Below are 144,179 nucleotides of genomic sequence, written 5' to 3'. Positions count from 1 at the left end.
TTGATTTAAGTTTAACTATTCATAGGTTAGGTTAATTTTAATTATGCAATTTTCGATCATGATTAGTTTTTTTAAAAATAATATCGATAACATTTTTATTTTGTGGGTAGAAAATATTGAAGATTTAATACAAGGCTCTTAACATATTGCAGTTGAAAAATAAAATAAATTCATAGTCACAATTTTTTTTTATAAGCATTCAAATTTTGAATTTTGACAAAAAACCTAATAACCACAAAAATTCACAAATTGTTTTAAGCTAGAAATTCATAAAATTTTTTTTTTTAAATCTAAGATTTGAAAATTTAATACATGATTCCTTACAAATTTGTCAATCTTTATCACAAAAAAAAATGTCCACCGGAAATTCAAATTAAATTTTTATTAGCATTTGAATTTCAAATATTGACAAAAATTCGTCAAAACCATGAATATTTGCGAATTATTTTGTAGTTCAAAATTCATAATATTGTTTGTATTTATATCTAAGGTTATAAAATTTAACACCAAGTTTCCCATAAGTTTTGCTTCAAATAGCTATAGAGAAAATTTGAAGCGTCATTATAGGAAAAATGATTTGAGCGTTAGAGTTTTAAATTTTTATGAAATCGCGTAATGATAACGATTTATCCTCAAACCAGGTATATGTATATCTATGATAATATAAGTTATTTTGAATTATGATAACTACATGCAATGTTTTTGGAAAAATTGATTAACCATGCCTTATGCAAAATGCGTCCTAATTGAAAAATAAAATATTTGTTTCAAAATAGAATATATATGACAATATTTAAATATAATATATCCTAGACTGACAAATCATCTTCGTTCAGAATCGTTTTTCGTATACAATGATACCTATCATTGCATTCAAATTTAATCCCATCCATTACAGTAACCTACTGTACATCATAGCGACATCCACGACTTTTTTTATTTTACTTTATAAAAAAAGAAATACAAAATTTATCAATGACAATAATCCATTTTGGTCGCCTATGTAAAATAAATATTTACAAATTTAGTTTAATAATTCAAATGAGTATATTGTATATATATATTTCAAGTATAAATCGTTCGGACAAGGTAAATCGCATACTACATTAGCAAATAATAATTTAGCATTATGTTATATTAATATAATATATAATTATATAAATGCAATATAGTATACTCAATAGTAGCAGATTCTGGTGATCCAATATTAGTTATATTTATTATTGTTTCATCAATATAATTGATAGGAACACCATTAGGAAATTCACTAAACAAAAAAAAAATGTATTTCATGAGTTTTTTAATAATACTACAAAAGATAATAACTTGTTATTTATAAATTAGTTTAATCAAGTATAAATGAATAAATGATTATAATTTTAAAATATGAAATAAGTAATCAACATTGGTATAGATACTTACGGAATGTTGATCTCATTCGCAATATTGTTGTTTTTAGCTCTTAAACATTTCATGTGTAAACGGTTTTGAAGTTTACTAATTGGTTTCTTTGCAACCAGTTGTTTAACATACATTTTTTTTAAATTATTTGAATTAAAATAATAAAAAAATAAAAAAATAATATCCAAACACAAAACGCCAAATAAAATAAAACAAAATAACGTAGGTAGTAGGTACTAACTACTAAGGTCTAAAGTAGTAACTAGTAAATACTATTTAAATATAATTTTCTTGTCTTATAGCTTATAGGTCTGAATTCATTTATACTCGTAAGACAAATGAAGCTAGAAATTTATAAGACTAGTCTCTACGAGACTACGATAATCAATCGATCGATAATCGAATGTAATTCGGTTTAATAATTCTAAATTAAGCCTTTTTAATGAGAATAATATACAAATATGTTATTTATAACTACGCCACTGTATAGAGTATACATAATAAAATTATTTGTAAAAGAAATAATCATAATATAATATTATAAATTATCTCTTGATTTAAATATATTATATCATTATAATCTATAAACTTTATTAGACTATAATAACGAGTTATTCGTTCCTACGAACCATACATTGTTGATGGAATTATTATAATTAGCCCGCCCGCCCGCCGTACAAAATTAAACTTATTTTGTCGTCTTTCCGAAAACATAGATAACATTGTGCATGAACATCGGACACAATTATTATGCAGTAGTTCGCGCGCAAACAATACATTCAGCTGCCTGCCTTGCAATAGTGGTGGTGGAGTGAAGAGTCTACTACTCTAGTAGTACCCGTAACTGTCGTTCACATACTAGAGCAGCACTTATTTACGCTGTATACGTGGTGTACATTTTTCAATTTCAAAAAACATGTTTATCGCCAAACTGTATTTCTCTTTACCTATTTATTGTAGACTTAAAATTAACGTATCATTAAAAAGAGGAGAACTTTATCTATTATCTCTCGTCGGTATTTTTCAATAACTTTAATACAACGTCCACAATTGATGATAAAGTTTTTGACTTTTTTTGTTTTTTAACGGCCAATTTTCAGGATAAAAAATTGAGATAAAGAAAAAATCCGACGAGAGATAATAGATAAAGTTCTCCTCTTTTTAATGACATTTTAATTTTAAGTCTACAACAAATAGGTGAAGAGAAAAATAGTTTGGCGAAGAGCATGTTTTAGTAACAATTTTCGGGTGTATAGCATCCTCTTAAGGGGATCGTCATTTATACACGGTGCGTTAAATTTAATATGTAAAGACGTATTAACGTCCGTACAGTCTTTAGATATTTTAAAGTCTACTTCTAAATTATTGTAAATTGTAGATTCAATTTTTAAAACTATATCGTAATGATTTATGAACATGAATTTTAGTGGTACGTTATGGGTTGTGCAAAAAAATCTAAACGCGGTAACAATAAAACAATTATATAAATAAATATTGTCTAATTCTACTTCTAAATTATAAATATCTAATTTTTTTTTTTTTTCGAAAAAATTATTATAATACGTCTCTTGAACGTATTGTACAAAAAAAACTACTTATATCTACACCATCAGAATTTACATTTAAATGATTATAAATAAAATCTGAATGTAAATTGTTATAACTACTACTTAAAACTTTAATGTTTTTTTTAAATTTTAGCAACGAATTATTACTAATTAAATCTACTTTACCACTTACCATATATATTTCCTCTTCACTGGGTTTGTACTTCTCCAATTAAGCTAAATATAATACACTATCCCAATACCTGTGTCCGGATAGCGTGTAGTCATCCTTGGAAATTGGTGATTTTTTGAGCATGTTGTCTTTAAAATATTTATGAGTTGAATCCGGCATTGGGATGTATAGATCTTCAAAATACCCTCTCATGCATCGCTCGACCTCTCCGGATCCGATACTCACCATCTCTCTAATTATATCCGATGATGTATTTTTATACCTATATTTTAAACCGTCATTCAACACTGTCGATGTGTTGTACAAATGATAATTTTTACACAATAGATCTTTACGTTGTTTGCATTTTTGCATAAATACGAAAAATTACACTTCGGTATACGTATTCTAAATATTTTAAAAAACAATGTCATGAAAAAAGAATAACCTACGTATATTGGTTCATTGCAAAAGACGTTGTACATTTTTAAATTTAAAGTTAATAATTTAAAATAAATTCTATCTGATAAAATATCAGAGTTTATAGATCGTTATTGTCGTTCGCTGGTGTTGTAATATACAACTGAATCGTTTTAAACACGCATTACTTGTAAATCGTGATATGCTCTAAATTTCTATCTATTTTATATCATTTTACCTTTTAACGGGCAACGGCTCCCCACCTCGGGAACACGGACTATTGTCAGTGTGTGTGCACAAGACACGAGACCATCATTCGAACTTTATTTATTTTTTTACACATACACAAATTAATACCGCTCTGCGAGGCTGGTTTCCGGTGATACACTTATTAATTCTTTTATTTGTATAATACTAACATATATTGTGACATTATCTGCATTATCGTCGTCAAATAAAGTAATAAATAATATTTATAAAATTCAATTTTTCCCGGGATGTAGAAACGCAGTGTCTTTTATTACTAATAGTATATAATATTCTAATATACGTATATATAATGAATATTATCGGTTGATAAATTATAAGAAAATATTTGTTAGATTACTGAAGTTTTATTCAATTTGTTGTAGTCGAATGTATACATATTTATAAAAATAATAATAAAGCAAAGCCCCGCGCCACAAATAGGCATCTGCATTGAACGTGTTAATTAGTCATTGGAAGTATAAATTTTGCGCTATTGTTACCTACATAGCGACGCGCGTTGCTTGCAATGTGCACTGCACTCGCACGTCTTTACAATCCCCAATACTCCTACGTCCGGTACAAAAAACATTGAGATTTGGGTATCTATTCGATTAAGAGTTGTTAACTTGGTGACAGTGGCGGTTTTGGGGGTGCTATTTTCAGGAAAATAAAAAAATAGGTATATAGGTATTTAGTAAGTAAGTCAACTCGGTTAATTAATTTATGATATTTTGCCATCCTTCTTTATCAATAACTGTACGCTTATAAGTATTAAATAATTGATTTTTTTTGTCACTGCCAAATCTAAATTAGGCCATCGAGCCGATGCGCTTAAGGGGATCGTCTTTTATACACGGTGCATTAAATTTAATATGTAAAGACGTATTAACGTCTGTGCAGTCTTTAGATATTTTAAAGTCTACTTCTAAATTATTGTAAATTGTAGATTCAATTTTTAAAACTATATCGTAATTTTTTTTATTAATTCAAATAAAATACAGTTTTACATTAATTGTACATTTGAATTATCTAGGCTTATGGCGAAGATAGAGAGTTATAAATTGATACATATTATGCTTAAAAACTAAAAAGGAAAAACTAAAACACTATTATTGCGTAATTATACAATACAAAAAGAGATAAATAAAATATAATACAATAAGGTTAACCTAAGTTACATTTAAAGATACATGTAGCCAATCATTAATTAATTTTTTAGCGTTATAATATTTGTAATTAATATTAACATTCTTCTTTATAGAGAAATGCGTAGAATTGTAATATATATGACCAAAATAATCAACAAATTTTTGACCAACTGATTTTTTACAAAGTGATGTTTTATCATCAAAAGATCGAAAACCTCTTTTGTTACTAATTTCATTTTTCTCTACCCATTGATCTATGTGTTTAACCACCCACATAATTGCCATTTTTTTGAAAACAAAGTCAACTGGCAATACATTGAACCCTTTAAAATTGAGACCAGTTGAACCAACATAGTTTGTTTGTTTTGTAAGCATACACGCACTATCTGTCGTTGATGAAACAGTAAAGGTTATAATAGAGTGTTATCCGAGAGCCCTCCCCAGATTAACAGTTCATACTGAAATATTGCTTGATATAGACTCAATAAAAAATGACTAAAAATGTGGGAAAATGACTTCAAAAAAAATGTCAAAAAAAAGAGGTACATGATAACGTACACGCGTGATCAAATAAATCCATCATTTATTTTATGCGACATGACGACAAATCGTTCAGATTACTACATCGCCATTAAGAAACATTTATGTATCGATAGACCAGTTCCATCTCAAATAGTGTTGTTAAGACAAATTAATAATAACAATATGTCAGTATGTACTAAAATTGCCATACAAATTAATTGTAAGCTGGGTGGAGCACAATGGCGTGTTATTATCCCTGAAAAGAATATGATGATAGACGATAGTTGGATTTGACGTCTGCCAAGACAACCAAAATCAAAATAAATCTTATGGTGCATTAATAGCCACAATGAATGACAGCCACACTTCTTACCAGTGGCACCGAAGTCCTAAAAATCTAGTAGGGCGAAAAATATTTCAAGAGGCCCAACATCTTAATATCGAAAAAAATGGCATACCGTTGAGAGGAAAATGGTTAATATGAAGCGGCCCTATCTTAAATTTTCAAAATATGTCAGGCCATGGCCCGACCTTAATATAGGGTTCGGCGCCACTGCTTCTTATTTTAGCTGTGTGCAATCACATGAGAAGGAACAGAAAATTTAGAGCGTATTTTAAGTTATCGAAAGTAAATGAACGACGATTATCTGTTAATACATATTTATAATAGGAAATAAACTTCTCTTTACGTCTACTGAAGTGATTGGGGAAAATCTGAAATGTAACAAATCATCAGTAAAAATGAATAAAAAAAGTCGTGTATGTCGCTCTGCTGTGCAGTAGGTTACAAGTGGGTTACTGTAATGGATGGAATTAAATTTGAATCCAATGATATTATATCATTGTATACAAAAAACGATTCTGAGCAAAGACGGTTTATCTGTCTAGGATATATTATAGATTATTAAAAATTTTCAAATCTTAGATTTAAAAAGAAAAATTTTTATGAATTTCTATCTAAGATAATTTGAACATTGCCGTAATTTTTACGTATTTAGTCAAAATTTGAACTTTAAATGCTTATAAAAAAATCGTGCCCACGAATTTTTAATATTTTTTAACTTCTATTGTTACAATGTGTTAGAAGCCTTGTATTAAATTTTCAAGCTTTTCTACCGAACAAATAAATTTTTATCGATATTTATAGAAAAAAAAACTAAAAAAGTTGAAAATTTTATCAAATATATAAAACGCCTATATAAACATTCAGTAAAAATTTCAAGTATCTGCGGTAATTTGTTTTAGAGTTACACCAAAATAAGGAAATCGCTAAAAGTGAAAATCCAATGTTGTAAAAATTTAAATTTGAAATGCTCATAAAAATTTAATTTGAATTTCCGGTGGAATTTTTATTTGTGATAAAGATTGAAAAACTTGTAACGAATCTTGTATTAAATTTTTAAATCTTAGATTTAAAAAGAAAATTTTTTATGAATTTCTAGCTTAAAATAATTTGTGAATTTTCGTGATTTTTACGTATTTTGTCAAAATTCAAACTTTGAATGCTTATAAAAAAGAATTGTGAATATGAATTTCTTTTATTTTTCAACTGCTATTGTAACAATTTGTTAAGAGCCTTGTATTAAATTTTCAAGCTTTTCTGTCAAACAAATAAATTTTTATCGATATTAATTAAAAAAAAACTAATAATGATCGAAAATTTGAAATGCCTATGAAAATTGCATGGTGGATAGAATATACTTATATAAACATTAGGTGAAAATTTCATGTATCTATGGTCATTTGTTTTAAAGTTACATCAAAAACCAAAATCGATTTTGTCGAAAAAATGAGTGTGCGTAAAATTTCTCGGTTTTCCCTTAATTTTTAGTTTGTTTTTCTCAATTATTTAGAAAAGTATTAAGAATTTTTTACTTTTGACCCCCCAAAGTACCAACTAGATTCACTTTCTGATCGAACGAGGAACTGAAGTCGAAAATCGAAGCATTTTTACTGTCCCAAAACGTGATGACAGACACAAAAAAAAACACACATCATGGTGAAATCAATACATTCATCGCTCCGCTCAGAATTTAAAAATTTGGGAAAATGACTTAAAAATGTCAAAAGATGACATAAAAAGTAATAAACACCAAAAAAATGCAAAATAAAAATTAGTTATTCAGATTCACGTGCTTATAAAACAGATTTGTAGCCAGGAGAGCATCGTCTAAAAAGTTCCAAAAAAAAATGCAAAATGCATCAACTTCCGAGCCCTAATAATAATTAATCTGAAGAGTAATAAATAATAATGTATTATTGAATTTAATAAATCGCCTAGGCTCTAAGGATTTTATAATAAAATAATAAATATAAAAAAAAATCATGATGATTATTTTGAAATTTTGAATGTATTATTCATTAGGTTTTTAAATGTTAAAATTATTTAGCAAGTTTTACAATATTGTGCATGAAAATATCATTTAAACGGGAATTTATGTTTCAAACATATAGTTTAATCTGGTGCTAGTAATGATATTTCGGAGGTACATGATAACGTACACGCGTGATGACTTTGTCGTCTTTATTGCTCCAGTCATCAACAATTATTATAATATATAATAATATAATATAATTATAATATAATGATTCTCCGTTTGATAATTTTTTATATTTTTATTCAATTTACCATGTTTAGACAGAGAATACGGTGCGGGTGATTTAGCAGCCATGTTCCGTGGTATATATGGCGGCGGTACTGCAGGTTCAGACTGTAAATCCGATTGCGCGTTTGACAGTTGTGATAGTGTATCGGACATCGGTGATTTCGCAGAAAAAGACATGGGTTTATTGGGTATAAACCCAAATCGGGAGTTTTCTTCCACATTAAAACCATTAACTGAAAAAATAGGTTTAGTTATAAAAATTAAACACATAATCACTGTGTGTGTGCGTGCATGCATGTGTGTTTGCGATTGGTATAGAATTCGTTTCTAATAGTGCGTGCGTGTGTGTGTGTGTGTGTGTGTGTGTGTGTGTGTGTGTGTACATATTAGATTCTGATAACCTTGCAATTTTTTTCTATTGTTTATATTCGTTGCTAAATAAGTTATAAATTTATTTCAAACGAGTACCAATTAATATATAAACATTTTAAGTGTGATTTTTTTGCAATTGTAGACCTTAGTATTAAATAATTGTTTTTTTTTGTCACTGCCAAATCTAAATAATTTATTCTCTGCATGACCGGCTCGATGCGCTTAAGGGGATCGTCTTTTATACACGGTGCATTAAATTTAATATGTAAAGACATATTAACGTCTGTGCAGTCTTTAGATATTTTAAAGTCTACTTCTAAATTATTGTAAATTGTAGATTCAATTTTTAAAACTATATCGTAATGATTTATGAACATGAATTTTAGTGGTACGTTATGGGTTGTGAAAAAAAATCTAAACGCGGTAACAATAAAACAATTATATAAATAGATATTGTCTAATTCTACTTCTAAATTATAAATATCTAATTTTTTTTTTTTTTCGAAAAAATTATTATAATACGTCTCTTGAACGTATTGTACAAAAAAAAACTACTTATATCTACACCATCAGAATTTACATTTAAATGATTATAAATAAAATCTGAATGTAAATTGTTATAACTACTACTTAAAACTTTAATGTTTTTTTTAAATTTTAGCAACGAATTATTACTAATTAAATCTACTTTACCACTTACCATATATATTTCCTCTTCACTGGGTTTGTAATTGGTGATTTTTTGAGCATGTTGTCTTTAAAATATTGATGAGTTGAATCCGGCATTGGGATGTATAGATCTTCAAAATACCCTCTCATGCATCGCTCGACCTCTCCGGATCCGATACTCACCATCTCACCGTCATTCAACACTGTCGATGTGTTGTACAAATGATAATTTTTACACAATAGATCTTTACGTTGTTTGCATTTTTGTCATAAATACGAAAAATTACACCTCGGTATACGTATTCTAAATATTTTAATAAACAATATCATGAAAAAAACAATAACCTATGTATATATATATATATATGTTCATTGCAAAAGATGTTGTACATTTTTAAATTTAAAGTTAATAATTCAAAATAAATTTAATCTGATAAAATATCAGAGTTTATAAATCGTTATTGTTGTTCGCTGGTGTTGTAATATACAACTGAATCATTTTAAACACGCATTACTTGTATTTGGTGGTATACCTATTACCTACTCTAAATTTCTATCCATTGTATAAAATTTTACCTTTTAACGGGCAACGGTTCCCTACCTCGGGATTACGGACTATTGTCAGCGTAATATAATACCGCTCTGCGAGGCTGGATTCCGGTGATACACTTATTACTCATTTTATTTGTATAATACTGTATAATACTATATTATTTATAAAATTCAATTTTTCCCGGGATGTAGAAACGGAGTGTCTTTTATTACTAATAGTATAATATTCTAATATACGTATATATAATGAATATTATCGGTTAATAAATTATAAGAAAATATTTGTTAGATTACGGAAGTTTTATTCAATGTGTTGTAGTCGAATGTATACATATTTATAAAAATAATAATAAAGCAGAGCGCCACACCGGTGTCCGATGTTGACGCGTAGTCGATCGAGCATAAATTCGTTGCGGCGACGCGGTATCGGAACCACAAATAGGCATCGGCATTGAACGTGTTAATTAGTTATTGCAAGTATAAATTTTGTGCTATTGCTATCTACATAGCGACGCGTGTTGCTTGCCGTGTGCACTGCACTCACACGTCTTTACAATCCCCAATACTCCTACGTCCGGTACGTAAGAAAAAAAACATTGAGATTTGGTATCTATTCGATTAAGAGTTGTTAATTTGGTGATATTGTCGTTAGGTCATTCGACCGTCTGGATGTTAATTTAGAAAAAACTCGGCGGATAGTAACCTAACTGCTATTACAATTATTACAAGATACTAAAATAATTAAAAACGGTCTCCGTTTTCGTACACGGCGATAATACAAACATAAAAACATAAATACATAGTAATAATAGAAAATCACTACGTTATATTTATTTATTTTGATGGTATTAATAATAAACCCAACAACGGCGACAACTATGGGCATTAGCTGTATAGATTTCTGGTTTCCAAAGATGTAATGGAGGTACATTCATTTTACTGAAAATAATCAGTTACCTATCGATACTGCTGCGGGTAGTTTATTAACTTGGGGCATTTTATAATAAATTAAAATGAAATATAACACAATACGAATATAGAATATACTAGATTTGCCGTTATCATACGTATCATGTATACGCTCCAATACACCAATAACAACTTGTTATTTATATTAAATTCTAAAACACGATAAAATATTTAAAAAAAAAATAAAACTGATTATTATAATATTATAAATTGGATTTTAAAAAATAAGCTAGTTATTTTGTTTTACGTGACTGGCCAATGGATACATACATAATAATATACGTCATATTATAGTATAATATTATAACCCTTTAACGGGCAATAGTTTCCCAGAGTTAAGACATCGTATATTGAATGTAAAAAAAAAAACATAAATGACATTGAAATAAACGCGTCCGTCGGACAAACAGTAGGATTGTGACCACCACTACTCTCGTCCGAAGATTAAGATATTATTTTTTTTTACAAAATTATTATTAGGATATAAAGTTTGATAGTCCACGGGCCACCAGGGCGATGTTGCGGGTGGCGTTGACGTCGCGATTCCAAGTGATTCCACATTTCGGGCATTTCCACATTATTAAAATAAATTAAACATAATATACCTAAAGTGGCGGTCCGGGGATTGCATTTGAAAAAAATTTTGTTTCACGTTATTTATAATCCAAAAAGTTATACGAATTTTGAGTTTATCGTTATTCGAAATTTAAACGTCATTCAACTTTTGTATTTATCGTTATTCGCAATTAAAACGTAGTTATACAATTTTTGCGTTTATCGTTATTCATTTAAAACGTTATAAAAGTTTAGCGTTTATCTTTATTTAAAATTTAAAAGCATTTAAATACCTGTTTTAAATGTACACGGGCCGTAATTTAAAAGTATACGATATATAACCATTTTTTTGGGGGCATGATTTCCCTATTCTGGGTGTTCGATCTATACTCAACAGTCAACACTAAATCAAATTTAAAATTCATACGTGAAATGTAAGTATCTACATGCAAATCGTCACCGTGCGACCACAAAACTATGAAATGGTAATTTTCTCGGGCTCATTGTAACACACATTCAACTGTATAATATAGGCTATAGCTAATTGAAGCTAATTGATACCTAATAGCTTGTACTATTTTCTATATAGCTTAAAATCTAAAAATGAAGTTTTAAATTAATTAAAAGTAAATAAAAAGTATTATAATAAAAATATTTTGTCAAATTGAAGAGTAAAGATTTTTTTACAAACTTGTTTTTAGTTAAAAAAAAAGTAAAAATAACAAAACAAAATGATATTAACGGCGGCAGTTATCAAATCGTAAAATATGGGAAAAACCCATAATGCCTATTATAATATTACAAAGAAAATATAAATAAACGGACATAATAATACAGAGTTTTTGCAACCATACGCTAAATATTACGGTACAAAAAAAAAACGTTCCGTTAAACGAGAAATAGCATAGTAATTAAAACTATAGTTTTTACATTACCGTGAATGTCGTACCTACCCATACAAATACGGTATGTCGATGTTCACATTTGTATATTAATACATTTATATTTTTATTCAATATGAATAATATTATAAATCGTAACTGATAAGCTACAATAGACGTGTTATAAATAAACATCAATAAATTATTTTGTTGGTTGTTAATAAACGGTCACAATAATTATTTATCTATGAGTTCCCGTTAGTAATATAATAGTAATAGTGATAGAGACCGTTACACTCTATAATGTTCTAATATGAATTTCGTCTTTTATAAACAATTTAGTATCTATATAATATTGAATTGTAATAAAAAAAATGCATTTTTTAAATAAAATATTATGAAATGGTGTATACCTATTATATTTTTTTTCAATACAAATCATAGCGACGTCGACAATAGTCCGTGTTCCCGAGGTGGGAAACTATTGCCCGTTAAAGGGTTTTTTAAACCTTATATTTATCTAATAAAATAAAAGTAATAGGTATATGTATATAATATATATTATCATGTATTTTTTTTTAGTAGTAATGTATAGTAATAGTTATTAAAATAGAGTAAATTATATCAACCCACTGCGCATAAGGTTTTCATTACAAAATATAGGTAATTCTACTTTGAATTGGTTAACTATATATTTTTATTTTAGTTATTTATGAGAAAAAATTAATTTATAATTATTTTCAATAAGAATTAATAAGTGGTTTGGCCAGTTCGGACCTATTCAAAGTAAATTTGTTGACTAAGTATTTAAGAAAAAAAATTACCTATACTATACTATATTATATTCAATATATTCATTATAATATGAAGGGTTTTATCATAGAACATAACAACCATGTTCTATGGTTTTGTTCAGTAACTGTCAAGTCCAATACATTTATTGTTTGTAATCACTAGGGCTAGGATTTTGTAGCATTTGCATTTTCTTTCGTAGTACTCCAGGACATGGCTAATCAAAAACAAAATTTGATTCCTTCATCACAGAGTTCAAATATGCAATTTTGTTTTTGCTTTTTCTTGTGATATTCGTAAATAAATGCTTTATTGGTACTTTTTTGTCAGTTTATTAGCTTTTTAATTGGTTTTTGTTAATTATATGCATATTTTAACATTTACGTACATAATATTTATCTAAATTATTATTTTTTCATTTATTTTAATTGTATAATTATATATATTTTGTGAATTCGTAGTGAAATATTATCGCCTTATCGGAAAATATTTCTGAAAATAGATTCTTAGATTTTGTGATTACTGATTACCGAGTGGGGAGTAGTGGTTACATAAAACGACGTCTGTAATATCGTCGTAATATTATGTCTGGACTTCAGACGCAATGAGAACGATATTTATTGACTTGTTTAATATTATTTAGCATTTCCTAATTATAGGAATTTTTATGGTGGTTTATATCCGAGTGCTAGCGTACGGAGTATTGTCGTGACTCGCGGAACCACGATATCAGTGATCGACAATACGTTAAGCCGACAATCATAACTAAACTAATCAGCTTAACTTAAAAATGTTTAAGTCTTTTTTAGTTGCATTTTCCTGGTTAAATGCTTTTTTTTGTGGCATTATTGGCAATTTTTTAATTCCTTTATTGCAGGTTTTTAGTGCTTCATTTTCCTAGCCCTAGTAATCACTAATCATCAATCATCATTAGCCAATATACAGAATGATGTGCTCAATTATGCCACTGTTTGTCCGGCGGACGCGTTTATTTCAATGTAATTTATGTTTTTGACACACTATCAGTTACTAACTGTATATTGTAAACGGTTTCGTTGACCGGATAATATCATTTAAATTAGTTAAATAGATCGCTTAAACATCCCTTTTAAATTAAATAAGAATCACTTGAAACGCATATATAAGTTAGCGTTATGCCCCGGAGATAAAGAATTGGTTAAATGCCGACCACCGGGCGCGCGGATTGGGACAGTGATAATACATTTCGTCTAACCGACCACCCGTAATGGCGTAGCGTCGCTCGTGCAACAGTGGACGCGCGCCCGTGAACTACCGCAATCGGCGCGCGTATCGGTTCCCCCCACCCGAACACTAATACCCCCGCCACAATCGCACAATCGAAAAATATTTAAAAATCGCATCACGTCCGTCGGACCTACTATTCCTGATAGTATTCGGTGCGCCCGACGAGATCACCTCTTTGGTTCGTCCACCGAAAACCGACCGTTAACGAGTTATTGGGTTTGGAAAAAATCGCGATCCAAAAACTCCGGTTTCGAAACCCCGTGCAACGTCGACGTCCGGGCTGCCCGCATGCGACCTACCCCGGCTCGACGGACCACCGTGGACGGTCGACTGGAAAATAATACGTGTTCATCGTAAACGACGTTAGGACGCGCGTAACAGTGCTACGTAATTTTTTTTCACCCGACCACCCGACATGAACAAATCTTCTCCCGTCCCACCGACCGCGGTCTACCCGGGCCACCCGAGCGCATTTCAGTCAAACTCTAACGTTACCCTTGTTGGCGCCTGGTGCTATTACATATACAAATTATATCTTAAATGTAGACTATAGGTTTGTATTTCAGAATTTATTGTGGACATGTGTCAAATAAATTTTACCGGAACCCTCACAGAGTTATATTTTTTCTTTGTACTATACAAGGATCATTACGAAATATAATATATAGGTACCTGCTGTTAGAAACTGCGGCTATTGTGTATATTATGTTATATTTTTATGGACGGACTCGGTTATCGTGAAGTGGAGATTCAAACGGTCGAACCTTTTTACAATAGGTAATGTAACAGACACCGCCGGCGTGATAGTTTTGAAATCATTGTCTGTAATCGGTTTTACCAGGAAAAAAAATATAGATGCTCTATAATCGTGCCTCCGACTGCGGCGGCGGTCGGGATATACACCGATTCAGCCATCGTAACTCATTATTAGGCTTAGGGACTTATAGCATTTGCATACTTTGTTTAATTATTGTTAAATATAGCAGAGTTCGAAATAAATTTATTTCTCGGTACCACGATATCAGATCTAAAATTTGAATGTGCATATTTTTGCATATTTGATAAATTTTGCAGGAAAGTGCTTATTTTAACATTTTTTATGCTTATTTTGCATATTTTGGCAATTTTTTAAATTTCAAATTGAAAACTATAGATATTTAACATGTTGACTAGTAGCTATACGAAAATGAATTGTTCTGTAGTGCGAAATTTAAAACGAGCAAAAGTAACTGTTGAAAAGGAGGCATTTATTAGCAATCAAATTTTGCAATATTCACGTGGTGAAATCAGTAGAATATCATATTATATACAGGATGTTTCAAAAAAATTTTTACCAAAAGATCTATAAATACTATTACGATAATCTATAAGTATTTTATAAACAATTTTTGCTACAAAATTAAAACATTAAATAATTTAACAACATTTTAATAATAACGATTGCTCTTTTACAAGACACAAATATTTTTAACCCCACCTACCAACTTTTTGGTAGCTTGTCCTAAGTCCTGAAAAAATGGTGAAGGGAAATATTTGTGTCCGCAACTCACTACCTGATTTGAGAAATGTGTTTGAGAAAAAAAACTCTGTACGCAACTAGTACTACGATAACGAAACTCGTGTCCGCCAATTGTTATGTTACAATATTGACCTTAATAATTTCGTCCGCAACTAGTATGTGTCCATTATTATTATATCCGTATATTTACCGTTATTCTTGGTAGCAGAGGTCCTCATCGGGTCATCATTTGTTTGTCTCTGGCGGCACGCCAGCACACGAAATTTATAACATCAGCTGCGCCACATTGTCACCACTACGTATGGCGAGTACCTTCGTGGCCAAACAAAGGCTATCTTCGTGCGACAACTTGACCGTTATTTATTTTATTGCACTGCTTACACCTTTTCGTAAATCTTACGGTACATATTGTTATAGGTATAGAATTTTGGTAATATAATAATATGCCGATTAAAAATTTATTATAAATTAATTTTTCTCAAAAATAACTAAAATAAAAAAATATAGTTAATCAATTCAAAGTAGAATTACCTATACTTTGTAATGAAAACGTTATGCGCAGTGGATTGATATAATTTACACTCTATTTTAATAACTATTACAATACATCACTACTAAAAAAAATATAATGTATAATAATGTATTAATATTATAACATTATGACGTGTACTAAAGCGACTATTATAAATAATACGTGTAATAGTTGTTACCTATTTATATTAAATTTCTACGCTAAATATTTTGATTCAAATAAAAAATACATAGGTATATTATACGTAATTGAATTATTATAATATATAATATATTATAATTATTATTAATTCTAATTATAAAACTGATTATTATAATATTATAAATTGGATTTAAAAAAAATAAGCTAGTTATTTTGTTTTATGTTTACATAAATACATAATAATATACGTCATATTGTAGTATAATATTTTACCAGTGTGGCGGCTATCGTATTGTGCGTGTGTTGCTTGAGCAACACATTCAAAATTTGGTTTGTTTGGTAGGTGGGTGGGTGGTTGGATGGATGTACTTGGGTAATTATTTATAATACTATGAAGTATGAATTATAAAATATAAATACAACGAAACAATACTAAATACAAGTTCTGAAGAAAACGCTGAAAACGTTTCCTGTAGAATGATGTTTATATTAATCAATCAACTGGTAAACTATAATAAAAATTATACCTACATACATGGCTATAATATGTCAGGATTAATATTTATATATTGGTATATTTATAGATTATGATCCGCAAGATTACAAGAATACTATGACACGACAACTCGAGCGCACGACGTTTTCAACGTCTGACCCTCATATTCTTATTTCTTATTCTATGGTCCGACTAATTAAAAATACAATAATCGAAATCATTATTATGTGTGTTATAATTAGATCCCGGAATTATATTATTTTGCATAGGTATCTTTTTTGAGTATATGCAGTCAGATGGGGAGGGGGGGGGTCCGAAATCATTACGAATCATGAACCGGGTGTAATAATGGCAAAAGTTTTTTTGCATATTTGAGAATATTTCAAGATAAAAGAATATTTCGTATAATAAAGAATATTAGAGAATATATCGATTAATTTGTATATATGTTCGATATTTTTGGTTGCAGTGACGTAAATAATATAAATTATATTATGTCCGATAATAGTGATAATAATATACCCTACGTAATAATGTGCTGCAATCCACTGTAGTATATAATAATATGATAACTGATTTTCTATATGCTCCGGTGACTTCAGTTGATCTCGAACGTTCTTTTAGTACATAGTACATATAAAAACATTTTAACTGACCGTCGCACAACTATATGACACCATAGTACACGGAACATAAATTATAAATTACAAGACACAAAAACTTGGTTCCACATTATAATGTAAGTTACTCCCAGCGCTTAGAATCTCGTAGCCTCGGCAGGGTTTTTAAGTGGACCCCTGTAGGTTTCTACCATGTCTTGTGAGAGGGTCAGCGGCAGTAACTCTTTCAAAACAACAATAACCAATTGTATCTTTTTCCAGACAGCGATGGCGACTACGACAGCGATTCGAACCAGCGACAGTGTGAGTCGCAACCAACGCATTAAACGCCAAGGCCACCCCCCCCATCACACCGCCACTGTTGTACAAGAACACCACGCAGTTTCTTACCAATGTTCTTTATGATGAAAAAATTGATTAATTCCAAATTTAAGAACAATAGTAAAATCGCGTAATCCTCCTACACTGGTAGCCGTCATGCAGTTGGCTAAAAAGGAAGAAACCGAACTCGCATCCGATTATTACGCGTATATCAGTATTACGGGAATAATAACGCAAATAGACATAACGAAACAAACCAAATGAAAATGATAATGGTGGAAATACTAATAGTTTTAGTAACAATAGTTTTTTTTGAAACAATTAATAACAGATACGGACATAATAATACAGAGTTTTTGTAACCATACGCTAAATATTACGGTACAAAAAAAAACGTTCCGTTAAACGAGAAATAGCATAGTAATTAAAACTATTGCCCGTTAAAGGGTTTTAAACCTTTTATTTTAAGTTTTGCTTTTTGCATTAAGGTTGATACTATAATAATATATTAAGATGTATTTGTTGTTATATAAATCTCAGCACTTCAAGACAGACATTTTTAAAATCAGCGTCCCAACGTTGTGTAGAAAAAGCCTTTGTTGGGCAGAAAAGTTGAATACTGGAGTTTAAAAATATAAATAAAATCTTTTTTTACTAAAAAAAAGACATTTATTTTTAGAAAATTAATTATTTACCAGTCATTTTTTGCTCTAAATATCCTTCTGATCGCTTCGAGACCAACTTTTTATCGTTCAGCTGCAATAGCTGACCATATTTGTTTCTGAAAAATATAAAAAATATGAACATTCAACGCCCAATCATCTGTATGTGCTACGTTACCGATTGCCGAAGTGTTAAGAATACGTGCGTGAAGTTGGCCCCCCCACTTTGTCGTATCGACCTCGAACCTTCGCCAATATTTTGGAACTAATTTGGAACTAATTGGAACCTTGTTTTCGAAATTTGGAACCTCAAATTTTAACCAGCACAGAATTTTTTCGGTTGGGGGGGCCAACTTCACGCGGCCCCCCCACTTTGTCGTATCGACCTCGAACCTTCGCCAATATTTTGGAACTAATTTGGAACTAATTGGAACCTTGTTTTCGAAATTTGGAACCTCAAATTTTAACCAGCACAGAATTTTTTCGGTTGGGGGGGGCCAACTTCACGCGGCCCCCCCACTTTGTCGTATCGACCTCAAACCTTCGCCAATATTTTGGAACTAATTGGAACCTTGTTTTCGAAATTTGGAACCTCAAATTTTAACCAGCACAGAATTTTTTCGGTTGGGGGGGGCCAACTTCACGCGGCCCCTCCACTTTGTCGTATCGACCTCAAACCTGCGCCAATATTTTGGAAATAATTTGGAACTAATTGGAACCTTGTTTTCGAAATTTGGAACCTAAAATTTTTACCAGCAAACAATTTTTTCGATGGGGGGGGCAACTTCACCCCTAACCTAACCTACCCCCCCCCCACTCTGTCGTATCGACCTTGATCCTTCGCTAATATTTTGGAACTTATTCGGAATTAATCAATAATTTGGAAATAATTTGAAACCTAATTGAAAACTAGTTTTCAAAATTTTTTTATGTCATATTTTTCACAGAATTGAAGACTATGAATAATGCGTGTAATAATACGTATTATAACAAGGTATTATTTAAAAAATGTTAAATAATATACCTCATATAATAGATATTTTACCTGCCTACCCACTCACTTATCCTTATGGTGTAATTCCAAATAAAATACCGACATTAATAGAAGAAATGAATGTAACAAATGTTGCTAATAAAAATGAAAACTTACATTTGATCACTTATAGTAATAAAGTGTTATATTTTAATTATTTTGAGTGTTCAATGGTGTACCTACGTGCGTCGGAAGCAATCGGCGTATACCTATACAAAATACAACCTCTTACTTCAACGTTTGCGTATAAAAACTACATTATAATATTATATTGTGTATATGATCGTATGTAATACAATTGTAATTGATTAGGTAGGTATACTGTAGGATTTTGATAAACAAAAAATTATACATATGGTTAATTTATATATAATAAAAAGAATAAAAATCGTGAATACAATTAAGTATAATATTCAATGTTCAATAACTACTAAATAATGTTACATTACTAAAAAAAACTATCCACATTGAATTGAAAATTCATGGGCACTATAAGTTACCTAATATTTTTTTTAGATTGACGATAGTTGATAATGTGATGTTAAATATTTCTACGATCGGGCGAAATTGGCCGATAGAAGCTGCGTGAAGTTTGCTTCTATAATTTTAAGATTTAGATTTTTCGATAAAGTGTACGTAGTTTTTTTGATGATGGTTATACACACTTATAAATATTTTACATATGCCTACTGCGTAATATTATACAATATATTATTATACCTTACTTAACGTAACCTAACTGTATTATTTGCAGCATCATTTCAGTTACTCTTCGCTTAATTTCTCAATAAATATATACAGTAATAGAATATTTTATTTTCTATATATATTTAAATGTCAGAGAAAATTTAACACATTTTAAAATATTTCATTTATAAAGAAATTAAAAAAAAAATAAATTATCAAAAGATATGCATTTTTTTATTATGTTTATTAAACAGTTAGTTAAACCCTACAAAGTGGGGGGGGGGCACGTGAAGCTGCCCCCCCCATCGAAAAAATTGTTTGCTGGTAAAAATTTTAGGTTCCAAATTTCGAAAACAAGGTTCCAATTAGTTCCAAATTAGTTCCAAAATATTGGCGCAGGTTTGAGGTCGATACGACAAAGTGGGGGGGCCGCGTGAAGTTGGCCCCCCCAACCGAAAAAATTCTGTTCTGGTTAAAATTTGAGGTTCCAAATTTCGAAAACAAGGTTCCAATTAGTTCCAAATTAGTTCCAAAATATTGGCGAAGGTTTGAGGTCGATACGACAAAGTGGGGGGGCCGCGTGAAGTTGGCCCCCCAACCGAAAAAATTCTGTGCTGGTTAAAATTTGAGGTTCCAAATTTCGAAAACAAGGTTCCAATTAGTTCCAAATTAGTTCCAAAATATTGGCGAAGGTTCGAGGTCGATACGACAAAGTGGGGGGGCCGCGTGAAGTTGGCCCCCCCAACCGAAAAAATTGTTTGCTGGTTAAAATTTGAGGTTCCAAATTTCGAAAACAAGGTTCCAATTAGTTCCAAATTGGTTCCAAAATATTGGCGAAGGTTCGAGGTCGATACGACAAAGTGGGGGGGCCAACTTCACGCAACTGTTAAGAATAATGAAGGAATATTGTGACAATGACTCGTGGTACTACAGATTTCTAAGATATAGTTAAGTGATATTGCAGAAACATGTAAATTAAAATATTATTACAATAATAGTTAAATAGTATTTTATAGATGCTTGTAGGTATATAATTTAGTATCTACCACGGTTAAACTACATAGTAACTATATTAAACTATATTCCATTTTATGCATAAGCTTTAGACTTATTTTACTTATATTAGACTCAGAATGGTTTATTCTGGTTCATCTAGTACACTAGATGATGTATCAATAACATACCAGTTTATTCACCTCATAATGATTCAGTTCAGCTTAATTTAATTTTTTAGTGTTGAAGTTATCAATAAAATCCATATCTTGTTCATATTATTACTAATTAGTAATAAATCATTAAGTTATTTAACACAAACAAATTTAAGTTTAATTTTAGGTCTATATTATATTTTTTTTTACAGACCAACAATAATTTTAGTTTCTATACTTAAAATCTATTATTATTTAGTTATACATTAAATTTATAATCCCAACCAATCGTTTTCTTTTAAAGTATAACATCACAATAAAATTCTTTAAATTTATTTAAACCTTTTTTTTTAATTATTACAAGTTAAAACCAATACATTTTATTATTATTTTAAAGGTTGTGTTTGTGTTTTAATGCGATTAGTGGCTTATGGTTTGTGCTATCCCTAAGTTTGGGTTAGGAAAAAGCGCCGTACAGCTGCTAATAACATAAGTAGTTGTAGATAGATATGATAGATGTTTAATATCATATTTTAAGTTTGTGGGTAATGTTTTTACACATTCATCAAATGTAATTTTAAATTAAAATAAAGTACATCAACAATAGCAATCATATTAAATATTATAATATTATTATTATATATGTATCACATTTAACTATATGGCTATATATCATATTTTAAGTTTGTGGATAATGTTTTTACACATTCATCAAATGTAATTTTAAATAAAAATAAAGTACATCAACAATAGCAATCATATTAAATATTATTATATTATTATTATACATGTATCACATTTAACTATATGGTTAAACCATTAAAGTATTTAAGTTAAAGTTTATAACATTTATTATGGTTGTTAAAAAAAATAAATAATAATAATAGGTAACCAACTCACCTCCAATATCGTCCTGCAGCTTTCAAACTACAACATCTTCAGAGTCAGTATTGATTTCTTCTAAACCATCATCTTTATCCAATCTGCTATCACTTTCAAACAAAAATGTAATTAAAGTTAATGGGTAAGTTTTTAATAAACACTCTGTGACATAATGGTAATAGTAATAGTTAATAAATATAATAGAATTTTCATTTTGGAGTAACTATTTTTATAATACTATCATGACTTGTTTGTAACGATGCATCATTAAATACATTACCAATAGTAGTAACCTCTACATCATTTTGAACTTTCCACTGTCCAACAGTATTACTGACTACTTGTAAACAGTCTAAAAAAATAGAGTAAAAGTACTAAGTCAAAATACTAAGTCATATTCTTGAAATGATAATTTTTTTTTAATTAATTTGAAAATGTTACATTGAAAATAAATATTATAAATAAAAGAATTATAGTATTTAGTATTTACCAATATTGTCCAATATATCCGTCCCCTTATACAGGATTGAATAATAAATATGGCATACCTGAACAATATTCTCGCATATAAAAATTCACTCTTTGGATATTTAGGTAATTGAATGTTATCAAATATAAAACGTATTTATTTAAAAAAAATGTGATATCAAAACACGTGTACTATATAATAAACAAACAAAACGTTTCAAATCAGTGTATACAGTTTACTTCCATGATAACAATTATTGATAATATTCCGATAATCCGATTTTGCCCCGCAAACGGTAATACTGTAATATGTTCACTGTTACTGTGCGTTTGTATCAGCTGTAGCTGTTCGCGGGTGCAGAGAATAGAGAGGGTTGTTGCAGTATGTTGTACATAATATCATAGATTTAAGGTGCGGGTCGCGGGGTTGCCTGTTGCGCGAGTGTTAGTAGTGTTATCAGTGTAGTTATTGTGCCACACCGCGTACTTCATCTCACTGTAGGCTATGATACTAACATTACTAACGGTGTGCGTAGTTCTAACTGTTTTATATCGTTTTATATTTTTTTACATACTTTCTTCCCGTTTTCTTTTCTTTTCTTTTCACATCTCGAGCATGATAGCTGGTGGTACAGTGTACGGTCACTGTCGCAGCCGTTGTGCTTTTCTAACAATATTCAACGCGCCTTTGTTTACGATATTTTGTTGTGTATCATTATTATTCACCAGTGTTTGTTGGTCTGGTTTTTTTTTGTATATTTGCACCGTATCAGGTCTGTAAGTATCACTGTCATTATATTATAAAATTATTAATTACCATTCCACAATTCAGGGCGCCATCAAGACATACTCACAAAAAAACACGTGACTTTTTTGGTGGTCGTTTCATGAATCATGTGTTGCAGTGAATTATTCGTCTCAACTGGTGGCTCGTTAATCACACGTTTTTGGGATTGCCACATTTCATTATTATCTGATTGTATTTTTTTTTTTATTGTACAAGTGTGTGCGTCCCCAGACAGCAACGTTCTGGGTTCGAAGCCACTAATGGACACCATTTGACAGGTAACAGGCTGACGAGCATTATAAATGTACCTTGATTTAATGAAAAGTTTTGAAATTAGTTAAAATCTTGGTTTAATTTATCATTGGTAACAACAAGTATAATTAATATTGTATAAAATTATAATTGTTTTAATTATATAACATTATTGAACTGCTTTGAAATATTTTATATACATTAGGTATCGAGAACGTTTGAATTCAATATTTTAAAATTTTTTTAGCTACAACGTGCATATTATAATGATTCAATATAATTGATACCTAAATCATTATTTTTTCATTTACAAAAATACTTTTTTTTTCAAGTATTTATAGAACAATTAATTTATACCCACTATTATACATTCAACGTTTTTTTGTTAAATGATTAACAAATAAATTATAATATCAGAATTACATAAGATTATAATTTTATAAAAAATTAAAAAAATTGAATTTTAACATAAGGTTATATTTTTATAACAAATTAAAAATATTTCATAGCTATTATAATTTATAAGTAAGGCTGTGTGTCTAATGATTTTATAGCAGTTACATAATAAAACAAATTACCACTCAATGTATCACTGAAAAAAAAAATGAATTTTTACATAAGATTATAATTTTATAATAAATTAAAAAAAATTGAATTTTAACATAAGGTTATAATTTTGTAACAATTTAAAAATATTGATTATTATAATAATAATATATTCATGATGAAATTATAAATATATAGTAATAATTTAGTTGTTCCTTTGAAATGATATTATAATTAATGTAAAACAATATAAAATATATAATCATAGTATATATATATATCAATATACCTTGATATAATGGAAAGTTTTGAAATTAGTTAAAATCATGGTTTAATTTATCATTGGTAACAACAAGTATAATTAATATTGTATAAAATTATAATTGTTTTAATTATATAACATTATTGAACTGCTTTGAAATATTTTATATACATTAGGTATCGAGGACGTTTGAATTCAATATTTTAATATTTTTTTAGCTACAATGTACATATTATAATGATTCAATATAATTGATACCTACATCATTATTTTTTTCTTTTACAAAAATAATTTTTTTTTCAAGTATTTATAGAACAATTCATTTATACCCACTATTATACGTTCAATGTTTTTTTGTTAAATGATTAACAAATAAATTATAATATCAGAATTACACCATATTCCTCAGATGTATGTCTAATGATTTTATAGCAGTTACATAATAAAACAAATTACCACTCAATGTATCACTGAAAAAAAAATGAATTTTTACATAAGATTATAATTTTATAAAAAATTAAAAAAAATTGAATTTTAACATAAGGTTATAGTTTTGTAACAAACTAGCTGCTGTCGGAAACTCGCTGTCCTGAAACTCGGGGGATAGGTGAGACTCGCTGAAGTGGGCGGTGGAGGCTAGTGACGACAATGTCGTCGTAGTTTTACATATAAAAATTGTTCCTGTTTAAAAACAAAAATTTGAGGAGGTGATAAGGATTTCTGATAATGCTTGGCGAACTCGTTACGAAGGCGGGAATGTTTGAATTTCGAGTGTCTAGATATATTCTCACATCACCTATGGCCTATGCAAATCGGCCATTGAATAATACGGCCTCCCGTCGCATGTCCGATGCTTTTTCGTATGTAAAAAATCGTCATTTTTAAATCAATGTTTCAGTGTCTAGCAAGTTAATCTCCTCAAGTGAATATCGATTAACATATATGCAGCAGCTTGTCAGGTAGGCAATCCACCTGCGGTGGATTGCAGACCCTCTGTTCCGCGGCAATACATGAAATTCGGCTACTTTGGTAGTATAAACCTATTCTGTACACGCATAATATATTATTATAAACATTTTAGAGCACACATGATTGTATTCGCCATGATAAACCCTAAGCAAATTTTATCATACACAGAGAAGTAACGTAAACCATACACACACACACATATATATATATATTATATACCAGCCATTGAATTATACGGCCTCTCGTCGCATGTCCGATGCTTTTTCGTATGTAAAAAATCTTCAATTTGAAATCCATGTTTTGGTGTCTAGCAAGTTAATCTCCCCAAGTGAATATCGATTAACATATGTGCAGCAGCTTATCAGGTAGGCAATCCACCTGCGGTGGATTGCAGACCCTCTGTTCCACGGCAATAAATAAAACTGCGCTACTTTGGTAGTAGATATATATCTATTTTGTTCACGAAAAATATATGAATAACAAAACGCATATAAACGTATTTAATCTGATAAACCAATAGCATTTGATCATATAGACAGTCAATTTTATAAATAACACGCAATTCGCAATAGAAATTCACGATGAATAATAATAAAGTATTAAGTGAATTAAGAAATTAATGAATATCACAAATAAAATGGTGTGCATGCCGTGTAGAAATTCTTATGATTAACAGAGTACCTATGGTTTAGTCACAAATTAGTAATAAGTATTAATACAATGATGATTTATTTTAATGTGTTTCTGTTACATTTGCATTGATGAAATGAGTAATATAAAAGATATTCCTTTTATATATGTGTTTTTCTTCAAGGTGTTCCTATATAGTAAATTTTTTTTATATACCTATATAATCGAACCTACTTATATTACAATTATATACGTCATCATAAGTTCGAACAAATTACTGCTGGTAGTTGTGTAGCCTATAGGTTATTGAATAATACTGAAGACAACATATTGTATGTTTTAAGGAATTGGAATTTATTTAGTGTAACCAATGGCTTATTTTATATTATATACTACTATATACTATTTTGTATACTATACAGTATACACACACATAGCTTAATTAAATGGTTTTTTTTTTCTTGAAAACGGTTTATTATGGAAGACGGATCGTAAATGGTTAGGTACCCATCAATTATCATTTATCGTCGTTGTGGGATATCCAAATACATTTAGGCATATAGCTCTAATTGGTTTTCAGTGATGGTGGAGCAACCTTCACTAAAAAAAGAACTAAGTAATAATATAACAAAAAATAATTAAATAAAATTCGAAAAAAATTCGAAAAAAATGCAAAAGATCTCAGGTGGCTATGTTATTTAAATGAGCCACCGCAATAACTTAGCTAGTCCTACAACTAGCAATTTTATTATTATTAATTAATTAATAAATAATACGATGTACGCGTAGATATAAGATGCGAAGTGATTAACGGTACTAAGCGATATCCAGAGACCACAGTATTTTCAAAAACACTTTTATCGATATCATTGATATCAATAAATAGATCACGCGTAGTTATTAAATATAACAGACTAAAAACACGGACTACCTAGTATTCAAGTATTTATTGTAGGTATAATATGCAACAGTAATTCGAGTGACAAATTATGATCATTAGAACATTGGAAAATTATGAAAAAAAAAAAAAAAAACGAAAAAAACATTAGGACATCGGTAAATTAAAAAAAATACAAAAAAAAGATCAAACAAATTAAATCAAATTATTAATTGTTATCATTAGAACTTCTTCTTTCCTTAAGCGGTCGGAGAAAAATCTGTCAAATTTATTATTCTACGCCGCCGGGATCGAACCCTATACCCTAACATCTAATGCCTAACGCCTAACCTACTGGGACATCCTACCGAGATACTGGATTGTGGAAAAACTTTAGCATTTAAACCGTTTTAATTTAGCGGCGATTAATACTAAAAACGTTTAAACGTGTGAATTATGTGTCAGTTAACCTTATAATATAGTAGGTATGTTTGTTTTTAATCGATGTGTTTATACTATTTCGGTATAGTATATCCATCTATGATTCTGTTCATATTGTACTAAGTTATGTTTCTATTCACTGTTTAGTCATAACATTTAGTTAACCTACCATTATTTTATTGCATATTGTAAGTAACAAAATTAATCAAGAAGTCATGTGAATACACAGCAATTTCTTTTTTGTTAGGTATAAAATAAAATCAAAACATATTGTAATATATACAAAATCATTGTGTATATTTTAAAAATACATATACACGGCTAAATAATTAAGTTCTAGGTAAATTTTAAATAATTTACAATTAGTCGTTACTTCTAAATGTAGTGTAATATCAATATATTATTTTTTATTTATTTTGATAGTCTATGTTTAAATAATTTTATTAAAATCAAACTATTGAAGTCCGTTTAACTAAATTTGCTTATTAATTTATTCTAATTCTAATGATTTTTACACAATTTATCAAAATAAGGGAGTTTAACATAATATGCATGTATGTATACTATTTAATAAAAATAACATTTCATTTTGTCAACAAACTGTTTTGTGACTATACTATTATATTACAATGATGTACATTTGTAGGCTTAGTTAAATAATTAACCTAACCAATATAGATTACCTACTTATAGAATCTACCTTGCCCATAAATAGCATAATTTAATACTGTATCCATTTCAGTACATATAGACTTTCATAACTAACACCGTCAATGAACTAAAGTGTTATTTAGATCTATCACATATTTAATAATTTATTTTGATAGTCTATGTTTGAGTAATTTTATTAAAATCAAACTATTGAAGTTGGTTTAACTAAATTTGCTTATTAATTTATTCTAATTCTAACGATTTTTACACAATTTGTCAAATTAAGGAAGTTTAACATTATATGCATGTACCTGTGTATTATACTATTTAATACAAATAACATTTAATGTTGTCAACGAACTGTTTTGTGACTATACTATTATATTACATTGGTGTACATTTGTGGGCTTGGTTAAATAACTAACCTAACCAATATAGATTACCTACTTATAGAATCTACCTTGCCCAACAATAGCATAATTTAATACCGTATCCATTTCAGTACATATAGACTTTCATAACTAACACCGTCAATGAACTAAAGTGTTATTTAAATCTATCAAATATTTAAAAACAATAGGCTTTTCACAGTAGCTAACTTACCTATAAACAGTAATATTTAATAACACACTGACAATAATAGAGCCGGCGATGAACCAAAGCGTTAATATAATTACCAAAATATGCTTTTTCTGGTAAATTTGGGTAGGTATTTGATTATCACAAATGTATAGACTACTCATAGAACCTAAATTATTTATCAACAATAATATTTAATGTTTTATCCGTCCCATGAATGACATTCATACAGCCGTTAATAAATAAAACTGTCCATATTATTACCAAAAAATATTCTACTACTGGTGTAATTTAGTAACTATTTAATTACCACAAATGAATAAAAACTACATTGCCTATAAGTAATGATATTTAATAATGCACTTTTATAACACCGTCAATGAACTAAATTATTAACATTACCACCAAAATATTCTTTTCATGGTATAACCGAGTAGTTATTTAATCAATTTAAACATAAAAACCCTAAAGAGTTTACATATACACCGATACTACCGTTGTCGATTAACCGTAGTGTACCTACAGTACATTACGTTGTTGTACAATTTGTGTGCTCGATTAAATAATTAACCACCGTCGTAGACTACTCATTACACCTATCGACAGCAATTAATATTAAACACCTTATCCGTAGCATCATATGATTACGTTCTTTGAGTCGTCGACGAACAAAAGTGTAAATAAATATTACATATTATTATATCACATGTAGTCGCACCTTTTATGTGCTGTGTTAAATATTTGGCTACTAACCGAGTAACCGTTTTTGTAATAATTTATAAAAAGTAGGAACACTCAAACACCGTGGACATGAGCTTAAAATAAGGATCTCGAACAGGCAAAAGACAGAATTAAACGTATTTAAAACAATATTTATTGAATCAAACAAAAACAGTATAATATTTATTATTATCAGTACAATAGGTAGGTGCCGCACGTCTACGGGTTCGAAAATAAGTATACTACGCGAAAAAAGAGCAGTCGGCGGTCTTAAAGACGAAAAAGATCGAAAAAAAAAAACGATAAAAACGAAAGTCGGCCGCGTTTTCGATTTTAAAAGAAACGCACTTGAATTAAACGTAAAAAAAGGCGACGGAAAAGGGCGTAAAAGCAGAAAAATCGTGTAAAAAGTCGAAAAAATAAGCGTAAAACGTTTCGAAAAATCTAAAACACGATATCTGTGACTGATGAGTGATACGATAACCGAAAAATCGTGATAGCTCGGCCGCCGCCGCGAGGAAGTAACGCGATTGGCCGGTCTTAAGAAACCCATGGAAGAAAAACGTAATTCTTCCATGGGTTGCTTAGAGCGATATATATAGGGATTCACGTTTTATATTATAAGACTAGCCCTCCGTGCTAGCTGGGGGAGACCCCCAGACCCCCTTGGTCGGTGGAAAGTGGGTACCGATGGCGGACGTAGAGTCGTTGGAATTATTAAAATCATTGCTGTACTCGCCGGTCAATCAATAATCAAAAGTCGTAGCAGGTGATAACGATTTATGATGAGGCGTGGAGGTATCGTTTCGAAAGCGGCAAATTTGAAATCCCAGTTCAACAGTCGATACGGTCCAGTCTTGTGCTGTTATGAATGTCGAAACGAAAAGCGTAAAGCCGAATGCCGTATTTAAATGTCTAGCAAGTCAGTCACGTCAAGTGAATACCGATTTCGGAGACTGTATGGTTAGAATTTTGTACATAGCGCATGTAATGTTGCACTACCATAATGGTAGACGATATGAGTAGGTAAAACGATTGACGTCGCGATATGTGGATTTATAATAAAAGGTTTTTGTGGTAACCCATCGAAGGCGGCACTATTTGAAAACCGTGTTCGAGCGTCTATCAATTCGTATTAGAGAGTCGGTAATCAAAAGTCGACCCACATGAAACGTAAAATATAATATCATATACAATATCTTAATATCATAATTAATCAGCCACACTGTCATTTTTGTCGAGTGCACTAAAACAATACAAATTAAAGGATAAATGTTAAAAATTACCAATAACAATGAAATGAAACCGACGGACTACTTGTGTTGGTAAGAATGAACGTAAAAATGTCCGACGTGCCAATGACATAAAGTGAATTACACACATACCTTCTTCTTCTTCTTCGGTAAACTCGGCCACTATGACCATCCCGACATACATCCTGGCCTCCAGTTTTCTCTATTCGATGCCTGTAATCTCCAATCTTCTCCTCCACCTAATGCTTTCACATCATCCCTAACTCCATCCTCCCATCTCCGACGTGGTCTTCCCAGCGGTCTTTTTCCATTAGGGTTCTCCTCCAGTACCATACGTATGAGTGGGTTTTGACTACGCCAGGCATGCCCAGCCCAAAGCAATCTTTTGTTCTTTATTGTTTCGAGTAAGTGTTCTGGGTTTATGAAAGAGTGTCTCTAATTCATCATTCTTCCTTATTCTCCATTCCCCACTAAGCCTGTCCTTTACTGGTCCAAAGATCTTCCTCAGTATTTTTCTTTCCAGAACTAAGAGTTTTCTTTCATCACTTTTCCTTAATGGCCACGCCTCAGCTCCATAAGTAATAACAGGTCGTATTAATGTGATGTATCATTGTAATTTTAACTCTCTTGAAAGTGATCTTGATCCCAGGAATTTCGCAAGACCATAAAGGCATTTATTTCCTGACTGAATTCTTGTTCCTATTTCTATTTCAATTTCATTTCTCTCTGAAAGTATGGATCCTAGGTACTTAAATTGTCTTGTTCTTTTGAAATTTCGGTTGTTGATGTTAAGAGTTGGATATAATCTTATAGTGTCTCGTCTTCCTACTACCATATATTCCGTTCTGTCCTCATTGATATGGAGTCCAACTTTCAGTGCTGCTTTCTCCAGCCGGTTTAATAAATCTTTTAGTCCGTCTTGTGAATCCTCCATGATCACCAGATCATCTGCATAAGCCAGAAGTCCTATGGAAGTTTCCTGGAATTTAACTCCTTCTTGCGGTGTAATATTCATCTCTCTTACGACTTTCTCTACTACTATATTAAATAAGATTGGTGACATAGCGTCTCCCTGTCTTAATCCCGATTTAACTAAAATTGGGTCTGATTTTGTATTTCCAACCTTAACTTTGACAAATGTATCCAAAATGCTTATCCCAACCAATTTTATAAGCTTGTCCTGGAAATGGAATTCTCTCAATATGTTTATTAAGCTTTCTCTATGGATGCTATCAAAATCTATGAAAAGAACGTGAATTTCTCTATCGAACTCCCAGATTTTTTGAAATATTTGTCTTAAAATAAATATCTGGTCTGTGGTCGATCTTCCCGGTCTGAAGCCACCTTGGTAATTGCCAATAATTTGTTCTGCTTTTCTTTTTATTCTTGTTAATAGGCAATTTGAAAAAATTTTATACGCCACGTTTAAGAGGGCTATCCTACGATAGTTATTGCAGTCTTGTTTACTTCCCTTTTTATGAATTGGACAGATCACCGCTGTCTTCCACTCTTTAGGCATTTTTTCAGTTGTCCAGACTTCGTGAATTACCTTCCATAACCACATTACCATTTCCTCTCCGCCTTCCTTTAAGAGCTCTGATTGAATGTCATCCTCTCCGGGGGATTTGTTATTCTTTAGCATGTTTATCTGTAATTTTATTTCTTCCAAGGTCGGTTCTTCACAATCCTGTGATTCTTGGATTTCCTGATTAAAATTAAAATTAAAGGTTTCATTCGGTTCTTCACAGTTTAGCAAGTTTTCAAAGTAGCTAGCCCATTTCTTTGCCAACTCTTCATTTGTAGTTATCAGGGAGCCATCATCATCCCTTAGAAATCTTTCTTTCTTTTTGTATCCACCTCTGAGATCATTCACTCGCTTATACATATCCCCAGTTCTGTGTGTTTTATAATCGAGTTCTGCTGTTTCTAATATGTTTTGAACGTATTTTCTCTTTTCACATCTCAATATCTTGCTGGCTTCTTTTTGGCGAGTTCTAAATCTTCTCAGTGTTACTCCGTTGTTAGTGTCAATTAACCACTCTTGTCTTGCTAATTTTCTTCTTTGTACAGCTTCTTCACAAATCGTATTGAACCATGGTTTTGTTTTCGATACTTTTTTTCCCAAGACTTTCGATGATACTTCATTTATGCTTTCTTTTACATGTTCCCATGTTTTATCAACATTTAAGTTTCTTTCTATATCTAGTTGTTTACTTTTAATAATATTCTGAAAGCACTCTACATACTCTTTGCATATTTGTTTGTCCTTTAGTTTATTTATATCGGTACGTCCTTTGTTTGTTAGATTACCTTTCTTATACTTCTTAATTTTTACTTTCATCCATATACCAACCAATAGGTGGTCCGAGTCCATATCAGCTCCCCGTAAAGTTCTTATATTCAGGATACTATTTTTAAATCTATTATTTATTAGGACATGGTCAATTTGGTTTTAATGTCTCCCATTCGGCGAGATCCATGTATATTTATGTATGTCTTTTCGTTGGAACATAGTACTTTTGACCACCAAACCCTTTCCTAAAGCGAAGTCGATTAATTTAGTACCATTATCGTTGGTGCTGGAATGTAGGCTGTAGTTTCCAATAGTCGATTTGTAGCACTCTTCCCTTCCTATTTTTGCATTGAAATCACCTAATACTAATTTTATATCACCTTTTGACGTGCTAAACGTATCTTCTAGTGTTGCATAAAACAGCTCTTTTTCTTCTTCATTCTTATCCTCAGTTGGAGCATGCGCGTTGATTAATACCATGTCAAAATTGTCTGTTTTAATTGTTAAAGTTGTAATTCTCGGATTTATATCTCTAAACTCCTTTACTGAATGTATAATTGATTCGTGCACAGCAAAACCGGTTCCCAGTTTATGACCTTTTTCGCATTTTCCGTTAAACATACCTAAACAATACCTACATCATCAAGAGTGTATAGTGTAGGTACATGATAAATACCCACGCATGGAAACGCCATCGACACCGTCAACGTTTATACAGATCACACAAAGTCGAACCAAAAGTGACATTTTAACATTTTAAAAGCAAACAGAAACAGTTGTTTTTAAATATTATTTGTACATGGTACATTATTATTATTATTGCATTACTATTATTTTAACGTCAAAAGTAACATGACATCATAATATTATGGTGGTATAGAGAGTGGAAAATAACTTCTAAAAGGCAGTGATTGAAAAATATATGTGAGGGGCTGAAGGCCTCCCAATTTTTTTAACTCTAATTGCGTCTATGTGCAATACAATTGAAGTACGGTTAGGTTAAAATACAGATATAAGAAGATGAGTTGATTAGTTTGTACATTCATATTTATAAAAGTAAGTGTAGATACTATAAATTATATGGTAAGTCTGAGCCATCTGAGGTGAATATTTGTATCATGTGAGTACTATGTAATTGTATGAAAGAAAGTCCATTATAAACTATATTGTGAAAACGTATAAGTGTTTTGTTCATTTGTTAAAAGTACAATAACTGTAACTCTACCTTTTATTGAGTGCGTGTGTGAACTATGCAATAGAAACATAGTTCAATATCAATACGGTCAAATTATTCAATTGTATTTTGTTTTGAGCAGTAAAACAAAACAGAAGAACTACTTTTTTGACCACTGATAACTTGCTTTATCTTACATATAAAATCAGCAACTTTCACGGCGTATATAGTAATAAACGTTATATAACAAATACAAATACAATACAAATACAAATAGCAATTCATGGTGATACATAATAATAAGTTAACTTAAGCATATACGATGTACAGTTAGTTCTAAAGTATAGGGAGCATTGATAAGAGTATAGCATGTGGAATGATGAAATCCGTAGTACACATCTTACAATTAATAAAGATTTCAGTAGAAAGCCATTTAGCAGAACACAACAGGTGGTTTTAACTGTTTGTAGTTAAAGTACCTATAGATACCAATGTGTTATGAGTAACATTAAAATTGTGTAACACTATTTAATGTAGATGTGTATGTGTATGTCTGCACAATACAATTAAAACATGGTTTTACCTAATTAACATTAATGCAATCCATAGCCAAAACTGCTATAAGATGAGTTATAAAATATTTGTTAATCTACTTGAATGAGCTTATGTGTTAGTAACTGCAGTAAGTGTAGGTACTATACTATATGTATTAACTATTAAGTGAATTTATAAATTACATAGGTATATGATTGTAGCATCTCATGTGAGTAGAGTGTACTTGTAAGAAAGAAAGTCCATAATGTGTTTTGTTCATCTGTTATTGGTATATTTTAAATAAAAGTAACTCTACTTATTGTGTGTGTGTGTGAAATATTTACCTAAACAACATTAAAATACGGAATATTCAATTGTATATTGTTTTGAGCAGTAGAACAAAACAGAAGAATGTTTAATTGGTGTATTCATACATGCATATTTATAATCTTTATATTAATTTATTTATGTTGATTAGGCTGAAACAATAAGTGTTTAATATGCCTGTGAGTTTTGCAGAAACAAAATGTGTTGTTGACTCTACAACAGTAAGTGTAGGAACCCATATGCGTTAAGTGAATAACTATGAACTGTGTGATCAGAGTGAGAAAGGTTTATGTCTTGATTACAGCATTTGGAATGATGAAATCCCTAGTACACATCTTACAAATTGAAGAATTCAATAGAATGCCATTTAGCAAAAATTACTTATTGTAGGCGTGTGTGTGTGTATGTGTGTTTGTATGTACTACACAATTAAAACACTGCAGTTTTATCTAATTAACATAATAAAAAATCAATGACAGCAATAGAACAAAACTGATGTAGGAAGATGAATTCTTATAATTTTTGTTAATCTACTTGTGTCAGTAAGGCTGAAACAAAAATCGTTGAATGTGTTTATGTGTTAGTAAATATTATATATTGCACTCTATAAAAGTAATTGTAGATACTATATACTATATGCATGAAGTGAATTAAATTATATTTATATCAGATACTCGTAGTATCACGATAGTACAGTGAACTTATATGAAAGTAAGTCCATTGTATTTTGTTTTGAGCAATAGAACAATAAACAGAAGAACGATTAATCGTCGTGTTCATACATACATATTTGTAATCTTTATATTGATTTACTTATGTTGGTTAGGCTGAAACAATATGCGCGCGAGTTTTGTAGAAACAAAATGTGTTGTTAACTCTACAACAGTAAGTGTGGCACCCATAGGTATATGAGTTGTGAATAATTATCAACAGTATGATCGGAGTGATGCGTGCCGTGTCAGTGGCGTAATTAGGAATTTGTCTTAGGGGGGGGGGGATAAACATACTTAGATTTTCAAGTACAAAATCTGGGAAAACTATTTCATCAAAAATTCTTAAACTAATATATATGTACACAAAATGTATTAATAAATGTGCTTTAAAATTCTACACAATTTAGTACCTATACAATATTATAATAATTTCTTCAAAATGTAAATTTCGAATATATTAGAATTAAAATTTACTTTTAAATTAAATAATAATTTCCTAAAACCTAACGCCTAACGGGACCTACCTACTATTTGAGTTGTTAAACGTATGAAAACAACTACTCTTAAGCTGTTTTTTTCTCTAACGAATAGTGAATTAAATATTGTTAAACCGATTAATTTTGTATGAATTGTGTAGGTAATAAAACCTATTCGGCATGCGTAAGCCCCGTAATAAACATTCAAAGTCCACCTAAAAACCACGCGAAGCTTTATATTATAATATTGATATATTAAAAAAACAATAAGTGATTACTTTTGAAAAAACGAATAATAGACAACTTGTTAAAATTAAACTTTGAAGGATCATCATTACTTATAAATCAATATTTGTTTGAAGTTATATCTAATGAATTGAAATGTGAGATGATTGTTTTGAAAAATATGATGAAATGAGTTACTAACTATATTTAACCGTCGAAGAAAATATATCTAAAGATAAAGATATACAGTTCCAAATCTTTTTGAAATGATTCAATTGGCTATCACTCTTCAGGTCAATTCCGTCTAACCTCAGATCTATTATTATGTCAAAGGAACGGTTTTCGAAATAAGCAATACTTCATATTGATAGAGATGTTATATTGTTGACAACGAAATTATTTTAAATAGAAAAATAAGAATATAAAATATGTAAAAACTGTATTAAATCTGTTACCTATACTTATAAAAGTTCATTATTGTTTTATTTCTTATTTTTAAGTTTTACTTGCCTTGCAATTAGCAAATTTTTATAGTGTATAAATGGCGGTAAAGAACTTCTAAGAGGCAGTGATTGAAAATATATGTGAGGGGCTGAAGCCTTTGGTGTGTGTGTGTGTGTATTGTATTTGTATCTACATTATGCAATTTAAACACTAAATATATAATACTGTATGCAGAATATTTATATCAGATACTTGTAGTATCATGTGAGTACCTACAGTGTACTTATATGAAAGAAAGTCCATTATAACATACTGTAAAATGTATAAGTGTTTTGTTAGAAGTGAGTTATAACTTATAAATAACTGTAACTCTACTTATTGTCTGTCACACACAGTGTGTGTGTTTGTGTATGACCTATGCAATAGAAATATTCAATTATATTTTGTTTTGAGCAGCAGAATTTTCGCAGTGTATAATAGCAATAAACGTTATATTGTTGTATAACAACATTAAAATATACATTACACATTATTTTTTAAATCTATATAACATAGTGAAATTAATTATCAGTGCCTACTATACTACAATACATTATTAATATGTTAACAGCAATTCATGGTGATATATAATGTTAAGGTTACATAAACAAATTTCAAATATTAAGTTAACTTAAGCATTTACAACGTACAATTAGTTCTATCAACACGGCAAATAAAGTATTGAAATAATCTAACGATATAGGGATCATTTAAAAGAGTACAGCATGTGGAATGATGAAGCCATTTAGCAGAACTCAACATGTATTTATGTATGTATTTAAGAATTTGACACCAAGGGGCAAATAAAATAATAAAATACAATTAGCTGTCCTCTCAGCTGCCTGGGGCAACAGTACCCTGTATCTCCCCCCCTAAATACGGCCTTAGTTATGTATATACAGACAATTAACTGTGTAAGAAAACGTATAAGTATAAATTGATATGGTACCTAGGGAGTTATGAGTAGCTAGGTAACTTTAAAATTGTAACACTGCAGCTTATTGTAGGTGTGTGTGTGTGTGTGTGTGTGTGTTAGTATATACAATACAATTAAAACATAGTTTTACCTAATTAATATTAATACAATCATAGGCAACATAATCAATAAGAGCAGTAGTCAGTTGAACAAAACTGGTATAAGATGAGTTATGAAACTTTAATATTTGTTAATCTACTTGAATGTGCTGAGGTGAGATTTATGAAAGAAAGTCCATTATAACTTACTGTGAAATGTATAAGTGTTCTGTTCATTTGTTAAAGGCACATTTAAAATAAATGTGAGTTATAACTTATAAATAACTGTAACCTTGCTTATTGTGTGTGTGTGAACTATGCAAAAGAAACATACAGTCCCATACAGTTATACCTTAACAACATATTATTGTACATATTATTCAATTGTAATTTATATGAGCTGTAGAACAAAACAGAAGAACGTTCAATTGGTGTGTTCATACATACATATTCATAATCTTTATAATAATTTTTATTTATAAGTGTTTAATATGCCTATGAGTTTTGCAGAAACAAAATTTGTTGTTGACTCTACAACATTAAGTGTAGGCACCCATTACAGAATTTGGAATGATGGAATCCCTAGTACACGTCTCACAAATAAAGAATTCAGTAGAAAGCCATAATCAATAACAGCAGTAGAACAAATTATAATATTATATGATAAGTCTGAGGTGAGATTTATGTTATGCAGAATATTTATATCAGATACTTGTATAGTATCGTGTGAGTATACAGTATACATACTGTGAAATGTATAAGTGTTTTGAATTTTTGATCATCTGTTAAAGGTAAAATAAAAGTGAGTTATAACTTATAAATAACTTTGTGTGTGTGAACTATGCAATAGAAACATAGTTCCACACAGTCCTACCTAAACAACATAAATACGGTCAACATTTTCAATTGTATTTTAAAATACAGAAGAACGGTGTTTATTCATGTTGATTAGGCTGAAACAATAAGTGTTAATATGCCTGTGTGTTTCGCAGTTACAAACGTGTTGTTGACTCTACAACAGTAAGTGTAGGCACCGATAACTATCGACTGCATGATCTACATTTATGTTTTAAACAAAGTTAGTTGGATAGATTGTTTTGACAAAAACATTATTGCAGCAGCATGTTAGTGTAAAACTTACAAATACAGAATTTAAAAGTGTCAATTTGGAATAATTGTTAAGCAGTAAAAATGAAATGAAATTGACATAATTTATTGTTTGTGTGACTTGCATTTGAATAACGAAATACATTTGAAACCACTGCCTAGATGATAATCTTGAATAATAATTTATTAAACTTTATGCAACCGAGTTACCGCGGTAATAAGTCATAATTCTATAAACATTTTCAACCGATTTAATGATATACTTGTATGGTATTATACATAAGACGTGTGTCACCCCGTGATGTAGTAAATGCAAAAATTTAGCCGACGGTACAATAATGATCATTTATGTTTCCATTTCGTCGCGAGACAGAAAGTCGCTGTTTTGTCGGCTTGGTGTAAACCCGGCATAATAACGTACGGTAATGTCGTACACGCAATATATTGTTAGAAGGCGTAGGTACGATATGGATGGCTTTGAAACAGACTCGCGGCCAATTAAATTTTTTTTTTTTAAACGTTTCCAATGAAAAATTCGAAAAAAAAAAAATGCAAAAAAAACCACGACGCACGGATATCATTGCCGCCGCCAAGTCGACGATCACAGATTCGATCTACACACCTACGGATTACTACGCCTAACGCCTAACGGGACCTACCTACTATTCGAGTTGACAATCCATACGAAAACAACTACTGTTAAGCCGTTTTTCGCGGTAACGAAAAGCGAATCAAACGTCGTTTAACCGATAGACTCCGTACGATTCGCGTACGCGATAAAACCTATTCGGCGCGTACGTACAACGCGGCTCTCGTCGATTTAATTAATATATATATTATATATAATATGTCAAAATATAGGCTACGGGGACCTCGGTCTGTACCTAAACGCAACCGCGCGAGCCGCGGACCGAATCGGGGTACTAACCGGCGGCTTCGAAAAGACGTCCGCCGAGCGATCAGCACACGGACGGCGTTTAAAAAGACGAAACCGATAACGGTAAAAAGGGAGAAATAACGGGCGACCAAACGACTCGAGGCGGCCCTCGGACGACGGGACGCGAACGAAAACCGGACGCGCGCGCCTCCGGTATCGGAACGGGGTCGAAGAGGCGTGAAAAAACGTGAAAAAAAGTCGAAAAGGCGAAACGAAAACCGTCATTTCGAAAAATTCGGACGTCCGATAACGGCGGTGGCCCCGTTGATGATAACGGCGGCGGAAACGGCGCGGCGATGCGGCTCGGGCGAAGCGGCTACACTGTAGTCACCCAAGGGACGAAATAATCGACACTTGGACGCGCCACCGTCTTCACGTTTTATAATATAAGACTAGCCCTCCGTGCTAGCTGGGGGAGACCCCCAGACCCCCTTGGTCGGTGAAAAGTGGGTACCGATGGCGGACGTAGAGTCGTTTGAATTATTAAAATCATTGCTGTACTCGCCGGTCAATCAATAATCAAAAGTCGTAGCAGGTGATAACGATTTATGATGAGGCGTGGAGGTATCGTTTCGAAAGCGGCAAATTTGAAATCCCAGTTCAACAGTCGATACGGTCCAGTCTTGTGCTGTTATGAATGTCGAAACGAAAAGCGTAAAGCCGAATGCCGTATTTAAATGTCTAGCAAGTCAGTCACGTCAAGTGAATACCGATTTCGGAGACTGTATGGTTAGAATTTTGTACATAGCGCATGTAATGTTGCACTACCATAATGGTAGACGATATGAGTAGGTAATACGATTGACGTCGCGATATGTGGATTTATAATAAAAGGTTTTTGTGGTAACCCATCGAAGGCGGCACTATTTGAAAACCGTGTTCGAGCGTCTATCAATTCGTATTAGAGAGTCGGTAATCAAAAGTCGACCCACATGAAACGTAAAATATAATATCATATACAATATCTTAATATCATAATTAATCAGCCACACTGTCATTTTTGTCGAGTGCACTAAAACAATACAAATTAAAGGATAAATGTTAAAAATTACCAATAACAATGAAATGAAACCGACGGACTACTTGTGTTGGTAAGAATGAACGTAAAAATGTCCGACGTGCCAATGACATAAAGTGAATTACACACATACCTTCTTCTTCTTCTTCGGTAAACTCGGCCACTATGACCATCCCGACATACATCCTTGCCTCCAGTTTTCTCTATTCGATGCCTGTAATCTCCAATCTTCTCCTCCACCTAATGCTTTCACATCATCCCTAACTCCATCCTCCCATCTCCGACGTGGTCTTCCCAGCGGTCTTTTTCCATTAGGGTTCTCCTCCAGTACCATACGTATGAGTGGGTTTTGACTACGCCAGGCATGCCCAGCCCAAAGCAATCTTTTGTTCTTTATTGTTTCGAGTAAGTGTTCTGGGTTTATGAAAGAGTGTCTCTAGTTCATCATTCTTCCTTATTCTCCATTCCCCACTAAGCCTGTCCTTTACTGGTCCAAAGATCTTCCTCAGTATTTTTCTTTCCAGAACTAAGAGTTTTCTTTCATCACTTTTCCTTTATGGCCACGCCTCAGCTCCATAAGTAATAACAGGTCGTATTAATGTGATGTATAATTGTAATTTTAACTCTCTTGAAAGTGATCTTGATCCCAGTAATTTCGCAAGACCATAAAGGCATTTATTTCCTGACTGAATTCTTGTTCCTATTTCTATTTCGATTTCATTTCTCTCTGAAAGTATGGATCCTAGGTACTTAAATTGTCTTGTTCTTTTGAAATTTCGGTTGTTGATGTTAAGAGTTGGATATAATCTTTTAGTGTCTCGTCTTCCTACTACCATATATTCCGTTCATTCCTCATTGATATGGAGTCCAACTTTCAGTGCTGCTTTCTCCAGCCGGTTTAATAAATCTTTTAGTCCGTCTTGTGAATCCTCCATGATCACCAGATCATCTGCATAAGCCAGAAGTCCTATGGACGATTCCTGGAATTTAACTCCTTCTTGCGGTGTAATATTCATCTCTCTTACGACTTTCTCTACTACAATATTAAATAAGATTGGTGACATAGCGTCTGCCTGTCTTAATCCCGATTTAACTAAAATTGGGCCTGAGTTTGTATTTCCAACCTTAACTTTGACAAATGTATCCAAAAATGCTTATCCCAACCAATTTTATAAGCTTGTCCTGGAAATGGAATTCTCTCAAGATGTTTATTAAGCTTTCTCTATGGATGCTATCATACGCCTTCTTAAAATCTATGAAAAGAACGTGTATTTCTCTATCGAACTCCCAGATATTTTGAAATATTTGTCTTAAAATAAATATCTGGTCTGTGGTCGATCTTCCCGGTCTGAAGCCACCTAGGTAATAATAGAAACCCCGGTCTAATTGCCAATAATTTGTTCTGCTTTTGTTTTTATTCTTGTTAATAGGCAATTCTTGTTTACTTCCCTTTTTATGAATTGGACAGATCACCGCTGTCTTCCACTCTTTAGGCATTTTTTCAGTTGTCCAGACTTCGTGAATTACCTTCCATAACCACATTACCATTTCCTCTCCGCCTTCCTTTAAGAGCTCTGATTGAATGTCATCCTCTCCGGGGGATTTGTTATTCATTAGCATGTTTATCTGTAATTTTATTTCTTCCAAGGTCGGTTCTTCACAATCCTGTGATTCTTGGATTTCCTGATTAAAATTAAAATTAAAGGTTTCATTCGGTTCTTCACAGTTTAGCAAGTTTTCAAAGTAGCTAGCCCATTTCTTTGCCAACTCTTCATTTGTAGTTATCAGGGAGCCATCATCATCCCTTAGAAATCTTTCTTTCTTTTTGTATCCACCTCTGAGATCATTCAGGTCACTCGCTTATACATATCCCTAGTTCTGTGTGTTTTATAATCGAGTTCTGCTGTTTCTAATATGTTTTGAACGTATTTTCTCTTTTCACATCTCAATATCTTGCTGGCTTCTTTTTGGCGAGTTCTAAATCTTCTCAGTGTTACTCCGTTGTTAGTGTCAATTAACCACTCTTGTCTTGCTAATTTTCTTCTTTGTACAGCTTCTTCACAAATCGTATTGAACCATGGTTTTGTTTTCGATACTTTTTTTCCCAAGACTTTCGATGATGCTTCTTTTATGCTTTCTTTTACATGTTCCCATGTTTTATCAACATTTAAGTTTCTTTCTATATCTAGTTGTTTACTTTTAATAATATTCTGAAAGCACTCTACATACTCTTTGCATATTTGTTTGTCCTTTAGTTTATTTATATCGGTACGTCCTTTGTTTGTTAGATTACCTTTCTTATACTTCTTAATTTTTACTTTCATCCATATACCAACCAATAGGTGGTCCGAGTCCATATCAGCTCCCCGTAAAGTTCTTATATTCAGGATACTATTTTTGAATCTATTATTTATTAGGACATGGTCAATTTGGTTTTGATGTCTCCCATTCGGCGAGATCCATGTATATTTATGTATGTCTTTTCGTTGGAACATAGTACTTTTGACCACCAAACCCTTTCCTAAAGCGAAGTCGATTAATTTAGTACCATTATCGTTGGTGCTGGAATGTAGGCTGTAGTTTCCAATAGTCGATTTGTAGCACTCTTCCCTTCCTATTTTTGCATTGAAATCGCCTAGTACTAATTTTATATCACCTTTTGACGTGCTAAACGTATCTTCTAGTGTTGCATAAAACAGCTCTTTTTCTTCTTCATTCTTATCCTCAGTTGGAGCATGCGCGTTGATTAATACCATGTCAAAATTGTCTGTTTTAATTGTTAAAGTTGTAATTCTCGGATTTATATCTCTAAACTCCTTTACTGAATGTATAATTGATTCGTGCACAGCAAAACCGGTTCCCAGTTTATGACCTTTTTCGCATTTTCCGTTAAACATACCTAAACAATACCTACATCATCAAGAGTGTATAGTGTAGGTACATGATAAATACCCACGCATGGAAACGCCATCGACACCGTCAACGTTTATACAGATCACACAAAGTCGAACCAAAAGTGACATTTTAACATTTTAAAAGCAAACAGAAACAGTTGTTTTTAAATATTATTTGTACATGGTACATTATTATTATTATTGCATTACTATTATTTTAACGTCAAAAGTAACATGACATCATAATATTATGGTGGTATAGAGAGTGGAAAATAACTTCTAAAAGGCAGTGATTGAAAAATATATGTGAGGGGCTGAAGGCCTCCCAATTTTTTTAACTCTAATTGCGTCTATGTGCAATACAATTGAAGTACGGTTAGGTTAAAATACAGATATAAGAAGATGAGTTGATTAGTTTGTACATTCATATTTATAAAAGTAAGTGTAGATACTATAAATTATATGGTAAGTCTGAGCCATCTGAGGTGAATATTTGTATCATGTGAGTACTATGTAATTGTATGAAAGAAAGTCCATTATAAACTATATTGTGAAAACGTATAAGTGTTTTGTTCATTTGTTAAAAGTACAATAACTGTAACTCTACCTTTTATTGAGTGCGTGTGTGAACTATGCAATAGAAACATAGTTCAATATCAATACGGTCAAATTATTCAATTGTATTTTGTTTTGAGCAGTAAAACAAAACAGAAGAACTACTTTTTTGACCACTGATAACTTGCTTTATCTTACATATAAAATCAGCAACTTTCACGGCGTATATAGTAATAAACGTTATATAACAAATACAAATACAATACAAATACAAATAGCAATTCATGGTGATACATAATAATAAGTTAACTTAAGCATATACGATGTACAGTTAGTTCTAAAGTATAGGGAGCATTGATAAGAGTATAGCATGTGGAATGATGAAATCCGTAGTACACATCTTACAATTAATAAAGATTTCAGTAGAAAGCCATTTAGCAGAACACAACAGGTGGTTTTAACTGTTTGTAGTTAAAGTACCTATAGATACCAATGTGTTATGAGTAACATTAAAATTGTGTAACACTATTTAATGTAGATGTGTATGTGTATGTCTGCACAATACAATTAAAACATGGTTTTACCTAATTAACATTAATGCAATCCATAGCCAAAACTGCTATAAGATGAGTTATAAAATATTTGTTAATCTACTTGAATGAGCTTATGTGTTAGTAACTGCAGTAAGTGTAGGTACTATACTATATGTATTAACTATTAAGTGAATTTATAAATTACATAGGTATATGATTGTAGCATCTCATGTGAGTAGAGTGTACTTGTAAGAAAGAAAGTCCATAATGTGTTTTGTTCATCTGTTATTGGTATATTTTAAATAAAAGTAACTCTACTTATTGTGTGTGTGTGTGAAATATTTACCTAAACAACATTAAAATACGGAATATTCAATTGTATATTGTTTTGAGCAGTAGAACAAAACAGAAGAATGTTTAATTGGTGTATTCATACATGCATATTTATAATCTTTATATTAATTTATTTATGTTGATTAGGCTGAAACAATAAGTGTTTAATATGCCTGTGAGTTTTGCAGAAACAAAATGTGTTGTTGACTCTACAACAGTAAGTGTAGGAACCCATATGCGTTAAGTGAATAACTATGAACTGTGTGATCAGAGTGAGAAAGGTTTATGTCTTGATTACAGCATTTGGAATGATGAAATCCCTAGTACACATCTTACAAATTGAAGAATTCAATAGAATGCCATTTAGCAAAAATTACTTATTGTAGGCGCGTGTGTGTGTATGTGTGTTTGTATGTACTACACAATTAAAACACTGCAGTTTTATCTAATTAACATAATAAAAAATCAATGACAGCAATAGAACAAAACTGATGTAGGAAGATGAATTCTTATAATTTTTGTTAATCTACTTGTGTCAGTAAGGCTGAAACAAAAATCGTTGAATGTGTTTATGTGTTAGTAAATATTATATATTGCACTCTATAAAAGTAATTGTAGATACTATATACTATATGCATGAAGTGAATTAAATTATATTTATATCAGATACTCGTAGTATCACGATAGTACAGTGAACTTATATGAAAGTAAGTCCATTGTATTTTGTTTTGAGCAATAGAACAATAAACAGAAGAACGATTAATCGTCGTGTTCATACATACATATTTGTAATCTTTATATTGATTTACTTATGTTGGTTAGGCTGAAACAATATGCGCGCGAGTTTTGTAGAAACAAAATGTGTTGTTAACTCTACAACAGTAAATGTGGCACCCATAGGTATATGAGTTGTGAATAATTATCAACAGTATGATCGGAGTGATGCGTGCCGTGTCAGTGGCGTAATTAGGAATTTGTCTTAGGGGGGGGGGGGATAAACATACTTAGATTTTCAAGTACAAAATCTGGGAAAACTATTTCATCAAAAATTCTTAAACTAATATATATGTACACAAAATGTATTAATAAATGTGCTTTAAAATTCTACACAATTTAGTACCTATACAATATTATAATAATTTCTTCAAAATGTAAATTTCGAATATATTAGAATTAAAATTTACTTTTAAATTAAATAATAATTTCCTAAAACCTAACGCCTAACGGGACCTACCTACTATTTGAGTTGTTAAACGTATGAAAACAACTACTCTTAAGCTGTTTTTTTCTCTAACGAATAGTGAATTAAATATTGTTAAACCGATTAATTTTGTATGAATTGTGTAGGTAATAAAACCTATTCGGCATGCGTAAGCCCCGTAATAAACATTCAAAGTCCACCTAAAAACCACGCGAAGCTTTATATTATAATATTGATATATTAAAAAAACAATAAGTGATTACTTTTGAAAAAACGAATAATAGACAACTTGTTAAAATTAAACTTTGAAGGATCATCATTACTTATAAATCAATATTTGTTTGAAGTTATATCTAATGAATTGAAATGTGAGATGATTGTTTTGAAAAATATGATGAAATGAGTTACTAACTATATTTAACCGTCGAAGAAAATATATCTAAAGATAAAGATATACAGTTCCAAATCTTTTTGAAATGATTCAATTGGCTATCACTCTTCAGGTCAATTCCGTCTAACCTCAGATCTATTATTATGTCAAAGGAACGGTTTTCGAAATAAGCAATACTTCATATTGATAGAGATGTTATATTGTTGACAACGAAATTATTTTAAATAGAAAAATAAGAATATAAAATATGTAAAAACTGTATTAAATCTGTTACCTATACTTATAAAAGTTCATTATTGTTTTATTTCTTATTTTTAAGTTTTACTTGCCTTGCAATTAGCAAATTTTTATAGTGTATAAATGGCGGTAAAGAACTTCTAAGAGGCAGTGATTGAAAATATATGTGAGGGGCTGAAGCCTTTGGTGTGTGTGTGTGTATTGTATTTGTATCTACATTATGCAATTTAAACACTAAATATATAATACTGTATGCAGAATATTTATATCAGATACTTGTAGTATCATGTGAGTACCTACAGTGTACTTATATGAAAGAAAGTCCATTATAACATACTGTAAAATGTATAAGTGTTTTGTTATAAGTGAGTTATAACTTATAAATAACTGTAACTCTACGTATTGTCTGTCACACACAGTGTGTGTGTTTGTGTATGACCTATGCAATAGAAATATTCAATTATATTTTGTTTTGAGCAGCAGAATTTTCGCAGTGTATAATAGCAATAAACGTTATATTGTTGTATAACAACATTAAAATATACATTACACATTATTTTTTAAATCTATATAACATAGTGAAATTAATTATCAGTGCCTACTATACTACAATACATTATTAATATGTTAACAGCAATTCATGGTGATATATAATGTTAAGGTTACATAAACAAATTTCAAATATTAAGTTAACTTAAGCATTTACAACGTACAATTAGTTCTATCAACACGGCAAATAAAGTATTGAAATAATCTAACGATATAGGGATCATTTAAAAGAGTACAGCATGTGGAATGATGAAGCCATTTAGCAGAACTCAACATGTATTTATGTATGTATTTAAGAATTTGACACCAAGGGGCAAATAAAATAATAAAATACAATTAGCTGTCCTCTCAGCTGCCTGGGGCAACAGTACCCTGTATCTCCCCCCTAAATACGGCCTTAGTTATGTATATACAGACAATTAACTGTGTAAGAAAACGTATAAGTATAAATTGATATGGTACCTAGGGAGTTATGAGTAGCTAGGTAACTTTAAAATTGTAACACTGCAGCTTATTGTAGGTGTGTGTGTGTGTGTGTGTGTGTGTTAGTATATACAATACAATTAAAACATAGTTTTACCTAATTAATATTAATACAATCATAGGCAACATAATCAATAAGAGCAGTAGTCAGTTGAACAAAACTGGTATAAGATGAGTTATGAAACTTTAATATTTGTTAATCTACTTGAATGTGCTGAGGTGAGATTTATGAAAGAAAGTCCATTATAACTTACTGTGAAATGTATAAGTGTTCTGTTCATTTGTTAAAGGCACATTTAAAATAAATGTGAGTTATAACTTATAAATAACTGTAACCTTGCTTATTGTGTGTGTGTGAACTATGCAAAAGAAACATACAGTTCCATACAGTTATACCTTAACAACATATTATTGTACATATTATTCAATTGTAATTTATATGAGCAGTAGAACAAAACAGAAGAACGTTCAATTGGTGTGTTCATACATACATATTCATAATCTTTATAATAATTTTTATTTATAAGTGTTTAATATGCCTATGAGTTTTGCAGAAACAAAATTTGTTGTTGACTCTACAACATTAAGTGTAGGCACCCATTACAGAATTTGGAATGATGGAATCCCTAGTACACGTCTCACAAATAAAGAATTCAGTAGAAAGCCATAATCAATAACAGCAGTAGAACAAATTATAATATTATATGATAAGTCTGAGGTGAGATTTATGTTATGCAGAATATTTATATCAGATACTTGTATAGTATCGTGTGAGTATACAGTATACATACTGTGAAATGTATAAGTGTTTTGAATTTTTGATCATCTGTTAAAGGTAAAATAAAAGTGAGTTATAACTTATAAATAACTTTGTGTGTGTGAACTATGCAATAGAAACATAGTTCCACACAGTCCTACCTAAACAACATAAATACGGTCAACATTTTCAATTGTATTTTAAAATACAGAAGAACGGTGTTTATTCATGTTGATTAGGCTGAAACAATGAGTGTTAACATGCCTGTGTGTTTCGCAGTTACAAACGTGCTGTTGACTCTACAACAGTAAGTGTAGGCACCGATAACTATCGACTGCATGATCTACATTTATGTTTTAAACGAAGTTAGTTGGATAGATTGTTTTGACAAAAACGTTATTGCAGCAGCATGTTAGTGTAAAACTTACAAATACAGAATTTAAAAGTGTCAATTTGGAATAATTGTTAAGCAGTAAAAATGAAATGAAATTGACATAATTTATTGTTTGTGTGACTTGCATTTGAATAACGAAATACATTTGAAACCACTGCCTAGATGATAATCTTGAATAATAATTTATTAAACTTTATGCAACCGAGTTACCGCGGTAATAAGTCATAATTCTATAAACATTTTCAACCGATTTAATGATATACTTATATGGTATTATACATAAGACGTGTGTCACCCCGTGATGTAGCAAATGCAAAAATTTAGCCGACGGTACAATAATTATCATTTATGTTTCCATTTCGTCGCGAGACAGAAAGTCGCTATTTTGTCGGCTTGGTGTAAACCCGGCATAATAATGTACGGTAATGTCGTACACGCAATATATTGTTAGAAGACGTAGGTACGATATGGATGGCTTTGAAACAGACTCGCGGCCAATTAAATTTTTTTTTTTTAAAACGTTTCCAATGAAAAATTCGAAAAAAAAAAATGCAAAAAAACACCGACCGTGCCGATTATCATTGCCGCCGCCAAATCGACGATCACGGTATCGATCTACACACCTACGGTTACTACGCCTAACGCCTAACGGGACCTACCTACTATTCGAGTTGTTAATCTCCGTGGAAACTACTACTGTTAAGCTGTTTTTTGATATAATAAATAATGAATCGTATTCCATTTAACCCATTGAATACATATGTGAATTCTATAAATCATATATTCTTACCTCTCGTGTATATATATACCGTTGTTTTATATATTATTGCATAATGCACTTATTTTACAATATATGAATACTTACACACACCATTGTTTTCATCAAATCATATACAATATATATATTTATGTATTCCAAATACTATTAAATATTGCATTTTAAAGGTGATCATAGTCATCCAATACGAATACATTGTGTTTTGTTAAAAAATATAAGTCATGTACTACATATTACAATATATATCGTTGTGCATTAAATACTTGCATGTTTATTTGTTTTTTAAAACATAAACAACACATAAGAGCGGCGGAACATTAACGTCGCTTACCAAATGAGTACACTATAAAATCCAGTATATTACAGTAGAGTTTATAATCTACACATCACATATATTTAATTGTTGTGTACCGTGTTTGGGTGAAATCGTATCACAGACAACAGAAAGCACAGCAAACATATATACCCAATTCGAATACATTGTAATGTCTGATGTGTGTTTGATAAAGAATAAAAGTCATGTACTACTTCTTTTACAACCTCTCCGGTGTATATATTACTCCAATTAGATATATTATGCTATTGTTATTGTCATTGTCGTTTCTTACCAAATGAGTACACTATAAAATCCAGTATAGGAATTTAACAATATAAATCTAATAACTTTATACATGTCACAGGAATATACCTAGTAGCATACTAAATGTGAATACATTGCATATGCATTATTATTGTTGTGTATGTATTGCTCTAAGTCCAATGCTTAAAGCTATGTTACATATAATATGGTCACTGGCCAGTCTAAGGCATATATATTGTATTTTATTCGTTACCTATGCACTATGTGTGTGTGTTAAGTCAAACAGAATTGTGAAATTCTATAACAATATACAGCTGTTAAAGTAAGAACAACTTGTTATGTTAAGCTGTGTACTAACCTGGTTATGTACTACACATTACTACAACTCACATGTCTATTTGTTTGTTCAATGTATGATGTATCATATCACAGAGTTGTGCGTACATCAGTTGTTGACGTTTAGAATGTACAATAATTACTGCTGTTACTCATTATGCTTTATTTATTAAAGTTATTCTCCTGACAGTATCACAATTTGTTAAAATTAAGCTTTGAAGGATCATCATTACTTATAAAGCAATCAAGTTATACCTAATGAATTGAAATGTGAGATGACTGTTTTGAAAAATATGATGAAATGAGTAACTATTTAATATAATTAGCAATACTTTATATTGATAACTATTATTTTAAATAGAAAAATATATATATAAGAATATAAAATGTAAAAACTGTATTAAATCTGTTACCTATACTTATAAAAGTTTAAGAACTTCTGAGAGGCAGTGATTGAAAATATATGTGAGGAGCTGAAGCCTATGGTGTGTGTGTGTGTGTGTGTGTGTATTTGTATGTACATTATGGAATTAAAAAACAGTTTTACCTAATTAACACAAATGCAATCATACTTATTGCAACAAAATCAATAACAGCAGTAGAATAATACTAAAATTGTTGAATGTCCTCATGTGTTGGTAACTATACTATATGCATTAAGTGGGTAAGATTTATGTTTTGCTATTCTCCCGATGGCATCACGATTTGTGTCCCCGACCAACCTACGGGCACGGTACACGTTAATTATGTAGTACGCGTGGCAGTACATCCTTCTGTATGTCTATAACGACACACATTATATTGATGTGATTTATTGAATTCAAACAAAATCGTGTACAGGCGTAGGCACGTAAAAGACGGCGGGGAAGGCTGCGAACCGAAAAAAAGCACTCGCGGCCTTTAAAGAGACGAAACGGATCGGGGAAAAACTAAAACGTCTGGAAATCCGGGCGACTGACGACGGGCGGCGACGGTTCTGGCGATCGACGTCTCGGCCCCGGCGGACGGCGCACGGGAGAAGAGCGGACCGCGCGGACGGTAAAAACTCGCGGGGAACGCGATGAGAGCTCGAACGGGGCCGAAAAAAGGTCGAAAACGGTAGTGCGGGGGGCGAAAAGCGAAAATGTCGGCACCCGCCGGCGAGAATCTGAAGAATCGCACTCGAGTTATCAATAACGCGCAAACATCGGAAAAGGCGAAAAGCGATAAGCGAGAATCGCCGTCGAATTTTGTGATTGGTGATTCGCTATGGGACGAAATAATCGACACCGGGACGCGCCACCGTCTTCACGTTTTATAATATAAGATTTAAGATTATATTTACACAAAAATTATAACGAGATATGAATGGTAGATTTTTGGAATAAAAGAAGATAACCAATTCATAATATTATATTACGGCTCCACGTGGAGCCTCACTGATTACTTTCTTCACATTAGCCAATAAAATAATAATATTATGTTCTAAAATCTAAAGGAACCTTTTCGTTACCGACTCGCGGTCCAGTGCGATACAAAAATGTGCCGCACCCGTCGTCGCCCGGTTCAACTCGTGCCGCAGTCAACATGTTAAATATCTATAGTTTTCAATTTTAAATTTAAAAAAATTGCCAAAATATGCAAAATAAGCATAAAAAATGTTAAAATAAGCACTTTCCTGCAAAATTTATCAAATATGCAAAAATATGCACATTCAAATTTTAGATCTGATATCGTGGCACCGAGAAATAAATTTATTTCGCACTCTGCTATATTTAACAATAATTAAACAAAGTATGCAAATGCTATAAGTCCCTAAGCCTACTAATTAGTAATAAATCATTAAGTAATTTAACACAAACAAATTTAAGTTTAATTTTAGGTCTATATTATATTTTTTTTTACGGACCAACAATCATTTTAGTTTCTATATCTATAATCTATTATTATTAAGTTATACAGTAAATTTATAATCCCAACCAATCATTTTTTTAAAGTATAACATCACAATAAAATAAAGGTTTGGTTTAGGAAAAAGTGCCTTACAGCTTCTAATAACATAAGTAGTTGTAGATAGATATGATAGATGTTTAATATCATATTTTAAGTTTGTGGATTATGTTTTTACACATTCATAAAATTTAATTTAAATTAAAAATAAAGTACATCAACAATAGCAATCATATTAAATATTATAATATTATTATTATACATGTATCACATTTAACTATATGGTTAAACCATTAAAGTATTTAAGTTAAAGTTTATAACATTTATTATGGTTGTTAAAAAAATAAATAATAATAATAGGTAAACAACCATAGATAATAAAGATATGGATAGGACATAACGGTCTTATAAGTGGGAATTATGGGGTACAATTGAGGCCAAATAAGTATACCTATGTCGAGTATCGACTATCAATATAAAAGCATTGATAAAAGAGCCTCAATTGCCTCTCCTCCGGGAACGCGGCCTCAAATATATTTAAGATAGGCGTAGCCTATCCATATCTTTATTATCTATATAAACAACTCACCTCCATTATCGTCGCACGCACGCGTCGGACGATTATCACTTATCACACAGCAGTTGTTGTCAACAGCACCGCTGTGTCGCACGATACGAACCGATACCAGATACCCCAACACGAAATCGACAGAACGAAAACCCCTCCAAACGACTATAATTCAAACGCCAATGTCGGCGATAACAACAACCGAACAATAAAAAGTGTGTCTCGAAGCGATTAGAGTTAATTAAAAACATTAATTATTGTATATAATACAGAGTTGAGTAAAAAAAAAAAATTATTAATCAGGAAGTTAATTTAGTGTTAACTAACGTTACGTATACGTACGTATGGATTGCATACTCGTGATTTAGGGATGCCATACGTCCCGTGTTATACGGGAACGTCCCGTAATTCATGACAGTGTCCCGGTGTCCCCGTAACAGATCCAAATATCGTCAAAATGTCCCGTATGTCCCGTAAAAATAGAACACATTATTGTTTAATATTTGTATATAATATTATATTCAAAATGTGTTTTCAAATGTCAAGCCAAAAATATTTTTAACCATTGATTGACTGATAACATATTAACATAAATGTTTCCGGTCTATGCGTTCCTATCACTTACCGTTTCGTAAATAATTTGGAATCTGGTATTCTGGTTCCTAACATCAATACCCAAAGTCAAAATTGTACACGGACCACGATTTAAGATATACAGGTTACTCAACGAAACTAATTTTTTGGTGCGCTTAAAATTAACGATATTGTCATAGCAAGAATAACAGTTAGCGCTTTTGCATTTTAGTGATTTATCCTGGTACTACAAAGAACTTCATTATCAATAATATTGTGGTGATACCGCGAGCTTATCACCACTTGCTCAGCGCACGACGCGCGCCTTTTATATCTTCTGTTTGTATTCGTTATTTATTCTTTTGTTATGTTTCTGTATACGACTTCTTTGTAATTTTATTTATGTTCTTTTCTAAATCGACCTCGACCCCCTCGCGCGTCAACGACGCGACAACGACGCGAACGACGCTGTCGTCCGACCGGCCATCGCTCTCTTCGCCTACGACGCCCGAACGAGCAACACCTCGACAGACCGAGCTCGCAACGAGCAGCTCCGTCTCGACGCCTTTACGACCCGAACGACCACGCGCGTAACGACCGCGAGCCTGTTTCACTCGCAACGTCTCGATCTCGCCATTATTGTGATAACATCCAAGCCGCTAGGGTGCACGATGAGTATTGTGTATTAGTGTATTGTAGTTAGTTGTTGGTGGTCGACCGTATGCGCCGGAGCGGCCGTCAGAGTGTGATAACTGATAAGATTGATGTTAATAAAGTTGTTCTGTTAATTAATTCGTGTTAGTCTGTGCGCCTATATTTAACATTATTTCAGAAGTGGGATTCGGATTGAAGAACGTAGTGCGAGTGTTGTGTCAAAATTCGGAATTGTTAAGTCGATGATCGTTGTTCACGTGCTTATTCGCAAGAAATTCGTTCGCCCAAACCGGTATGTGATATCGATCCTGGTTTAAGGTTACCGATTCTCTATTATGATATTGATTATTTTATACCGATTGGCGATTGCATTAGAAATTCGTTGTAGTGATCGGGATGCCCCCTCCAAATCGAATTATCATAATATGCCGTCATTCCCGCGCATTTTGAATATTAAAAATTACCATGGACATAATATTATTAATTATTATCATGATTGAAAATTAATTGATACTTCGAATCTTCTTTTAATGTTTTTTATTTATTTTTTAATAACTCTTAAAATGAGTACTCATAAAGAATTAGATTCTTTAAAACTCCAATTACTAAAAGATTTTTTGTTGAATAAAAATAAACTTAGTTCTTTTGTTGTACAAGGATTTCCTACGCATAAAAGAACACTTTTCGGTAAGTATTTTTCAAGATATATTTTTGCTTTAGTTTAGTTTAGTTTAGTTTAGTAGAGATAATTTATTTTCATTATTATTAGAAATGATTGACCTATCTAAACGCGTAATTAAAAGTTATTTGGTTATATATATATTTATATTTTAGATACTATAACATCGACTTTAAATGATGTCGACGATGACGATGATGAAATGAACGTGTTTATTAGATTTGAGAGACAAGTTAGAAGTAAAATAAAAGAATTTACCGAATTAACTGTACCCAACATGACAGACAAGGACTTTAAAATTCATTTTCGTTTGACAAGAGAGAGTATTGAGGTCATACTCATAATATAATAATGTCTATTTAATTAATTCATATTTTTATTTTGTAAGTTATACTATAATGTATAGTTTTTTTTTTAGATTTTAATTTTAAATTTGGGTCCTTTATTGTCAAATTCAAAGTTCAAGTGTTCCGTTGAAAAACAAATACTGATGTTTATATGGTACATAGCTAATTGTGAAACACATCGGTTAGTATAAATTAAAACATCTAAAAAGATTAAATTAATGAAAAAAGAATTTAAATTATTTATTTTCAGACAAATAGCAAATCGATTTAATCTATCTGATAGCACCAGTCATGGGGTTATTATAAATTGCTTGGAACAAATGAATGCCCTTAATAGAGTTTTTATACAATGGCCAAGTGGTCAAAGGGCAATAGAAACTGTGGAAAAATTCAATGTGTTGGGCAAACTTCATTTCCAAATGTCATTGGAGCTGTTGATGGCTGTCATATTTCCATATTAGCACCTTGGGAGAAGAGAAGTGTGATGCCAAAATTAGACAGAAATATGTTTTACAACCGTAAACAAGTTCCATCAGTACTACTCCAGGTTTTTATAAATAAAAAAAAAAATGCATTTAAATATCTTTAACATAATATTGCTTTTCTATCCAAATTTTCCAATTCCGCCTATGGATTAAAATAATTTTTATAATGGCATATTTATTTTAGGGAATTGTTAATGCTGATCAAATCTTCATAGATGTTTTTGCTGGTTGGCCTGGCTCGTCACACGATGCTAGAGTATTTCGAAAAAGCAGAATAGGGCAGAATATTTAAGAAAACCATGGCTCTATACTCCCCCCTAATTGCCATATTTTAGGGGATGGAGCATATCCATTAACCGAAAAAGTTATGGTGCCATATAAGGATAACGGTCACCTAACACAAAATCAAAAAAATTTTAATAAGATTTTAAGCAGTTCACGTGTGGTTGTAGAACAAGCTTTTGGAAAACTAATTGGAAGATTTCGAAAACTAAAGTACTTTAGTCAATAAATTATTTGTTCTTTTTCTAGCATATTAAAGCATTTTTACTAATTAATATAGACATATGGATGTATACCAATAAGTCGTACTGTGGTAAGATTATCACTGCTGCATGTTGTCTACACAACATTTGTATGACAACTGGAGATGACTTTGATGCTGAGCCATATGTGTCTGAAACTGAGAGAGTAGGTGATCAACATGAAGATGGGACTAGAAGCGGAGTATTAAAGCGTAATACAATTTGCAATGCATTACTACTACAAGATCACATTTAAATATATGTTTATTATTTTTCTATTTTCACTTGACACTTTTACTAGAAGTTTTAAATAAACAAAATGTTAAATATACATAATATTGTTTTGACTTTATTACACATATATAAATATATAACAAATTTCAATTTCCTTTTGAATACTTATACTTTAATATAAAATAAAATTGTTTTAACAATTTAAATAATAAATAACAAACATAAATTATTGACTTCATTATAAAAAGATCACATAGTTACTTTAATTCACTTAAGCTTTCATAAACTTGGGTATAAAATAAAAAATTAAAACATAATATAACATTTTGTTCAGACTGAAAATATGCATAAATAACAAACAAATCTACTTAATTAAACAGAGGATAGGTTTAATATTTTGAATTATTATTCCTTCAATCAATCTTAAACATTTTTTTGAACATGTCCAACTTTTGAATTTCAATATCATTAGCTGTGTTTAATTTGTCAACAAGTTGCTTTTGAACTTCTAACATTTCATTTTCTCTTGTCTCCAATTTATCAAGTCTAAATGATGTAAATATTTGGTTCAGCAAAATTTTAAATCAAATTAATATTTTATAACTCACCTTTTGTTCAGTTCAATACTTTGTTTACTGATTTGATCTTTTTTCATATTTTCGTATTTTTCAAACCATGATGGTGTCTTGGCTTTAAATGCAGAACAAGAATTATTTGGTTGCAATGTTGGTGATATTGCTGTTTGTGATGGTGTAGGTGTTGTAATATGTGGTGGTGGATTAAGAATGATGTTTGATTTCTTTGTTTTCGATGTAGAAGTAGAACTACAAGGCTCACTGTAAGATGGATGAGATGACTCATTCAGTAATTCTAAAAATATAAATCACAGTATTGAAAACTATACAATCAATACAAAGTTAGACTTAGTATATCCAGAAAAATACAGAACCAGTGACTTATTAAAACATCTTTTATTACTAATTATAAAAAAAGCATTGGGAAAGAAAAGTAAATAGCCACAAATAGTTAAAAATTAGATAATGGAAGTTATTGAAAATAAATTTTCATTAAAGGCTGATGAGTATAAAAATGTTAACAATAAATCTGAATTATCTATATCTTATGCATAACTTTTTTTTTCTAAATAATCAACCAGTTGAGCATTTACTTGGTATTGTAGATTTATCTGATACCTAAGCCCATACAATTGCAAATTAAATGCTGAATTAATAAAACACAGTCTATCCTAGTCATCTTATATTATAAATTTACCTTTTGGAGGAGATATCGACTGTTTTTTTCCTAAAGGTATGATTGCTTCATCCATCAACTTATAATACTGCCATTTAACTGCATTGTTACCTGATTTTTTTGATAAATCATAATATTTTCTATGTTGAGCACTTAGTCTACGCCATTTCTCATCACAAACTTTAGGCGAAAACGAATAGCCCTTTTCAGCCATTTCATTTGAAATTAGCTCCCAGAGTTTGGATTTTTTACCTTTTTTTTTTGCTGATAAAAATTGAGCACTATACGAGACACGCAATGCTATAAGAAACTTGGTGGATTCAACTGACCATGTTCTGTCTATAAAAGCCACAGGTAAAATAATCCATGGAAATAAAAGTCACAGAAAAAAAGCCAAATAAAACTTTTGCATAAAATTAAAGTATTCAAATATTTAATTTTTAATTTTTAACATGGTGTAATAAATGGTGTCAAATGTCCATAATATATCAATTAAAACATTACAATAATGCACATAAATCTTATATGGGTAGGTTATTTACCTTTATCTTCTTCAACGCTAATGTCATTATTTACTTCATTAGAATTAGAAATTTCTTCATACATTTGTTGAATTATCTCTTTCTGTGTTAATTCCTGTTCATCTTCATACAATTCTATAAGTGTAGTATATATTAAGATTAAAATGGTTGGTAAATATCAGTAGACAATAAATAGTAACTACCTATTATTTATACACCAGCTATTATAAATTTCAAATTTACCTTCAATATAACTGTCCATGTTTGTTTCTAACATTTGCCATTAAGCCATCTCTGATGGCTTTGATGTGATGTGATGTCGGAATATTGAATAATTTATAATAATTTATAGTATTAATATATTATTAATAGTTATTTATAACTTAAAATATTTATAATTTTATATTTTCATTATTGAATATTGTTATCAGTGATAAGACGTTTGAATTAGAGGGGAAGGCATCGGCATCGGTATTACTAACCATATCATCGATATGGTTCAGAAAAATTAAACCGTTTTCATAAATAAGTTCCACCGGTTTGAACAACGAATTTCTTAAATTCACACCGGTTTTAATTTTAAGGGGAAATATACACCGGTTTGGATGAACGAATTTCTTGTCGCCGTTCGTTGTACGTCGTATTCGTCGTGTCGTCGCGTTAAGTTAGGTTAGAATTGCAACGGTTGGCACCCGTGTGTACCATTACGGTTACCGTTATCACCAGACGGTATCGTTACGACCGCGGCCGGTGTTGTTATTGTTGTTGTCATTGATAGTGTCGTTGCTCGTCATGGATGATCAAGCGTCGCAAATGCCAAAGGCGCCGACATACAATGAGCTTGTTGCTCTCGTTGAAGAATTACGGAAACGAGTCACTGGAGCGACTGTGACGAGTGACGTGAACGCTAAGATTATCGATATGAGTGTATCTGATGACAGATAATTATCGGAAACGAGCTCGCGTCGACCCGCTTTAGACTTTCGTGTGTTACCGGACCTAGATAAAACCGTCGGTGTGTTTAGTGGTCGGGAAACGACTCATGTTGCAGCCGATTGGCTGACATCGGTCGAGGGCGTCGCGAACCTGAATTGTTGGCCTTTTGCGTATCGGCTCCAGTTCGTGCGCGCGAACGTTCAAGGTGCGGCAAAAGATTGGTTTGTAGGTCGTACGTTCGGAGACTGGCAACATTTCAAAACACAATTCCATGCGACGTTCATTCGTGCCGTGCGCATGTCGGATAGGTGGGAAGCCTTGCGCAGACGGTACCAAGCGAAGGACGAGCATTTAATGGATTATTTCCAGTCGAAAGTAAGACTTTGTCGAGATCCCTCGTTGCCGTACGATGAAGTGCGCGATCATGTTATTCAAGGATTATATTCCCGTGACCTGGCGATGTATGCACTAGGCAAGGTGCATATGGACGAAAATGACCTTTTGGCAGACATTCTGGACTGGGAGAGGATGGATTCACTGCGAAGATCCAGTGCAAAGGCGGAACGCCCGACTAAGGCGAAAGACACGATCAAGTATAATACAGGCCCGCGGAACCAGTCCTCGAGCGATACTCAAAGTGATAAGAAGACATGGAGGCGTGCAGTACCTATCGAACAGAAAACGAATTTTGAGACTTCCGGACAGCAAGATAAAACGAGTGATTACATCGAACGTGGCAGCTGTTTCAACTGCCACAAGGTTGGTCATCTTTCCCGCGATTGCCCTACGAGGCGTAAACCAATGACGTGTTACAACTGTGGTGTCGTTGGGCATATGAGAAACAACTGCCCAAACTTACAACAAGTTAACGCTGTCGTTGAACAAAAAAGTGTCGAAGGGCACCACCCGTATCAAAAGATTGGAGTCGTGAACGGGCACGAATTCATTGTACTGTTGGATACCGGGAGTCATTTTACGTTGCTTAAATCGACAGTCGCAATCAAATGTGGACTGAACGTTCATCCGTCGGCAAAACCGCTATACGGTGTAGGAAGTACCGTGGTACCAGCTCTCGAGACTGTCGGTGAAGCACTAACCGAGATCGTCGTTGATGGTGTCAACGCCGGATCTGTAGTGGCTCTGGTTGTGCCGGATGACGTACAAAGGCCGGACATTATCGTGGGAAGGAATTGGTTGGACTCGCCCGCGGTAGCATACCATAAGGCTGGAGGACAGCTGGTACTCACAGAGGCGAATGTCGTGAACAAACTGTCGGACACTACAGTCATGACGCTTGACAGTGAGTTTGACTGTCTGCATGTGGTCAGTGCAGAGACCGAAGTTGTGCGTGCGACACTAAGTCTGGACGAGTTCAAATATGTGGATGAAGACGCAAAGGCCGATGAAAGGGCGAAGTTGCAAGAGTTAGTGGACGAATATCGGGATTGTTTTGCTGCTGGGTTGGAAGAACTCGGGTGTACTTCGTTGGTCAAGATGGATATTGTAGAAGTGCCTGGGAGCAAGCCAGTAGTATGCAGACCGTACAAGACGACCGCAACCGATAGGGCTGAGATAGACAAGATCGTTAGTGACTGGAAGCGGTGTGGGTTAGTGACAGAGACGAGGTCTCCCTACGCCAGTCCCGTAATTCTTGTGAAACAAGGTACCGGAAAACATAGACTTTGCGTTGATTACAGGCGCTTAAACAAACAAACGCTACGTCAGCACTTTCCGTTACCTGACATGAACGAGCAACTGCAGTCGTTAGGAAAGAGCAAACTATTTGCTCAACTCGATCTAGCAAGTGGCTATCAGTAGTATATATTTGTATGTTCACAGCCAGCTTTTCCACGGTAAAAATTTTTTTTCAAGCGGAAAATTCCCCCTTGGAGCACACTGATTTACCGCGTAACACAATACGGTGATTACACAAGATTGTCCACCTATTTGCCCCTTACACAAAAATATTTACCGTATCAACTATTTTTTCCGTTTTTTTTAATTTTTTCAATCAAATATCGCTAATTTTTATAAAAATTACAGGGAGATTGTTTTTATGTTTTTAATCATGTTGGTTACACTGTTCTAGTTTTTAAAAATTTATATATTAATTTCTACTATTTAGTTGCAAGTTAATAATTTTACATTTAGTTACTGCTGATCCGTCGTGTATTCGAGTTGTGTTTTTTCAAGTTATTATTTAAATTAATTAAAGAAATGAATTTACCAAAACTTACAAGCGATTTTCAATCATTAGTTCATCGTATACGAAATAATTCAGTTCCAACCCATCCAGGATATACTTCAATTTATTCAAGATTAAGATCTTTCGAACATTTTCCTTTAAATTGTTTTCAAAATAAATATGCTCTAGCTGAATGTGGGTTAAAATATACAGGAGTAGAAGATATCGTCGAATGCTTTTGCTGTGGACTTATTCTTCATAATTGGAAACGAGAAGATGACGTTTGGATTGAACATTGCAGATATAATCCAAAGTGTATATATGTATTATTAATGAAGGGAAATCAGTTTGTTCAAAAAGTGTTAAGTAAATATTGTAACAATGAATATATTTGTAATTGTGAAACTAGGTCCTACGACACCGTTTGCTAAATCATGTTCTTTCATTATATTTTGTAATAAATAAAAAAAATATTATAAACAACTTATATGTGTTAGTTTTTAATCTAATATCTCGTGGACGTATAGTTCAGTGGATTAGTGCGTTAAGTTTAATTTAAAATAATGTCATGTTTTCAGGTAAGTAAGTATAGGTATAAATATCCCACCCTCTTTACTATGCACTAATCTACTGAACTGTACGTTCACATTTTTTTTTTTTTTTTTTCTTCATTTATGAAAGATTTAGTATATAATATGTTAACAGAGGAAAAAAACCTCAGTTCAAAGTATATGTTCCATCAGTTACATTATACCAGATTTTCTACATTGGTAGGTATCTGCTACATTATTATAAATATTATTCATCATGGTTCTATCTATAATCGTATCCAAATCAACTTTCGACATTCGTCCTTATAGTAAGAAGAGTGTTACAGTTGGACTATTAATTAATAAACAAATTTCGATTATTGTGTTATTAGAATGTAAATTATCAAAGAAGATAATTACTTTAAACTTAGAACAATGGTTTACACTCATGTCTGAATCTAATTACATTTCAATTACTAATAATTTACACACCAGATGTAAACGAACAAAAATATCTGATAACTTTACATATTCAACTAATGTTAAGCAGAGTTCAATTACTGTACATATCAATGATGGTTATATCACTTTATCACATATAGATTTATGTAGACTTAAACAGCTTCAACATTGTGTAGATCTCTACATTGCAGAAAAACAGAAACGTCTACCAAGTTACCAAGCTACATTTAACACAGCTTACGATCTAATAAAAAACGATGTCCGTGGTCTACCTATCAGTTGCCAGAGAAATGAATTCACAAACCAGTATATACAAAACTATGATTTTAGTTATTACACTCATCTGCAAAACGATGACACATCATTCCTATATGAAATATTACAATACCATTTTAATACAATGTCAGACTTAATACTTCAGGATTTAATAGTATAAAATAAACAAATATTTATATAATATATTGTATTGTTTATTCAATAAAAAACTCATTTTTAAAATAAACATATAATAATTAGCCTATTATTTTACTTTTGATTGTACGACGTCCTGGGTCTTGTAGCATCGTGTCAAATATTGACTGCATGGTCTGATTCAAGCTTACATTCAATGTCTGGTCTTTTGACTTTTCGCTTGTATACAACTTAACACCAGCTTCACTAAACTTCCACCTATAATTATATTTATTTATTTTTTTAAATCATGAAATGAAGTGATAATAAAAATACCTATTGAAAAAGATTAACAATAGTTTAAAAAAAGTAAATTAATTATAAATTATTTACCTATCCTTAACCGGAACATTTTCAATATTTGAAAATTTATAATGTGTTATCACCCAGTAATCTGTTGGCTTCTCCTCAAATGTAGTTTTTATCGTAATTAAACCGTCACCTTGTCGAAAAGTTAGCGAATTGAAAACTTCCTCATCATATTCTTCTGATCTTAAACGATCACCAACATTGTCTCTGTATGATGCATTCTATAAATGAAAAATATAATTTATATATATATATATATATATATATTTTATTTTTAATAAAAAATAATTTAACTAACCATTTTCATCTGCTTCTTATTTGTAGATTTTTTTTCATTCGTCTTCTCAACACCACGTTTTAAAGTGGTTTTTGTTTTAGATGTTGATGCTAACGGTTTAGCTTTAGAGTCAACGAATTCACTGAAATGTTCATTCTATGGATCATAAAAATAATATTTTTTTTTTATTTAAAAAATGTACAAGTGGTTTTATAACCGATATCTAAAAGAAACATTTTTTATTTTTTATGTTTCTTAATAATTATAACCATAACGTTGAGTAGTGTTACGACTGACCTCCAATTTGTTATTTGGTTTTTAAAAAAACTTTACTTACCTCTGATTCTGAAGAAATAATTGATGTTCTATAAGACATTTTTTGAGCTGCGTTGTAGACTGTGTTGAGGACTGAATTGAAATCTTGAGACTGATGAACGTTAATGGTTTTACACTGGCTTTTTATACACAGATATTAGCCACTACCACAATAATTTTATATGTAAAATGCTAATGTTAATAGCAATGACTTGAAAAACCTTTCTACAAACTTGTTTTACATGAACACAAGTGGCATTATATGAATTATTAAAGAAACAGGATCTAAAATAATCACCCGCCTTGAAAATCAGATTTGATATAACAACGTTAATGACCTCAAAAGACTTTTCAACAAACATTTTTAATAATATGAACAATAATAATAGTATAATATATATATATATATATATATATATATATATATATATATATATATAATATTAACATGTTCTTACATGGACAAAAGAGAATGGTATTAAGTAATATAATGTACAATCACCTCAGGATTATGAGAGGTACCTAATACTCAACGTTCAAAGAGAGGGTTAAACTTTAGTATAAAACACCGAATTTTTAAACATAAAATCATCAGTTCACCAGCAGCACTAACAGACTAAGAAGCTATCAGAACAGCAACCATCCTCGACTCTCCAGCAAAACAGTTGCCGACCATCAAAAACGTAAAAACATCTTCAACAGCAATAGCAACCGTCAGCCAGACTCAGAAAACAGTCAACAGTCAGACTTAGAATACTTCAACACTAACTATGTAAGTACCTATTTTATTATTTTATTAAAACTTTTAATCTTTACTCCTATTTTTTTAAAAAAAAAACTAGAAACTGAATAACAATGATTTAAACACATCATCATAATAATAATATAGTTTTATGATAATATTATCTATGTTTATATGATAAAATGTTAACATCATATTTATAAGATAGTAATCACTAGATAGTAATTACATTTTATTACACATCAGCAATCTACTATTAATGAACATAACCTTAAAATATATACCGTCTCTATTACCATAGAACAGTTAGCACTATCACCGCTTAATATTATCACCGAACGCGATATTTATTATTTTATAATATTTGATATCAATAATATAAAAAAATGTTATATTATCATAGTATAATATTCAATATTTACATAAAAATATTACAATTTGAGCTAAGTTTTTATAATTGAAATAAGTAGTATAATATTCTTATTCTAATGAGTATTCAATAAGACTGTCTGCTATTAGATATAAAAAATATGTCCATCTATAACGAATTGTATGTATTCATTTGACATTAGATAGGAGAAAAAATAAATTTAGTATATAACATTAAACACAGTTATAGTAATATATGATATTATGTGTTCCTATATTTTAATCTTCATGATTATGTTTTTATAAAGTTCATTTAATTTAGATAAAAATTAAATTATTTACAATACAGTTAGTTAATATATTTTATTACATTTTTTTCTATATTAAATTGTAGGTATTCATTTAAAATTATTCAAGGGAAAAAAATAAATTTAATATACGACAAATACACAGGTATAAGTAATATAATATATTTGTGTACCTATATTTTTTAAACTTCATGAATATCATAGTATAATATTCAATATTTACATAACAATATCTCAATTTGAGCTAAGTTTTTATAATTGAAATAGGTAGTATAATATTCTAATTCTAATGAGTATTCAATAAGACTGTCTGCTATTAGATATAAAAAATATAGCTATCTATAACGAATTGTATGTATTCATTTGATATTAGACAGGAGAAAAAATAAATTTAGTATACAACAAATACACAGTTATAAGTAATATATAATAATATGTGTACCTGCATTTTAATCTTCATGATTATATCTTTTTATAAAGTTCATTTAATTTAGATAAAAATTAAATTATATACAATACAGTTGCTTAATAATATATTAGATTATTACATTTTTTTCTATATTAAATTGTAGGTATTCATTTAAATTATTCAAGGGAAAAAATAAATTTAGTATATAACAAGTATACAGTTATAAGTAATATAATATATTTGTGTACCTACATTTTTTAACTTCATGATAATATTTTTATAAAGTCCATTTAATTCCTAGATAAAAATTAAATTGTGTACAATACAGTTGGTTAATATATTTTATTACATTTTTTCCATCTATCTTTATTAAATTTTATGTATTCATCTAACATTATTCAAGGGAAAAATAAATAAATTTATTATACAGCAAATACACAGGTATAAGTAATATATGATGTGTGTACCTATATTTTTTAAACTTCATAGTATAATATTCAATATTTACATAAAAATATCTCAATTTGAGTTAACTTTTAATAATTTAAATAGGTAGTATAATATTCTAATTCTAATAAGTATCCAATAAGACTGGCTGCTATTAGATATAAAAAAATATATCTATCTATGACAAATTGTATTTATTCATTTAACATTAGACAGGAGAAAAATAAATTTAGTACACAACAAATACACAGTTATAAGTAATATATAATATGTGTACCTACATTTTTAAACTTCATTTTTTATAAAGTTAATTTAATTCAGATAAAAATTAAATTATATACAATACAGTTGTTTAACATATTTTATAATTAGATTTTTCCGTCTATGTTTCTACGATTTAACATACTGTGTATTAACATTAATGAATTTTGAAATAATGTTTCTACGATTTAACATACTGTGTATTAACATTAATGAATTTGAAATAATATTACAGACAATGGATTCAAAAAACAAAGATGAACTTATGAATAAATATCAATATAATTTACAAACCATGGAATCATTAAGATTAGGGAATATTGAAGATAATAAAAATAATATATTAGAAACGAAAGAAATTAATAAAAAAATTAAAGAAATAAAACATAACATTTATTTAATCAGGATATGTTCATCATCAAATGAATTTGAAATCAATCAATTAAGAGATAAATTGTTTTCTTTAAAAGAAAAAAAAGAGAAATATTTAATAAATATGGTAATAAATATATTGATTATGTTAGAAAAATGGAAATCTGTTATGGAGAAAGATATAGTATGGATATGATGATACGTTCTCAAACATTTCATGACATTTACTTTTCTAAGAAATTATGATTTTAATTTTATGTTTATAGCTATGTTTTTTTGCTTGTAAAAATAAAAACAATTATTATTTAATGATGATGTGTGTTACTATTTTAATATTTTATTACTAGCAGATAGTTTGCAAAAATCTATATTTACAGAAACATGACATCATACATCGAAAAAGAAATTAATGGAGTATTGAGACAACAGGCTGAAAATGAGAAATATGGTGAAAGAGAGGAGAAAAAATTTGAAAAAATGATTTACGATATTAATATTAAAATCAGAAAAGCAAACCTGAAGTCGACTAGGAAAATTTATTTAAAAAAAAAAAGGAAATTAAAGCTGATTATGACGAATCAAATCATATAGGTTATCGATGTCAACAAAGTTGTATATCGCATTTATCATACCTATATGATTTATTAAATAATAATTAAGTTCTTTAATTTCTTTTTTTTAAAACTAGTTGCTTAGGTTTGCTAAATATTGTATGATTTATATTAATAAAGTGATTACAATATTATTATTGTTTATTATATATTTTTTTTAATTTAATTTATTTTCAGCTTAATTATGAAAAGAAAAATGGTGACAAAACGTCAGCGAATGACATATGCTGATGAAGGAATATTTGAAATTGAAAGATTTAAAAAATGTTCAAAAACTTTTATAGTTAAGAATAATTTAAAATTTTTAGACTACACACTTTTTTTAAACTATACTTTAGACAAAATAATTCCAAAGTTAAAGGAATCATGTCTACAAACATCTATAAAATTTAATTTATATGTAGATAGTGTATATGAACGAATTATCACACAAGAAGTACAGGATATAGCATTTAAAACCTCTAATACACTTGCATGTAATTCCTCTGATTTTAATAAATTACTGAATGGGATGTTCAATAAATTATTAAGTGAAGAAGATGATTTTTAGCAAAAGCATCTGGCTGGTCACTTAAAACAATAGATGCATTACAATTGAGAATTAATATAGTAAATCCTCTCGGAGGAGGAACGTATCTAGATCTTCCTGAATATATCAAAGATAAAAGAGCAGTCATAAATGTAAAAAATAATGATGTTAAATGTTTTAAATATTCAATACTATCAAAGTTTGATAATCGTTCAAATAAAACTTATTTAAATAAGTAATATTTTGAAATGTTAGAAAAAAAAGTGACTTAGATTTTAAATGTATAGATTTTCCTACACCAATCAGTCAGATAAAAAAATTTGAACGTATAAATAATGTATCGATTAATATTTATAGTTTAAATGATAAAAAACATATTTTACCTCTATATATTTGTAATACTGAAAGAAAAAAACATTTTGATCTACTTTTGTTTAATAATAATAACACATCACATTATTGTTATATAAAAAATTTTTCAAGATTTATTAGAAGTCAGAAAACTAAAAACTGTTTCAGATTAATTATCTGTAAAAGATGTTTTACTACTTTTAGTGAAAAGCCGTGTAAAAGCAAACTTTGGGGTAAGAAAGGGTTGAGTGAACACCAGCATAATTGTAGAAAGAACCAATTAGGGAGACCAATAATGTTTGAAAAGGGGGATGATGATTTTATTTATTTTAAAAACTATAAAAATACACAGAGAATACCAATTGTTATTTATGCAGATTTTGAATGTATTTTAACTCCTAAAAATAAGTCTAGTGAATTTAATAGATGCGAAAAATCTAAAACTTATGCTACACATTTACATGAAATTATGAGCTATGGGTTTTATGTCAAAGTTAACTATGATGTTATATAAAAAGAACTAGTAAAACAGTTCAAAATTCCGAGAAAGGTGGTAATTTATAGAGGTGAAAATGCTGCAAAAAAATTTATGGAAAATATGATTGTTATTGGAAATAATATTAATAAAATTTATCAAACAAATAAACCGATGAATAAATTAACTAAAGAAGAAGAAAGTAATTTTAAAAATACTAAGTTTTGTGGAAAATGTTCGAGACATTTTAAAAATAATAATTTAATTAAAGTTCGAGATCACTGTCATTTTACTGGTAAATATAGACAATGTCTTTGTCTTCAATGTAATTTTGAAATAATTAACCCCTCATTCGTACCAATTTTCTTCCATAATTTATCGTACGATAGTCATTTCATAATTCGGGAACTTGGTTGTAATGATAAAGATATTCACGTTATTCCTAATTCGTCAGAAAAATATATATCCTTTAGTAAAGAAATCGCACATAGATTTAGTATTAAATTTGTCGATACATTCCGTTTCATGAGCGAATCATTAAGTAAACTTGCATTAAATTTATCAGAAGATAAGTTGAGGTTTAGAGAAACTCTTAAAAATTTTTCCATGAAAGCATTAGATCTAGTCACTCAAAAAGGAATCTTCCCTTATGAATATGTCGATAGTTGGAGTAAATTAGATGATACTTTTTTACCATCAAAGTCTGAATTTTATAACTCTTTGACAGACGAAAAAATAAGCGATAAAGATTATATGCATGCTAAAAATATATGGCGAACATTCGATATAAAGACTTTAGGTGAGTATAGCGATCTTTATTTAAAGACTGACGTTACCATACTGGCTGACGTGTTTGAAAATTTTAGAGACTTATGTTTATCTACTCTCAGATTAGATCCTGCTCATTACATGACTGCTCCTGGATTTGCTTTTGATTGTATGCTTAAGTACACTAAGGTAAAATTGGAAAGGTTAAAGGATTACAACATGCTCCTCTTTTTTGAAAACTCAATCCGGGGGGGCATTTGTCAATCAACTAAAAGATATGTTAAAGCAAATATACCAAATATTGAAGGACTGGACTATAATTCGAATGAACCAATCACATGGATTACATATCTTGACTGTGTAAATTTGTATGGTAAATCTATGTTAACAGAATTGCCTTTCAAAGATTTTGAGTGGGTTAATGATCTCAATATCGATGTCACTAAAATTGCTGATGATTCAGAAGTTGGGTATATATTAGAAGTCGATATCGAGTACCCTAAGTATTTACATAAAAGTCATAATGATTTCCCATTTTTACCCATTAATGAGTGTCCTCCTAATTCTAAAGCTAAGAAATTGCTTAATACATTATCATAAAAAAAAAACTATATAGTACATTATAAAAACTTAAAACAGGCGATTTTAAACGGTATTAAAGTGACAAAAATTCATCGAGCTATTAGCTTTTCACAAAGCAAATGGATGGCATCATACATTGAATTGTGTACAACTATGAGAGTTGAAGCTAAAAACGAGTTTGAAAAAAATTTTTGGAAGTTGTTAATCAATAGCGTTTTCGGTAAATGTATGGAAAATGTTCGCGCAAGAACTTCTATAAAACTTGTTTCATCAGCAAAAAAAGCTAGGAAATTAATGGTTAACACTAATTTTAAAGACAGAACTATATACACTGAGAATCTTATGGCTATTCATCAGCGTAAGGAAATCATTAAATTTGACAAGGCAATTTATGTAGGATTCGCAATTTTAGATGTTTCAAAAACATTTATGTATGACTTTCATTATAATGTAATGAAAAAAAAATATGGTGCTAAAATTAGTTCTTTGTATTCAGATACTGATTCGTTGGTATACGCTATCCAAACAACAAATTTTTTCGATGATTTAAAAATAGTTTACTACCATATTTTGATACATCTAATTATCCTAAAGACCATTATTGTTTCAGTGAGACTCATAAAAATCAACCCGGATATTTTAAGGATGAAATGAAAGGAATAATTCTAAAAGAATTTGTCTCATTAAGACCGAAATTATATGCGTATAAAACTGTACATAGTGTTGAGGAAAAAAAAGCAAAAGGTGTAAAAAAGTATATAATTAAAAATCACATGAAATTTGAAAATTACATGGATATATTAAATGCATTTATAAACCATGTAACTGTTGAGGATAAACAAACTCATAGAAAAATGAATTTTATTCAATCGAATAAACATATTGTCCATTCGAAAACTATGACTAAGCTTGTTCTTAGTGCTAACGATGATAAACGTTATATAATGGATGATGGGATTAATACATTGGCTTATGGCCACTATAAATTAAAAAACTTTATATATCCGCAATCGAAATAAACAAAAAGCGCTATCTATCAGTATTATATAATGTTTTAATTGTTAAACGTTTCATGTGAATAAACAAATTTTTTTTTTAGTGTTATCAAAGAAAAAGGTAAAATATAATAATAAGGTAAAAAATAATATAATATAAAATTTTATTTTAATATATCTGACAACGTTATCCATGAATTATGACTTGAATTAAAACCTAACCACTTGACAAACATTTTATTCCCAACTTTTTTTATAACACGTTCAACAAGAAAGGTGTTTGGAAAATCAGTTAATTTAATTTCTTGTTCATAAAAACCGCCTAAGATGATATTGTTCGATTCATCTTTTAATTGATACGTTACTGGATTTGTATGTAAAATTTTTGAAATTTTACATATTTCTGTCGTCCAATTTGGTGTGTATCCCTTATCAAATATATGTTTATATTTAGATATTCTTACTTTATCATTAATGTTAAATTTTGGTTTGTACAATGTTTTGATATTTGTATGTGTGTTAAGTTTAATTTTGTTTGCATCCATTCGAGCTTCACTTGGTGTACATTTAATTGTTCTATGTTTTGTATTATTATAGTTTTGTATAATTTTTGATATTGTATTATACCAATTCCATGTACCTGTTGCAGTAAAATGTTTATATATTTTATTTTTAAGAGTTTGTATTATACGTTCACAAATTGAACACTTAATGACACTGAATGAACTATAATGTTTAATTTTATATTTTTTCATTAAATCTTGAAATTGATTATTATAAAATTCTGTACCATTATCTGTCTGTAACAATTTTGGATTAGCTTTTTTCAATATATTATACATAGCTTTTGTACATTCCTCCGCTGTTTTATTTTTTAGTGCTTCTACCCATACATACTTGGTAAATGTATCAATTATGATTAAAATGAATTTAAAACCTTTATTTTGTCTAGAATGTGACTGCATGTCTATTAAATCAGCTTGCCAGAGATCATCTTTAAACCGTGTAACTACGCTACGTCTAGGAAATATTTTTCTCGCTGGTCGATGTAGCTCATTAGCTATATTCTCTAAGGTTGTCATTATACTATAATATTCCTCTCACGTAATTCTTCTAAAATAGATATGATTTCATTACTAACGCCAGTATTACCAACTCTTTGTGATGATGTTAAAAGATTTAATCTAGTTACTAATTCATTTGGATCATCATAATAAACTAACTGTGTTTGAGGTATTACATCTTTATATAAACCAGAACCTTTCTTAGCATGTGGTGATGCAGTAAAATTAAACATCTTTTCAACTGGAGGATCTACAGACATAGAACTGTTTGCTGTAGGGTTAAAATCAAATGGTTCATTTGTTATGGTTGTATTATTATGAACATTACTACGTTTAGCACTCGAACTAGATAAATGTTCGTTTAATTCTTTAAAGCTTATCCGAGGAGCTCTAGAGTTATTAATTTTAACTATTTCTTCGTTTATCTGTTTTTCTTCATTTTTCATTCTTTCGTAGAGAGGTTTTACAACGGTCGCCCATTTATGAAACTTTGAGGTTTTTGGTTTCCCATCCGCTTTTAAATGAACTCGAGAAGTTTTCAAAATATCGTAATAAGATTCCATATCTTGTATAGTTGTATTTTTTGGTTCTTTCTCACATAATAAAGACTGTAGTCCTAATGTCCATGGGTAGTATTTATTAAGCAGCTGTAAGTTACCATGGCTAAAAGTTACAGAGTAATCTCCTATTTTGTAAGAATCACTAGTTCTACCATAATGTAAACCATAAGATTTATCATAACGTTGTGATTTAGGACGTTCAAAAAAATTTACAAATGTTGAATTTAATTCATCATCTTCATTTTCACCACTAGTGTATGAGGTTTCTGCATTTTTATAATCAGCTAGTTGTAAGTTACACGATGTATATTTTTCTATTTTTGTACTGAGTGGTTCAGTTATTGGTTTAAATGTTTCACGGAAATAGTTCTGAATCTATAATACCACGTTTCATTTCCATTATTTTTCGTTTAATATATTTTTTTTTTTGATATTATTAATTTTTTCAGCAAAACCTTTTCTTTGTTCATAGTAAATAATAAACTCAATATTACTGTATCGTATGACCACTGGTAAGACTATGTAGATAATAACAATGTTACATTATATATATATATATATTATATATAATTATTTTATTTTAATAAACGTATGAAAACCACATCTATATCTTCCTTCATTCATTTCTCGAGTTTTATCAATAACCATAAACCCATAATCACTTTGATTCCAACATAAATGAGAAATTTTCCGAAATTTTCCGAAATTCTGAGAAATCCATATCTGTCGACGAATGATCATTGAATATATGACGTAAATTCATACCATCTTGTTTCAGAATTATTAAAAAGTTTGAGTTATCTCTTACCAACTGTTTTGGTATTTTAGAATATGTTTGTGCTAAATAAAATACAGAGCTAGCACCTGAATGTCTACAGATGCTAAAGTATTCTCTAATAACAGACTGTGAATCACATATTACATCATCAAAAATTATAATAGAATTTTTCTTGGTTAAGTTTGGTTTTATAACTTTATCTGCGTTTGTAAATATGAACAAATTAGCACCTTGTATATCATCCATTATTTTTTTTAACAAAACATATTTTTCTTGATTAGAGGTTTTAGAGTATAAATAGATATTTTCAAATCTTAACCCATTTTCATGTGTGATTAGATTGTACATTATATTTGTTTTACCCGATCCACTAGGACCAACTAATATAGCACGTATAGTATCAGGTAATAACGAACCATGTCTTGATGGTTTTTTTGATATTTGTACATCTACGTTTATTATTTCTAATTTATCTTTCTGTTCAATTAAATTCATTTTCTTATAAATACTCGAAGATTTTTATTTTATATTCAGTTATTGATGATGCGTTCAACTCGAAAGTGTAAATCGAAAAAGACTGGTAAAGGTATTGTAAACTCTCTTATAAATAGTCTTCCGTTTGAATCCCATGTTCCAGGTTATCAGTTTTGTGGGCCAGGTACGAAATTGAAAAAGAGACTAGATCGCGGTGACAAAGGAATAAACCCATTGGAAGCTGCTTGTCGTGATCACGATATTGTGTATGCAGCGAGTAAAAATTTAGACGATAGACATAAAGCTGATAAAGTGTTAGAAAATCGTGCCTGGGAAAGATTTAAAGCAAAAGACACTCCTAGAAAAGAGAAATTGGTAGCGTACGCGGTAACAAACGCGATGGAAGCTAAAAGAAAAATAGGAATGGGTTATAAAAAGAAACGTGCTACAAAAATAAAAAATCTCATGATAGCAGTAAAGAAAAAAAGAATGTCTAAGAAAAAAAATGGTAGCAAAAGACTGATTTTACCACCGAGACAAACAGGAGGTGTAATTCCCTTAATACCTATATTTGCGGGATTGTCAGCACTTGGTAGCTTAATGTCTGGAGGTGCTAGTGTGTATAATGCAATTCAAAATTCAAAAAGAAAAAAGGGTAGTGGTCTAAATTTAAACAAAAACAAGGTATGGAACCTGACAGACCACTTTCGTCAGAAGATATTATAAAATGTATAACTAAGTTGAAAATCAATCATTTCCGTGGAGTGTTTTCACGTGATAACTTACCTAAAAAACCGTATGTAAATGAATGTGGTATATTAAACTTGGACATATCTTCAGGCGATGGGAGCCATTGGGTAGCGTTTCATAAAAATAAAGATATAGTGATATATTTTGATAGCTTTGGTGATTTACCTCCACCAATTGAATTACAACGTTATTTTAAAAAGTTTAAAATAGTTTATAACTATTCTAACTATCAAGACTTCAATACATTCAACTGTGGGCATTTATGTCTTGAATTTTTACAATGCATGAATCTATTACACTTACTTTAACTGGAAAATCGACTGAATTGACTGCAAATTATTTTCCATCTCTAAACGTTTACGAGGATTCAGAAATAGCTTTGTTATCTTTGCAAACGTTCAATTCATTTCCAAATATTATAAATCCAATTAATAACCGACTGAAAATAGAAGTAATTCCTTCAAAGAAACATAACATAAAATATTGCATTTTTGAATTTAGTTTGAAAGATGGATGCTATGAAATAGAAGATATTAACAATTATATTGCAAAAGAGTTACTCCGAGTTAATAAAGACTATGGAACACAGATAACATGCAGTGTACGTATTGATCCTGTTGATTTTAGAACGTATATAAAATGCAATGGACTACTGAGGTTCGATATTCCATATAGTATAGCACCTGTTTTTGGGTTTAAAAAGATACAATGTGGACCGTTTCATGAAGATCGTCGATCGGATAAAGCGGCCAATTTAAACACGATTAATTCTATAAAAGTATTGTGTAATATAGCACATGGGTCATTCAATAACCAACTTCAAAGTCATTCGATATATGAGTTTTTCCCGATTGGGAGAACAGGAACAAAGGTTGTTCAATCTCCGTCAAACCTTATATATTACAGATTAAACAAAACAGATATTAATTCAATAACTGTTAAGTTAGTTGACCAAACCAATAACCCAATTGACGATTTTAACGAGACATTGACAGTTGTTCTACATATTAAACGCCACGAGCTTCATTATTAAATTTATATCTCAGATATTAGGATGTACGAGTCAGTCACTTTAAGTTTAACCGGGGACAAAACCATATTATCTGCAAATTATTTTCCGCCTATAAACCTTTACGAAGACTCAGAAATTGCTTTGTTATGTTTACAGTCATTTAATTCATTCCCAAATATTAATGAAAATAATAATACATTTTCTATAGAAATAGTTGACGATGAAAACAATAATGATATGATGCCTATGATGTGTCATATTAAATTGGAAGAGGGATGTTATGAAATTGAAGATATTAATCAACGAATTAAGAAGCAAATATATGTCTATAATAGTGAAAACTTAACCAAATTAAGATTCGAAATTTCGGTTGATCCTAATGATTTCAGATCGTATATAAAATGTAATGGGATACTACACTTTGAGATTCCATATAGTATGGCACCTGTATTCGGTTTTGAAAAAAGACAATATAAATCAGAGTATGCAATTCATCGATCGGAAAAAGCAGTAAATTTAAACACAATTAATTCTATAAAAGTATTGTGTAATATAGCTCAAGGATCATTCAGCAACCATCTTCAAAGTCATTCGATTTACGAGTTTTTCCCGAGTGGAAGGACAGGATCTAAAGTAATTCAGTCACCGCTAAATTTAGTATATTACAAATTGAATAAAACAAATATTGATTCGATAACCGTTCAGCTAGTTGATCAAGATCATAATCCGATTGATAATTTTGGTGAGGCATTGACAATCGTGTTACATATTAAACGTTACGGATCTTGATATGGGATTAAAATTCAATATAAATCCGCTACTTCGGATCAGTTCAACTAGTCATAAGACTAAAGTGGTATCGGTAACATAAAATAAAGTAAAAAAATTGACGTTGAAAAATAAAAAAATTTTGCAAGCTCTAGGTTATCAATTAAAACAGAATGCCTGAAAGTGATATTTTAGATATAAGTTCACGGTACGAGACGGATTCTAAAATAACGAAAATTGAATATCATTCATATACACCGTACACAACATCGTTTAATAATAATGATGAAATACGGATATCAGTACAGCAAACAGATGTTTATCCGTATCTACATGAGAGCTTTATTTATTTAGAAGGAATAATATCTGATCCTGATAAAGTGAAACTGTGTAATAATGGTTATTCATACCTCTTTGAACAAATTCGATTAGAAATAAATGGAATAGAAGTAGATAGCACACGTGTTCTTGGAATCACAAGCTCGCTGAAAGGATTCTTATCTTGTACACCAGATAACTATAATTGTTACGAAAATTCTGGCTGGAATTTTAAAAATGGATCACAAATAACAAACGATAAAGGTGAATTCAGTGCTTGCATTCCATTGAAATATTGGTTAGGTCTGTTTGAAGATTATAAAAAAATATTAGTAAATTCAAGATTGGAATTAATATTAACTCGAAGTCATACTGATTTAAATGCGTTAAGCCTTAAAAGTGATGTAGTTGCTGCTTTAGGTAAAGTTGTATTAAATAAAATAGTCTGGAAGGTTCCGCATATTACTGTTGATGATGAAGAAAGGTTAAAGTTATTGAAACTTGTAGAAAAAGAAAAAAGTTTGTTTATTCCTTTTAGATCTTTCGAAACTTTTGAATATCCTGAACTCGGAACTACTAAAAAAGTAGTATGGAACTTGAAAACCGCTTCAAAATTAGAAAAACCACGATTTATTATAATTGGATTACAAAAAGGTCGTAAAAATACAATAACAAAAGATTGTAGTATATTCGACCATTGTAGTCTAACGAACGTTAAAGTATTTCTAAACTCGATTGCATATCCGTATGATAATTTGAATTTAGATTTTTCAAAAAATAATTTTACATTATTATATGATATGTATACATCATTTCAAGAATCGTACTATGAAAAAAGTATACGGAACCCTATATTGAGTCCATCTACTTTTCTATCAAACGCACCCATCATAGTTATTGATACTTCAAAACAGAATGATTCGGCAACAGCCTCAGCAGTGGATGTTCAATTGGAAATTGAAGCATCGGAATCCCTTACAGGTGTAACTGCTTATTGTTTATTAATTCATGATCGTATTGTAGAATATGTACCTTTTACTAGAGAAGTAAGAAAACTTGTGTAATTTTATTTATAATAATAAAAAAAGTATATTAAATAATTTATGTTCTTTACTTGAAATAATTATTTCAGTTTACAACTAATTTTGGTAAAAAAAAAAAAAAAAAAAAAAAAAAAAAAAAATTGGTTTGTACACAGTAAATACTTTAATGTGAGGGGTTACCATAGGTGAACAATATATGTGTTACACGGAAAATCTGAGTTAACATAAAATTTTGTCTAAAAAATATTGAGCTTTTTCACGGTGGAGCATGTAGAAATGCCCCCTTGAACTAATGAAATCTCCCTGTAAAAAAGGTGTTTAGAACATACAAATACATACTACTGGTGTATATTATATTTTTTTCAATTCAAATCATAGCGACGTCGACAATAATTGTCCGTGTTCCCGAGGTGGGAAACTATTGCTCGTTAAATGGTTAAAATATCTTTATCTTTTTCACCCAACCACAGTAGTATAAATTTTCCACAGTAATGACATTTTTTAAATTTCGATAGCACATCCAATAATGCGTATGTATAATTTATACATTTTATACGATACCTTTGAGTACTCGCTAACACTTCAATAGTTGATATATTGTTATTGATAAAAATATTTTTACAAGAATAATCTCTACAGAAATATCTTACTACTTCAGTGTCACTGCCGAGCTCGCGATAAGTTACAGTTTCATAATACCAACAGATGTAATCGTTCTGTTTCATTTAATTTTTTTTCAAAATACAAAGTATGTAATAAATTTCATCATAAGTATAACAGAAAAAATTAGATCGTATTATATCAATTTCATTGAAACATCGAGAGGCATCCAATGCGATGGTAATCGGTATGTTTGTTATCCGTCTAATGATCACACCGTCGACTTCAAATCTATATTTATAGTATTCGGTTGAGGTTATCCAATCCAATTTAGAAGTAAAGAAATACCGAGCTGTTAAATTTTCGACGAGTTGTAAAATACGATTATCGAACTTGATACGGTCGAGGAAATTATAACATCCAACCCACCTAATCGGATTGTACAGACAACCCAAGAGTGACGCTAAAACACAAGAATCAGCAGATTGACTTTGGGTGATATCAGGTGAATGTGTTTCAGATCTATCATCGTCTTCGTTAACTTCCTCAATGTCTGAATCATCTCGACCACTGTTGTTCTCGAGTTCTTCTCGTGCGATAATTGCATCGTTTTCTGAACGAATCGTGTGAATTCTATTTCAACATAAGACACCAAAAATTAATTTAAAAAAAAAACTAAAAATAAAAAAATTGAAATAATTACACATCTTCGCCATGAATCGATATCAATTTCGCAAACGTTAAAATCTCATCTGACGTGTTGGATTTCTTAAAATTCTTTGTACTAATAAATCCATAAAAAGCAAAGTACACAAAAACGGATATACTGTTGGACATGTTAACTATACTGTTGAAACACTTGATATGGAAACACAAAACACATACATACCGAAGTGAAACGCAGAACAGAATGATGCGTAGTACGTAGTGGGTAGTTGTTATATATCCCTTTATCGGGTAATTGTTTCTCACCTCGGGAACACGGACTATTGCTGACTATTGCTGACGGACTATTGCTGTAAAAAAAAACATAAATTACCCACATGAAAATGAAAACGTTAAAAAAACATACCGTCGAACCGGATTTCGAACCCATGTCGAAATTTTTTTACAAAAAAATCCTTGTGACGTAATCCACCCAGCTCTACCTCCCTCGTATTTCTTCGGGTAGACTTCGTATAGGTATAGGTTTTCTAGAAAATAATAATATACCGAAAAACGCGCTATAATATAATGTATTTAGAATAACGATAAAAAATGTTGTACGGTGTGGGTGCTAGCTATTTTTTTTGCTTGAAACCAGTGTTCCGGCAGTTTTATCATTATCACATAGCAAGCATTTGAAGCAGCTGTTGTGGTAATTGTTCAAACGATCTTTTGGTGGTATACATTGTATATTAATCCACCGGCAACAATATGCACAGTGTATCCAACTAGTATTTATGTGTTTATTTTTAAGCTCTCCACAATAAAGACATATATCTGTCATTTTCTTAGAGTTTTGTATTACGTAATTTTTCATCATTAGTCTAAACTTTGTCGGATCAAAATATTTGTAAAATACTCCTTTATTAACTATAGTTTTTATATAATAAAGAATGTATACACCACAATCATATGTGTTTTTTTGCGATGGTACGTCTTTTTCGGTACACGGTATATGGGTCAGTGTTGGAAATTGTACGGTTTCTTTACCATCTTCGGAAATAAATTTACACGTGTTAGACACAACCGAAATTATAATGTTAAAATGATTATTGTTTTTATAGTACGGTTTCATGGTGTCCATTATCATGCAAGTTGATTTTGAATAATCTAAAAATGCAACTATCCAGTGATTCTCGTTGATGTTGATTGGCAATATCAGTAAGCTATATTTATCGACTGTTGTCATAGTTTCATTTGGAATTGTGTAGATTTTATTTTTCGAATTAAAAAAGTTTACAACCAATTCACATGATAACGATTTTATGTTTCTGTCGGTGTTCGCATAGATATCATTATACGTATACATATATCTATGATAAAATTACTCAACCATTTTTTGTGAGACAATGTATCGAAATCTTCAATAAATAAATAGTTTATAAATAAATTAGATCCTATTATAGTATCTCGATCACCGTAATACCTGCTATGTACTGACGTCCCGCTGAGACATCTAAACACGCATATACACGTAGATATGTATAAGTGACCCTGGGGCGTATGAATTCGCCAACCAATTCTATTGTGTAGGACATCAATAGTTATATCGAAGGCCAAACTTCTAGCCTTTCCAAAATATTACTATAGTAATTAGATATACGAAATATTAAATATGAAATCGTAGTATTGACAGGCGTATCTAGAGATATGATTAATGTCGTCGGGTTATGGAGATTACGTATCGCGAATAACCAGGATGTGGCCGACCGATCGCATGGGCGTGGGAAGCTGCGATATTAAAATAATACACGCGTACGCTTTTGCACGACTCGGCCATGGACACATACGTATCTTATCGATAGGAGAGGAAATGCAAAGAGTAGGACTATCTGGACTATATAGGAGAGCCCCGATTAGACCCAATTCAGACGTGAGCCACCAGAGTCAGAACAAGCACCTTCACGCCAGACACCAGTCCAATTTAATTATTCGGACTTAGAATATTTTACAACCAAATCATTTTGTGCAGTAAAAGTGTTTTATTTACATAGTAATCAAATAAATATCTAATAAATTAATCATAAATTAAGTTGTTATACTTATTACACCCAATCCATCTACCTCAACACCAGTCGTTTGTCCTCCTGTATGCTGGGACGCTACAAATTTGGCGCAGTCGGTAGGATTTTCCATCAACGGGAAGCTGAAAATTTTTTGTTTTCAACTTCACGGAGGCAACTCACCCAAGAGTCACGTTTGGAGGACTGATCACCTTCCAGCAACTCCGGGAAAAAGAGAATCTACGTAGCAAGCAGCTAAAGCAGTCAGGACAACAACAAGAGCAACAATGGAAGCAACTCAAGCAGTGACAGTATTGTGAGTTGTAATTTAAGTTTTGGGGTACTTATTTATGTAGGAATTTTAATTATAAGGCTCTGTCACGTCTCCTTTGGATCTGTTAGGACCATCGTATAAAATTTATTGTGAAGGTGTATATATATATATATTATCTACTTAAAGAAATAATATGGTAGGTAATGTATAAAAGTGTAGGAAAATTTTGAGAAATATATATATGTTATCTACTTAAAGAAATAATATGGTAGGTAATGTATAAAAGTGTAGGATAATTTTGAGTATATAAAGGGTATATGTACCGATAAAAGTGTTATAAAGAGAATAAATGAGTATAAAGTGAATTTAAATAAATGTTATATGAGAATAATTTTGTGGTATAAATTAATATGAAATGAATATAAGTGAAAATAAATGAGAATAATTTTGAGATATAAAAGTGAATATAATATAATTGAGAAAATAATAAAGAGTATATATATAATTGGAATTACGCGCGTAATGTCATATAATGCAATGTCATATAATAGATTGAATTGAAATAAAGAGATATTGAGTTAAAAAAATAATTGAGAGTTTATTAAATGGTAGTTAAACCATAGTTTTTGTGATTTTGAGAAATATTGATATAAATGGATAATTGAGTTTTAAAAAGAAGAAATAAATAAGTGAATAAATATTTGAAATAAATGTGCGCACATACATATATAAGTTGAATTAAAAGAGAAATACTAAAGAGTAAAATTGAATAAAGTGTAATTGAGAAAAGATATATAATAGAGTAGCTTAGGGGCCCTAGAATAAGCATTATATTAAATAAATTAGTGAGAAATAAATCGTAGTGAATATTGGAGTATTGGGTAATAAATATTATAGTTACTATTAGTAGGTAATTAATTTAAGAATTTCAAAATAAATATTTTGAACAGTTATAGAATTAATAATAAATAGTGGTTATTAAATAAATAGTGATAGAATAGTTAGCGAAATTAGAATACAATTTAGGTATTTAAATTTTAGGTACATAAAATAAATAATTTTACTAAATGAATAAAATATACATTGATGAATAAAAATTTGGGAGATACGTCAGAGAATCCGACAGGGAATTTAACGGAAATAAATAACGATAGTACTGCGGACATAGGCGTACAGGTAGGAGAGGCAAGCGGTGCTAGCGTAGTAGCTGCCGAAACAAATATAGTAAAAATCGAGGAGTTAATCGATTTGAATAAAACAATTGAATACCCGAGTCCACAATATTCTGACCAAGATAGGTATTTAAGAACAGCTAAGGGAATAGCTTGGGTAGATTTAATTGAAACACCGAGTAGTTTACCTAGAAGAGGAGGAACTCGATCTGATCCGGGGGTAGTACACACGGAATTAGTCGCAGAAAAACGAACCAGAAAAGTTAGTAACGCTACACTAGAAATGGAATTCGATAAAGCTACGTCCCTTATACCGATATGTACGGGCGCGAATAATGTCGCGGAATTTATTAATACGTGTGATATTGTTGTAAAAGCAGTAGATAAGGATAAATTAGACTTGTTAGTTAAAGTAATAAATTCGAAGTTAGCCGGAAATGCTTTAGAAGCATGTAAATACCGCGAGACTAGTACATGGAATAGTATAAAGTCAATTTTAAAGGGAGCTTTTGAACATAAGTCATCTGAGAGGACACTGACTTTAGGGTTACACTTTGCGCGTATGAAAGAAAACGAATGCGTCGCGGAGTACGCGAGTCGAATCGAAGAAATCTATTATAAATTATGTACAATTACAACAGAGAAATTAAATGAAGCCGAAGCCAAAATCTATAAAAGTCAACTTAAAAATCAGGCATTAATAATTTTTGTTAACGGGTTACCGAAACATTTAAATCTTGCACTAAAAGCTAGGGATCCAAAAACTTTAGAGGATGCTATGCAGGTAGCGAAAGACGAAGAAACCGAATATAACGCTAATTTAGATGTAGAAAAATTACGGAAAAACTTGGAAAGACAAGATTTAAACGGGAGAAATGTACTTGAAAATAAGTTTAGGAAACAAGGAAATGATAATAATAGTAACAAACAAAATTTTAATCGCGGAAATAATAGATACAATAATTATAACAACGGGTATAACGATTCTAATAGGCGAACTAATAATAACGTATATAATAATACATTCGATAAAAATTTTAATCGGAACGGATATAATAACGGAAGACAAAACCAGAGCAATTTTAATCAGCGTAATAATAATCAAAACAGGATATCACCAAATAACGCAGGATGTTATATCTGTGGCGGCACAAATCATTTCGCACGAGACTGTAGGCAGGCAGGTCAAAATCTGAGACAAAACATTAATATGAATAGACAACAAATTCCAAATTTCAATCCGCGTAGAAACAACAATAGTAATAATAACGTGGAACCACTGAGTTGCACCTATTGCAATAAAAGAGGACACGAAATTTCGAGTTGTTACACAAAACAGCGAAACGATAGGAATAACGCAAATTCGTCGGGAAACGCTCAGATGCCAACCTCGAGTGGGGTGAGATTGGTACATCAAATAATCGATTCAGAACCCTCACAGAGCGATGCTTACGCATTTCAACAGCTATAATTCAAAATCATATAATGTTACAATCACCTAGTTTTAATACAGAAAACGTTCAATTACTATTAGACACGGGTAGTGATTTAAATTTAATAAAAATAAATAAATTAGCTAACAACACGATAATAAATGAAAATGAGAAAATTTATCTAAAAGGCATAAACGAAAAAATAGTTCCTACAATTGGACGTACAATAATTACATTAATAATAGATAAAAACGAATTTAAAACTGACTTTTTTGTAGTAGATAAACAGTTTCCGGTCGATAAGGACGGAATACTAGGACAGAAATTTCTGATAGAAAATAACGCTATAATCGATATCGCAAATAGTACATTAACAATAAAAGATAAAAATGACTTTAACGAAAATAAAATATGTTTCACATTAAAACCGCGAACGGAAACGGTGGTTTGCATACCGATTGCAGATCCCGATATGGAAAATAAAAATATTTTAATAAATAAACAACAATTATCAGAGGATGTGTATTGCGCAAATATATATAATACGGTTAAAAATGGCAAGATTACAGTTAGTGTATTAAACATATCAGAAGTAGCACAGGAAGTGAAATTAGCGCAGATTAATAAAATATCATATGAATATGACGTGGATACAGATAATCACGAAATAAAAAATATAGTTCATGATAATGCACGCGTAGATAAAATAAAAAGTCTTATTAGGAGTGACCATTTAAATACAGAAGAACGCGAAACGATAATAAAAATTTGTGAGCAATATGCCGACATATTTTATTTAGAGAACGATTATTTAACTATGACAACAGCGGCAGAACACGTAATTAAATTACCTGTTGACCAAGCCCCAGTTCATCGAAAACCATATAGGCTACCGCATGCGCAGTTACCTATAATTGAGGCAGAACTTGCGAAAATGGAAGAAAACGATATCATAGAACGGAGTATGAGTCCGTTTAACGCACCACTCTTATTAGTGAAAAAGAAGGCAGACGCGTCGGGGAAGGAAAAATTTCGAGTAGTTATAGATTTCAGGGCATTAAATAATGTTACCTTAAACGAATTCCACCCTTTACCGAATATCACAGAGATTCTAGACCAACTAGGTCAATGTCAGCTTTTCACTCTACTCGACCTTCGAGCGGGATACCATCAGGTACCTTTAGCAAAAGATTCTAGAGAGCTTACGGCCTTTTCAACAGGTCAAGGTCATTACCATTTCAAGCGATTAGTGATGGGATTGGCGTCAGCACCCAGTACGTTCGCACGTATGATGGCAAACGTTTTATCGGGACTAATTGGAGTAAAGTGTTTAGTTTACTTAGATGACATAATAATATACGCGAAAAACTTAAGTGACCATAACAATAAATTAATTAGCGTATTCGAAAGATTACGTATACATAATCTAAAAATAGAACCAGACAAATGTGAATTTCTAAAACGAGAATGCCTGTTCCTAGGACATATAATTTCGGAACATGGAATTAAACCAGACCCAAAGAAAGTTACTGCAGTTCTAGATTTTCCAATACCAAAGAATGTAAAACAAATAAAAAGTTTTCTAGGACTTAGTGGATATTACCGGAAGTTTATAGAAAATTATAGTTCGATAGCTAGACCGATGACTAGGTTGTTAAAGAAAGATGTAAAGTTCGATTGGGACGATGATTGTCAACAAGCGTTTGATAAATTAAAAACATTACTTTGTTCAGAACCAATTTTGCAATACCCAGATTTTACGAAAGAATTTATACTTACGACCGACGCGAGTGGGAAAGCGCTAGGAGCAATATTATCACAGGGAAAGATAGGGAGCGATCTACCTATATCATACGCGTCTAGGACGTTGAGTCAGTCGGAAGCGAATTATTCAACAACGGAATTAGAATGTTTGGCAATTATATTTGGGGTTAAACATTTCAGACCATATCTCTACGGTAGAAAGTTCACGATTCTTACAGATCATCGACCATTATCTTGGTTGTTTAACTTAAAAGATCCTTTATCTAAATTAGCAAGGTGGAGAATCGAATTGGAACAATATACATATGAAATTAGGTATAAACCAGATGTACAAAACGCGAATGTAGACACGTTAAGTCGAATGTATAATATTAAAGAAATAAAAGATGAAAGTTACGCAAACTTTCTTGAAAAATCGGAAACTATGATAATAACCAATAGAAACGTGAAAGAGGTACACGGTGAACTAATAGAGTCACCAAATGAATACAATATAGTGTCAGAAATAGAAAAGTATTATAATTTTAGGTCAGGAATAAATTACGAACTAAAACAAAGATTCGGAAAGGATAAAACGCTAAAATCGAATAAGGATATCGGGGGCGTTGTAAAATTTAAAACGGACGATAGATATATAATATTTTTGATAACGAAAAGTAAACAAAAGCAATTAGCGACGTATGAAAATATGCATCTGGCATTATTGAATTTAAAATATTTCTGCGAAAAACATTCATTAACTAAGTTAGCTATGAACCAGTTAGGGCGGAAAGACGGTTTAGATTGGGCAAAAGTTCGATCTATGATACGATATGTATTTCGTAACACAAACATCGAGATAATAATCTGTACTAAATTAGAATACAGTAAGGAAGAAAAAATTAGTTATTTTTAAACAATTTCACGATTCTTTACTAGGAGGTCACGCAGGAATACATAGAACATATAAAAAAATTAAACGGCAATTTAACTGGCCAAATTTAAAACAGGAAGTAAAAGATTACATAAAAGGTTGTGCTTCATGTCAGGCGAATAAAACTACTAACAAACATCATAGAAGTCCCATGGTAATCACTACGAAAAGTTCTAAACCATTCGAAAAATTATTTATGGACATTGTAGGACCATTAATAGAAACTGAGTCAGGTTTCAAGTACATACTTACTTTTCAAGACGATTTGACAAAATATTCGTTGGGAGTCCCGTTACATGACCACACGGCGAATACGGTAGCGAAAGAATTTGTTACTAAGTTCGTATGCGTGCATGGAATACCTCAAACGATTTTAACAGATCAGGGCACTGATTTTCTTAGCAAAATCTTTTCCGAAGTATGTAAATTACTAAAGATTAACAAAATAAATACAAGTCCTTATCATCCACAAACCAACGGTAGTTTAGAAAGGTCACATAGAACTTTAGCCGAATATCTAAGACATTACGTAGATAAAGATTTAAATAATTGGGATCAGTTACTGGCTTACGCACTATTCGTATATAACTCGACAGAACACACCGCAACTAATTACCAACCGTATGCGTTGTTGTATGGAAGAGATTTAGATATACCAGTAAAATTAAAATGTAATCCATAACCTAGGTATAATTATGACGATTATGTATTCGATCTAAAACAGAAAATGCAAGATTCGCATAAAATCGCGAGAGAAAGATTAATACAAAAGAAAATAAAATCTAAAAATCATTATGATAAAAAGGTTCACAGTGAGGACTTAAGGATAAAAGATCTAATATTACTTAAAGATAAAACCCAAAAGAATAAATTGAGCGCGTTATGGAAAGGACCATATGAAATTCTAGAAGTACTAGATAGTGAAAACGTGGTAATAGCGCGAGGTAGACAGCGGGTCACCGTGCATAAGAACGATGTAAAGAAATACTATGAGACCATGGTATAAAGTAAATAAAAAAAAAATAGATAATTAAATATTGTATAAAGAAAAAGTAATAGACATAAGTAATAATAGAGTAGTACGCAATTAGCGAAATTAGATATAGATATAAGTAGTAAATAAGTGAAGAAATGGAATAATAATAAAAGAAGATATTTGCATAAATAAATAGGTATAAACCCAAAATAGTAATAAGAAAATGTACTATTATAGATTAATGATCGTAATGGCAGCCCACGGGGACTCAGACATTCCGGACGAGTCAAGTGTGCAAACTAAAATATATTATAAATACACGGCGGGTAACGTAGTTATCAAAAATGTGACGGAAACTCAACATAATGATATATTAATACCTTATATGTATGGACGGAGGTGTAACTTAAACAAGTTGCGAATTAAGTGTACTACGTCAAGTGGCGATGACATGGAAGTAGGAGTAAGAGATACCCAAGAATGATGGTGCTAGAAAGGAAGTGTGTATTGGTTATAATGAGTTTAGATGGTAAAGAGGATATGACCGTTATTGCTAATAACCTTTACTTAATGCACCACATATTGGATTTGGAACCGGTAATGGAAATACAGACTACAGAAGCAACAGAAGTGGCACAAGGGGGAACTGAAGTGAAGAAGAGATCCCTACCTGATAGTTTGAACTCTACCACCGCTACGAATAATATGAATGAAACAGCAAGGACAGAATCAATCATCAATTCGACATTATCAATAGCTGAAGCAACGAGATCAGTTAATGGAACGAGTTTGGTTAAGCAAGACAACGCGACGACCACTACTATGACGACACGAACGGATAATGCCACTAAACTTACGACCGATAATCCACCCACAACTAGAGTAAAGAGGGGGACCACGCAATATACGCCAAGTTTTATGATCAAGGTACCACAAAGAACCACGGACGCTGGGCAGAACAGTCACAAACATACTAAATTTTACGACGCATCTGATGATGAAATAATTAATAATTTGAATACGGAAGACAACGGTATCAATAACACGAATAGTATATTCGAAACTGTGTATACAGAGAAAGAAAAGAGCGATAAAAAGGCAAAAACTAATGGGAATATAAATCTTTTAAACTACATGGTCTACGTTTTAACAGGATCATTGTTAATGACGACTATATTATTAGCACTTTTTATTAAATGTAATTATAGATGTGTACATAAAAGTAGGTACAGATATATGGTACAAACGCTAAGTGAAGGTCAGGAAATGAGACAAACAGAATGCTGAATAAAATATGAAAGTAACACGAAAGATAGTGTTGGGGCCGGAAGCATATAATTGTTAATATGCGCACTCCGGACACCTTTGTTGCTCACCACTAACACCTAGGTCTTAAATATGCGAGGACTAGCTGGGTGTGTAGTGGTGTAATAGCTCGAACAGCAGTGGTCGGGATTGCCGGGCAAATACTGTCGAGCTACGTAGTGCGTGTTATGAATTGTGTGTATTTGTGTATGAATGTGTGTATGTATGTGGGTGTGTACAATAAAACAAGTGATAATAAAATGGTAACACGATTGCTGGTAAATGAGTTGCTGTATAATTCACAATAATAATAATAGTAACACAAGTATATAATAAAATCACAGCAACATCAAGGTACTCGTATAAATAATACTATAATATAATCAAGCCCTTATGGCTAAACAATATAAATATAGGTACAAATACAAATGTGCCGCCCTTATGGCTGACAAATTAAACTATAATATTGTGGCCCTTCTGGCCCAACAGAATAATCTATAATATAAGTACTCGGCCCTTATGGCACGACGCACGAACAACTCAAATAATAATATCAGTACAGCTCTAATAGCTGAAGCTCGTACAAAAGTAATCAATATAAGTATAAAATTACGTACGGCCCTTGTGGCACGACAGAACAATAGTGAATATATATATAGCCCTTATGGACAATAGCTAAATAAATATAATAAAAACAATAATTATAATAATATAAATATGCGGCCCTTTTGGCACGACAGAAAAATAATAAATAGGTGGCCTTCTGGCCTAACAATTGAATAATAATAATAATAGTAAAACTCACAGTTTGTGGAGCGCAGACTGGCCAGCCGCTGTCTAGCTATATAATTTTACATTAAAAAAAAACAAGGAATGATGTTTACACATAAATATAATAAGTTGGCGATTAGCACCGCGAAATTCACAATAATAATATATAGATGGCGATTAGCGCCCACGCACAATAATAATGTTTGACGATTTGCGTCTTACAATAAATATGAAACGTGGCGATTCGCACCCGCACAATTTATAATAAATTTTGGCTATTCGTGCCTTTTACCAAAAAAAGTAAAATCCGCGACGGTGTTTGCTCACGACGACGGACGGAGGAAGACAAAAGTCACGGCGGCCGTGTTAATTATATTATTCTTATTGCAGCCCGTGCGGCGGCGTACGATAACGAGCATAATCTACATATAGGCATTATATAACTCACAATACACAATTAAATAGGTATAAAAATAAAATATTATAATCACAACAGGTGATAGTGTGTGTGTGTTTGTGTCCAGCTATCCTCGCTGTCCGATGTTAATTAATTGAATGCTATTATGTTATACTTATAATTATGTTGCGGCGGCAACAGATAGTATAATATAAGAAATAAACTATAAATTAATCACGTAGCTAAATAAATTAATAAAGGAAGTAGAATTAGCAAATATTGATGGAGATGTACAATAGGTACGCTGTAGGAAGTAATTGATTAAGTAGAAAAAAAAAGTAATAAAGTAAATAAATAAATAAATAATAATGGCGGGAATATAGGAATTAATTAAGTTACTAAATATAAGGCATATGTATACTAACATGTACTAATAAGTATATTATTACGTAGGTTAACACTAGTGACAATGAGTCAAGGACAACTTCCGTATACCATAGAAGAATTTAAAAATCAAACAACAATGTTTTGCGAAAATCGAGGGGTAGTTAGAATCGAAGGGGCTATGTGGGAGTTCGTAACATATGTACCATTAGAAAATTACGATGCTAGGCATGATAAACTATATAATGAAATTATGTCAATGACCAGCCATTGCAAGGATACGCTGATGGAATATGAAATCTGTTCACGGTTTGATAATATATTGAAAACGATGTTCCAAGAAATCTCTATACAACGAGAGCAAATGTATGAATCTATAGGCAGATATGTGTCCGATAGCAAGGGGGAGTCGACTACGAAAGGTCATAGGACTAAGCGAGGTTTAGTAAACCTTATAGGATCGGCTATGAAAACGTTATTCGGAGTGTGCGATGACGACTGTACGAAGGAAACAACCGAACACATAGGTCAGATAGAACATAGTAATGAGCAGGGCTCGGAAGTTGTGGCAAATGCATATTTTTTTTGGTTTGTCCTAGAACACCCAAAGTAAGATACAAATATGTTTCACACTTATCTGATGTCATACACGAAATTTTATTTTGCCATTTTTTGCATATTTATGATTTTTATTGCTATTTTGCCATTTTAAGGTTTTTAGTGCTATTTTTGGTTATATTATCAGATAATTTGGAAAATAACCACATTTAGTTGAAAATAACGATTTTATTTGGTTATATTTTTAAAAATATTCAAATTATTGGAAATAAAGCGAATAATATTTCATGTTTTTACCGTTCTACAATTCATCGACGGTCCGATGTATTAATAGTTCGTGACGTCAGTGTTATTCCCTTATTGTATCATTGCAATAGATTATCAAAACAATTAAATACGATTACAGATATGTCTGTATGGTATATACTTTATCCTTTATAGTTTTAATTTTAGTACTCCCGATTCCGCCGTTGTCGAACCTTGTCGTCGTGAAATAAATCGTTAATCTAGATACGTATTTTAATATCAATTAAAAATGCCTAAAGAAAAAAAAACATTAAATCGCCTTCGTTTTTATGTTGATGAATTCGGTTCCGATATTTTTAAAATTGATTCGAGTATTTTATTTTGTAAAATTTGTGAAACAAAAGTAAATTCTGATAAAAAATATAACGTGTCTCAACATTTAAAAACATTTAATAATCCAGTGTAATTCCCAGGGTAAATATATGAATTAATTTAATTATAAGCACACATAATTAAATAATTTAACATGTTTGTTAACAGTTTTAATTCAACCAGTCCAGCCAGTCTCTGAACCGTCAATGAACATAAACGTTTTATAAAACAGTATAATAAATAATAATTATGTAACAGTATATTCATTTTTTTTTGTAATAAATTTATAATTATAATTTTTTCAAGTTAAATGCATATTTTTTGATTTTTCATGCTATTTATAGCGCATATTTTGGAGTTTTTTAGTGCTTATTAAGGAGCTAAAAATTACCATTTTTAGTGCCACAACTTCCGAGCCCTGGTAATGAGAATATGATCCATATACTTAAAAATCAAACGACAGTAGTAAAATCAGCCATAATAGGTGTAAGTACGGCTGCCGTCGAAATAAATAAATTATATGGGGAATTGGAAGAAAAACAAGGGATGTTATATAAAAAGATTAGCGAATTAGCAAACAATACACACACACTAGAAACTCTGATTCTCACGAATAGAATACACAGTATTTTCACGGCATTACTAACACAATACGCATACGAAACCACCACGATCAGTGCGATTATAAACGCAGCTAGAACGGGGGTACTTCATCCGTCGCTTATAACGCCACGGGAACTTGCAAAACATCTAACTGAAATTAAGTTAGTTTTACCACTCAATTTTAATTTACCAATGGGTACAAAACCGAGCGAGATATATGAACTAAGCAAAATTACTAAAATGGCAGTTTTTTATAGCGGTAATCAAATAGTTTTTCTAATTAGAATACCTTTGATCACGGAAATAGAATTAACATTATACAGGATTTTACCTATACCACACCCGATAGAAACACAATTAAACGGAAATATAGATTATAAACACAGTATCATTCTAAAACCAGAATTCCAATACATCGGTATTACTAGAAATCGTAGGCAATACACCACGTTTACGGAAACGCAATTACTTCAATGTAAGGAAACCGAAGTTTTTACAATTTGTCCAGAATTTCAACCTATTCAACATGAGTCGGAAAACCAACCATGTGAAATAACGTTATTTAAAAATCCGGATACTCTACCAAGCTCATGCGAGGCAGGTATTATCATATTATCTAAAAATATATTTCATAAATTAAAATATGCAAATGCATGGATCTATACAACTAGTGGGGAAACCTTAACAATAACATGCCAAGGAAATAGAGAACCATATATAGTAAAGCTAAAACATCAGGCGTTAATCAAACTAAATCAAGACTGTAGGGCATATGCCGAAGATATCATATTGAATCCAACGAGAGACATTAAATCTAAATACTACGTTAACTTTATACCACGAGTAGGGGAAGGGAAGTTGGTAGCAACGCTTCCTAGGCAAATTAAAAACTTGAATCTACCTAATATAAAGACCAGACATGATTCACATAAATTAGATAACGTAAATGATTTAATACATTCTTTAGACAACGTACAAAGTATGATCGATGACGAAATATTTAGGCAATCGGGACATGTGACCGATAATGAAAATAATAATTACCTGATATATATAATAATAGGATTGATGACCTTTGCGACAATACTATTGTTATTTATATATATAACGTATAAGTGTAGATTAAACACTTGGGAACCGATTAAACCACGATATAATATAACTCCACACCCTATACCAACAAGTCGAAGTACATTTTATGTTGATACACCGATAATTGCGGAAGAAAGACCTAAAAGTCCACTACTGGGGGATACACCGGACAGATTGTCCTTATCTCCACCAAGAATAAAAGATTAAATTACTGTAAGGGAAATGTAAAATAATTAATATTAGAAAGTAATAAAATTAAAAAAAAAAAAATATAAAAATAATAATTAAGTATAATTCGTAAATAAGATATAAGTATAATATAATAAAGTATAGTATAAAATAGGGGGTAAAAATAGATTTAAAACTATACATATTAAAAATAATGACCTATTAACTTAATCAACAGAAAAGAAACACACAAGTTTGTCATCATGGATTTTGAATTTTCGATGATAAATAGGACTGATATGGTTCTGATATCCGGGGCCATATCCAATAGTTTGGACAGATACAAAATAAGGAAATTGGAAGGAAGACCGTTAATACTACCAACCAACACGGAGGTCAGACCTATATTGGACCGAGAGGTTGTGGTAGTAAGAAAAGAAATTAAACGTATTTTTAGATGTAAAGAAGTGTTGAGAGATACTTGCTTAGGACAGTTAGAGTTAAGTTTAAACACAGAATTAAATAATTTAGATAAGGAATATATAGAGGAATATTTAGCACATGGAGATAAAATTAATATAATCGTACTATGGAACGGACATTCGGATGTAAGAGTATTACATAAATTAAAAATAGACCAGGTTCCGGTTCTTAACATTACTTGTTACGACACGAGGTTCGACCAAAATTTCAGTATAAGGTTAGAAAAACTAGCAAATAAAGAGATAGTATTCGAAACCGATATCGGAAAGTTCGACAAAATAGGGAGATTACTGAACCTCCAAGAAACGCATGATGTAGTTTGTAAAAAGACGCATAATATAACACATGCCCATGATCCTCGGACTGATGTACAATTTACAAAATGTATATTTGACCACGTAATAAGAAAAATGGGGTATGATAATTTAATTAAACATTTTAGATAACTATAGGTAGAGAATAGAAAACTATGGATGGACCGCTACGACTTGAGACCTATGCAAAAGAGTCGTAACGGATATGTCCATAGGTTGGAATAGATAAAGAACACCGGAAAAACCGGATAGTACCTATAAACTAAAATATATATATATACACTTAAAACAAATAGAATGTATGGTTAAGGGAATTAAATTAAAGGGATAAGTTAGTTAGAGGAACTTTATTAATATTGTTATAAAAAAAAAAAAAAAAAAAATGAATGAAAAAAAAAATAATGTAAACTATGGTTATGAGAAAATATTATTATTAGTATTATAGGACAATTATGTTAATCAAATAAATAAACAATTAATGGAATATACATGTACTACTAACACAATCTTTATTATTATATAAGTACAAACAAAAAAAAAAAAAAAATATATTATTAATATAACTATTAACCAAAAATATATCATATTATAGCATAATTTTTGATACCCGGCATTGGTGTATTTTTAAAATGATCTATAAATTTTGGTAAACCATTGTGGCTGTAGAGTGTAGACTGATATTCAAGCCAAAAAATGTACATCAAAGGGTTGTAAATACGTTTTATGATTATTTTTAATTACAAAAAATGTATATCAAAAATATAATTATTTATAATTCATTTCGATATCGTTTATTTTCTCTGAAGTTGTTAGATTTCTTCGCAATTCTTCTTTCTTATCATCAGTTCTTCTCTAGTAAAAGGTACATATTCTACAATACGATCATGAATTAATAAACAATAAGCAGTTACACCTGTAAGGGATTCCGATGCTTCAATTTCCAATTGAACATCCACTGCTGAGGCTGTTGCCGAATCATTCTGTTTTGAAGTATCAATAACTATGATGGGTGCGTTTGATAGAAAAGTAGATGGACTCAATATAGGGTTCCGTATACTTTTTTCATAGTACGATTCTTGAAATGATGTATACATATCATATAATAATGTAAAATTATTTTTTGAAAAATCTAAATTCAAATTATCATACGGATATGCAATCGAGTTTAGAAATACTTTAACGTTCGTTAGACTACAATGGTCGAATATACTACAATCTTTTGTTATTGTATTTTTACGACCTTTTTGTAATCCAATTATAATAAATCGTGGTTTTTCTAATTTTGAAGCGGTTTTCAAGTTCCATACTACTTTTTTAGTAGTTCCGAGTTCAGGATATTCAAAAGTTTCGAAAGATCTAAAAGGAATAAACAAACTTTTTTCTTTTTCTACAAGTTTCAATAACTTTAACCTTTCTTCATCATCAACAGTAATATGCGGAACCTTCCAGACTATTTTATTTAATACAACTTTACCTAAAGCAGCAACTACATCACTTTTAAGGCTTAACGCATTTAAATCAGTATGACTTCGAGTTAATATTAATTCCAATCTTGAATTTACTAATATTTTTTTATAATCTTCAAACAGACCTAACCAATATTTCAATGGAATGCAAGCACTGAATTCACCTTTATCGTTTGTTATTTGTGATCCATTTTTAAAATTCCAGCCAGAATTTTCGTAACAATTATAGTTATCTGGTGTACAAGATAAGAATCCTTTCAGCGAGCTTGTGATTCCAAGAACACGTGTGCTATCTACTTCTATTCCATTTATTTCTAATCGAATTTGTTCAAAGAGGTATGAATAACCATTATTACACAGTTTCACTTTATCAGGATCAGATATTATTCCTTCTAAATAAATAAAGCTCTCATGTAGATACGGATAAACATCTGTTTGCTGTACTGATATCCGTATTTCATCATTATTATTAAACGATGTTGTGTACGGTGTATATGAATGATATTCAATTTTCGTTATTTTAGAATCCGTCTCGTACCGTGAACTTATATCTAAAATATCACTTTCAGGCATTCTGTTTTAATTGATAACCTAGAGCTTGCAAAATTTTTTTATTTTTCAACGTCAATTTTTTTACTTTATTTTATGTTACCGATACCACTTTAGTCTTATGACTAGTTGAACTGATCCGAAGTAGCGGATTTATATTGAATTTTAATCCCATATCAAGATCCGTAACGTTTAATATGTAACACGATTGTCAATGCCTCACCAAAATTATCAATCGGATTATGATCTTGATCAACTAGCTGAACGGTTATCGAATCAATATTTGTTTTATTCAATTTGTAATATACTAAATTTAGCGGTGACTGAATTACTTTAGATCCTGTCCTTCCACTCGGGAAAAACTCGTAAATCGAATGACTTTGAAGATGGTTGCTGAATGATCCTTGAGCTATATTACACAATACTTTTATAGAATTAATTGTGTTTAAATTTACTGCTTTTTCCGATCGATGAATTGCATACTCTGATTTATATTGTCTTTTTTCAAAACCGAATACAGGTGCCATACTATATGGAATCTCAAAGTGTAGTATCCCATTACATTTTATATACGATCTGAAATCATTAGGATCAACCGAAATTTCGAATCTTAATTTGGTTAAGTTTTCACTATTATAGACATATATTTGCTTCTTAATTCGTTGATTAATATCTTCAATTTCATAACATCCCTCTTCCAATTTAATATGACACATCATAGGCATCATATCATTATTGTTTTCATCGTCAACTATTTCTATAGAAAATGTATTATTATTTTCATTAATATTTGGGAATGAATTAAATGACTGTAAACATAACAAAGCAATTTCTGAGTCTTCGTAAAGGTTTATAGGCGGAAAATAATTTGCAGATAATATGGTTTTGTCCACGGTTAAACTTAAAGTGACTGACTCGTACATCCTAATATCTGAGATATAAATTTAATAATGAAGCTCGTGGCGTTTAATATGCAGAACAACTGTCAATGTCTCATTAAAGTTATCGATCGGATTATTGTTTTGATCAACTAACTGCAAACTTATTGAATTAATGTCTGTTTTGTTTAATCTGTAATATATCAAATTTGGTGGTGAATGAACTACTTTCGATACAGTTCTTCCACTAGGGAAAAACTCATATATTGAATGACTTTGAAGTTGGTTGTTGAATGACCCATGTGCTATATTACACATTACTTTTATAGAGTTAATTGTGTTTAAATTAGCAGCTTTTCTCGAGCGAAGATCTTCATGTAATGGTCCATAGGTCCTCTTTTCAAATCCAAAAACAGATGCTATACTATTGTTCATAGTGCCTACCCGACTTTCCATTTATAAATATTAAATATTCAGGGATATTTTTTTTATATAGTGTATAATTTGCATTTCATATTAAAAATAACTTGTGTAGTTGTGTGTGAATAGACAAATAATGGACATTAATTCATTACTAAATTATCTAAGGAAATAAACACATTAGTTATCAATAATTTTACTAGAGTATGAACAAATTTCCGTAGTGCAAGTTATTGCAGGATTTGGGTAAGGTCATAACTAATAAAAAATATTAACACTTAACATGTCCACTACCCTAGATAAATTAATAAAAATTAAATGAACATTAAACATACTTTATATGTATTATCTACTCTAGATTGCAACATATTTTTAGGGCTATGGATGTTTTAAAAAATTATTCAATTTTACACTTATTTTTGAAATTATGTTAATTTTTAATTAATATTTTATGATATAAAAATCTTTTAATATTACGTAAAACTGGCACTACCGTATTCAAAAAAAATTTTCAATTTACCAATTTAGGTTAATAAAAACTCCATAGCCCTAATTATAGAAAATAGTAAATCAATAACTTAACTTAACTTAATTATTTAAACATAAAATTAACAATTAATGTGACAATCAACAAATGTTACAAATATAGAAGTAGTTGCGGTCTTGATGCTACGCTGTTTTCTTTTTTCATCTGAATGAAACTGAAAAAAAAACATTAAGTTATTTATAGAAATGATTTATTGTATAAAAAAATTGTTTATTCATACTTATTAAGTTATCAGTTGAGATGTACTATGCTGTGACTAACCACAATAACAAATTGTATTTGTTCATCCAATCTTGTTATAAATATTTGAATTAAAAGTTAGTACTACAAATTGCAATTGAAATTTGAAAGAAAACAAAATTAATTTTCTAAAATATAAGCAAAAATTATGATAAATATCAAATTATTTATTTTATAAAAAAAATTCATACTTACATAATAATTTGTTTAGATTGTTTAAAGATTAAAATATAATATGTAAAGAAATATGGATATTTTATTCTTTTATTCCATATTAATTTATAGTCATCGGATACCAGTAGCAAGCAATGTAAATTTGCATTAATTGCTGGTCAAATTAAACTTTCTAGTCATATAGTTCATTGTATTTTTTGATTAATCATATAAACTCTACTAATTGCCACTGAAATAAAATTAAAATATTTGAACCATGGTTATTATTTGTCAATAATATGTATAAATCATTTAATAAAAAAATAAATAAAATTCTAATATATTAAATTTGGATTGAACTTACCAATAAATTATACAAATAAGGTGTCGGCAAAGTACGAAATCTGATTCCCAAATACCTTATAATATTACTGATTGGAAAGAGGTATATTTTTAATTAAATTCAAATTTGTTAACCAAAATACAACATTAAAACACGATCAAAAAATATAACAGGTATGCATCACGAATTAAGATACGTATTATTATTCGTGGTATGGTATGCATTGGAATAATTGGCTTAACCTTTAAATTTATATTTTAAATAATACACATAACGACATAACATAGTATTTACTTAAAACGTTTTCTTTGGTTAAACAGTCAAAGAATAGTAATTAATTTATAATTAATATTCCATACTTGATAATGGAAAACTAACATTAACGAATAACGATTAACCACATGTTTTCAGAAACGGTTTACCGACATTTATTATCGTCTATCTACTAATACGTGATAAGATCGTATACCAGGAATCAGTAACCAGTGATATATTTTGTAACCATGATGGTAAAGTGTAAAATGTTAAAATGTTATTTTTATACTTTATAGCTGATACAGCTGCGCTTCTGCTGGCTAGTCGTTCACCGACACTTGGCGTTCGGGTGGGAGTGATGATAAGACACCTTTTTTTTTTTTTTTTTTTTTTATTGGTATTGTTTATCTATCTTGTTATTATCGATAATGACCGTTATGGGTATTGTTAAATTGAGATAAAATTTCATTTTGACTTCTGGTTTTTACTGTTGGGTTTGTAAAATTGCCCAGTAGCAGCAAATTGAACGAATATTTAAGCATTAATAAGTCGCAAACTAATTACTCAAATAAAATTCTGTAAACGTTAAAATTATTTTTTTCAGTATGTTTATAGATTTTCGTTATTAAAAATAGGTATTACCATTTGAAAATCTAAAGTTGATAGTGTTTTATCTAATAAGGGAGGTAGTTAAAATTATGAAAATTGTAACACAGTGTAAAATAGTAAAACCTAGAAAGTTTAAAAAAAAAATTATTTTAAAATTCCTAATACTTACCGAGATATTAACTGGTTCATGATAAAAAAATCACCCTGTATAACAAAGCTATTTCCGAATCCTCGTAAACGTTAAGAGGCGGGAAATAATTCGTGGATAATAAAGTTGTGTTTCCAGTCAAGCTTAATGTGACAGATTCATGCATAATAAAAATTCAAGACATAAATGTCCACAGTTGAATGAATTGAAATCTTGATAGTTAGTATAGTTATATACTATTTTAAACTTTTTAAAATAACGTTGTAATTCAATTGGTGGAGGTAAATCGCCAAAACTATCAAAATATATGACTTTATCTTTATTTTTATGAAACGCTACCCAATGGCTCCCATCGCCTGAAGAAATGTCCAAGTTTAATATACCACATTCATTTACATATGGTTTTTTAGGCAAGTTATCACGTGAAAACACTCCACGGAAATGATTGATTTTCAACTTGGTTATACATTTTATAATATCTTCTGACGAAAGTGGTCTGTCAGGTAGCGTATTTAACAGTTTTTTTTACATACCTTGTTTTTGTTTAAATTTAGGCCACTACCTTTTTTTCTTTTTGAATTTTGAATTGCATTATACACACTAACACCTCCAGACATTAAGCTACCAAGTGCCGACAATCCTGCAAATATAGGTATTAAGGGAATTACATCTCCTGTTTGTCTCGGTGGTAAAATCAGTCTTTTACCACTATTATTTTTCTTCGAGGTTCTTTTTTTCTTCACAGCTAGCATACTATTGTTTTTTGTAACACGTTTCCGTTTACCTTTACAACCCATACCTATTTTTCTTTTAGCTTTCATCGCGTTTGTTACCGCGTACGCTACTAATTTCTCTTTTCTAGGAGTGTCTTTTGCTTTAAATCTTTCCCAGGCACGATTTTCTAACACTTTATCAGCTTTATGTCTATCGTCTAAATTTTTACTCGCTGCATACACAATATCGTGATCACGACAAGCAGCGTCCAATGGGTTTATTCCTTTGTCACCGCGATCTAGTCTCTTTTTCAATTTCGTACCTGGACCACAATATTTATAGCCTGGCACATGGGCTTCAACTGGGAGGCTATTTATAAGGAAGTTTACTAATCCTTTACCAGTCTTATCTGATTTACACTTTTGAGTTAAACACATCATCTATGACTGATTATCAATTGAAAAATTCTAGAGTATTTATAAGGAAATAAAAATGGATTTGATTGATCAGAAAGATAAATTAGATGTTATAAATGTAGATCTTCAGATGATAAAAAAACAATCAAGACACGGTTCGTTATTGCCTGATACTATACGTGCTATATTAGTCGATCCCAGCGGATCAGGAAAAACAAATATAATGTATAATCTGATCACCCATGCAAACGGGTTAAGATTTGAAAATATTTATTTATACTCTAAAACTTCTAATCAGGAAAAATATGTTTTATTGAAAAAAATAATAGATGATATACAAGAAGCTAATTTTTTCATATTTACAAGCGCTGATAAGGTTATAAAACCAAACATGACTAAGGAGAATTCTATAATAATTTTCGATGATGTAATATGTGGTCCACAATCTATAATCAGAGAATACTTCAGCATTGGCAGACATTCAGGTGCTAGCTCTGTATTTTTTTTAGCACAAACATATTCTAAAATATCAAAACAGCTAGTAAGAGATAACTCAAACTTTTTAATGATACTGAAGCAAGATGATACAAATTTACGGCATGTATTCAACGATCATTCGTCTGCAGATATGGATTTCTTAGAATTTCGGAAAATTTCTCATTTTTGTTGGAATCGCAGCGACTACGGGTTTTTGGTTATCGATAAAACGCGGGAACTGAATGAAGGAAGATATAGATGCGGTTTTCATACGTTTATTGAAATAAACAAATTTTAAGTACATGTGTACTTAAATAATATATATATATATAAATATAACGTAACACTGTTGTTATCTACATAGTGTTATTAGTAGTCATACGATACAGTTATCTTGTGTTTATTATTCACAATGAACAAAGAAAAAGTTTTGCTGGAAAATTTAATAGCATCAAAAAAGAATATTAAACGAAAAATAATGGAAATGAAACGTGGTGTTATAGATTCTGACAACTATTACCGCGAAGTATTTAAACCAATAATCGAGCCACTGAGTGCACAGACAGAAAAAAATATACAATGTAACTCACAACCAACTGAACTAATAAAAACAGAAACTGTATGCTCTAGTGATGAAGATGATGACGTTGAGTTAGATCCATCATTTACAAATTTTTTAGATAATAAACGTCATGTAATAAAACGTTATGATAAATCTTATGGTTTGCATTATGATCAAGCTAGTGATTCATATAAAATAGGAAAACACTCTGTAGTTTTTAGTCATGGTAACTTACAGTTGCTTGATAGTTACTATCCATGGACTGTAGGACTATGGTCTTTATTATGTGAGAAGGAACCAAAAAAAACAACTGTAGAAGATATAGAAAACTATTACGACATTTTGAAAACTACTGGAGTTCATTTAAAAGCAGATGGGAAACCTAAAACCTCAAAGTTTCAAAAATGGTCAACTGTTGTAAAACCTCTATACGAACGAATGAAATATGAAGAAAAACAGTTAAACGAGCAAATAACTAAACTTAATAAATCTAGAATTCCTCAAATTGACTTAACACCAATTAAGGATCTTTTATCTAGTAAAAATGCTAAAAAAAGTAATAACGATACAACCATAGAAAATAGAAAATTTGATTTTTATCCAGATGCAAACAGTTCTATGGTTACAGCTCCCACAGTTGAAAATATGTTTAGTTTTACTTCAACACCACAGTCAAAGCAAGGTTCTGGTTTATATAAAGATGTAATGCCGCAAACACAATTAGTTTATTATGACGACCCGAATGAACTAGTAACTAGATTAAATCTTATAAAATCATCACAAAGTGTTGGTAATACTGGTGATAATAATGAAATTATATCTATTTTAGAAGAACTACGTGAGAGAGATATTATAGTATAATGACAACATTAGAGGCTATAGCTAATGAGCTACATAGACCAGCTAGAAAAATATATCCTAGACGTAGTGTGGTAACGCGGTTTATTGATGACCTCTGGCAAGCTGATTTAATAGACATGCAACCTCATTCTAGACAAAATAATGGTTTTAAGTATATTTTAGTTGTCATAGATACATATAGTAAGTATGTATGGGTTGAGGCGTTGAAAAATAAAACATCAAAGGAATGTACAAAAGGTATGTTTAATATATTGAAAAAAGCTCATCCAAAATTGTTACAAACAGATAATGGTACAGAATTTTATAATATTAAATTTCAACATTTGATGAAAAAGTATAAAATTAGACATTACAGTTCATACAGTGTTATCAAATGTTCAATTTGTGAATGTGTGATCCAAACTCTGAAAAATAATATACAGGGTGTCCCACGGAGTTCTGACAAATGAAATGAAATAATTGAGACTTTTAGTAAGGCAAGAAATAAGACCTTAGATTATAAAGTAATTGGGATATTGATAATTGTGATTTTTTGAGAAGGCAAGAGGTAAGACCTTATGATATATAGTAATTGAAATAAATAATAGTGATTTTTTTGGAAGGCAAGAGGTAAGACCTTATATGTTGATAATTGAGAATTAATTTGGAATTTTAGAAAGGCGAGAAAATAAGTCCTTAGTTTTATGAATAAATATTGAGAATAATTATGAGATTTTGTTGAAAAAGATATATATAATGTGTGCGCGCACAGTTTATTGAGAATAGATATTGAATATATAGTAAAAAGGAAATTATAGAAAAATGATGAATAAATGATAAATGATATATGATAAATGATAAATGATAAATGGTAAATGAATAATTGAAGTATAGAGAAAATAATTGAGAATAATAAGAAATAAAATTTTGAAGTGAAAGAAAGTAATTTTAGAACCGGTTCGAATTAGATTTAAATAGTATATAATATTAGATATATAATAGTATATAATATTAGATAAATCTAATAGCATAAATATAGTCCACATTAAGTAAAAATAGTATAATAAATAAATTAAAGTAGTCTAGAATAAGTTATAATAGTTTAAATAAATTTGAATTAGAATTATTAATTAAGATTTAATAAAAATAATAATAAATAAGTTTATAAGTAGTTTTGCGATATATTAATTTAATTATTTAATTATAACATAGTGGCGTAATATTTAATAGTAGTAATGATATAATTAATGCGTTAGTGTGAGTGCAGTTTATAGTAAAACTGATATAAAATAAATACGTAATATAAAACAAAAACATCGCGGAACACGATTTTTTTTTAATATAATAAATGACGTGTTATGGAATCGAATAAATAATAAAAGTAATATTAAGTATAGAAATCGAAGTTGAGAATAAAGGTATTTAGAAAATAAAATATATTAAATATATAGTTGAATAAATAAATAAGAATAAATATTAGAAAGTTATTGAGGGAAGAATAAATGTTATTTTTATGAAATAAATAAAATTATTTTTCAAAATTTAAATGAATAAAAAATATATTGATGAATAAAAATTCAGGGGAAATACAAGATATTTTGACAGGAAGCATATTAGTAACATCTGACGACGAAACTAGAGACGTAGGTGTTCAAGTAGACAACAACGAGGGGGCTGTAGTAGTCCAAACAAAGACAAATATCGTTAAAACAGAACAAACATTAATTAATTTAGATATACCAGAAGAGTATAAATATTCACAAGATTGTGATAGGGAAAAATATTTAAGAGCAGTTAAAGATAAAGAATTTTTAAATTTAACTTTTAAGTCTTTAAGTCCAGCAAGTGATAGTGATAATACAATAAAGAAACGAACAGGTTTACGAACTGACAAAGGGGTAGTACACGTACAATTACCAAACATAACTCGAACGAAAAAAATAAAAACAATGGCTGAAATGGATATAGATAAAGCCACAGCTTTGATTCCGGTGTGTACAGGAGCAAAGAATGTATCAGAATTTATTAATACATGTGATATCGCGGTAAAATCGGTAGATAAAAGTAATTTACAATTATTAATAAAAATAATAAACTCGAAATTAGCAGGTAATGCACTAGAGGCAACAAAATATAGGGACACAGAAAAATGGGAGGATATAAAGTCAATTTTAAAGGGAGTATTTGAACATAGAGCATCTGAGAGAACGTTAACAATAGGATTAAATTTCGCGCGTATGAAAGAAAATGAGGACGTAAGCAGTTTCGCAGGACGAGTTGAGGAATTATTTTATAAATTATGTAAGGAAGGTTCGAAAGATATGACAGAAGAGGAAAGCAAAGTATATAAAAAACAACTTAAAAATCAAGCATTAATAATTTTTGTAAACGGTTTACCGAAACATTTAAATTTAGCACTAAAAGCTAGGGATCCAAAAACGTTAGAAACTGCTATGCGATAATTCGCAAAAGATGAGGAAATGGAACATAATGCTAACTTACAAATGGAAAAATTACAAAAAGATTTAGAAAAACAAAATTTAAACGGAAATAGTAATACATCGGGAAATAATTTCAAACAAAATAATAATAGTCAAAATTTTAATCGCGGTAACAATAACTATGGTGGTCAGAATAACGGATATAACAATAATAATAATAATAATTTCAGACGTAGTAACGGTTATAATAATTTTAATCGAAGTTTTAATCGTGGCGGATATAACGGGTATGGACGACAAAATTTTGCTAATAATAATAATCAGTGTTATAATAATCAGAATATGAAACTAATAATAATAATAATAATATTAATAATAATGCATGTTATAATTGTGGAAAGAATGGTCATTTAGCAAGAGATTGTAGATTACCAAGGCAAAACAATGATAGACAGTTCGGTACCAATAATAGGCAACAAAATGCAAATAATAATACGCGTACAATTAATAATAATAATGGACAACTACATTGTAGCTATTGCAATAAAGTGGGGCATGAAATTGTAAACTGTTATACTAAATTACGTAATGAAAGGAATAATTCTAATGTTTCAAAAAACTCGATGGTGCCAACTCAGGGCGTCAGGTTGGTGCAGGAGATAATAGACGCAGAATCGCCATTAAACAATGTTTACATGTAACAACCGTAATATATAATAATCACGTAACAGTAGAATCACCTAATTTTAGTACAAAAACAATTAAGTTATTATTAGACACAGGTAGCGATTTAAATATTGTTAAGATAAATAAATTAATAGGCAAAACGGTAATAGACGAAAATCAGAAAATATATTTAAAAGGGATAAATGAAAAAATAGTACCGACTATAGGAAAAACTAAAATTAAATTAATAATTGATAAAAAAGAATTTATAACAGAATTTCAAGTATTGAATAAGCAATTTCCGGTTGAAGGCGATGGCATTTTAGGACATACATTTTTAGTAGATAATAATGCAGTTATAGATATTGCAAATAATATTTTAACAATAAAAAATAATGATGAAATAAATGATGATAAAATATGTTTTAGTTTAGAACCTAGAACGGAAACAATAGTATCGATTAACATTGCAGATAAAAACATGAATAATAAAAATATTTTAATAAATAAGCAACAGTTATCAGCAGATGTATATTGTGCTAATATATATAATACAGTCAGGGACGGGAAAATTATAATAAGTGTGTTAAATATATCGGAGGCGAGACAGGATATAAAAGTAGGTCAAGTTAATAGAATATCATACGAATACGACATTGACACTGACATTAATGAAATAAATAATATACAAAATAATAATGAACGCGTAAATAAAATAAGGAATTTAATTAGGAACGACCATTTAAATTCGGAAGAACGCGAATCGATAATAAAAATTTGTGAACAATATGCCGACATATTTCATTTAGAAAATGATTATTTAACAATAACAACAGCAGCGGAACACGTAATTAAAATACCTAAAGACACTCCACCTATTCACAAACGACCGTATCGTATCCCTTTTTCACAACAAAAAATAATTCAAGAACAAATAGAACAAATGGAACGGGATGATATTATAGAAAAATCTATGAGTCCTTTTAATGCACCACTATTATTAGTAAAGAAAAAATCTGATGCGTCGGGAAAAGAAAAATTTAGAATAGTTATAGATTTTAGAGCACTCAATAATGTAACTATAAATGAATTTCACCCTTTACCAAATATTACGGAAATATTAGATCAATTAGGACAGTGCCAACTCTTTTCCATAGTAGATTTAAAGAGTGGGTACCACCAAATTTCGTTATCTAAAGATTCTAGGGAACTTACAGCTTTTTCGACAAGTCAAGGACACTATCATTATAAACGTATGAGTATGGGACTTGCGTCCGCACCAAGTACATTTGCTAAGGCTATGACTAATGTGATGGCAGGTTTAATAGGTATAAAATGTCTCGTATATTTAGATGATATAATTATATATGGGAAAAATTTGAATGATCACAATAAAAAATTAATCGATGTATTCGAACGATTACGTATTCATAATTTAAAAATAGAACCAGATAAATGCGAATTTCTTAAAAAGGAATGTTTATTTTTAGGTCATATAATTTCAGAGCATGGAATTAAACCAGATCCAAATAAAATTACTTCAGTTATGAATTTTCCGACACCGAAAAATGTTAAACAAATTAAAAGTTTTTTAGGACTTAGCGGTTACTACCGAAAATTCATAAATAATTATAGTTCTATAGCTAATCCGATGACAAATCTTTTAAAGAAGGACGTAAAATTTAATTGGGATGACAAATGCCAACAAGCTTTTGATAAATTAAAAACAATACTTTGTTCAGAACCAATTTTGCAATACCCAGATTTTACAAAAGAATTCATACTTACAACCGATGCTAGTGGTAAAGCACGAGGGGCAATTTTATCACAAGGCAAAATAGGGAGTGACTTACCAATTTCTTATGCATCACGAACATTAAACAAATCGGAATTAAATTATTCAACGACAGAGCTAGAATGTTTAGCAATAATATTCGGAGTAAAACAATTTAGACCTTATCTATATGGCAGAAAATTTATAATATTTACTGATCATAGACCATTATCATGGTTATTTAATTTAAAAGATCCCTTGTCCAAATTAGCGAGATGGCGTATTGAACTTGAACAATATAATTATGAAATTAGATATAAACCGGGAGTACAAAATTCGAACGTAGACGCATTAAGCAGAATGTATAATATTAACGAAATTAAAGAAGAAAGTTACGCAACATTTTTAGAAAAATTCGAAACAATAATGATAACAAATAAAAACGTAAAAGAAGTACACGGTGAATTATTAGAATCGCCAAGCGAGTATCATATAGTATCAGAGATAGAAAAATATTATAATTTTATATCAGGAATTATTTACGAACTGAAGCAAAAATTTGGAAAAGATAAAATATTAAAAGCAAATAAAGACTTAGGCGATGTCGTAAAGTTTAAACATGAAGATAGGTATATAATATTTTTAATAACAAAAACTAAAGAAAAACAATTGACAACATATGAAAATATGCATTTAGCATTGTTAAATTTAAAATATTTTTGTCAGAAACATAATTTAAGTAAACTAGCTATGAATCAACTAGGACGAAAAGATGGATTAGAATGGGCTAAAGTGAGATCGATGATTCGATATGTATTTCGTAATACAAATATAGAAATAATAATTTGTTCTAAATTAGAATATACTAAAGAAGAAAAATTAATAATTTTTAAACAATTTCATGATTCTAAATTAGGGGGGCACGGTGGAATACACAGAACATTAAAAAAGATAAAAAGACAATTTAATTGGCCAAATTTAAAGGAAGAAGTAAAAGAATATATAAAAAATTGTCCTTCGTGTCAAACGAACAAAAATACAAATAAACACCATAGGAGTCCGATGGTCATTACTACTACAAGTACTAAACCATTTGAAAAAATATTTTTAGATATTGTAGGACCTTTATTAACCACTGAAACAGGAAATACGTATATTTTAACAATGATGGACGATTTATCGAAATATTCGTTAGCAATACCTCTTGAAAATCATACAGCAAATAATGTAGCGAGAGCTTTCGTAGAAGGATTTGTTTGTGTCCACGGTCTTCCAGAGACAATTTTGACAGATCAGGGTACAGATTTTCTTAGTAAAATTTTCGCGGAAGTATGCAAATTATTAAAAATAAATAAAATAAATTCGAGTCCTTACCATCCACAAACAAACGGTAGTTTAGAACGATCACATAGGACACTAGCCGAATATCTAAGACATTACGTAGATAAAGATTTAAAAAACTGGGATAAATTATTACCATACGCATTGTTTGTATATAACACAATGGAACACACGGCGACAAATTATCAGCCATATGCGTTAGTATACGGGAGAGAAATCGATATACCAGTTAAATTAAAGTGTAATCCGGAACCTAGATATAATTATGACGACTATATTTACGATTTAAAATACAAAATGCAATTGTCACACCAAGTTGCTAGGGAAAGATTAATTAATAGGAAAATAAAATCGAAAAAACAATACGATAAAAAAGAGCATAACGAAAATTATAACGTAAAAGATTTAATATTGCTTAAAGATAATACACAAAAAAATAAATTAAGTCCTTTATGGAAGGGACCATATGAAGTTTTAGACGTGTTAGACACGGAAAATATAATTATTTTACGAAACAGAAAACAAGTGACGGTACACAAAAATGATGTAAAGAAATATTACGATAATAATGAGCAAATATAAATATATAAATTTAAGATAAATAGAATTAAGTAAAATTGACATTAAAAAAAAAAAATTATTATTTTAATTGTAGGAATAGGAACAAAAGATTCGTGATAGAATTGGAAAAACGAATTATACTTGGGGAACACGATACCAGTACTGTGGGAAAGAATCAAATACCTAAATGTTTATTAGAACACATAAAAATGGCAAATTTTATGCTAAATGAAGTCTTCTCGGAAGAAGAATTAGAAATAATTATACGAAACATAACGAGATTTATGTATGACATGACACAAAAACACGGACATATAAACAGATATCGTTGCAGGGATTTAATAAGTTACATAGGTCATGTACCAAAACCAGAGGATTTGTTGTATTATTTAGATAAAGTTAACTTGTAAAAAAAAAAAAAAACACTAATTTAGAAATAAGAGTAATTATAAGATATAAATAAGTATAATAAGTTAAATTGATAATATTATAGATTAATGATCATATGGGCAGTCAAAGGACAACAAACAGCGATTGGAGACTATGTGGTGGGAACAACAATTTCGTATAGTTATGAGGACAATGTAAAAATTAAAAATGTATCGGGTGAATTTGACGACGAATTCGAATTACCTTTAGCAAAACCATGTAACATAGCTTTAGTACGAATCAAATGTATAATGATAAGAGATCCACCACTATTTGACATTGAATTAGTAGAAGTACCATTAACATATTATTTACAAAAAGAATGTACAATGTACATAAAAAGTGTAGATGGAACGGAATACGAACCTATAAAAATACCAGTAACATACAATTTCCTAAAATTTAAATTAATAAACAATTACACAGATTATGTAATATCTAAACAAAAACAAACATATACAACGTTAAAACCAGAAAATTATATACTAAAAAATCAAAATGTAACCATAACTACAAATAAAGAGGAAATAAATATAACAACATTAAGTAGCAATAGTACCAACATTGATAAAATATTAACTACAAATAACATATCTAAAATAACAACTATGATGTATAATTCAAGTTTAACGATACCACAAGTAACGGAACAAACTACGTTTAAGAATGATTTAACAACAAATACGGAATTATATGAACTAGGTTATACAGAATCCACCAATAATAATAACGAAAATATAACAGAACAGAAATATATAATACAATTAAAAAATTTAAAAAAGGATGTAAAAAATACAGATAATACCAGAATGGGAAATAGTAAAATATTTAGTTACATAATGTATGTTATTTCAGGTACGTTCCTGATAACAATAATGTTAATAATAATGATACTACATAATAGATATAAATGCGTAGATAGAAACAGGTATAGGTATGCGATGCAACAATTGATGGAAATACCAGAAATTGAAGTAACGGAAATTTAAAAAGAAAAATAATAATAATATTAGAATAAGTGAATGAAATAAATTCCACATGGGATGTTTCTTTAGAATTAGAAATAGAAATGATAGTATTAGACGCAATAGGAATATAAATAACTAGAATATATATAGGAAATTAAAATAGTAAAAATAATTATAAAGTATAATAATCTAAACGTGTAATAGTCATTAAATTAGAGGTAAATAATAGAATAATAAAAAGTAAAAGAAATGAACGAATGTAAGAGACGTGATTAACTGATTGCATATCTGTGTCAACAGAGAAAAGAAAAAGAAGCCGGTGGGTGTTGCGACTATATTCTATTGGAACGAGCAACCACCGACACTAAAAGGAGATGAGACGATAGAGCAATTAGTTATTTACGAAAAAGTGGCAAATTCAGCACTTAAAAGTTTCAATGAGACTAGAGATAGGGCATGGATTTGGCCAAACGATGATAAAATGTTAAATATCAGTATAAGAAATAATACCTGAGTAAAAATAATAATAATAAATTTAGAATTATAAAACCAAAATATAGATTAAGTGAATAATAACTAGAATATAAGCCATTATTTTATGAAACATAATTATTAAATTTAAAATTTAAAATAACTTATATAGAGAAACTTTATTGTAACAGAAAAAGGTAACACAAGTTCGTGATAATGGACTTTGAGTTTTCAATGGTGAATAGGACGAGTATGGTGTTGATATCAGGAGCGATATCAAACAGTTTGGACAAGTGTAAGGTACGCAAACTTGAAGGGAGACCACTCCTCTTGCCACTTCATGACGAAATACGACCAATGAAAAATCATGAACTACTGTTGTCCAAGAAGGAGATAAAAAGAATATTTAAATGCAAAGAAGTACTGCAAAAAGCATGCCTAGAACAACTAGACAAAAGTTTAAGATCAACTCTAAACAACCTAAGTCCGTCATTTATTGAAAATTATATCACAAAAGGAGACACAACTAGTGTAGTAGTATTTTGGAACGGAAATTCGGATTTAAACGTCTTAAAAAGATTAGACATAAACAGATTCCCAGTATTAAACATAACGTGTTATGACACTAAATTCAATGGCACTTTTACAATATTGTTAGAAAATTTAAATACAAAAAAGACAATCTTCGAGTACGAAATAGGTACATTCAAAAAAACAGGAAGACTATTGAATTTAGAGGAAACACACGGGATGGTTTGTAATAAAAAACATAGATTAACGTATGCTCACGATCCGAGAACTGATGTAAAATTGACAAAATGTATTTTTGATTTTATGGTAAGGAAAGTGAAATACGATAATCTAATAAGACATTTAAAAAAAAAAAAAAAAAAAAATATAAATACGTAAGGGTTCAATGTAAAGTAAATACACAAAAGGAAAAAATACTACTACAAAAGTTAATAAATATTAATATAAAGTTTAATTTAGATTAATTTTAAAAAATTAATTTAAATATATATATAAAAAAAAAAAAAAATTTTAATTTTTTTAATAAGTATAAGTAATTTAGTAAAATCATTAAATATAATATTTAAATTTCTGCTATAAAAGAGAATATTAGTACAGTCATTACGAATTATGAGAATTCTAACAGAGATCTTATAATCAGAAGGGATCTGTGTTTGATTCTTGTAATTTTAATTGGGCATATATCTACACGAAGAGTAACAGAGACAGTTGAACAATTAGAAGTCTGATTATGAATTTTAAATATTTGAATAATAATAGTTGTGACTTCTAGTGGTTCACATGTTAAAAATACTATATAAAAATACATAAAATAATTATAATCTGAACTACACGAGAAAGATAAAATCACAACGGTAATTAAAAATCAAAATAATAACAATCGATTCGACCATGATGGTGTTCGTCTTGAAAAACTTTTTTTTACATATAAATTTTTGAGTCGCGCATCAAAGATTGAATGGATGATAATCCACTAAAATAAACAATAGTTTATAAATAAAGTAAATAAACTAAATGACAATAATATATATAATATAGATATAAGAAATTTAATAATGAATTTAATAATGATAATGATAAAGAACTCTTTAAGTAAATAACATAGAAATAATAAAGTGGTGAGGGATGATATTAGACATAAGATATTCATATTATATTAATCAATTAATTATAAAAAAAAAAAAAAATGTATTATTTAATCACTTTATATTCACATAGAAATAAGAAAACATATGGGAATGATATGTTTTAATGTAATTATATGGGATTATGGGAATTAATATTATATAAAAGGGTGAGTAACACTTAATATAAAAACTAACACTAACCAAATATACTAACATATTAAAGGAAATATATATATATTGTAATACTAACTATATATTTTAATGTAATAACTAAATCATAGACTTATTGTAATACGAAAATATATATTTTATTGTACTAATAAAAATACTATTGTAATCAAAAATGACAAACATGAAATGTAATAATATATAATTGTAAATGCTTTATGCATATGTAATATTGAATGTAAAACATAAAATATGAAATTAATGAAAATTGTATTGTAAACAAGTTGTTTGAACTTGTGAAAATATTAATGTAAAATAACTATATTGTGCACAGATTGATTGATTTCTGTCTTTAAAAACATAAATCAATTTTTTAGAGGGGAGGTGCTATGGACTAGCGTCCCGCATTACATAGTTCACGGTCAACTAGGTACCAGCCGCATCAATCTAGGGAAGGGTGCGACGATCCTTGTAAATGTAGGAGAGACAGCATTTCTGGAAATCATTAAAATTAGGGACATACTAAATCATGGGAGCAGACGACTATAAAAATGTCCTCAATAAGGGTGCACAAGACGTAGTTTTATGCATCATTACAAAAGTTCAAAGAACCAAATGTTTAAATGTAATATTATAATATATACTCTTAATGTTAATTATAATATCAATCGCTAAGGTCTGCAGCTGCACGGGATGCACATTTGGCTTGTATGTGGGCGAGTAACATTTCCGTCAGTCTAGATAATTATACCACATCCGTGAGAACAGCGACAAGAACGAGTAGACTATGGGGAGTAGAGGGTAGCACTATATAAGGGACCCCGAAACGGCCTGTATTCAGACGCGACTTGACCAGACTAGCCAGAGCACCTTCACGCCAGTCTGTTGTTTAATTTAATTCATTGGACTTAGAAAATTTCTTAAACACAATATTTTGAACTTAGAAAATATTCGAATCAAACCGAATTTATTCTATCATTCAGAATACTTAACTTACATTCAGCTTTCATGTTATAAATAAATATATGTTTTACCACAATAAATAGACAATTAATCTAATTAAGAAGAATTCTACGTTGTGTAATTAACTCAAGAGTCACCTTCCAACCATCATCCTTGACTACTGATACCTGTAGGCGACGTGATCACTACAGTAACGATAACCGACCAAGCAAAAGATCAAGAACTTAAGAATAATTTATCAGAGGTTGTACAAACAATATTCACACGCTTTATGTCTGATCCAAAGAGGAATATAGTAAGATCTAAATTATCAAAGACATAATAATGTATTTATTAATGACGGTAGAAAAAAATTTGAATATATAATAGGTACTATGCAAAATAAAAATTTTTCAGTTTAAATATACTTGTGTTATGAAACATATTTATACATCACTCACATTATATATCAATTAAATATCTGTTACTATTATATTGTAAAAATAAATTATATATTTATACATAGTATTTTATTTATGTATATAAAAAAAAAAAAAAATGATTGTATATTTATTTTAAAATGTAGTAAAAAGTAGTGTAGGTACATGAGTTAGTATCATGAAACGTAAAATAAAAAATAATAATAATATAAATTACTGGTTAACAGCTGATTGAAAAAAAATTAGACTACTAAGTCTTACAATATCATATCTGATAATGAGTTATAATGATACTGTAATAATTCATACATAAAAGAAATATCGTTAGACTCCATATTACTATAACTTAAGTCATAATTCTGAATATATTGGTTTGTAAATTCATTCCGACGACAAGAAGAAGGTAACCCGTTTACATCTGCCATGATTAGTGAATATGCTGTGTCAAAAGTCTTTTGATGACTTGACAATTTTTTTTGTTTTTCAATAATATATAAATCAATACAGTGTTGCAATTGTTTCAAACGGTGTAAATCGATATGTGATAAAGTAATATAATTTTCATTAGAATGTAATATAATTGAAGACTGTTTCACATTAACAGAATAACTTAAATTGTCAGTTATTCTTACACGTTTACATCGAGTTTGCAGATTATCGATAATTGCATTGTAATTATTTTCACACATTAATGTAAGCCATTGTTCTAGATCAAGGTTTAAAATCTTTTTAGTTATTTTACATTCTAATAATATAACGATTGAAATCTTTTTGTTAACAAGCAATCCAACTGTTACACTTTTTTTGCCATACGGTCGAATTTCGAATACCGACTTTGAAACAACCGGTGAAATCATATTATTGTAGCTAGCGGTCTTTAAATTCTTATCGATTTTTTTTTGTTCTGAGGAATTACGTTTGTTAAAGTAGTGTTCTGATTGTTAGAGTGTTTATATATATATTATATACATCTTAATATACTAGCAAGTGGTATCATATGATTCAATTTCACAATTACATTTAGATCTTCCGCATTTGGTTTTTACATATTCAACAAAGTGATTTCCTTTTGATAATAATACATATATACATTCCGGATTATGTCTCGAGTGTTCAATCCATGGTATATCATCTTTTTTCCAATCGTGTAAGACAAGTCCGCAGGAAAAACATTCTACAACATCTTTTACTCCTCTGAATATGAAACCACAATCAGCCAATAAATATTTATTTTGAGGTATATTTGATGGTAATATATCATACGTTTTTAATCTGGATGTAAATGTAATGTATTCCGGATATGCTGGGAATGATTTGCTTCGTACTAAAGAAACTAATGAAGAAATGTCATTGCTAGTTTTTTGTAAGTTCATGTTTTTAAATGACATTGAAAATCAAAACGTATTACTATAAAAAATATATTCTTAAGAGATACGAAAATAAACATAAAACACAACTTGGTTTAACGATAGTTAATTAGTTACTAAAATGTAAAGAAAATTAATTTTGACACTAAAGAATTACAGCTCAGTATAGCCAACATGTGTAAGTAATAAATTAATTGTAAATTGTTACTGTTAGTAGTCAGATTGTTACTTTTAAAACCACTATCTATTATAATTGGATTACAAAAACATCGTAAAAATTCGTTAACAAAAGATTGTAGTGTAACGTGGTCGGGGAAACGACCAGTTAAATATAAGATATCCAGTGAGAGTCGTAGGACTCTATAGATATAATTACCGTATAGCCAGGGGTAGATATATATAACAGGATCTTAAATATATTTAAATAACTAGGATTCCGTTTCAGTTATCATTAAGTTTTATTATAGATTAAACACTTACAAATAATAATACTCACAAGCTATATAAATTATATTCTATCCAACTATCTGACTGTATCGTAGTTATACGGAGTTCGATGTTTGTTGAGTGTTGAGGTCTAAGGTACACCGTGAACTAACTTACTTCATACATGGTGTGTATTGACCATAGGTCTTACAGTTATGAGTGTGTGTTAATATTATTGTATTGGTCAGCAGTTCATCGTACATAATGTTAAGTGTGTAGACGTGATTTTTACTATAATTTTTCGTCTATCAATTATCACGTAGTATATTTAAGTTTCGACAATTTCTTCAACTGTTATATTGTTATCTTTTTGTATTTTATTCTTATCCACGTGATATACTACATTGACTTTATCCTTGGTTTTGCTATTAGTTTTTTTACCCCTATTTTTTACATATCTAATTATTTTATATGTTATTACCACTATTGTTATTATTATTAATGCTGTAATTCCGGTAGAGTGAATATTTGTTGTTTTTTCTTTAGCATTATCTCTTAAAAGATTTTCTATTTCTCTATTTAAAACTGAAAGTGAATTAGCATGAAGTTTTAAGACATTGAATTTTCTGGGTATTTCAATCGTATCTACGTTATCGTGTGGTACATTTTGTTTCATGATTATCTTATTTAAGTTTTTGGTAAAGTTAGGTTCAATACAAATGACTTTAGACGATATTTAGCGGAATTATCACCAGTTTTTCAAAATTTTTTTTCGACCTTTTATAGTCACCCAAATGTATTTTAAAGACCTGTTTTAGATGTAAAAATAATGTGAACTTAACGGTAAAAATATAAAAAGTATGATTAGTTTAATAGAAATGACTTAAAACGATATTTAGCGGAATTATCACCATTTTTGACCAAATTTTTTTTCTATTTTTTCTATTCACTCAAATGTATTGTTAAGACGTGTTTTAGATGTAAAAACTGTGAACTTAACGTTAAAAATATAAAAAGTATGATTAGTTCAATACAAATGACTTTAGACGATATTTAGCTGAATTATCACCAGTTTTTCAAAATTTTTTTACGACCTTTTATAGTCACCCAAATGTATTTTAAAGACCTGTTTTAGATGTAAAAATAATGTGAACTTAACGGTAAAAATATAAAAAGTATGATTAGTTTAATAGAAATAACTTAAGACGATATTTAGCGGAATTATCACAATTTTTGACCAAATTTTTTTTCTATTTTTTCTATTCACCCAAATGTATTGTTAAGGCGTGTTTTAGATGTAAAATAATGTGAACTTAACGTTAAAAATATAAAAAGTATGATTAATTAATAGAAATGGCTTAAGACGATATTTAGCGGATTCATCATCTGTTTTTCAAAATTTTTTTTCTATTTTTTCTATTCACCCAAATGTAATGTTAAGGCGTGTTTTGGATGTAAAATAATGTGAACTTAACGTTAAAAATATAAAAAGTATGATTAGTTCAATACAAATGACTTTAGACGATATTTAGCGGAATTATCACCATTTTTGACCAAATTTTTTTTCTATTTTTTCTATTCACCCAAATGTATTGTTAAGGCGTGTTTTAGATGTAAAATAATGTGAACTTAACGATAAAAATATAAAAAGTATGATTAGTTTAATAGAAATGGCTTAAGACGATATTTAGCGGAATTATCACCATTTTTGACCAAATTTTTTTTCTATTTTTTCTATTCACCCAAATGTATTGTTAAGACGCGTTTTAGATGTAAAATAATGTGAACTTAACGTTAAAAATATAAACAGTATGATTAGTTCAATACAAATGACTTTAGACGATATTAAGCGGAATTATCACCATTTTTTACCAAATTTTTTCGCAAATTTTTTTTCTATTTTTTCTATTCACCCAAATATATTGTTAAGAAGTGTTTTAGATGTAAAATAATGTGAACTTAACGTTAAAAATATAAAAAGTATGATTAGTTTAATAGAAATGGCTTAAGACGATATTTAGCGGAATTATCACCATTTTATACCAAATTTTCGCAAATTTTTTTTCTATTTTTTCTATTCACTCAAATGTATTGTTAAGACGTGTTTTAGAAGTAAAAACTGTGAACGTAATGTTAAAAATATAAAAAGTATGATTAGTTCAATACAAATGACTTTAGACGATATTTAGCGGAATTATCACCAGTTTTTCAAAATTTTTTTACGAACTTTTATAGTCACCCAAATGTATTTTAAAGACCTGTTTTAGATGTAAAAATAATGTGAACTTAATGGTAAAAATATAAAAAGTATGATTAGTTTAATAGAAATAACTTAAGACGATATTTAGCGGAATTATCACCATTTTTGACCAAATTTTTTTTCTATTTTTTCTATTCACCCTAATGTATTGTTAAGGCGTGTTTTAGATGTAAAATAATGTGAACTTAACGTTAAAAATATAAACAGTATGATTAGTTCAATACAAATGACTTTAGACGATATTAAGCGGAATTATCACCATTTTTTACCAAATTTTTTCGCAAATTTTTTTTCTATTTTTTCTATTCACCCAAATGTAATGTTTAGGCGTGTTATGGATGTAAAATAATGTGAACTTAACTTTAAAAATATAAAAAGTATGATTAGTTCAATACAAATGACTTTAGACGATATTTAGCGGAATTATCACCATTTTTGACCAAATTTTTTTTCTATTTTTTCTATTCACCCAAATGTATTGTTAAGGCGTGTTTTAGATGTAAAATAATGAGAACTTAACGTTAAAAATATAAAAAGTATGATTAGTTCAATACAAATGACTTTAGACGATATTTAGCGGAATTATCACCAGTTTTTCAAAATTTTTTTTCGACCTTTTATAGTCACCCAAATGTATTTTAAAGACCTGTTTTAGATGTAAAAATAATGTGAACTTAACGGTAAAAATATAAAAAGTATGATTAGTTTAATAGAAATAACTTAAGACGATATTTAGCGGAATTATCACAATTTTTGACCAAATTTTTTTTCTATTTTTTCTATTCACCCAAATGTATTGTTAAGGCGTGTTTTAGATGTAAAATAATGTGAACTTAACGTTAAAAATATAAAAAGTATGATTAATTAATAGAAATGGCTTAAGACGATATTTAGCGGATTCATCATCTGTTTTTCAAAATTTTTTTTCTATTTTTTCTATTCACCCAAATGTAATGTTAAGGCGTGTTTTGGATGTAAAATAATGTGAACTTAACGTTAAAAATATAAAAAGTATGATTAGTTCAATACAAATGACTTTAGACGATATTTAGCGGAATTATCACCATTTTTGACCAAATTTTTTTTCTATTTTTTCTATTCACCCAAATGTATTGTTAAGGCGTGTTTTAGATGTAAAATAATGTGAACTTAACGATAAAAATATAAAAAGTATGATTAGTTTAATAGAAATGGCTTAAGACGATATTTAGCGGAATTATCACCATTTTTGACCAAATTTTTTTTCTATTTTTTCTATTCACCCAAATGTATTGTTAAGACGCGTTTTAGATGTAAAATAATGTGAACTTAACGTTAAAAATATAAACAGTATGATTAGTTCAATACAAATGACTTTAGACGAAATTAAGCGGAATTATCACCATTTTTTACCAAATTTTTTCGCAAATTTTTTTTCTATTTTTTCTATTCACCCAAATATATTGTTAAGAAGTGTTTTAGATGTAAAATAATGTGAACTTAACGTTAAAAATATAAAAAGTATGATTAGTTTAATAGAAATGGCTTAAGACGATATTTAGCGGAATTATCACCATTTTATACCAAATTTTCGCAAATTTTTTTTCTATTTTTTCTATTCACTCAAATGTATTGTTAAGACGTGTTTTAGAAGTAAAAACTGTGAACGTAATGTTAAAAATATAAAAAGTATGATTAGTTCAATACAAATGACTTTAGACGATATTTAGCGGAATTATCACCAGTTTTTCAAAATTTTTTTACGAACTTTTATAGTCACCCAAATGTATTTTAAAGACCTGTTTTAGATGTAAAAATAATGTGAACTTAATGGTAAAAATATAAAAAGTATGATTAGTTTAATAGAAATAACTTAAGACGATATTTAGCGGAATTATCACCATTTTTGACCAAATTTTTTTTCTATTCACCCTAATGTATTGTTAAGGCGTGTTTTAGATGTAAAATAATGTGAACTTAACGTTAAAAATATAAACAGTATGATTAGTTCAATACAAATGACTTTAGACGATATTAAGCGGAATTATCACCATTTTTTACCAAATTTTTTCGCAAATTTTTTTTCTATTTTTTCTATTCACCCAAATGTAATGTTTAGGCGTGTTATGGATGTAAAATAATGTGAACTTAACTTTAAAAATATAAAAAGTATGATTAGTTCAATACAAATGATTTTGACGATATTTAGCGGAATTATCACCATTTTTGACCAAATTTTTTTTCTATTTTTTCTATTCACCCAAATGTATTGTTAAGGCGTGTTTTAGATGTAAAATAATGTGAACTTAACGTTAAAAATATAAAAAGTATGATTAGTTCAATACAAATGACTTTAGACGATATTTAGCGGAATTATCACCAGTTTTTCAAAATTTTTTTTCGACCTTTTATAGTCACCCAAATGTATTTTAAAGACCTGTTTTAGATGTAAAAATAATGTGAACTTAACGGTAAAAATATAAAAAGTATGATTAGTTTAATAGAAATGACTTAAAACGATATTTAGCGGAATTATCACCATTTTTGACCAAATTTTTTTTCTATTTTTTCTATTCACTCAAATGTATTGTTAAGACGTGTTTTAGATGTAAAAACTGTGAACTTAACGTTAAAAATATAAAAAGTATGATTAGTTCAATACAAATGACTTTAGACGATATTTAGCTGAATTATCACCAGTTTTTCAAAATTTTTTTACGACCTTTTATAGTCACCCAAATGTATTTTAAAGACCTGTTTTAGATGTAAAAATAATGTGAACTTAACGGTAAAAATATAAAAAGTATGATTAGTTCAATACAAATGACTTTAGACGATATTTAGCGGAATTATCACCATTTTTGACCAAATTTTTTTTCTATTTTTTCTATTCACCCAAATGTATTGTTAAGCCGTGTTTTAGATGTAAAATAATGTGAACTTAACGTTAAAAATATAAAAAGTATGATTAATTAATAGAAATGGCTTAAGACGATATTTAGCGGATACATCACCTGTTTTTCAAAATTTTTTTTCTATTTTTTCTATTCACCCAAATGTAATGTTAAGGCGTGTTTTGGATGTAAAATAATGTGAACTTAACGTTAAAAATATAAAAAGTATGATTAGTTTAATAGAAATGACTTAAGACGATATTTAGCGGAATTATCACCATTTTTTACCAAATATTTTTCTATTTTTTCTATTCACCCAAATGTATTGTTAAGACGTGTTTCAGATGTAAAAAACTGTGAACTTAATGGTAAAAATATAAAAAGTATGATTAGTTAAATAGAAATAACTTAAGACGATATTTAGCGGAATTATCACCATTTTTGACCAAATTTTTTTTCTATTTTTTCTATTCACCCAAATGTATTGTTAAGGCGTGTTTTAGATGTAAAATAATGTGAACTTAACGTTAAAAATATAAAAAGTATGATTAATTAATAGAAATGGCTTAAGACGATATTTAGCGGATTCATCACCATTTTTGACCAAATTTTTTTTCTATTTTTTCTATTCACCCAAATGTATTGTTAAGGCGCGTTTTAGATGTAAAATAATGTGAACTTAACGTTAAAAATATAAAAAGTATGATTAGTTCAATAAAAATGACTTTAGACGATATTTAGCGGAATTATCACCATTTTTGACCAAATTTTTTTTCTATTTTTTCTATTCACCCAAATGTATTGTTAAGGTGCGTTTTAGATGTAAAATAATGTGAACTTAACGTTAAAAATATAAAAAGTATGATTAGTTCAATACAAATGACTTTAGACGATATTAAGCGGAATTATCACCATTTTTTACCAAATTTTCGCAAATTTTTTTTCTATTTTTTCTATTCACTCAAATGTATTGTTAAGACGTGTTTTAGAAGTAAAAACTGTGAACGTAACGTTAAAAATATAAAAAGTATGATTAGTTCAATACAAATGACTTTAGACGATATTTAGCGGAATTATCACCAGTTTTTCAAAATTTTTTTACGAACTTTTATAGTCACCCAAATGTATTTTAAAGACCTGTTTTAGATGTAAAAATAATGTGAACTTAACGGTAAAAATATAAAAAGTATGATTAGTTTAATAGAAATAACTTAAGACGATATTTAGCGGAATTATCACAATTTTTGACCAAATTTTTTTTTAATTTTTTCTATTCACCCAAATGTATTGTTAAGGCGTGTTTTAGATGTAAAATAATGTGAACTTAACGTTAAAAATATAAAAAGTATGATTAATTAATAGAAATGGCTTAAAACGATATTTAGCGGATTCATCACCTGTTTTTACCAAATTTTTTCGCAAATTTTTTTTCTATTTTTTCTATTCACCCAAATATATTGTTAAGAAGTGTTTTAGATGTAAAATAATGTGAATTTAACGTTAAAAATATAAAAAGTATGATTAGTTTAATAGAAATGGCTTAAGACGATATTTAGCGGAATTATCACCATTTTTGACCAAATTTTTTTTCTATTTTTTCTATTCACCCAAATGTATTGTTAAGGCGTGTTTTAGATGTAAAATAATGTGAACTTAACGGTAAAAATATAAAAAGTATGATTAGTTTAATAGAAATGGCTTTAGACGATATTTAGCGGAATTATCACCATTTTATACCAAATTTTCGCAAATTTTTTTTCTATTTTTTCTATTCACTCAAATGTATTGTTAAGACGTGTTTAAGAAGTAAAAACTGTGAACGTAACGTTAAAAATATAAAAAGTATGATTAGTTCAATACAAATGACATTAGACGATATTTAGCGGAATTATCACCAGTTTTTCATAATTTTTTTACGAACTTTTATAGTCACCCAAATGTATTTTAAAGACCTGTTTTAGATGTAAAAATAATGTGAACTTAATGGTAAAAATATAAAAAGTATGATTAGTTTAATAGAAATAACTTAAGACGATATTTAGCGGAATTATCACCATTTTTGACCAAATTTTTTTTCTATTTTTTCTATTCACCCAAATGTATTGTTAAGGCGTGTTTTAGATGTAAAATAATGTGAACTTAACGTTAAAAATATAAAAAGTATGATTAATTAATAGAAATGGCTTAAGACGATATTTAGCGGATTCATCACCATTTTTGACCAAATTTTTTTTCTATTTTTTCTATTCACCCAAATGTATTGTTAAGGCGCGTTTTAGATGTAAAATAATGTGAACTTAATGGTAAAAATATAAAAAGTATGATTAGTTAAATAGAAATAACTTAAGACGATATTTAGCGGAATTATCACCATTTTTGACCAAATTTTTTTTCTATTTTTTCTATTCACCCAAATGTATTGTTAAGGCGTGTTTTAGATGTAAAATAATGTGAACTTAACGTTAAAAATATAAAAAGTATGATTAATTAATAGAAATGGCTTAAGACGATATTTAGCGGATTCATCACCATTTTTGACCAAATTTTTTTTCTATTTTTTCTATTCACCCAAATGTATTGTTAAGGCGCGTTTTAGATGTAAAATAATGTGAACTTAACGTTAAAAATATAAAAAGTATGATTAGTTCAATAAAAATGACTTTAGACGATATTTAGCGGAATTATCACCATTTTTGACCAAATTTTTTTTCTATTTTTTCTATTCACCCAAATGTATTGTTAAGGTGCGTTTTAGATGTAAAATAATGTGAACTTAACGTTAAAAATATAAAAAGTATGATTAGTTGAATAGAAATGGCTTAAGACGATATTTAGCGGAATTATCACAATTTTTGACCAAATTTTTTTTCTATTTTTTCTATTCAACCAAATGTATTGTTAAGGCGCGTTTTAGATGTAAAATAATGTGGACTTAACGTTAAAAATATAAACAGTATGATTAGTTCAATACAAATGACTTTAGACGATATTAAGCGGAATTATCACCATTTTTTACCAAATTTTCGCAAATTTTTTTTCTATTTTTTCTATTCACTCAAATGTATTGTTAAGACGTGTTTTAGAAGTAAAAACTGTGAACGTAACGTTAAAAATATAAAAAGTATGATTAGTTCAATACAAATGACTTTAGACGATATTTAGCGGAATTATCACCAGTTTTTCAAAATTTTTTTACGAACTTTTATAGTCACCCAAATGTATTTTAAAGACCTGTTTTAGATGTAAAAATAATGTGAACTTAACGGTAAAAATATAAAAAGTATGATTAGTTTAATAGAAATAACTTAAGACGATATTTAGCGGAATTATCACAATTTTTGACCAAATTTTTTTTCTATTTTTTCTATTCACCCAAATGTATTGTTAAGGCGTGTTTTAGATGTAAAATAATGTGAACTTAACGTTAAAAATATAATAAGTATGATTAATTAATAGAAATGGCTTAAAACGATATTTAGCGGATTCATCACCTGTTTTTACCAAATTTTTTCGCAAATTTTTTTTCTATTTTTTCTATTCACCCAAATATATTGTTAAGAAGTGTTTTAGATGTAAAATAATGTGAATTTAACGTTAAAAATATAAAAAGTATGATTAGATTAATAGAAATGGCTTAAGACGATATTTAGCGGAATTATCACCATTTTTGACCAAATTTTTTTTCTATTTTTTCTATTCACCCAAATGTATTGTTAAGGCGTGTTTTAGATGTAAAATAATGTGAACTTAACGGTAAAAATATAAAAAGTATGATTAGTTTAATAGAAATGGCTTTAGACGATATTTAGCGGAATTATCACCATTTTATACCAAATTTTCGCAAATTTTTTTTCTATTTTTTCTCTATTCACTCAAATGTATTGTTAAGACGTGTTTAAGAAGTAAAAACTGTGAACGTAACGTTAAAAATATAAAAAGTATGATTAGTTCAATACAAATGACTTTAGACGATATTTAGCGGAATTATCACCAGTTTTTCATAATTTTTTTACGAACTTTTATAGTCACCCAAATGTATTTTAAAGACCTGTTTTAGATGTAAAAATAATGTGAACTTAATGGTAAAAATATAAAAAGTATGATTAGTTTAATAGAAATAACTTAAGACGATATTTAGCGGAATTATCACCATTTTTGACCAAATTTTTTTTCTATTTTTTCTATTCACCCAAATGTATTGTTAAGGCGTGTTTTAGATGTAAAATAATGTGAACTTAACGTTAAAAATATAAAAAGTATGATTAATTAATAGAAATGGCTTAAGACGATATTTAGCGGATTCATCACCATTTTTGACCAAATTTTTTTTCTATTTTTTCTATTCACCCAAATGTATTGTTAAGGCGCGTTTTAGATGTAAAATAATGTGAACTTAACGTTAAAAATATAAAAAGTATGATTAGTTCAATAAAAATGACTTTAGACGATATTTAGCGGAATTATCACCATTTTATACCAAATTTTCGCAAATTTTTTTTCTATTTTTTCTATTCACTCAAATGTATTGTTAAGACGTGTTTTAGAAGTAAAAACTGTGAACGTAACGTTAAAAATATAAAAAGTATGATTAGTTCAATACAAATGACTTTAGACGATATTAAGCGGAATTATCACCATTTTTGACCAAATTTTTTTTCTATTTTTTCTATTCACTCAAATGTATTGTTAAGACGTGTTTTAGAAGTAAAAACTGTGAACGTAACGTTAAAAATATAAAATGTATGATTAGTTCAATACAAATGATTTTAGACGATATTTAGCGGAATTATCACCAGTTTTTCAAAATTTTTTTTCGACCTTTTATAGTCACCCAAATGTATTTTAAAGACCTGTTTTAGATGTAAAAATAATGTGAACTTAACGGTAAAAATATATAAAGTATGATTAGTTTAATAGAAATGACTTAAGACGATATTTAGCGGAATTATCACCATTTTTGACCAAATTTTTTTTCTATTTTTTCTATTCACTCAAATGTATTGTTAAGACGTGTTTTAGATGTAAAAACTGTGAACTTAACGTTAAAAATATAAAAAGTATGATTAGTTCAATACAAATGACTTTAGACGATATTTAGCTGAATTATCACCAGTTTTTCAAAATTTTTTTACGACCTTTTATAGTCACCCAAATGTATTTTAAAGACCTGTTTTAGATGTAAAAATAATGTGAACTTAACGGTAAAAATATAAAAAGTATGATTAGTTTAATAGAAATAACTTAAGACGATATTTAGCGGAATTATCACAATTTTTTACCAAATTTTTTCGCAAATTTTTTTTCTATTTTTTCTATTCACTCAAATGTATTGTTAAGACGTGTTTTAGAAGTAAAAACTGTGAACGTAACGTTAAAAATATAAAATGTATGATTAGTTCAATACAAATGATTTTAGACGATATTTAGCGGAATTATCACCAGTTTTTCAAAATTTTTTTTCGACCTTTTATAGTCACCCAAATGTATTTTAAAGACCTGTTTTAGATGTAAAAATAATGTGAACTTAACGGTAAAAATATATAAAGTATGATTAGTTTAATAGAAATGACTTAAGACGATATTTAGCGGAATTATCACCATTTTTGACCAAATTTTTTTTCTATTTTTTCTATTCACTCAAATGTATTGTTAAGACGTGTTTTAGATGTAAAAACTGTGAACTTAACGTTAAAAATATAAAAAGTATGATTAATTAATAGAAATGGCTTAAGACGATATTTAGCGGATTCATCACCATTTTTGACCAAATTTTTTTTCTATTTTTTCTATTCACCCAAATGTATTGTTAAGGCGCGTTTTAGATGTAAAATAATGTGAACTTAACGTTAAAAATATAAAAAGTATGATTAGTTCAATAAAAATGACTTTAGACGATATTTAGCGGAATTATCACCTTTTTTGACCAAATTTTTTTTCTATTTTTTCTATTCCCCAAATGTATTGTTAAGGCGTGTTTTAGATGTAAAATAATGTGAACTTAACGGTAAAAATATAAAAAGTATGATTAGTTTAATAGAAATGGCTTTAGACGATATTTAGCGGAATTATCACCATTTTATACCAAATTTTCGCAAATTTTTTTTCTATTTTTTCTATTCACTCAAATGTATTGTTAAGACGTGTTTTAGAAGTAAAAACTGTGAACGTAACGTTAAAAATATAAAAAGTATGATTAGTTCAATACAAATGACTTTAGACGATATTAAGCGGAATTATCACCATTTTTGACCAAATTTTTTTTCTATTTTTTCTATTCACTCAAATGTATTGTTAAGACGTGTTTTAGAAGTAAAAACTGTGAACGTAACGTTAAAAATATAAAATGTATGATTAGTTCAATACAAATGATTTTAGACGATATTTAGCGGAATTATCACCAGTTTTTCAAAATTTTTTTTCGACCTTTTATAGTCACCCAAATGTATTTTAAAGACCTGTTTTAGATGTAAAAATAATGTGAACTTAACGGTAAAAATATATAAAGTATGATTAGTTTAATAGAAATGACAAAAGACGATATTTAGCGGAATTATCACCATTTTTGACCAAATTTTTTTTCTATTTTTTCTATTCACTCAAATGTATTGTTAAGACGTGTTTTAGATGTAAAAACTGTGAACTTAACGTTAAAAATATAAAAAGTATGTTTAGTTCAATACAAATGACTTTAGACGATATTTAGCTGAATTATCACCAGTTTTTCAAAATTTTTTTACGACCTTTTATAGTCACCCAAATGTATTTTAAAGACCTGTTTTAGATGTAAAAATAATGTGAACTTAACGGTAAAAATATAAAAAGTATGATTAGTTTAATAGAAATAACTTAAGACGATATTTAGCGGAATTATCACAATTTTTTACCAAATTTTTTCGCAAATTTTTTTTCTATTTTTTCTATTCACTCAAATGTATTGTTAAGACGTGTTTTAGAAGTAAAAACTGTGAACGTAACGTTAAAAATATAAAATGTATGATTAGTTCAATACAAATGATTTTAGACGATATTTAGCGGAATTATCACCAGTTTTTCAAAATTTTTTTTCGACCTTTTATAGTCACCCAAATGTATTTTAAAGACCTGTTTTAGATGTAAAAATAATGTGAACTTAACGTTAAAAATATAAAAAGTATGATTAGTTCAATAAAAATGACTTTAGACGATATTTAGCGGAATTATCACCTTTTTTGACCAAATTTTTTTTCTATTTTTTCTATTCCCCAAATGTATTGTTAAGGCGTGTTTTAGATGTAAAATAATGTGAACTTAACGGTAAAAATATAAAAAGTATGATTAGTTTAATAGAAATGGCTTTAGACGATATTTAGCGGAATTATCACCATTTTATACCAAATTTTCGCAAATTTTTTTTCTATTTTTTCTATTCACTCAAATGTATTGTTAAGACGTGTTTTAGAAGTAAAAACTGTGAACGTAACGTTAAAAATATAAAAAGTATGATTAGTTCAATACAAATGACTTTAGACGATATTAAGCGGAATTATCACCATTTTTGACCAAATTTTTTTTCTATTTTTTCTATTCACTCAAATGTATTGTTAAGACGTGTTTTAGAAGTAAAAACTGTGAACGTAACGTTAAAAATATAAAATGTATGATTAGTTCAATACAAATGATTTTAGACGATATTTAGCGGAATTATCACCAGTTTTTCAAAATTTTTTTTCGACCTTTTATAGTCACCCAAATGTATTTTAAAGACCTGTTTTAGATGTAAAAATAATGTGAACTTAACGGTAAAAATATATAAAGTATGATTAGTTTAATAGAAATGACTTAAGACGATATTTAGCGGAATTATCACCATTTTTGACCAAATTTTTTTTCTATTTTTTCTATTCACTCAAATGTATTGTTAAGACGTGTTTTAGATGTAAAAACTGTGAACTTAACGTTAAAAATATAAAAAGTATGATTAGTTCAATACAAATGACTTTAGACGATATTTAGCTGAATTATCACCAGTTTTTCAAAATTTTTTTACGACCTTTTATAGTCACCCAAATGTATTTTAAAGACCTGTTTTAGATGTAAAAATAATGTGAACTTAACGGTAAAAATATAAAAAGTATGATTAGTTTAATAGAAATAACTTAAGACGATATTTAGCGGAATTATCACAATTTTTGACCAAATTTTTTTTCTATTTTTTCTATTCACCCAAATGTATTGTTAAGGTGTGTTTTAGATGTAAAATAATGTGAACTTAACGGTAAAAATATAAAAAGTATGATTAGTTTAATAGAAATGACTTAAAACGATATTTAGCGGATTCATCACCATTTTTGACCAAATTTTTTTTCTATTTTTTCTATTCACTCAAATGTATTGTTAAGACGTGTTTTAGATGTAAAAACTGTGAACTTAACGTTAAAAATATAAAAAGTATGATTAGTTCAATGCAAATGACTTTAGACGATATTTAGCTGAATTATCACCATTTTTTACCAAATTTTTTTTCTATTTTTTCTATTAACCCAAATGTATTGTTAAGCCGTGTTTTAGATGTAAAATAATGTGAACTTAACGTTAAAAATATAAAAAGTATGATTAATTAATAGAAATGGCTTAAGACGATATTTAGCGGATACATCACCTGTTTTTCAAAATTTTTTTTCTATTTTTTCTATTCACCCAAATGTAATGTTAAGGCGTGTTTTGGATGTAAAATAATGTGAACTTAACGTTAAAAATATAAAAAGTATGATTAGTTTAATAGAAATGACTTAAGACGATATTTAGCGGAATTATCACCATTTTTTACCAAATATTTTTCTATTTTTTCTATTCACCCAAATGTATTGTTAAGACGTGTTTCAGATGTAAAAAACTGTGAACTTAATGGTAAAAATATAAAAAGTATGATTAGTTAAATAGAAATAACTTAAGACGATATTTAGCGGAATTATCACCATTTTTGACCAAATTTTTTTTCTATTTTTTCTATTCACCCAAATGTATTGTTAAGGCGTGTTTTAGATGTAAAATAATGTGAACTTAACGTTAAAAATATAAAAAGTATGATTAATTAATAGAAATGGCTTAAGACGATATTTAGCGGATTCATCACCATTTTTGACCAAATTTTTTTTCTATTTTTTCTATTCACCCAAATGTATTGTTAAGGCGCGTTTTAGATGTAAAATAATGTGAACTTAACGTTAAAAATATAAAAAGTATGATTAGTTCAATAAAAATGACTTTAGACGATATTTAGCGGAATTATCACCATTTTTGACCAAATTTTTTTTCTATTTTTTCTATTCACCCAAATGTATTGTTAAGGCGCGTTTTAGATGTAAAATAATGTGAACTTAACGGTAAAAATATAAAAAGTATGATTAGTTTAATAGAAATGGCTTTAGACGATATTTAGCGGAATTATCACCATTTTATACCAAATTTTCGCAAATTTTTTTTCTATTTTTTCTATTCACTCAAATGTATTGTTAAGACGTGTTTTAGAAGTAAAAACTGTGAACGTAACGTTAAAAATATAAAAAGTATGATTAGTTCAATACAAATGACTTTAGACGATATTTAGCGGAATTATCACCATTTTTTACCAAATTTTTTTTCTATTTTTTCTATTAACCCAAATGTATTGTTAAGCCGTGTTTTAGATGTAAAATAATGTGAACTTAACGTTAAAAATATAAAAAGTATGATTAATTAATAGAAATGGCTTAAGACGATATTTAGCGGATACATCACCTGTTTTTCAAAATTTTTTTTCTATTTTTTCTATTCACCCAAATGTAATGTTAAGGCGTGTTTTGGATGTAAAATAATGTGAACTTAACGTTAAAAATATAAAAAGTATGATTAGTTCAATACAAATGACTTTAGACGATATTTAGCGGAATTATCACCATTTTTTACCAAATTTTTTTTCTATTTTTTCTATTCACCCAAATGTATTGTTAAGACGTGTTTTAGATGTAAAAAACTGTGAACTTAACGTTAAAAATATAAAAAGTTTGATTAGTTTAATAGAAATGACTTAAGACGATATTTAGCGGAATTATCACCATTTTTGACCAAATATTTTTCTATTTTTTCTATTCACCCAAATGTATTGTTAAGACGTGTTTCAGATGTAAAAAACTGTGAACTTAACGTTAAAAATATAAAAAGTATGATTAGTTATATAGAAATGACTTAAGACGATATTTAGTGGAATTATCACCATTTTTGACCAAATTTTTTTTCTATTTTTTCTATTCACCCAAATGTATTGTTAAGGCGTGTTTTAGATGTAAAATAATGTGAACTTAACGTTAAAAATATAAAAAGTTTGATTAGTTTAATAGAAATGACTTAAGACGATATTTAGCGGAATTATCACCATTTTTGACCAAATACTTTTCTATTTTTCTATTCACCCAAATGTATTGTTAAGGCGTGTTTTAGATGTAAAATAATGTGAACTTAACGTTAAAAATATAAAAAGTATGATTAGTTTAATAGAAATGGCTTAAGACGATATTTAGCGGAATTATCACCATTTTTTACCAAATTTTTTCGCAAATTTTTTTTCTATTTTTTCTATTCACTCAAATGTATTGTTAAGACGTGTTTTAGAAGTAAAAACTGTGAACGTAACGTTAAAAATATAAAAAGTATGATTAGTTCAATACAAATGATTTTAGACGATATTTAGCGGAATTATCACCATTTTTGACCAAATTTTTTTTCTATTTTTTCTATTCACCCAAATGTATTTTAAAGACCTGTTTTAGATGTAAAAATATTGTGAACTTAACGTTAAAAATATAAAAAGTATGATTAGTTCAATACAAATGACTTTAGACGATATTTAGCGGAATTATCACCATTTTTTACCAAATTTTTTTTCTATTTTTTCTATTAACCCAAATGTATTGTTAAGCCGTGTTTTAGATGTAAAATAATGTGAACTTAACGTTAAAAATATAAAAAGTATGATTAATTAATAGAAATGGCTTAAGACGATATTTAGCGGATACATCACCTGTTTTTCAAAATTTTTTTTCTATTTTTTCTATTCACCCAAATGTAATGTTAAGGCGTGTTTTGGATGTAAAATAATGTGAACTTAACGTTAAAAATATAAAAAGTATGATTAGTTCAATACAAATGACTTTAGACGATATTTAGCGGAATTATCACCATTTTTTACCAAATTTTTTTTCTATTTTTTCTATTCACCCAAATGTATTGTTAAGACGTGTTTTAGATGTAAAAAACTGTGAACTTAACGTTAAAAATATAAAAAGTTTGATTAGTTTAATAGAAATGACTTAAGACGATATTTAGCGGAATTATCACCATTTTTGACCAAATATTTTTCTATTTTTTCTATTCACCCAAATGTATTGTTAAGACGTGTTTCAGATGTAAAAAACTGTGAACTTAACGTTAAAAATATAAAAAGTATGATTAGTTATATAGAAATGACTTAAGACGATATTTAGTGGAATTATCACCATTTTTGACCAAATTTTTTTTCTATTTTTTCTATTCACCCAAATGTATTGTTAAGGCGTGTTTTAGATGTAAAATAATGTGAACTTAACGTTAAAAATATAAAAAGTTTGATTAGTTTAATAGAAATGACTTAAGACGATATTTAGCGGAATTATCACCATTTTTGACCAAATATTTTTCTATTTTTCTATTCACCCAAATGTATTGTTAAGGCGTGTTTTAGATGTAAAATAATGTGAACTTAACGTTAAAAATATAAAAAGTATGATTAGTTTAATAGAAATGGCTTAAGACGATATTTAGCGGAATTATCACCATTTTTTACCAAATTTTTTTCTATTTTTTCTATTCACCCAAATGTATTGTTAAGGCTTGTTTTAGATGTAAAATAATGTGAACTTAACGTTAAAAATATAAAAAGTTTGATTAGTTTAATAGAAATGACTTAAGACGATATTTAGTGGAATTATCACCATTTTTGACCTAATTTTTTTTCTATTTTTTCTATTTACCCAAATGTATTGTTAAGGCGTGTTTTAGATGTAAAATAATGTGAACTTAACATTAAAAATATAAAAAGTTTGATTAGTTTAATAGAAATGACTTAAGACGATATTTAGCGGAATTATCACCATTTTTGACCAAATACTTTTCTATTTTTTCTATTCACCCAAATGTATTGTTAAGGCGTGTTTTAGATGTAAAATAATGTGAACTTAACGTTAAAAATATAAAAAGTATGATTAGTTTAATAGAAATGGCTTAAGACGATATTTAGCGGAATTATCACCATTTTTTACCAAATTTTTTTCTATTTTTTCTATTCACCCAAATGTATTGTTAAGGCTTGTTTTAGATGTAAAATAATGTGAAGTTAACGGTAAAAATATAAAAAGTTTGATTAGTTTAATAGAAATGACTTAAGACGATATTTAGCGGAATTATCACCATTTTTGACCAAATATTTTTTCTATTTTTTCTATTCACCCAAATGTATTGTTAAGGCGTGTTTTAGATGTAAAATAATGTGAACTTAACGTTAAAAATATAAAAAGTTTGATTAGTTTAATAGAAATGACTTAAGACGATATTTAGCGGAATTATCACCATTTTTGACCAAATACTTTTCTATTTTTCTATTCACCCAAATGTATTGTTAAGGCGTGTTTTAGATGTAAAATAATGTGAACTTAACGTTAAAAATATAAAAAGTATGATTAGTTTAATAGAAATGGCTTAAGACGATATTTAGCGGAATTATCACCATTTTTTACCAAATTTTTTTCTATTTTTTCTATTCACCCAAATGTATTGTTAAGGCTTGTTTTAGATGTAAAATAATGTGAACTTAACGTTAAAAATATAAAAAGTTTGATTAGTTTAATAGAAATGACTTAAGACGATATTTAGTGGAATTATCACCATTTTTGACCTAATTTTTTTTCTATTTTTTCTATTTACCCAAATGTATTGTTAAGGCGTGTTTTAGATGTAAAATAATGTGAACTTAACATTAAAAATATAAAAAGTTTGATTAGTTTAATAGAAATGACTTAAGACGATATTTAGCGGAATTATCACCATTTTTGACCAAATACTTTTCTATTTTTTCTATTCACCCAAATGTATTGTTAAGGCGTGTTTTAGATGTAAAATAATGTGAACTTAACGTTAAAAATATAAAAAGTATGATTAGTTTAATAGAAATGGCTTAAGACGATATTTAGCGGAATTATCACCATTTTTTACCAAATTTTTTTCTATTTTTTCTATTCACCCAAATGTATTGTTAAGGCTTATTTTAGATGTAAAATAATGTGAAGTTAACGGTAAAAATATAAAAAGTTTGATTAGTTTAATAGAAATGACTTAAGACGATATTTAGTGGAATTATCACCATTTTTGACCTAATTTTTTTTCTATTTTTTCTATTTACCCAAATGTATTGTTAAGGCGTGTTTTAGGTGTAAAAAACTGTGAACTTAACGTTAAAAATATAAAAAGTTTGATTAGTTTAATAGAAATGACTTAAGACGATATTTAGCGGAATTATCACCATTTTTGACCAAATATTTTTCTATTTTTTCTATTCACCCAAATGTATTGTTAAGACGTGTTTTAGATGTAAAAAACTGTGAACTTAACGTTAAAAATATAAAAAGTATGATTAGTTAAATAGAAATGACTTAAGACGATATTTAGTGGAATTATCACCATTTTTGACCAAATTTTTTTTCTATTTTTTCTATTCACCCAAATGTAGTGTTAAGGCGTGTTTTAGATGTAAAATAATGTGAACTTAACGTTAAAAATATAAAAAGTTTGATTAGTTTAATAGAAATGACTTAAGACGATATTTAGCAGAATTATCACCATTTTTGACCAAATTTTTTTTCTATTTTTTCTATTAACCCAAATGTATTGTTAAGCTGTGTTTTAGATGTAAAATAATGTGAACTTAACGTTAAAAATATAAAAAGTATGATTAATTAAAAAAAATGGCTTAAGACGATATTTAGCGGATTCATCACCTGTTTTTCAAAATTTTTTTTCTATTTTTTCTATTCACCCAAATGTAATGTTAAGGCGTGTTTTGGATGTAAAATAATGTGAACTTAACGTTAAAAATATAAAAAGTATGATTAGTTTAATAGAAATGGCTTAAGACGATATTTAGCGGAATTATCACCATTTTTTACCAAATTTTTTCGCAAATTTTTTTTCTATTTTTTCTATTCACCCAAATGTATTGTTAAGACGTGTTTCAGATGTAAAAAACTGTGAACTTAACGTTAAAAATATAAAAAGTATGATTAGTTATATAGAAATGACTTAAGACGATATTTAGTGGAATTATCTCCATTTTTGACCAAATTTTTTTTCTATTTTTTCTATTCACCCAAATGTATTGTTAAGGCGTGTTTTAGATGTAAAATAATGTGAACTTAACGTTAAAAATATAAAAAGTTTGATTAGTTTAATAGAAATGACTTAAGACGATATTTAGCGGAATTATCACCATTTTTGACCAAATACTTTTCTATTTTTCTATTCACCCAAATGTATTGTTAAGACGTGTTTCAGATGTAAAAAACTGTGAACTTAACGTTAAAAATATAAAAAGTTTGATTAGTTTAATAGAAATGACTTAAGACGATATTTAGCGGAATTATCACCATTTTTGACCAAATACTTTTCTATTTTTCTATTCACCCAAATGTAATGTTAAGGCGTGTTTTGGATGTAAAATAATGTGAACTTAACGTTAAAAATATAAAAAGTATGATTAGTTTAATAGAAATGGCTTAAGACGATATTTAGCGGAATTATCACCATTTTTTACCAAATTTTTTCGCAAATTTTTTTTCTATTTTTTCTATTCACTCAAATGTATTGTTAAGACGTGTTTTAGAAGTAAAAACTGTGAACGTAACGTTAAAAATATAAAAAGTATGATTAGTTCAATACAAATGATTTTAGACGATATTTAGCGGAATTATCACCAGTTTTTCAAAATTTTTTTTCGACCTTTTATAGTCACCCAAATGTATTTTAAAGACGTGTTTTAGATGTAAAAATAATGTGAACTTAGCGTTAAAAATATAAAAAGTATGATTAGTTCAATGCAAATGACTTTAGACGATATTTAGCGGAATTATCACCATTTTTTACCAAATTTTTTTTCTATTTTTTCTATTAACCCAAATGTATTGTTAAGCCGTGTTTCAGATGTAAAAAACTGTGAACTTAACGTTAAAAATATAAAAAGTATGATTAGTTTAATAGAAATGACTTAAGACGATATTTAGCGGAATTATCACCATTTTTGACCAAATTTTTTTTCTATTTTTTCTATTCACCCAAATGTATTTTAAAGACCTGTTTTAGATGTAAAAATATTGTGAACTTAACGTTAAAAATATAAAAAGTATGATTAGTTCAATACAAATGACTTTAGACGATATTTAGCGGAATTATCACCATTTTTTACCAAATTTTTTTTCTATTTTTTCTATTAACCCAAATGTATTGTTAAGCCGTGTTTTAGATGTAAAATAATGTGAACTTAACGTTAAAAATATAAAAAGTATGATTAATTAATAGAAATGGCTTAAGACGATATTTAGCGGATACATCACCTGTTTTTCAAAATTTTTTTTCTATTTTTTCTATTCACCCAAATGTAATGTTAAGGCGTGTTTTGGATGTAAAATAATGTGAACTTAACGTTAAAAATATAAAAAGTATGATTAGTTCAATACAAATGACTTTAGACGATATTTAGCGGAATTATCACCATTTTTTACCAAATTTTTTTTCTATTTTTTCTATTCACCCAAATGTATTGTTAAGACGTGTTTTAGATGTAAAAAACTGTGAACTTAACGTTAAAAATATAAAAAGTTTGATTAGTTTAATAGAAATGACTTAAGACGATATTTAGCGGAATTATCACCATTTTTGACCAAATATTTTTCTATTTTTTCTATTCACCCAAATGTATTGTTAAGACGTGTTTCAGATGTAAAAAACTGTGAACTTAACGTTAAAAATATAAAAAGTATGATTAGTTATATAGAAATGACTTAAGACGATATTTAGTGGAATTATCACCATTTTTGACCAAATTTTTTTTCTATTCACCCAAATGTATTGTTAAGGCGTGTTTTAGATGTAAAATAATGTGAACTTAACGTTAAAAATATAAAAAGTTTGATTAGTTTAATAGAAATGACTTAAGACGATATTTAGTGGAATTATCACCATTTTTGACCTAATTTTTTTTCTATTTTTTCTATTTACCCAAATGTATTGTTAAGGCGTGTTTTAGATGTAAAATAATGTGAACTTAACATTAAAAATATAAAAAGTTTGATTAGTTTAATAGAAATGACTTAAGACGATATTTAGCGGAATTATCACCATTTTTGACCAAATACTTTTCTATTTTTTCTATTCACCCAAATGTATTGTTAAGGCGTGTTTTAGATGTAAAATAATGTGAACTTAACGTTAAAAATATAAAAAGTATGATTAGTTTAATAGAAATGGCTTAAGACGATATTTAGCGGAATTATCACCATTTTTTACCAAATTTTTTTCTATTTTTTCTATTCACCCAAATGTATTGTTAAGGCTTGTTTTAGATGTAAAATAATGTGAACTTAACGGTAAAAATATAAAAAGTTTGATTAGTTTAATAGAAATGACTTAAGACGATATTTAGTGGAATTATCACCATTTTTGACCTAATTTTTTTTCTATTTTTTCTATTTACCCAAATGTATTGTTAAGGCGTGTTTTAGATGTAAAAAACTGTGAACTTAACGTTAAAAATATAAAAAGTTTGATTAGTTTAATAGAAATGACTTAAGACGATGTTTAGCGGAATTATCACCATTTTTGACCAAATATTTTTCTATTTTTTCTATTCACCCAAATTTATTGTTAAGACGTGTTTTAGATGTAAAAAACTGTGAACTTAACGTTAAAAATATAAAAAGTATGATTAGTTAAATAGAAATGACTTAAGACGATATTTAGTGGAATTATCACCATTTTTGACCAAATTTTTTTTCTATTTTTTCTATTCACCCAAATGTATTGTTAAGGCGTGTTTTAGATGTAAAATAATGTGAACTTAACGTTAAAAATATAAAAAGTTTGATTAGTTTAATAGAAATGACTTAAGACGATATTTAGCAGAATTATCACCATTTTTGACCAAATTTTTTTTCTATTTTTTCTATTAACCCAAATGTATTGTTAAGCTGTGTTTTAGATGTAAAATAATGTGAACTTAACGTTAAAAATATAAAAAGTATGATTAATTAAAAAAAATGGCTTAAGACGATATTTAGCGGATTCATCACCTGTTTTTCAAAATTTTTTTTCTATTTTTTCTATTCACCCAAATGTAATGTTAAGGCGTGTTTTGGATGTAAAATAATGTGAACTTAACGTTAAAAATATAAAAAGTATGATTAGTTTAATAGAAATGGCTTAAGACGATATTTAGCGGAATTATCACCATTTTTTACCAAATTTTTTCGCAAATTTTTTTTCTATTTTTTCTATTCACCCAAATGTATTGTTAAGACGTGTTTCAGATGTAAAAAACTGTGAACTTAACGTTAAAAATATAAAAAGTATGATTAGTTATATAGAAATGACTTAAGACGATATTTAGCGGAATTATCACCATTTTTGACCAAATACTTTTCTATTTTTCTATTCACCCAAATGTAATGTTAAGGCGTGTTTTGGATGTAAAATAATGTGAACTTAACGTTAAAAATATAAAAAGTATGATTAGTTTAATAGAAATGGCTTAAGACGATATTTAGCGGAATTATCACCATTTTTTACCAAATTTTTTCGCAAATTTTTTTTCTATTTTTTCTATTCACTCAAATGTATTGTTAAGACGTGTTTTAGAAGTAAAAACTGTGAACGTAACGTTAAAAATATAAAAAGTATGATTAGTTCAATACAAATGATTTTAGACGATATTTAGCGGAATTATCACCAGTTTTTCAAAATTTTTTTTCGACCTTTTATAGTCACCCAAATGTATTTTAAAGACGTGTTTTAGATGTAAAAATAATGTGAACTTAACGTTAAAAATATAAAAAGTATGATTAGTTCAATGCAAATGACTTTAGACGATATTTAGCGGAATTATCACCATTTTTTACCAAATTTTTTTTCTATTTTTTCTATTAACCCAAATGTATTGTTAAGCCGTGTTTCAGATGTAAAAAACTGTGAACTTAACGTTAAAAATATAAAAAGTATGATTAGTTTAATAGAAATGACTTAAGACGATATTTAGCGGAATTATCACCATTTTTGACCAAATTTTTTTTCTATTTTTTCTATTCACCCAAATGTATTTTAAAGACCTGTTTTAGATGTAAAAATATTGTGAACTTAACGTTAAAAATATAAAAAGTATGATTAGTTCAATACAAATGACTTTAGACGATATTTAGCGGAATTATCACCATTTTTTACCAAATTTTTTTTCTATTTTTTCTATTAACCCAAATGTATTGTTAAGCCGTGTTTTAGATGTAAAATAATGTGAACTTAACGTTAAAAATATAAAAAGTATGATTAATTAATAGAAATGGCTTAAGACGATATTTAGCGGATACATCACCTGTTTTTCAAAATTTTTTTTCTATTTTTTCTATTCACCCAAATGTAATGTTAAGGCGTGTTTTGGATGTAAAATAATGTGAACTTAACGTTAAAAATATAAAAAGTATGATTAGTTCAATACAAATGACTTTAGACGATATTTAGCGGAATTATCACCATTTTTTACCAAATTTTTTTTCTATTTTTTCTATTCACCCTAATGTATTGTTAAGACGTGTTTTAGATGTAAAAAACTGTGAACTTAACGTTAAAAATATAAAAAGTTTGATTAGTTTAATAGAAATGACTTAAGACGATATTTAGCGGAATTATCACCATTTTTGACCAAATATTTTTCTATTTTTTCTATTCACCCAAATGTATTGTTAAGACGTGTTTTAGATGTAAAAAACTGTGAACTTAACGTTAAAAATATAAAAAGTATGATTAATTAAAAAAAATGGCTTAAGACGATATTTAGCGGATTCGTCACCTGTTTTTCAAAATTTTTTTTCTATTTTTTCTATTCACCCAAATGTAATGTTAAGGCGTGTTTTGGATGTAAAATAATGTGAACTTAACGTTAAAAATATAAAAAGTATGATTAGTTATATAGAAATGACTTAAGACGATATTTAGTGGAATTATCACCATTTTTTACCAAATTTTTTCGCAAATTTTTTTTCTATTTTTTCTATTCACCCAAATGTATTGTTAAGACGTGTTTTAGATGTAAAAAACTGTGAACTTAACGTTAAAAATATAAAAAGTTTGATTAGTTTAATAGAAATGACTTAAGACGATATTTAGTGGAATTATCACCATTTTTGACCAAATATTTTTCTATTTTTTCTATTCACCCAAATGTATTGTTAAGACGTGTTTCAGATGTAAAAAACTGTGAACTTAACGTTAAAAATATAAAAAGTATGATTAGTTAAATAGAAATGACTTAAGACGATATTTAGTGGAATTATCACCATTTTTGACCAAATTTTTTTTCTATTTTTTCTATTCACCCAAATGTATTGTTAAGGCGTGTTTTAGATGTAAAATAATGTGAACTTAACGTTAAAAATATAAAAAGTTTGATTAGTTTAATAGAAATGACTTAAGACGATATTTAGCGGAATTATCACCATTTTTGACCAAATACTTTTCTATTTTTTCTATTCACCCAAATGTATTGTTAAGGCGTGTTTTAGATGAAAAATAATGTGAACTTAACGTTAAAAATATAAAAAGTATGATTAGTTATATAGAAATGACTTAAGACGATATTTAGTGGAATTATCACCATTTTTGACCAAATTTTTTTTCTATTTTTTCTATTCACCCAAATGTATTGTTAAGGCGTGTTTTAGATGTAAAATAATGTGAACTTAACGTTAAAAATATAAAAAGTTTGATTAGTTTAATAGAAATGACTTAAGACGATATTTAGCGGAATTATCACCATTTTTGACCAAATACTTTTCTATTTTTCTATTCACCCAAATGTATTGTTAAGGCGTGTTTTAGATGTAAAATAATGTGAACTTAACGTTAAAAATATAAAAAGTATGATTAGTTTAATAGAAATGGCTTAAGACGATATTTAGCGGAATTATCACCATTTTTTACCAAATTTTTTTCTATTTTTTCTATTCACCCAAATGTATTGTTAAGGCTTGTTTTAGATGTAAAATAATGTGAACTTAACGTTAAAAATATAAAAAGTTTGATTAGTTTAATAGAAATGACTTAAGACGATATTTGGTGGAATTATCACCATTTTTGACCTAATTTTTTTTCTATTTTTTCTATTTACCCAAATGTATTGTTAAGGCGTGTTTTAGATGTAAAATAATGTGAACTTAACGTTAAAAATATAAAAAGTTTGATTAGTTTAATAGAAATGACTTAAGACGATATTTAGCGGAATTATCACCATTTTTGACCAAATACTTTTCTATTTTTTCTATTCACCCAAATGTATTGTTAAGGCGTGTTTTAGATGTAAAATAATGTGAACTTAACGTTAAAAATATAAAAAGTATGATTAGTTTAATAGAAATGGCTTAAGACGATATTTAGCGGAATTATCACCATTTTTTACCAAATTTTTTCGCAAATTTTTTTTCTATTTTTTCTATTCACCCAAATGTATTGTTAAGACGTGTTTTAGATGTAAAAAACTGTGAACTTAACGTTAAAAATATAAAAAGTTTGATTAGTTTAATAGAAATGACTTAAGACGATATTTAGCGGAATTATCACCATTTTTGACCAAATATTTTTCTATTTTTTCTATTCACCCAAATGTATTGTTAAGACGTGTTTTAGATGTAAAAAACCTGTGAACTTAACGTTAAAAATATAAAAAGTATGATTAGTTAAATAGAAATGACTTAAGACGATATTTAGTGGAATTATCACCATTTTTGACCAAATTTTTTTTCTATTTTTTCTATTCACCCAAATGTATTGTTAAGGCGTGTTTTAGATGTAAAATAATGTGAACTTAACGTTAAAAATATAAAAAGTATGATTAGTTTAATAGAAATGGCTTAAGACGATATTTAGCGGAATTATCACCATTTTTTAGCAAATTTTTTCGCAAATTTTTTTTCTATTTTTTCTATTCACCCAAATGTATTGTTAAGACGTGTTTTAGATGTAAAAAACTGTGAACTTAACGTTAAAAATATAAAAAGTATGATTAGTTTAATAGAAATGGCTTAAGACGATATTTAGCGGAATTATCACCATTTTTTACCAAATTTTTTCGCAAATTTTTTTTCTATTTTTTCTATTCACTCAAATGTATTGTTAAGACGTGTTTTAGAAGTAAAAACTGTGAACGTAACGTTAAAAATATAAAAAGTATGATTAGTTCAATACAAATGATTTTAGACGATATTTAGCGGAATTATCACCAGTTTTTCAAAATTTTTTTTCGACCTTTTATAGTCACCCAAATGTATTTTAAAGACGTGTTTTAGATGTAAAAATAATGTGAACTTAACGTTAAAAATATAAAAAGTATGATTAGTTCAATGCAAATGACTTTAGACGATATTTAGCGGAATTATCACCATTTTTTACCAAATTTTTTTTCTATTTTTTCTATTAACCCAAATGTATTGTTAAGCCGTGTTTCAGATGTAAAAAACTGTGAACTTAACGTTAAAAATATAAAAAGTATGATTAGTTTAATAGAAATGACTTAAGACGATATTTAGCGGAATTATCACCATTTTTGACCAAATTTTTTTTCTATTTTTTCTATTCACCCAAATGTATTTTAAAGACCTGTTTTAGATGTAAAAATATTGTGAACTTAACGTTAAAAATATAAAAAGTATGATTAGTTCAATACAAATGACTTTAGACGATATTTAGCGGAATTATCACCATTTTTTACCAAATTTTTTTTCTATTTTTTCTATTAACCCAAATGTATTGTTAAGC

At 29.3% G+C, this 144,179-nt stretch overlaps 15 protein-coding genes and 2 pseudogenes across 15 annotated transcripts; 8 read left to right on the top strand and 9 right to left on the bottom strand.

Moving 5' to 3' along the window:
- Positions 1 to 33,049: 33,049 nt before the first annotated feature.
- On the bottom strand, positions 33,050 to 33,511 carry LOC149063308 (protein CFDP2-like). Its single transcript, XM_089215611.1, has one exon. The coding sequence runs from the start codon at positions 33,509 to 33,511 to the stop codon at positions 33,050 to 33,052; it is 462 nt and encodes a 153-aa protein (XP_089071737.1).
- Positions 33,512 to 42,023: 8,512 nt separating this feature from the next.
- On the bottom strand, positions 42,024 to 43,795 carry LOC149063307 (uncharacterized). The gene is made up of 2 exons (XM_089215610.1): positions 42,841 to 43,795; positions 42,024 to 42,757 (listed from the first exon to the last, which is right to left on the bottom strand). The coding sequence occupies exons 1-2, from the start codon at positions 43,793 to 43,795 to the stop codon at positions 42,024 to 42,026; spliced, it is 1,689 nt and encodes a 562-aa protein (XP_089071736.1).
- A 13,530-nt stretch (positions 43,796 to 57,325) lies between these two features.
- LOC107172529 (uncharacterized) lies at positions 57,326 to 58,961 on the bottom strand. The gene is made up of 4 exons (XM_089215608.1): positions 58,928 to 58,961; positions 58,706 to 58,819; positions 57,521 to 57,782; positions 57,326 to 57,458 (listed from the first exon to the last, which is right to left on the bottom strand). The coding sequence occupies exons 1-4, from the start codon at positions 58,959 to 58,961 to the stop codon at positions 57,326 to 57,328; spliced, it is 543 nt and encodes a 180-aa protein (XP_089071734.1).
- A 2,775-nt stretch (positions 58,962 to 61,736) lies between these two features.
- On the top strand, positions 61,737 to 63,233 carry LOC149063306 (baculoviral IAP repeat-containing protein 7-B-like). The gene is made up of 2 exons (XM_089216978.1): positions 61,737 to 62,142; positions 62,936 to 63,233. The coding sequence occupies exons 1-2, from the start codon at positions 61,838 to 61,840 to the stop codon at positions 63,231 to 63,233; spliced, it is 603 nt and encodes a 200-aa protein (XP_089073104.1). The 5' UTR covers positions 61,737 to 61,837.
- A 76-nt stretch (positions 63,234 to 63,309) lies between these two features.
- LOC149063305 (uncharacterized) lies at positions 63,310 to 64,507 on the bottom strand. The gene is made up of 4 exons (XM_089216601.1): positions 64,171 to 64,507; positions 63,855 to 63,989; positions 63,581 to 63,777; positions 63,310 to 63,466 (listed from the first exon to the last, which is right to left on the bottom strand). Exons 1-4 carry the CDS (start codon positions 64,207 to 64,209, stop codon positions 63,310 to 63,312), a joined length of 528 nt encoding a protein of 175 aa, XP_089072727.1. The 5' UTR covers positions 64,210 to 64,507.
- Positions 64,508 to 72,447: 7,940 nt separating this feature from the next.
- LOC149063304 (uncharacterized) lies at positions 72,448 to 72,994 on the bottom strand. The gene has a single exon (XM_089217054.1). It carries the CDS (start codon positions 72,992 to 72,994, stop codon positions 72,449 to 72,451), a length of 546 nt encoding a protein of 181 aa, XP_089073180.1. The 3' UTR covers position 72,448.
- A 617-nt stretch (positions 72,995 to 73,611) lies between these two features.
- LOC149063303 (uncharacterized) lies at positions 73,612 to 74,264 on the bottom strand (annotated as a pseudogene).
- Positions 74,265 to 74,312: 48 nt separating this feature from the next.
- Positions 74,313 to 74,969, top strand: LOC149063302 (uncharacterized). The gene has a single exon (XM_089215607.1). The coding sequence runs from the start codon at positions 74,313 to 74,315 to the stop codon at positions 74,967 to 74,969; it is 657 nt and encodes a 218-aa protein (XP_089071733.1).
- Positions 74,970 to 75,273: 304 nt separating this feature from the next.
- LOC149063301 (uncharacterized) lies at positions 75,274 to 76,026 on the top strand. The gene has a single exon (XM_089217263.1). The coding sequence runs from the start codon at positions 75,274 to 75,276 to the stop codon at positions 76,024 to 76,026; it is 753 nt and encodes a 250-aa protein (XP_089073389.1).
- A 21-nt stretch (positions 76,027 to 76,047) lies between these two features.
- On the top strand, positions 76,048 to 76,794 carry LOC149063300 (uncharacterized). Its single transcript, XM_089217675.1, has one exon. It carries the CDS (start codon positions 76,048 to 76,050, stop codon positions 76,792 to 76,794), a length of 747 nt encoding a protein of 248 aa, XP_089073801.1.
- Positions 76,795 to 90,978: 14,184 nt separating this feature from the next.
- Positions 90,979 to 93,290, top strand: LOC149063299 (uncharacterized; annotated as a pseudogene).
- An 825-nt stretch (positions 93,291 to 94,115) lies between these two features.
- LOC149063298 (uncharacterized) lies at positions 94,116 to 94,924 on the top strand. The gene has a single exon (XM_089216875.1). The coding sequence runs from the start codon at positions 94,134 to 94,136 to the stop codon at positions 94,797 to 94,799; it is 666 nt and encodes a 221-aa protein (XP_089073001.1). The 5' UTR covers positions 94,116 to 94,133; the 3' UTR covers positions 94,800 to 94,924.
- A 1,934-nt stretch (positions 94,925 to 96,858) lies between these two features.
- Positions 96,859 to 97,605, bottom strand: LOC149063297 (uncharacterized). The gene has a single exon (XM_089217678.1). The coding sequence runs from the start codon at positions 97,603 to 97,605 to the stop codon at positions 96,859 to 96,861; it is 747 nt and encodes a 248-aa protein (XP_089073804.1).
- A 2,828-nt stretch (positions 97,606 to 100,433) lies between these two features.
- On the bottom strand, positions 100,434 to 101,426 carry LOC149063296 (uncharacterized). The gene is made up of 3 exons (XM_089215606.1): positions 100,809 to 101,426; positions 100,588 to 100,731; positions 100,434 to 100,487 (listed from the first exon to the last, which is right to left on the bottom strand). Exons 1-3 carry the CDS (start codon positions 101,424 to 101,426, stop codon positions 100,434 to 100,436), a joined length of 816 nt encoding a protein of 271 aa, XP_089071732.1.
- A 934-nt stretch (positions 101,427 to 102,360) lies between these two features.
- On the top strand, positions 102,361 to 103,305 carry LOC149063295 (uncharacterized). Its single transcript, XM_089215605.1, has one exon. The coding sequence runs from the start codon at positions 102,361 to 102,363 to the stop codon at positions 103,303 to 103,305; it is 945 nt and encodes a 314-aa protein (XP_089071731.1).
- An 8,846-nt stretch (positions 103,306 to 112,151) lies between these two features.
- Positions 112,152 to 112,844, top strand: LOC149063294 (uncharacterized). The gene has a single exon (XM_089215604.1). The coding sequence runs from the start codon at positions 112,152 to 112,154 to the stop codon at positions 112,842 to 112,844; it is 693 nt and encodes a 230-aa protein (XP_089071730.1).
- A 3,275-nt stretch (positions 112,845 to 116,119) lies between these two features.
- Positions 116,120 to 116,605, bottom strand: LOC149063293 (baculoviral IAP repeat-containing protein 7-like). The gene is made up of 2 exons (XM_089216263.1): positions 116,407 to 116,605; positions 116,120 to 116,337 (listed from the first exon to the last, which is right to left on the bottom strand). Exons 1-2 carry the CDS (start codon positions 116,529 to 116,531, stop codon positions 116,124 to 116,126), a joined length of 339 nt encoding a protein of 112 aa, XP_089072389.1. The 5' UTR covers positions 116,532 to 116,605; the 3' UTR covers positions 116,120 to 116,123.
- Between the last annotated feature and the right edge of the window lie 27,574 nt (positions 116,606 to 144,179).

Source organism: Diuraphis noxia, unplaced genomic scaffold (assembly GCF_037042655.1).
Source record: "Diuraphis noxia isolate RWA-SAM2 unplaced genomic scaffold, SU_Dnox_SAM2 contig0001, whole genome shotgun sequence".
Lineage (NCBI taxonomy): Eukaryota > Metazoa > Arthropoda > Insecta > Hemiptera > Aphididae > Diuraphis > Diuraphis noxia.
Note: the sequence above shows the minus strand (reverse complement) of the source record. Positions and strands in the feature narration are given on the sequence as shown.

Coding starts and splice junctions, on each gene's coding strand:
- LOC149063297 (XM_089217678.1), bottom strand. CDS start 97,605: ATGTACGAGTCAGTCACTTTAAGTTTAACCGTGGACAAAACCATATTA.
- LOC149063307 (XM_089215610.1), bottom strand. CDS start 43,795: ATGTTTAACGGAAAATGCGAAAAAGGTCATAAACTGGGAACCGGTTTT. Junction 42,758..42,840: donor AGCCAGCAAGATATTGAGAT/GTGAAAAGAGAA, acceptor GATATGTATAAG/CGAGTGACCTGAATGATCTC.
- LOC149063293 (XM_089216263.1), bottom strand. CDS start 116,531: ATGTCATTTAAAAACATGAACTTACAAAAAACTAGCAATGACATTTCT. Junction 116,338..116,406: donor TTTACATCCAGATTAAAAAC/GTATGATATATT, acceptor TTTCATATTCAG/AGGAGTAAAAGATGTTGTAG.
- LOC149063308 (XM_089215611.1), bottom strand. CDS start 33,511: ATGTTTAACGGAAAATGCGAAAAAGGTCATAAACTGGGAACCGGTTTT.
- LOC149063302 (XM_089215607.1), top strand. CDS start 74,313: ATGCGTTCAACTCGAAAGTGTAAATCGAAAAAGACTGGTAAAGGTATT.
- LOC149063305 (XM_089216601.1), bottom strand. CDS start 64,209: ATGTCTTATAGAACATCAATTATTTCTTCAGAATCAGAG. Junction 63,778..63,854: donor ATAAGAAGCAGATGAAAATG/GTTAGTTAAATT, acceptor TTTCATTTATAG/AATGCATCATACAGAGACAA. Junction 63,467..63,580: donor AATGTTCCGGTTAAGGATAG/GTAAATAATTTA, acceptor ATATAATTATAG/GTGGAAGTTTAGTGAAGCTG.
- LOC149063298 (XM_089216875.1), top strand. CDS start 94,134: ATGGATTTTGAATTTTCGATGATAAATAGGACTGATATGGTTCTGATA.
- LOC149063306 (XM_089216978.1), top strand. CDS start 61,838: ATGAATTTACCAAAACTTACAAGCGATTTTCAATCATTAGTTCATCGT. Junction 62,143..62,935: donor ATATATGTATTATTAATGAA/GGGAAATCAGTT, acceptor TTTATCACATAT/AGATTTATGTAGACTTAAAC.
- LOC149063296 (XM_089215606.1), bottom strand. CDS start 101,426: ATGTGTTTAACTCAAAAGTGTAAATCAGATAAGACTGGTAAAGGATTA. Junction 100,732..100,808: donor TAAATTTAAACAAAAACAAG/GTATGTAAAAAA, acceptor TGTATAACCAAG/TTGAAAATCAATCATTTCCG. Junction 100,488..100,587: donor TTCATAAAAATAAAGATAAA/GTCATATATTTT, acceptor CTAACTATCAAG/ATTTCAATTCATTCAACTGT.
- LOC149063294 (XM_089215604.1), top strand. CDS start 112,152: ATGGACTTTGAGTTTTCAATGGTGAATAGGACGAGTATGGTGTTGATA.
- LOC149063295 (XM_089215605.1), top strand. CDS start 102,361: ATGGAAATGAAACGTGGTGTTATAGATTCTGACAACTATTACCGCGAA.
- LOC149063300 (XM_089217675.1), top strand. CDS start 76,048: ATGTACGAGTCAGTCACTTTAAGTTTAACCGGGGACAAAACCATATTA.
- LOC149063304 (XM_089217054.1), bottom strand. CDS start 72,994: ATGGAATCTTATTACGATATTTTGAAAACTTCTCGAGTTCATTTAAAA.
- LOC107172529 (XM_089215608.1), bottom strand. CDS start 58,961: ATGTTAGAAACAAACATGGACAGTTATATTGAAG. Junction 58,820..58,927: donor CATGGACAGTTATATTGAAG/GTAAATTTGAAA, acceptor CTACACTTATAG/AATTGTATGAAGATGAACAG. Junction 57,459..57,520: donor AGTATTGAACTGAACAAAAG/GTGAGTTATAAA, acceptor TACATCATTTAG/ACTTGATAAATTGGAGACAA.
- LOC149063301 (XM_089217263.1), top strand. CDS start 75,274: ATGCATGAATCTATTACACTTACTTTAACTGGAAAATCGACTGAATTG.